The 140,135-nt window shown below is 45.4% G+C and overlaps 2 protein-coding genes and 2 long non-coding RNA genes across 5 annotated transcripts; 1 reads left to right on the top strand and 3 right to left on the bottom strand.

Annotated features, from left to right (window-relative positions):
• Nucleotides 1–5,864: 5,864 nt before the first annotated feature.
• On the bottom strand, nucleotides 5,865–7,118 carry LOC124174738. Its single transcript, XR_006868999.1, has 3 exons — nucleotides 7,086–7,118; nucleotides 6,679–6,817; nucleotides 5,865–6,411 (listed from the first exon to the last, which is right to left on the bottom strand). It is a non-coding gene; the product is annotated as an uncharacterized LOC124174738 (long non-coding RNA).
• Nucleotides 7,119–10,445: 3,327 nt separating this feature from the next.
• LOC124175023 lies at nucleotides 10,446–11,863 on the bottom strand. 2 transcript variants are annotated; one of them, XR_006869061.1, is made up of 4 exons: nucleotides 11,588–11,863; nucleotides 11,264–11,355; nucleotides 11,017–11,084; nucleotides 10,446–10,921 (listed from the first exon to the last, which is right to left on the bottom strand). It is a non-coding gene; the product is annotated as an uncharacterized LOC124175023 (long non-coding RNA). The 2 variants fall into 2 exon arrangements; XR_006869060.1 differs by having other exon boundaries at nucleotides 10,446–11,084.
• Nucleotides 11,864–48,365: 36,502 nt separating this feature from the next.
• Nucleotides 48,366–80,803, bottom strand: LOC124175628. The gene is made up of 4 exons (XM_046556027.1): nucleotides 80,630–80,803; nucleotides 75,560–75,748; nucleotides 66,593–66,792; nucleotides 48,366–48,552 (listed from the first exon to the last, which is right to left on the bottom strand). Exons 1-4 carry the CDS (start codon nucleotides 80,801–80,803, stop codon nucleotides 48,540–48,542), a joined length of 576 nt encoding a protein of 191 aa, XP_046411983.1. The 3' UTR covers nucleotides 48,366–48,539.
• Nucleotides 80,804–118,443: 37,640 nt separating this feature from the next.
• Nucleotides 118,444–121,471, top strand: LOC124175865 (transcriptional repressor scratch 2-like). The gene is made up of 2 exons (XM_046556458.1): nucleotides 118,444–119,206; nucleotides 119,485–121,471. Exons 1-2 carry the CDS (start codon nucleotides 119,077–119,079, stop codon nucleotides 120,966–120,968), a joined length of 1,614 nt encoding a protein of 537 aa, XP_046412414.1. The 5' UTR covers nucleotides 118,444–119,076; the 3' UTR covers nucleotides 120,969–121,471.
• Nucleotides 121,472–140,135: the final 18,664 nt, after the last annotated feature.

Here is a 140,135-nt window from a genome sequence, read left to right as displayed (position 1 = left end):
GAGGAAATGATATATTTTTATTTGACATTATTTAGTTTACTTCTCTAGAGTATAGAGTAATTAGTACTATAAAAACATAAGCTTGAATAATTGAAACAGCGAATTCTAAAATTAGTAAAGAAATTTGTCTAACTTATGTATTTATGGCGAAAATTTTCGCGATTTTGAAAAGTGCTGTAATCAATTCTTTCAGGCTCTATTCCGACGTAATTTTGCGAGAAAAATCGATTGGGCACAGTCCCAATACGCTGCGATCAACGCATCGAAAGTTACGGCCTAAAAACGAAAACCTGAATTTTCGACATTTTTCAGCAGGTGCTTTTTCCTTCGCCATTTCTCTGCTGTTGATCCCACGCTCTTTTCGCTGCGTTTTCTGAGTTCCTTGGGGTCCAATTGGTCGGGCAAGCGTCATAGGAATCAATTCTGAGACGAAAAATTTTTTGGTCAAAAAAAAGGAAGGTTAACCCCTTTGTATTTTTGGCGAAAATTTTCGCGATTTTGAAAAGTGCTGTAATCAATTCTTTCAGGCTCTATTCCGACGTAATTTTGCGAGAAAAATCGATTGGGCACAGTCCCAATACGCTGCGATCAACGCATCGAAAGTTACGGCCTAAAAACGAAAACCTGAATTTTCGACATTTTTCAGCAGGTGCTTTTTCCTTCGCCATTTCTCTGCTGTTGATCCCACGCTCTTTTCGCTGCGTTTTCTGAGTTCCTTGGGGTCCAATTGGTCGGGCAAGCGTCATGGGAATCAATTCTGAGACGAAAAATTTTTTGGTCAAAAAAAAAGGAAGGTTAACCCCTTTGTATTTTTGGCGAAAATTTTCGCGATTTTGAAAAGTGCTGTAATCAATTCTTTCAGGCTCTATTCCGACGTAATTTTGCGAGAAAAATCGATTAGGCACAGTCCCAATACGCTGCGATCAACGCATCGAAAGTTACGGCCTAAAAACGAAAACCTGAATTTTCGACATTTTTCAGCAGGTGCTTTTTCCTTCGCCATTTCTCTGCTGTTGATCCCACGCTCTTTTCGCTGCGTTTTCTGAGTTCCTTGGGGTCCAATTGGTCGGGCAAGCGTCATAGGTATCAATTCTGAGACGAAAAATTTTTTAGTCAAAAAAAAAGGAAGGTTAACCCCTTTGTATTTTTGGCGAAAATTTTCGCGATTTTGAAAAGTGCTGTAATCAATTCTTTCAGGCTCTATTCCGACGTAATTTTGCGAGAAAAATCGATTGGGCACAGTCCCAATACGCTGCGATCAACGCATCGAAAGTTACGGCCTAAAAACGAAAACCTGAATTTTCGACATTTTTCAGCAGGTGCTTTTTCCTTCGCCATTTCTCTGCTGTTGATCCCACGCTCTTTTCGCTGCGTTTTCTGAGTTCCTTGGGGTCCAATTGGTCAGGCAAGCGTCATAGGAATCAATTCTGAGACGAAAAATTTTTTAGTCAAAAAAAAAGGAAGGTTAACCCCTTTGTATTTTTGGCGAAAATTTTCGCGATTTTGAAAAGTGCTGTAATCAATTCTTTCAGGCTCTATTCCGACGTAATTTTGCGAGAAACATCGATTAGGCACAGTCCCAATACGCTGCGATCAACGCATCGAAAGTTACGGCCTAAAAACGAAAACCTGAATTTTCGACATTTTTCAGCAGGTGCTTTTTCCTTCGCCATTTCTCTGCTGTTGATCCCACGCTCTTTTCGCTGCGTTTTCTGAGTTCCTTGGGGTCCAATTGGTCGGGCAAGCGTCATAGGAATCAATTCTGAGACGAAAAATTTTTTGGTCAAAAAAAAGGAAGGTTAACCCCTTTGTATTTTTGGCGAAAATTTTCGCGATTTTGAAAAGTGCTGTAATCAATTCTTTCAGGCTCTATTCCGACGTAATTTTGCGAGAAAAATCGATTGGGCACAGTCCCAATACGCTGCGATCAACGCATCGAAAGTTACGGCCTAAAAACGAAAACCTGAATTTTCGACATTTTTCAGCAGGTGCTTTTTCCTTCGCCATTTCTCTGCTGTTGATCCCACGCTCTTTTCGCTGCGTTTTCTGAGTTCCTTGGGGTCCAATTGGTCGGGCAAGCGTCATAGGAATCAATTCTGAGACGAAAAATTTTTTGGTCAAAAAAAAAGGAAGGTTAACCCCTTTGTATTTTTGGCGAAAATTTTCGCGATTTTGAAAAGTGCTGTAATCAATTCTTTCAGGCTCTATTCCGACGTAATTATGCGAGAAAAATCGATTGGGCACAGTCCCAATACGCTGCGATCAACGCATCGAAAGTTACGGCCTAAAAACGAAAACCTGAATTTTCGACATTTTTCAGCAGGTGCTTTTTCCTTCGCCATTTCTCTGCTGTTGATCCCACGCTCTTTTCGCTGCGTTTTCTGAGTTCCTTGGGGTCCAATTGGTCGGGCAAGCGTCATAGGAATCAATTCTGAGACGAAAAATTTTTTGGTCAAAAAAAAAGGAATTATATTTATAAACAAAGAATTAACTTTAAATTTTAACCAAAATTGATTAGAATTTTATAAAAGAAGAATAATTATAATTTTTATAAAAAATTTTTATATATTCATAGATTTATTAATTTTTCATTTTAATAATGTTTTAAATTTATTTTTATTATTTGCTTTTTTATTTTTTTATTATTTTTTTATATTATAAATGTTTAAATAGCTTAAAATTTAAAGTATATTATTGAAGATAATATGATGATTTATTTAAATCTTTAAACATTTAATTTATAAAATTAAATAATTTATTTTTACAATGAAAATGTAATGTTTTTATAAACTATATAAATTAGAAATATAAATGAATTTTAATCATTTAATAAAAAGTTAGAAGCTTTTTTATTTTATATTTCTATTTAATTGGAATTTTTATTCATTTTTATTATTAACAATAATAAGCCTCTTTTTGGCTTCAATTAATTTTAATATAAATTATTTAAGATAAATTAATTTATATTAATAATTTTTGAATGCAGATCAAATGTTATATTTAACTATTATCCTATAAAGTAGAGTTATTAAAAAATAACTATAATTTCAGGCCGAAACTGAATATAAATTTTATTTCAACTTTGTAGGTTTAAATTCAGTTTAGTGCCCCAAATTTTCATTCATAATATAATCCTAGTAATAAAATTAAAATAAAGTATGATACTATAAATAGTCAAATTTTTATATTTGAAATTGTTAAGGTTATAATTATTGGTAATATTAATGTTACTTCTACATCGAAAATTAAAAAAATAACTGCAATTAGAAAAAAACGAATAGAAAATGATATACGTGGGTATCCTTTTGGATCAAATCCACATTCAAATGGTGAATTTTTTTCTAATTCATAAAATGTTTTTTTTGATAAGATTATTGAAATAGTTAATATAATAATAGTAATTATTATAATTATTATTAAGGTATTAAGTATTAATTTAATTATTTATACTAAATTTTGTTAGACTTATTGATTGGAAATCAATTATACTTAAGTTATATTATATAAATATATTAGTATGTTCTTCATCAGTAAATAGAAATATAAAGGAAAAGTCAAATTACATCTACGAAATGTCAGTATCATGCGGCTGCTTCAAACCCAAAGTGATAAAAATTAGAATAATGATTTAAGTATACTCGAAATAAGTTAATTGTAATAAATGTTGTACCAATTAGGACATGAATTCCATGGAATCCTGTAGCAATAAAAAAAGTTGATCCATATACTGAATCTGCTATTGTAAATGGTGCTTCTAAATATTCATATCATTGTAGTATTGAGAAAGTAATACCTAGAATGATTGTTAATAATATTCTTTTTAGTGTTTCTTTTTTTATATTATTTATTAATCTATGATGGGCTCATGTAATTGTAGCCCCTGAAGAAACTAAAATAATTGTATTTAATAAAGGAATATCATAAGGGTTAAATGGTGTAATATTTTTTGGAGGTCATATTCTTCCAATTTCAATTGAAGGTGAGAGGGATCTATGAAAAAAAGCTCAAAAAAAAGATAAAAAGAAAAAAATTTCCGAAACAATGAATAAAATTATTCCTAATTTTATCCCTGTTATTACATTTGATGTATGTAATCCTTGATAGGTTCTTTCTCGAATGATGTCTCGTCATCATTGAATTATAATTAAAATGGTGATTAGAATCCCTAATATTAATATATTTTTTAATTTGAAATTGAATCATTTAATAGAACCTAAAAGTAGAATTATTACAGCTAATGATCCTAATAAAGGTCATGGTCTGTAATTAACCAAATGAAATGGATGTTGAGGAAATGATATATTTTTATTTGACATTATTTAGTTTACTTCTCTAGAGTATAGAGTAATTAGTACTATAAAAACATAAGCTTGAATAATTGAAACAGCGAATTCTAAAATTAGTAAAGAAATTTGTCTAACTTATGTATTTATGGCGAAAATTTTCGCGATTTTGAAAAGTGCTGTAATCAATTCTTTCAGGCTCTATTCCGACGTAATTTTGCGAGAAAAATCGATTGGGCACAGTCCCAATACGCTGCGATCAACGCATCGAAAGTTACGGCCTAAAAACGAAAACCTGAATTTTCGACATTTTTCAGCAGGTGCTTTTTCCTTCGCCATTTCTCTGCTGTTGATCCCACGCTCTTTTCGCTGCGTTTTCTGAGTTCCTTGGGGTCCAATTGGTCGGGCAAGCGTCATAGGAATCAATTCTGAGACGAAAAATTTTTTGGTCAAAAAAAAGGAAGGTTAACCCCTTTGTATTTTTGGCGAAAATTTTCGCGATTTTGATAAGTGCTGTAATCAATTCTTTCAGGCTCTATTCCGACGTAATTTTGCGAGAAAAATCGATTGGGCACAGTCCCAATACGCTGCGATCAACGCATCGAAAGTTACGGCCTAAAAACGAAAACCTGAATTTTCGACATTTTTCAGCAGGTGCTTTTTCCTTCGCCATTTCTCTGCTGTTGATCCCACGCTCTTTCCGCTGCGTTTTCTGAGTTCCTTGGGGTCCAATTGGTCGGGCAAGCGTCATAGGAATCAATTCTGAGACGAAAAATTTTTTGGTCAAAAAAAAAGGAAGGTTAACCCCTTTGTATTTTTGGCGAAAATTTTCGCGATTTTGAAAAGTGCTGTAATCAATTCTTTCAGGCTCTATTCCGACGTAATTTTGCGAGAAAAATCGATTGGGCACAGTCCCAATACGCTGCGATCAACGCATCGAAAGTTACGGCCTAAAAACGAAAACCTGAATTTTCGACATTTTTCAGCAGGTGCTTTTTCCTTCGCCATTTCTCTGCTGTTGATCCCACGCTCTTTCCGCTGCGTTTTCTGAGTTCCTTGGGGTCCAATTGGTCGGGCAAGCGTCATAGGAATCAATTCTGAGACGAAAAATTTTTTGGTCAAAAAAAAAGGAAGGTTAACCCCTTTGTATTTTTGGCGAAAATTTTTGCGATTTTGAAAAGTGTCGGAATGAATCCTTTCATGCGCTATTCCGACGTAATTTTGCGAAAGAAAGTGATTGGGCGCAGTCCCAATACGCTGCGATCAACGCATCAAAAGTTACAGCGAAAAACGAGAACCTGTGTTACGTCGGGGTGAGAGTGTACTGAATGGTGGTAGTCAATGAATAATGGAGTAATCCTAGATGCTTCTACGTAACGACAATGAATAAAAATTAAAACTTAGAAAGACCTACCTTCCGATAAGCCGGTAATGTGGGTACGTTGTTGCCTAGTCCTATACAGGTCTGTGAGAGTTGTTTAAATGGTTGAGGCTGATTCATAATAATGAAAATGGGAAAAGGACCTTGTTCAAAATAAATAATTGGAAGTGATGTAACTGGTAAAAGTTAAAGTTTATTTTGTAACAATGAATGACGATGATGACTTAGATATCGAAAGTAACAATTTATAAAGTGTTTGAGTTTATACAACAGTGCACGCTGACGGACAAATTCAAATTCAAATGCAGAGAAGCTGCAGAATCACTAAATTTGACCGTTTGCGTGTTTGAGCAAATCGTGTGTTATTCTATTCTAAACGATACTTATAACTACCTGGTCGTGATTATTCGATATTGTATCCCTCTTTATAGATTATCCTCCCACTCCTATTTCTACTCCTACTTCTGATCTCACTCCTGATCCTAATTCTACTCCCACTTCTACTCCTACTGCTATTCCTACTCCTACTCCCGATCCTACTCCTTTTTCTACTCGTACTCCTACTCCCACTCCCACTCTGTTGAATATTATATAAGTGGTATATTTATAGTACACAAATCCTCGTCATCCTCGTCCTCCTTCTCCTCGGCCTCCATCTCGTCCACCTTGATCACCCGCAACCACCCCTAACCACCTCCGATCACATCCAACGACCACCACTAACCACGTCGGGTTGTAACTCAAATCCTAATAAATATTTTAAGTATTAGAACGCATGAAAAATATTCTGTAAGGATCAATATAATTTTGTTGTTGACAGATTTGACCAAGAAGCTTATGAGAAAATTATAAAAAATCATAGAAATCTGAGTAGCCCATTGAGAGCTACTGAACGTTGGCTTGCGCAAAAAATGAATTAAAACAATTGCTCGTAAACGTGACAAGTTTGAAAAATTGTAGATAAAATGTAAAATAAAAATTGCCATTAAATATTATAGAAAATGTTATTCTCACCGTACACAAATCCCTGTCATCCTCGTCCTTCTTCTCCTCGGCCTCCACCTCGTCCACCTCGATCACCCGCAACCACCCCTAACCACCTCCGATCACCTCCAACGACGACCGCTAACCACCTCGAGTTATAACTCGAATCCTGTTAAATATTTACAATAAAAATCAGAAAACATCAAAAATATTGTATAAGGATTAAGAATAATTTGTTTATTGTCACATTCTAGCAAGAAGTTTATGAGAAAATATGAAAAATTATTGAAATTTCATTAGCGCATTGATAGCTACTGATTTTGGTCTTGCGCGAAAAATGAATTTAAATAATTTATTGTGAACATGACGAGTGTAAAAAATTTTTGATAAAATATAATCACACGTGCCAATCAATAATATAAAATAATTTTACTCACCGTGCACAAATCCTTGTCCTCCTCGTCCACCTTGTCCTCGTCGTCCTCGGCCTCCACCTCGTCCATCTTCATCACCCGCAACCGCAGCCAACCACCTCCAACGACCACCGCTAACCACTTCGGGTTATACCTTGAAAATTAATAAATATATTAAGTATTAGAACACATGAAAAATATTGTGTCAGGATTATTACAATTTTTTATTGACGGATTTGACCAAGAAGATTATGAGAAAGTTATAAAAGATTATAGAAATTTTTTTAGTGCATTGATAGCTACCGAATCAGGGCTTGCGCGAAAATCCACCTCGTCCTCCTTGTTCTGCAGGTCTTTCTCCACCTCCTCGTCCTCCTCGTCCTCTTCTTGAAGTCGACTTTCGCCGAGTAGTGGACCTGGAGCGCAGAAACCACGGAGTGCTTGTCCTGGAAGTCAAGTTTTATCAGGTAGAGGACCTGGAGCGTAGAAACTATGAAGCAATTGTCCCTGGAGTCAAGTTTCACCAGGTAGCGGACCTAGAGCGTAGAAACTACGGAGCCCTTGTTCAAAAGTCACCAGGTCAAGAATCATGACAGTCAGAACTACAGAGCGCTTTTCCTGGATGTCAAGATATACCAGGTGGAGGACCTCGACAGCCAGAACTACGGAGCGCTCGTCCTGGAAATCGAATTTTACCAGGTAGCGGATCTGGAGCGCAGAAGCTATGGAACACTTGTCCTGGAAGTCGAGTTTCACCAGGTAGTGGTCCTGGAGCGTAGAAACTACGGAGCGCTTGTCCTGGAACTCGAGTTTCAATAGGAGATCCATGGAGTCAGAGAACCCGGTACTCGAAATCTGCGGAGCGCGTTTCTCACACGTCCGCTCTACTGCGCCGTTATTTCCAAACTGAGGAATTCGGCTAGCTGAGTTTCGTGTATATAGATCGATGACGTCAGGAGAAAAAAAATGTTGGGTGATGTTACTTTCTGAACATTTCAACATTCAAACTCTGGTTTCGAACTTCAATACTATGCATGATGTATGATATACGATGTATGATATGACAAGATGTATAATGATTCTAATTTTCACATCACAGACATGAAATACGCACGTTATCTTACCCGCCGATTCAAGCGGCTAGGCCCTTGCATGGTCAGTCAGCCTTTGACGAAAGATATGTTTTTCAGTTAACGGGTCTGCTAAAACGCTGCCGTTCTGCGACAGTTGGATGATAAAAATTTTTGCTCGTACCTTTCAAATGTGTGTTAAAATACATTCGAAGTTCTAAGAAACTTCGTTCTATCTCTCCCTATCAAAAAAAATCGCCGACAATCACCTTTTTAGGTCTTTAAATCAGGACACCGCGTTAAATACTGTCTTATATACGAAGCATCCATTTCATCTCGATCAAAATTAGCGAATCCTCGACGTATTACAGTTACTCTGAATTTTTCTCCATACGAACACTTTTCGAAAAACAATTCTGCTTCTCTACCCAACGTAGATACTTCACTTACAACTAGCTAAAACAGCGTTTCGATTCTATGCCTACGAAAATTCAAGATCGAGAGAGTAAATGAAAAGTTGTTGCCATAATTATGATTATTAATGTTACAGATGACATGGTCGAACAGCGGGATGATGAGAAAGAAGGTGGTCGGAGGTGGTCTGTGGTGGTTGGAGGTGTTCGGAAATGGTAGGAGGTGGTACGCAGTAGTAGGAGGTGTTTGGAGGTGTTTGGTGGTGGTTGGAAGTGATCGACGGTGGTTGAGGAAGACGACGACGACGAGGGGTTGGAGGAGGAGGAGGCGGCGGCGGAGGAGTCGGTGGCAGAGCGGGGCGAGGTGGTCGAGGAGGACGAAGGTGGTCAGAGGTGGTTGACGGCGGTTGGAGGTGCTCGGAGGTAGTTAGTGGTGGTTGGCGGTGGACGCGGTCACGCTTCTTCTCACGGGGATGATCGATCTGATCGACCCACCTGGGCCCACTTGCCCGTCGAAAACTGGTGACAAAAATTTACCCAGGGGTATCCGTCTCTGTATTCTTCAGTCAACGTCCGACTCATCCGACAGCACCTCAGTCGGACATGCAGAGAGTCTGCTTGAGCAAAGTTTGGCCCCGGTCGAACTTACCAACCGTATTATGCACAGCGTCCATCGATGCTGGATGCCTTACCGATCGTTGAGAGGAAACCATGCGTCCTAATCTCAAGTCCAGAAGACCGCCGGTCGATAAGACATCCAGAATGATACCATGGTGTGGCACAATTTTCTAAAGCTTGGACGAATCCGATGCAGAGGGCAACGGACTTCGGGAATATTTTTTTAAACCATCGTAACTAATCTGGATTCGTAGTTGCGAATACATTTTCTACGAATTTATACGGAGAAATCCAATTAGTCGTAGCATTTAAAATTTAATTAACAGCAACAAATTATACCTGTACGCATTTTGTATTCAGCCTGAGGTTTTACGACAGTCCGTATTTCTCTTACTATCGTAACGTGGAATGTATTTTCGTCGTAGAGCGGTAGGGGAAAAGGTGAAAAACCGAGAGGAATAATATGCAGGAAGATCGTAGGGAGGATTAACGATCGGCATCCCGTCGCGATTAATAAGTCGTAAAATGAAAACGCCCATTGGTGACCTTTATTTACCATGTACATCCACGTTGAGTCTATATAGGAGGAGGGGGTTGATCTCTCGACGGAAAAGTATTTAGTACTCGGCTTGATTACAAACCATGCGAGAAGCTTCACCGTATGTATAATCATTATACGCCCGTGTGATACACGTAATATGATGTAAAAGTCCGAGAGGAATGAGACGGTAGTGGTGGACACAACAGCGGTGGGAGATATAGATGAAGATAACATCTTTCGTGAGCAACATACATAGTGTGCTAGCTGCAGGGGGTCTCCCTGACCACTGATCACTGACCGGTGACCACCGACTCGCCACAGTTCCGGTAGTTATTTCTACCTGCTTCTGCCACTGCGACTCACGAATTAAAAATACAGGACAGAGAGCCAACTTTGCCCTGTGCCTCGATATTTATTGAAATACTGCGTTATTTTCACATCCGATTTCAATCATTTTCAAATATCTTCACTTCTTCTTCGTGACTAAGATTTTTGGAAAAAATTGGCTTTAATTTCACTTTTTCGCCACCCCTTTTTTTAAAAATTGTCCCGTATTCGCTAGTTTAACCGGTCAGCATAGCGAGCTGTTAGATGGATAATTAGTAACGTCTGAAATTCATTCATGAGAGAAAGGATTTTTATGGAACGCTGTTTGAAAACTTGGTTCCTTCCAGACTAATAATTTGTCAAAACACCACTTGACCCGACGCGCTGATCGCGAGAAAAGCAAACACTTTCTCCCAGTCAAGCCTTTATTTCTTATTAACAGTAGTATACAGTAAAGACATTTTTTTTTTCTTGTCATGTTTTTTCTATCGACAGTGAGAAAGCCGGAATTACTACTACTTTCTAACGAAAAAATAATGATAACAACAACAATCTTAATAATATTAAAAAGCACTTTCTATCAAGCTAAAAGCATAATATAACCACACGAGGACGGATTGGTATCATTAGGAAAATTTATGAATTCCGATGAATCGGTTTTGCTCGTAACCGTCAAAGCTGTTGAATACCGGCGTTGAATGAAATTTAAAGAATTTAATTGAAATGTGAAAGCCAGGGAGCTGAGGAGGAAATAATCAAGCGAAGGCGTCTCAACTTTCCTGCGGTTTGCCATCTCGCCGATTGTCTTTCCTGTTCAAACAGGGGGAGAAAAAAGCTGTGGCCCATAAAGCTGCGGTGCGCTTCTGCCCGGTGCTTCTATGGTGTTACGTCCTGTGCAGAACTAATTCTGTTTTATAACAGAGCTCGAGTAGCACATTGGTACCCTGCTGCTGCAGTGCCGCATATTACAATCTGCACGTGCTTACCCGAAGTGCAACTGCGGCATGTCTCGGCGTTCATGCTCTCTCTGTATCCGCTCGTTGCCTCCCCTTGGCTGCAATGCCGTTTAATAGCGTTACTTGTTGTTATTTCTATTAGGAGTTACTGTCCCGACTTTCCACCGGCTATCTCGACAGCGTCTAGACAGCCCGCGAACGACTAAATGGAAACACGGTACAGCCTCATGAAACACGCCAGTACCGAGATCCGACTTATCAAGAGAACAAGACTCACGTCGAGAGACTCGTCCGCCGATATCACCTTCTCGCGTCTGATTCAGAACTTGCGATTTCTCGTACCTTGGCCCTGAAACTTGTGTCCCGTGACTGAAATACAAATGGAATCAGACTTGAATATTTTCTCAAAATCAAAGTTGACGAAGAAAAAGTCTTTGGGGGGTGATTCCCACGTACGTTATTCTAGGAACAGGTATATGTTTCTGTACGTCATGGAAAAGGAGCGATTATCATCGAGAGTTAACGAACGATACATAAGGCCCAAGACAAAACTAATTAGCCGGGATTATCAAAGACAATATGGCAAATTGCGCTTACTCACCAGAGAACCGCCAGCGATCGTGCGGCCAGATATACACTTGGAGCGTCGTCAGCACGACTCGGTTCATTAATTATACCGACTTATCGTCGTCGATTACAAGATTGCCTTAATTACAATTACACAATCAGTTGCACTCGATCGATATTACAGGAGCGCGGTGATGAGTCCGATGCACTAATCGAGCATTGCGCACCCCTTCGTCGCACTCGTGTGCAGAAAACGTGCGGTGGTGTCGGAGGAGGGTCCTCGGACGGAGTGCGTCACGTTCGTAAAGCAGACCCGTATTGAATGAGCAAAATTAAAAGGCACGTACCGATCGATCAAATCGGTCAACAGTCAACCTCGATCTGCTCGAGGTAATAAAATGGCAGGTACCTAAACCGTGGAGTGAAGTGAGGCTGGAGAAAACACGCGGTGCACGGCACACGCATGGCGGGACCTGTCAGACAGCGAGATTGGCAACGGCGGTGATTTTATTACGTAATTATTATTTATTGGCTGCAGGACACCTGCTGACTGATTGTACTTTCGGTCCACGCCCAGGCAATCCCGGGCGAAATGCTGGGTTCCAACAGGAAATACATACAGACGGAAGCACGCATGCGTGTACCTGCTCATTGTTCGCCGTGAAAAATTACCATTTTCATTTGCCATTATGATACGTTTCGATTTTTTGCCAATGCGAGTCACGTTACGCAATAAGGAGTAAGAAACATCCCATCAGGAACAGGCTCACTTTTGGGCCGTACACCGAAGGCAACTTGCCTTACTTTTCTCATCGTGCTTTTTCCCCCCCGTTCCCTTATAGAGCACGGAGATAGGACTTTTTTAGGGCCGCACCATTTCGAGCGCGGACGGTGTATTTGCTCGTTTGTGATTCAGAACAAACGGACACACGCGATACTGAAATAACATCAGCAGCTGCATGGACGTGTAAGAAAAAAACTGAAATACAATCGTGGGGAATGAAGTTTGCTCGGTGTGACGTACTTAGCTCAGAGTTCGGCTCGTTTATTTGGTCCAATACAATTAGAGCGGGACATGTGTTTTGACATGGAACAAGTACATGGAGAAATGATGGAAAAAAAAGAAAAAAAAATACTCTACCTGCCTGCAATTTCCCATGGGGCTGGGAGGCAAAAAGCCCTTTCAACTATTGACCTCGAATTGTTGAACAAAGCTTTCCTGCGACTACTTGTCTTGATCCTTACTGCCATAGGTCGAAGTGCCAATGCCCACTCAGCTGCACTATCACATAACTCGGCATCTGTAATGAGATTATAGTTATACTGAATATAAATCAGCGGACTTCAGTTACGGTACCCACCATTTATATACACCTCCGTCAAAAATCAACCTGTCAGCTGCGTACAGTCTGCACAATCAGATAAAAGTCCGTGGCTAAGTAGGTGGCCGTAAAGGATACTGCACGAGCTGTTGTCCACTTTTTGTTCTCTCTTGTTCTTTCTCCTTCTTTTTTCCCCCATCTGCGCGGTAAGCCAAATTTGCAAATTTGTCCAGAAGAGAAATCGCGGTCAAGGTATAATTTACAACAGCCTACGTATTGATTTACAAAGATTTGCAGTCGTTGGCAATAAAAGGTTTTTTTCAATTCCTTTCAATTACCGCACGTGCACGAATCTCCGGCGAAATTATTTTCAGTCCCTTCTTCTCCGGTCCCTTCTCCCGTTTTTTCTCCTCTTTCACCTCTTTTTTTTTCTCTTGTACCGAGGACGAAAAAGGGTCAGTTTATTGCTAGCATAAGCTCGCAAGTGCGGTTCGTCCGAGAGTCTTTGTCTTAATACGCATTGTGTGCAAATGTCCATTAACCTCTTACGTATTATGTAATGACTTCATTCATACACATATAAGTCATTACACTTTGTAATTATAACAGTTACGCGCAGCGCGTGGTAGGTGTAACGGGGCGAAGCGGGAGACGACCTGGACGCTGCAAGACGACGCACTTAAATTATTATTCTATGACTAAGATTAATTTGGCGGTGTTCGCGACTGGTTCCCCGCAAGATGGACCAGAGGAAGAGAAAAATAAGAGACAAGAAGGATGGAGCGGCAAGAAAGCCGGGATCCAACCAAGGCTCCAGTCTTTGCGAGAAATGGCGCTGCAGCGGAGGCTGGAGAACCTGCATCGGGGGGACAGAATCATAGTTGTCGCGAGTGAATTCCAGTCCTCCGCAGCCATAAGTCGCTAGCTCAGCGTCTGGTGCCTACACTTCCGGTCTGTCGTGGGTCGAAGACTCGAAATTACGCCATGATCATTACACGTGCACGTATAATAAGGCTGCATGCATCAACGTTCCTGCGATGATTCATCTGTGTCTGGGAAGTCGTAAAACCGTCCGAACGTCTTCTTCGGTACGAAAAGTTTAACCGGAATCATATCGACGATGAGATTGAGTGAGGTTGTATTTTGATCGATTCCAAAAGCTCTGACGTTGAAGTCCAATGGGTTTTGGAAGGCTACGCGGGCTGCTTTCATGGATCGACGATTTCCTCATTTGCGCGACGAGGTTTCCCGAGGTTTCATATCCGAACAATCGGGAAAAATCGTAGCTGCATATTATGAGTTTCGAAACGGGTCGAACGGATACTATCACCGCATGACTGCAAGTTCAGCAATCGTGAATCAGCATCTGTGTTACTCATATACGCGTGCAAGTTTACATGTCTCGACCGAACGATCACGAGAACGAAGTCGGGGCTTAAAATGCGCTGTAGAAAAATTAAGACACGCCTTTGAAAGAGCATTAACAGGCCATTGTCTCATCCTGAGAACATTGTTAAGTGTCTGTTTAGCAACGGACCAGTGACATATCGTGTTTCTGCACCACGGCGCGCCCTGACCGCCGGCGCCAGGGTAGTAGGCCGCAGCCCGTTCTTTCGAATCGCGTTAGACGCGCCGACGGCACCCAGAGGAGACACGCACACACTCCTGCTTGGACCCGGTCTCCACGAGTTGCCTGCAACAATGAACTCCTCCCCACGCAGAGCGTGTTTACGCGTGATTACGCAACTCGGCGCTTGTTACCGGCACAGTCTCTCGGAGGAGGTGAGGAAAATCCTGGAAATCCGAAGGACCGGGTGCGAATGGCACGGTAATTGGTAGCAATCAGACCGCGACTGACTCTGACTAGGTACGAAGCGTTAATAGCTGGGATGATTTTGCCAGAGCTCTCTTCGGTGAAGGAAATTTTAACATCTTGACGTGCAAGATGGATATCGATTGCTACCACGATGCTGGAAGATACTGGTCCGTGTCAAAAACAGACACCGGCAGTTACGAGGCTGGATCAGAATTAGAAAGAACGGTAAAACGGTATTCGGGTCAGAACGAAGCGGTTCGTTGATATCCTGTGACTGGTTGAACCTCGAGTGGTACCGCGGCTGAATCCTGCGAGCATGAAGCCGAAGAGGTAGAGTAAGTGCGCTCCTTCCTGGTCACCCCCTCAATTTATAATGTCGTTAAACGCAGCGCTACATGGTAGCGTGGCTTATGCTGATCCGTGAGCCTTACCCACACTGTTTTCATGCTCGACAAGTAAGATTTCACGTGAAAAAAGAAAACAGTAAATAAATCTCAAGTGAATATAAATAACGGGCATTGCCTTCAGCGCCAGTTACTGTCCGTCTTGTTACCTCCTCGTATCTCCATTGTGCTTGATTGTGTACACGCGGAACATGTCGTTTCAATTTGTTCGGGGTTATAAAAACTCATGACAACGAGAGCTTCCATTACCCACTATTTCGATGTCAAAGGAGAGAATCGGAATTTGTTGCGGAAGAAATCGCATGCGAAAATAGTCCACTGACTTGTTCTTCTATTTTCTGCTCGGTTGATGGTTACTCAGAGGTGCAGGTAGCCGCACTGTTATGCGCAATTTATTCATGCAGGGGTTCCCGGGTCAACGTTGGCCGCATGGTTGAATCGCTTGAATGTGAGAAAGGTGTTATTACGACTGAGGATTGTTATACATATGATCCCATTACACCTGTTCACCCACAACGGCTAGTCGCGTTTGTCGCAGGCATCAACCGATTCCGTTACACCATTGCTCACCTTCGAGTGTTACCGCACATTCATTCCGCACGAGCCCAACAAACGTGCAATGAAATCGGGTAGGTATGTACGCGCAGACCGCGGAGAAAACGCGAAATCGATTCTACTGCCGTAGTGGAGATCTCCGCCTATCGTGCATATGTGATAATTGAGCCAACTCCGTCCATAATTGTCACGAGACGTTTTTATGCGGGATTCCCATTGAACACGGCAACGCGTAATCGCGGCTTCTGCAAAAAGAAACACGCGAGCGCTCATATTCTCCGCATATCGTCTCGCATGCAACGACTACAGAACTCCAGCAGCTCTCTCGAAGCGTTGCACTTATACATTTTAACAATGACAATGGCCATTTCGGCCCACGCACCTTCTCCGCAGATTAAACTCCTCGCGCACTGCGCTCGGTTCAACCTGCGCAAATCCTTCGACAAGAATCTCATTTACGATTTCCCTTGCAGTGCGCCTGTCTCTCTCTTTCCTTCTCCTTTATTCTCTTTTTATCCACGGCTCTTCGCAACGAGGGGAAATGATCACCGATGAATTATCGGTTCCGACTAATTTTTCACCGCTTTTCATCGTATATTTCTAGCCATCAGCAGGGCTGCGAGAGAAATCAGTCGCTGTTGAAGCGACGCCGAAAACGCCACTCGGATGGGATTATTGTTTTTCAACCGGGCCAGGTTTCTGTGGGCATTGCATTGTCGTCGAGGAGACAGGAGAATGGCGCGAGCGCGTGCTCGCCAGCTTGCGGGATTTCTTATCTGAGCTCGCGATGATTCACACCAGAGACACTCAGACGGATAGGGTTCCTTAGATACACGGAGAAGGTGTCACTTCTCGTATGCATAAGTGCAACTCATTATACACTGTACAGGCTGCATGCCCGGTGCCCACGTGTCCCGTGATCGGAATATGTTAATCGGTACTCTCTTCGTGCGGAGAAAAATTCACTCGAGAAAACTGACTATTTGAATATAAGTTATAATTGGACGATAATTCATCGCTGTTTCAGAACAAGAGCTTGAAATTCCGCCTCGTTTGAGTATAAGAAAGGATTGTCGACAAAATGGTCTTTGGGCACTTTTTTTTTTTGTAATGGAAATTCTTCTTTCACCGAGTTCGGAAAAATTTCTTTTTGCTGCAATTGTTTTTGATATTTTCAGAAGTTTCTGCGGCGTATTTTCTTGCGAGAAAAGAAAATTTAATGCATGAAATATTATATATATTATATGTATGTATATAATATAGCAGGATCCAGCCTCGGCAGACACGGGCAAACTTGACTGTATAATATATTGTTGTTAGGCAACCATTAGTCACGCATGGCAGCGGGCACCCGGCGCGGATCAGTCTTAACAACGGCGTGATGACTGTCAAAAGTGAAAACTAAACGCATCCCGTTTTAAGTACCAAAGACTCGCCGACTCTCTACACCCGGTCGATCATCGTTGGCTCTGACATGCGTCTGTAATATTTAAATCCTTTCGATTAGGAAGTGTATACATCACGCGATCCGTAGAGTTTTATTTATTTATCTGTTTATTTAAGGAAAAAATATCCAACAGACGAACCTAGGTAGGGCAACAGCAATTACTTTGAGTCCAATCTTGATATAGTAAAATATACATACGTGAGGTACAAACAGTCTGAATTTTTATCCACGCCGATACGGCGATTTACTCAATTAATCGAGTCGAAAACGTCGAAAGCCTGATTCATTTCGAAACATCAGGATTTTTGTTTGCATTCAATATCTGTGAAGACAAATCGCAGTCACAAATAAAGAAGTTACGGGAATGCTGAAACCCACTTGCCACGCAAATATGTCCGACAGAAGTGCAATGAAAAAAACTCGTTACAATATATCCAATAAATCTTCATATATTTGCATACGAGAAACGGTGTGCAAGAAACACACGTTAATGTTATGTTTCATCACGCCATCCATATTAGGAAACTTTTTTACTGGAGTCCATCCTCTATCAAATGTATGTATAAAATTCAAGACCATGCGAGATTTTTGAAAAAAAAAAAAAAAAAAAAAAACGTTCGGAATGCCATTGATAACATTGCTTGAAAAATATGTTAAGATGAAGGGAAAATGCGACAGCGTTCGACAGAGCGTATAATTCTTGAAATAAATAAAAATAGCTCGTCGCTGCGCCGTCTATACATATATTTTAAGTTTCGATTTATGCTTATCTTTATACCGTATCGAAACACAGCCTATTCCTCGTTCACAATTATTCGAGGCCTACGGATATCTTTGACTACTTTTCTACTGACGCCAGTTTACGTTCCAATCCATTTATACAAGGTGGTCAACAAACACCCGTGTATAAATCCAACTTGGATCCATGAGAGGTAGATGTTTTGCTACTGAAAATTATCCTTATGGCCACCGAAAAAATTTTTTCCATTTGCTTAGTCTTTAACGTTTGCACTAATTGCGCATCACCGTAAGACTTTCTTCAAAGTCAAACGGTCCCAGGCAACAGTCTTACGCCTGGCGTCAATAGCGTGGTTCGAGAGCACCCCGTAGGTATACAACGAGTGTAGAATTGGAATACGAGGCATACGTTAAGCGGGCATCTATCCACACATGAATGAACGAATGCGGCGCCAAGTGAATGGAGTGCGTCTGATCGCGGGCCTACGCATATCTATATGTGCGCGTTCTGCTATCCCAGCGCCATGCCATGCCGGTGAGTGATGACTAATTTGTGCGTGGTTAACTTGCATTGTTCTTGATTTGTCTCGCGGCCCGCAATTTTCTCGGTATTGATTTATGTTGCGACGCATATTCGCGACTCACGAACTTCGGAGACTTGTTGCAATCGCAGGTATATCGCGGGGGAAGTCAGAACGAGACGAGCAACACAGCAAACATCCGTTATACTTATAAATATCCGTGTCCACAGGATGTTCTTTCACCATTTCCGGTCTCCGTCTGATCGTATATTATTGACAATTGTGCGATCAGTGATTCGTGAGTAGGTACGGAACCATTGCTCAAACATATGCTGTTCCCGTCACTGAAGAGAGTCAAGGGCATCGCTGAATTCGCATGTTGCAGGAATTATTCGCAAGACGGGAAATCAGTTCCGATCATTCGATTGTCTTCTTTAGCACCGATGAAATTCGGCACGCTGAAAAGATACTCTTACTACCTACTCATAGTTATGCTCTGCAAATAGTGAATGTGCAGATGTTACATATTTGCGAAACCTCCTAGATGCGGTACAGGAACAATGCGTAACGGAAAAGTTGACGAGATTTTGAGCGATGCCTGGTCGGTGGATTGTCCGTCACCTTCACGTTGTACGTGCCCTGATCTCGCGAAATTGCAGCCCAAGGTAGCTGGCCGCAACTGGGACGATGATGGTGGAGCAAATCGTGCTGTTGAAGGAGTAAAGGGGGTGTGATGTGACGGGAGAATTGATTCATTGCTACAAGCTGTCGGGCAACACGAGCTTACGAATCGCGAGTCTAATTACTTGGGACGTTGTCTGATTGTGAGACGGCGGTTTGTCGATCCTGACTTCCACACACCGTCACTCGTGATAACCTCGCCATTCGCCTAGGCTCCAGAGTCCTCCTATCACCCGGGTTAGTTAGGAGGCAATGACGTGATGTACGACTCACGTGCGCATTCTGATTCGACACGGATTTACAGGACTGTGAATAGTCGGGCGCTAGCGCGTCTCCAGACTCCACCGACTACCTCCACTTACCCGCGCAATGGCTCGCCGTTTCCATTATTTGATCCCCCTAAGACACCGCGAAACGGCAATAGATTTCAAAACCGACGGTTTGTAACTAATTGTCCGCGATATCGGACTGCCGCGAAAGGGAGAGGGAGAGAGGGCGAGGAGGAGAGGTGGAGAAAAAGAGAGAGAGAGAGAGAGAGAGAGAGAGAGAGAGAGGAGAAGAGAAAGAGATCGAGGATCGAGAGCGACCGTCTGCGTCTGCAGCTATATCTCTGTGCGATCCCAATCGCGGTCTGGTAGCTTGACTAGGTACCGGCTTATACCTACCTTCGCCTGAATGACGAGCAGGAATTGGTTAATTACTTGTAGCTAAGCCCTTAATTGCTAATTACTTAAGGGTTTAGTCGTCCGTCGCTAATTAGCGTAACTATTTTGTCGGCGATCACAGTGCACCGCGATTGATCATCGATATATCGAGCCGATATTTTTACACCGCATCATCTCTGATCGCTGCGCACGTGTACCTACCGTATGTGGGTGTCGGTGCATTGTTAACTTTATGAAAGTTATACAAGGTGAAAAAACCGACGTTCTGCACCCTCGGGAAGCTGGATGGTAACCTTAAGCTGAATCCTCCACCCCCACGAGCGGCAAACCGCGAGCGTTTATCTCGCTCACCAACTGCTATATATAGAACGATGCACAGTGCAATTATAACAGGTACGAGAGGATGCCTGGTAATTAGGTGAGGTCGGAAATTGAACGCCCACGCAACGCTGACGCACTCTGAACCCTGTATTCCATTAGGACGTCTGCTGGTACCTGCATCTGTGTTCGCAGGTACATTATACATATGTATTTGTACCTATAGGGCAGCTCGAAAGATCCGCTGCGCGATCTTTGCTCGCAATAAAGGATCAAAAGATATTTAAAATCAATTCGAGCTCAGTTTGAATAAAGTTAAAACAATGAATGTATAGTCTGTTTTTAAATTTGCCATTCAGTTGTGATTTCAGCCGTCATATAAACATCTTTCAAGGATTCTAGAGCGCAGTTACAAGCAAACAGTCCCTAAAGTGTTATTTTTGCAAGTTTTCATTCTAAGTAAAATTCCAGGTCTTCCCGATGAATTAAAAGTTCGCATTAGTCGCCAGTCCCGTAATTTTTCCTCCTGGATGAAAATTTCTGAACGATCCCGGAATGTCAGATGATCAAACGCCTGTGTACAAGGGATGAAGCGACCGTCATACTGCACACGGTATACGGATTACAGGTACGAACCTATTCCGAGGAAGGGACTGTTGGCCCACGTTATTTATGTGACGTGCCATTACAAACTCTTAATTGTTTGACTAATGTGCCGCTAAGTGCGCCGTGACCCGCACGCGAGGTCCGGTTCAGAGGTCTGCTCGGCTGGATGGCCTCTGTGCCGTTGCGGGAACATTTAATCCTCATCCCGCACTGTACCGCTCGTGTTCCAAGTTGATGTCCCGGTTGTAATTAGAGAGGACGTAATTGTCGGACGGAGCTCGGCTGCCGCGTCTCGGGTTGTTCACTGCGGTTCACTTGACGCTTCGAGTTTCTCTCCTTTCCAAGAAACTAATGAATAAAATTCCAATTTCGTACAACCGGCGATTCGACCCCTCTCGGTTCAGGCTAACGACTCAAAAGGAATGCTAATATTTCTTACCGGTTACGTAGATCGATCAGCCCCGATATCGTTCACCCAATTACACACAGCACTACGCACCTATTATCCGCGATCATTATCTCAGGCCGTTTACTAAACGATTCACACCCCACCGACAGCTAAAACCAAAAACAAAACCGCACTAAATCATGTTGTAGATAAAACCTGCCCCTAAGACAACGCCGACATTTTCACACCTGCCAATTGACTTCTGGAAATACTTCAACGTCTCCAGGGATACCTCGACTCGCCATTCAAGGGGTTTCCTCGTTCTCGACGGGTAACTCTTCAGAGCTTACTACACGAGAATTGTCTGTATGAATTACAATTTCATTAGCTTGGATAATCTAAAAAATGCTTGTACGAATTTCAGAAACTCTTTCGTTCAATGATGAATTCCTTACTGTACAGTTACGTTCACTTAAGGCTCATCTGACTACGAAAGGAACTGCAACCCATTATTTTCCAAAACATGCGTAAAATGTTGTATTGTAGTGTGACTTGATAATATAATTCAATTCGAAACGTAATCATCATTTTTTAAATACCCTCCTTTTTGTCGTAATCAACGACACTGTTCAGGTTGTAATCAATATGTCACTCTCGTCCCACCATCACCATCTTCGTCGTCGTCGTCGTCGTTGTCACCTGCCAACGGGAAATGGATGACTAGCGAATGTTCGTGTACAGAGTAAAAAGTGATTCAATTGCAGTTTATGATGTTGAAACTCATTGGCCAACATAACGTGTTCAGCGGTGGTCGACCTGTTCGTGGACAGGTGAGATCGCGTAGGAAGTGTCTTGTTTATAGTCATATCCTTTGAGAAAAGGTGACGCCCCTTCACGTGTTCTCTTGATACCTGGGTATAACACGCGTTTCTGACGTCACTTGGAGGCAACAAATTTCCAAAGGGAATTGCATCACGTTTTCCGCCATGCAGACATTTCGCTCTGTGTAGGATGAACGTGTTGCGTATAGATGTGATCGACCGCTGTTGTCTGGAGCACAGGTGAGTGAAGGATCCAGAAGAATTTCGTTCCCGGCTCATTGTCTTGGCGAAAATTTGTGCGCTGTCACGGTTCAGCCTTTTCGTCCCTAAAACAAGAAACCCGCAGGGTCCTAGATCAATTCGAAGATCCTTAGATCCCTTTCAAGATCGGCAACCGTAAAATCTCTCGTTAAACACTGCCCGGTCGGAACGCGGCACCTCAAAACACGGCCTTCGACGTCCTGGATACCTACGCTCACTGATTTCAAGCTTCGTTATTCCACACACCAACATCCGATTACGAACCTGCACCCTTCGTCGAATATCTTATGACCGTCTCGAGTGTGCCTAATGGTCATTTTTCACCTGTATCATATCCTCGATAATCCAAACCAATAATGTAACCCAGGTCAAGACTATGTACAAGAAACAAATTTCTTTCGTGAAATTAAAAATTGGGACTGTATTCAAGAAAAGCAAACATCTCATTTCTGATCACTGCATGTAATAAAAATCACACTCCTACATAGTTAGATAACGGAACAAATGAAATTCCAAGGAAGACTGGGTTGGAGGTATCGAACAAACGGTGTCAGGTATCGCCTTATCACCTTAACCTTGACTCGTTCGATAAGCGCTCGAAAACAGGAAGGAATACGACACGAGGGTGACCACCGTCTCTCTCAAGCTCTCTTCTTCTCTCCCCGTTTCTTTGACCAGGCGTTCAATGCGGGGAGAGAGAGAGAGAGAAGGCAAGAACCTTGATTGGTGCAGTACCAGCATAACAGTTTGGAACACGCGTTCCACTGACTCGAGGAGTCACGCGATCCGATAAACGCGCAATGTGCGTCGTCCGCGAGGAAGACAACCGAAGCCGTGTTTACAGCATGAAGAACGCTGATCGTTCCCCGGGTATATATGCACCCACACGCATACCCGCCGCGTGCATGGGTATACCGATGCAGGTTTAATGCAGACGTATAACGGTGTGCCCTGACGCCGGGTTCGGATTACTTGTACGCGTGTGCTTCGAGCGGCGAAGAAAAGAACGGTGCCATGCAGCCTGTACTGCACATGCCGTATCCGACGACACGTGCAGATTCCTGATCTGGCCTGACTCGACTCCTCCGGATTAAATATCCTCGCTGAAGCATTCCCAGAGGATGATACTCCGCCGCTAACCTTGCACGTCGTCGACGATGGACTGCGATCGGGGATCGAAATTCTACGTCTTACCTAACTATTTACCACTCATAGCTCGTCAGTCGCAGTTCGTTAAGTGGATTCAATTTCACTCTCAGACAGTTCTGGTTACCTACCACTTATTATTATTTTTTTTTTCTTTTTAACAGATAGGCATCTATCTCAGCCGCATTGTTGAGATCCAAAAACAGGGACTTCATGGATTGTGATCATTCTTACAACTCTCTATAACTGACATTCCGAAAAATTTTGCTAATACCTTTTGTTCTCCTTTCCTCCCGCGTCCTTTACGTTTTTTCAGCTTATTTAAAAAACAATTGTTCACGTCTTTCTCTTTCCATCCTATGGTTTCTTGTTTCTCTTCCACGACGACTACGACCACGATGTTCGTTCCTCGTGTCCGATGCAGCGTACCGTTAATAGCGCACACGCGCCTCAACAATCGAATCTTGGATCCAGCAACTCACCGAACCTATTGTCCTCCCTCGGCCTCTGATGCAGCGGTTCGATTCAACCCGCAGGTTTGTTCAGGATCAACTGGAGGCAGGTGCGCCACCACGTAACTCTAACGAACACACAACCATGCTGACCTGTCACTGGTGCCGAAAGATATTCCTCGTCGCCTTCTTCGTTTTTTCATTTAAATTCTGACTCTTCTACTTCATGATATTCTTCTTATTCTTCTCGTTCTTCAACAATGTATCTGATCATAATTTTCCGACCGATTGTCATCAAGTGTCAGGAATTCTTTCCAAAATTCTTCAGAGGCTTTTGATTGGTACCGCATTTTGATCCACCCTTGCAACTGTGGTGGAAAAAGTTTCCCGATCGAATGACATCCGAGCAAGAACCTCTTACCCTTCATATCTCGATGGACTTCAACTTTGTGACGTATAGGTTACGCATCAAATGCGCATAGTTATGCGGTGGGCATGTATGATGATTTTTCAGTTGGCCTGAACGATTGGGAGGCAGTTCCTTTGGGGACGGTCTACTCCACGCGCAAATCCATTCACCGGTGTCTCTGAGCCTGCGTGACTCAAAGGTTCATTCAAACCCAGGCGTCGCCCACGCGACAATCCTATTTGCATAGATTTACACAGGCGCGCAGCAGCGCTGCAGCCTCTTATCCCTCCGCAGACGTAGAAACAGGCGCACAAACTGCGGCTCATGGGAATTTACATACTAGATTCTCTTATCGATGGCGCGACGTCGCATGACCCCTGCAGGCTCGGATGGACGCGCTCGACGATACAACCTATAACGCAACGTATTCTATGCCCTTAGCTACCTTATACCACTCCATACTCGTAAACTAACGTCATTGTAAGTCCCCATGTTTCGCGATACCCAGTTATACATGCGTAGACACGAGTGTTATTACGCTCTTCTATGATTGAGAAGAAGATGGAGCTTCTTACCTTATCCCCTTTTAACTCCGTCCATTTAACGATAGATTCGTTGTACATGCTGGATCGACTAATTTTGGGCTCATCAGTTCCCAGGAATAATTTCAAGCATCATGAAATTGAATAAAACCTAAGTTCTAACTTACGAACTTCAATCCTTCAAAATTTCAAGATAAGATACATGGTAACGACTCCGCATATTTTAGAGAGATTGATCCCAACTGTTCTGGCAAAGCTGATTTCCTGATAGTACATAAAAAAAAAAAAAAAAAAAACAGTGAAAAAGCTTGAGTCAAAGTTGAAAATCAAAATAAAATTCGTCCTTTTTTGAACCGCTATGCGTAGTTCTAGTGACGTAACAAATAGCCATTGAAAGTGTTAAAGTGTGAAAATCGGTAGACGTAAGTTGGTATATGAAAAAAGCTGTTGACGATAAATCTCTCGCTAGTCGATCAGCGCGAATCCGTGTCTTGCATTCCAGCAACGGTATTCTCTTCGCACGCGATCGGCTGCAATTATATAGGCGGGCGTCCCTGGACACTATAGGCATTTTCTATTTACCATACCAGACTTATCGCGTAGTGCCATGGTACAAATCACTGCATGGAGAGAGCGAGAGCCGTCCCTCCACTCCCCGTGTCTGCCAATCGTTCGAGAGCGTTACAGCGGAGCCGATCTTCCGGTTCGGTTCCCCGCGCGCGTCAACGTTGCTGCAAGAGGACGACTTTTCCCTTTTCCTGCAGACGACGACGACGACGGTCCCAGACTCCATAGAGAGACCTCGGAGTGTCCGAGATTTATGCGCGCCGGTGACGTAGCTGTCGCAAATCACCCGCTCGTGGGCGTGTCCAACGCTTCTCAGCCTCGCCGATTGGCCGATCGTCAACCTGGAGACACACTCCGTAATTATAGAGACGGTATAAATTCTATTTCTTTCCTCTCTCCTCCGCTGGCTGGAAATCCTGCCTCCGCGAACCGTCGGCCGCCTCTGCAGAATCACTGAAATCGAAACGATTTGCAGCTTGACGATGACGTCCGGGATTTAGGATCCGCAACCGGTGTCCAGAAAAAGTTTAGACACTCTGTTTAGTGCGCTTGAAAAGGATTTCGGCACCTAAGATTCCAGCAACCAGGAATCCAGGAATCAGACGATTTTACCGGAACGGTCTTGCAGCGTGTATCGCTGCCCTCGGTTTTGACTAACGACATAATTGCCGTTCTTCCATTTGTAATTTCAAGTAGTATTCATACACACCGTTCGTGCATTAATAACCGTTATACATATATCCGCAAGTGTTAAGTCTCCGGAGCAACATGGGTGGGATTCCTATTTACAGCAATCGCTTGTTTCATTGTGTAAGGCCAGCGGTAGTAGCGCGGAAACGCCGGGTACAATTGCAGCACACAACTCACAGTAACAAAGCGGTAATCAGAACGTTGATTTTATTACTCGCGTTGAACATTAAACGCTCCGTCCGTGCCGCCGCGTTTCCTCTTTCTCTCGCCGGGCTGATCGTGAGATCTGTTACACCGACGCCTTGCGGAAACATCCGGTGTTCTCCAGCTCGAGGAATGGCACAGCTTTGCTTCAAGTCGACGGAAAATGCATCGGTGCATCGGGAGTGAAGAGCCCATCTCAGAAGCGGTACACCTGTCCAACGGATAGCTGCGCCTCTTGCGCAGCCGGTCAAATACCGGAGGTCAGATGATGCAGGGCATAACGAACGATGGAAGAGATACCTTAACCGCGGTGCGTGCATGGCAGCGTGCCGCGATATTGTTTGAGACGAAGAGGCGCGAGTGCAGGGATTGGTGCGCTGGTCGGTTACAGAGAAGAGGTGATCACACGGCCATTCAGCCTACGCTGCGTTATTCAGAGTAGAGATCATTAACCGAGTATTATATGCCGCGGCCAAGAAACTACTTCTAATAGTCATTGAATGACACCGTGCACCACGCCGCGATCCGCGCCATCCTTTCAATGTCCCTTCCTTCCCCTCTCTCTTATACACTTGTTTTCTATGCTTTGTCAGACTTGCCATGAGTTTCTGATATATTTATACGTATATATTATACACACGTCGTACGGTATCCAACCGTATTCTGACCCATTATTCATTTTAACGGGTCGTGTGGATCTGCCTCGTCGGTAGAAGCCTCACTCTCCACGTATTTTCCAAATCGTTTTTTGACAGGCTACAATTCTTGTTCGCTACTTCGCTCGTCGCAAGCCAACACGGTCTATACCTTATTATTTCCTCGGATTCATTCGTTGAATCGCATTCCGATGCAGATTCCACCGACCTGAAACAGATTCTCGTACTTTCTATCGTGCGGTATCGTTTTAAACCAGGGTTACGTTCTCGAGTCAATCCGTAAGTTGAGTATCAATCTTCACCACTATTCCGAACGACCGCTGTTCTCTCTTCAAAATAATTACTTACCCATCGAGGCAAGATGGAATCTAACGATTATTGAAAACTTATGTGAACATCTTGCGAGATGTGCGTTAACCGGTCTCGAATTCGACCCTTCCAAGATATCGAATATAGGGCGAGGTTGGCGGGTTTCGGAACCTATTTGATCAGTTTCCTCGTGTCTGCTGAGCACAATGAACGACGAAAACGGTTTTCCTATATCCGAATGGTCCTCCTCCGCCTCCTAAACTCCTTGGCATCATCTCCACTCGAATATCGATCGATCAGATTTGAGATATAGGATCCGCGGCTCGAGAAGAATGAAAAAATGCATTCATAGAGAGATTAATAAATGCACGGGGTTAAATCGCGTTATAGTACGGGACTTTCGTTTGCGGGAAGGACTTCCGGCGCCCGGGACTAAAACCGCAGGTGATCACAGGATGTAGACAGTTAGACGATGCCGAGGGAGGGTTCCGTTATGAGTATATTATATCTTCCAGACAATCCTCTCTTCTTCACTGTATAAATAACGAAAAACGAGGGCTGTTGACAGGAAAAGCTGACGCGGGCCCGCGTCTCTACAACTTCATAGGATTTTACGGGCTCTGAAAGTACGGTAGAGACACCCTGGCGATGCTGATTTAGTTAGAAATTCAAACCGCATATTTCGATCCCCGCTGCTCCATGATATTGCCGTATGTCCAGACGTCGGGGTAATTTTTTGATATGCTAATGCCCTCAACCTTCGATTATCATAAATATTTCTTCGAACTCTTTTGTATGGGCTGCGCATGAACGTTTCGTTTCCTACGTATCGTAGGTATTTTATTTCACGCCTTTGACCCCGCATCGTAACCGACGGGACTTTTACTCCGATAAATGATTGAGCGCTGTTCGATCTCCCACAGATTTGAATCCAATATAAAAAAAAAAAAAACCATAAATCTCTGTAAATTCTCAATTCGAGTTACGGGATTGACTCGACCTTTGAACAATTTTCTTTCAAGATTCAATCATAACTGTTCAACATCGGTCTGACAAATGAAGAAAAAAAAAAAGGAAAAACCAAACACTCTTTATAGGCACGAATGCTTCAATTTCAGCAGAACAATTAGGTGAAAAATTTGGGACATCGAGGATGGACATCCAGGCCGTTAATGAGTTGTCTCAATCGGAGGAAATCGAGCGTGATACGGAGGCGCGTCAAGCGAGGCAAAAAGAGGTTAGCGTGTGCATCGGGCTATTCGCGTCGGGTTTGCGAGTGCCAACTAGAGTTGATTACTTACTTCAGGAATTACCGCGCATATATGCGCGAGGCTAGAGACTCTGGGACCCTCGAGTAGGTTCCAACGTTGAACGTAATACGAATGTGGAAAGGTGGTCCCAGGTAATGAGACACATTTCTTACCGTAGCCAGTGCGGTGCTTTGTTCGAAGCCGCTCTTCACGAGCGTCTCAGACGTGCTGGATACGTTTGTACACGAGCCGGGTTATTACGAGGCACGGATTACTCACCTTCACAAACGCCGTTACGAACATTCCTCGATAGGAAGGTTAAACGTCGCGGGCAATCAACAACCTGCAAGATTTCGAAGATTCGCACAGCAACTTGCCATTCTCTGAAAGGAACCGTAATTCGATCGAAAGTGCACGCACGCCTCGATCGACGAATGACCCGTGCGGGTCGCACGAACCCCTTTGAGAAGAGATGATGAAGAAGACTCCCGTCCTTTCCAGGCAATGCGGTCGGGTGGTATAATCGTTAGGCCGAAGCCTGTAAGACGAAAGCTTAACCACGCGACGCCCCGCCAGTGTTTTCAAATTGAGACATTAGTCAGGTGTCACGCGAGGTCGGCCAGGGTCACCCATTCGGGTCATAGTCCACGTTTAACTTGCTTATTAGTTATCACGTGCACTTAGTTAGTCACACGTCGGATAGCCGCGCAACCCGACTCCGCGTGCATGAAGGAAGGCCGAATGAATAACAAAAATGGTAATTACTCCTTGCCGGGGTAATCAGTAATCGGAATTGAAGACAAGAAAATTCAGAGATAGAGCGAGAGGGGGGAGGATGGGGGGAATCCATTTGTTTCACTGACCTTCGCTCTGCCCCTTGGCGAAACCTCGAATGGCTATAACGCGGAGTGTACATGTATTATAAGAGAGTGAAACGAAGAAGTAACAACAAAGAGATGGACAAAGAGCAAATACCTAGGAATAAAATGAGACGGAAGGACTTGATGAGTCGAACACAGTTTACGAATTCATTATTCATATTATTTTCGGGTCGAAAATTTTCATCGTTTACAAAAAATTTTACTCACCATTCTGTGTTTCCATTTTCCATGCAGATTTGTACTTTTTTCTCTTTCACCGAAACCCGTGATACCGGAGCGTGGTTTCGGCTGTAGGGATAAAACAACAGTCGATGATTTCCAGTGAACAACGACGAGGAAATCCGAGGGCCGAAATCACTTAAATTCAATTTCCGGTTATCTCATCGGGCATCGCGATCGGAGCGGCCGAATTCCTTGCGCGGTGTTGAATAACCCTATTTTTGAACGGTGCCGTTACCTCACTGTAGGACGCATCTGCCACCCACGCGCCTTAGGACAGGTATTACCCTAATAGCTAACTAAAGTGTTATAATGGTTGAAATTGATTTCGATGCCTTGTATTTTCCGGATTTTTCCAACCGAGTTGCGGCCAGACCTGGAGAGAGAAAAAACTGTAGATTGTGTGCCTGAACGGAAATATAAAGTTCCAGCTTAAAAGGAAAACCGTACAACTTCGAAGTGATAAAAAAATTGAAAAATTTCACGTGAACAAAAAGTGTAATAAAACCAGTATCACCGTCGATTAGATTCTCGATTAAAAATTTCGCGAACGGCCGTTTCGTTCCTCGACTCCCCAGCTCTTCCTGCACGTCTCTCCGCTGCGGCTGATCGCTTATAGCTGTTTCGCACAGCGCGGTAAAGATCTTGGAGATTGCGGTCGTGTCAGCTCGATTTGCGATTGTGTACAAAGTGAAATATAGGGAATATCATCCGATCTCTCGACAGCTGTGACTCGCGTTGGCGCGGAGAAACTACAGATACATGGACGAGTGTGGATACGGGATAGGTAAACTCTATGTCGCACACGAGGTGCAATTCGTTCGGTCCACGCATTCGACCCTTTCTTATTCGATGAAAAAACGATGAGAGAAGAAATTACCTGGACGCGTTGTTTCAGCGAGCTTTACACGCGCCTATAACGTACAATACGCCCTCTTACTCAATAATCTGCGTGAAAAATATGATTCGCAAATGAAAAAAGACCCGCAGTTGTGTTCGGAGACGACATTCCTGATTATTGAACATACGATTTATCCCATGGGGTTCGGGGTGAAAGAAGAAAAAAGAGATGGGTATTGTTTCGGGTGCGTGTGTGTCGCTGGTAATAAACGGGTTCGAAGATTTCAAGGTCGTATAAAGAACAAATCGGGGTGGTAATGATTTTGGGCGCGTGTTGCGAAGGCCATAAATCCAGGCCTATTACAAGACAGATGTTAACGCGGGTAGGCATATAAAGTCGGGCAAGAAACTGTTCGCTTCAAAACCAATAATTACACCCCAACCGATGGTTAAGCTTGCAGCTTTCGGGTTGTCTGCCAGAAAGAAAGCGCAGGTAGCAGTAGCGGGGTTTTGTGTATAACCGGCGAGAAAGAAGGCCAGGAAGGTAGGTAAGTAAAAGGTTCCGGAAATCATCTCAATTCCACAAATTCTTTATCGCCAGATATTCGTTCGTCTTTGTTGTTTATAATTATTTTCATTTTTATCAGGTCAAATACGCAAGGATAAAAATGTAATAAATCCAATTCAAGAATCGGATCTATCGATTATTTTGTCGCAAATAAGAAAAAAAGGAATATGATGATTTGATAATTATGACGCGCAATGCAGCAAAATATCTGTATATAATAATGATGTAAATATTTTTTTCCAAGTGCCGCCGCAGATATCGGTACAACGATTTATCTAGGTTGGAATTCAATCTCTGAAAGGATATAGCCGCACCGCAAAGTTCAACAAGATCAATTAACCTGTCAGAAAGAAAGCAAGAGAGACAGAGAACCGGGAAGTTCTGCACCTGCGGAACCTCCCACGAAGTGTATAATTGTAGAATAGAATAAGTGCAAAAAATGTTATATTTATAAGTATAATGCGCGTGGAGTCGCTGGGTAAAGAAAAAGAAAAGAGGTAAGCCGAGGAAAGAACGACAAAATAAAAAAAAAAGAAAGAAAAACCACGGTATTGATTGAATAAAATGAACGATTCGAGGAGGCATCATCGCGAGGTAAAAGAGAAGGAAAGGAAAGTCACATGTGGTGAGATCCCACAGTTCTAATTAAACTTTTCTTCTGTGCGCGGCACCCCGCAGCGGACGGGTCGGGCGCATATTGAGATATTCTAATTATTGTTTCTTAATTAAATATCATTGTTAATGATCCCCGTGTCATTGGGGAAACTAATGATACCCAACTCGACATCCCTGCAACTCGGGTCGTCGCTCTAATGAAGACGCGGGACTGGTTTATAATGCCCAAAGGTGTCGTACTTATTAATCATTTTTTATTACTTCAATGAATACATACCTTTGTGCCATAGGTGCGCTCTCTGTATCAAACGAATTAATTAATAAGACATTCGTCTTTATTCATTCGAACTCGGGTTTATCCGATAGGTTTTATTATTATGTTATACCATCAGCTACCCATATCCTAATTATCTCGAAACATACAAATAATCATTAATTACTTAGACTCCTGATACGTCATTTCTAGAAACAAGTATTTTTTGGTATAAAAGAACAAGAAACTTTCCCCGAGTTAAAAACTATCGAGAATTGATTTCCGCTTAACTGCATCGTGAGAATAAAATTCTCTTCCCTGTATTCTTTCGCTTTTTTTTTTTTTTTATTCCTCAAGCCATTAAGAGGCAAATATGTCAGGAATTGTGAGGTGAAAAATTTCGCGGAATACGAAGCTAAAGAAAAAGAGGCTCACGGTGGGTATAAAAGAAGACCGATTTCGTTCGTAACACGAGTAGCGGCGGTTCAAGAATCACTCGTGCCAGCATACATATACCAAACGTAATTACCTGTTTGCAGAGCGAACTCGAGGAGCGTTATTATAGTTCTTGGATTCGCTTTCAGTTCTGCACGCAATCCTCCTCTCCGCTGTACAAACCAGCTGGATATATTTCAACCCCACGGTTAGCTGTTCTACAAAGTACCCAAAGAGAAAAAAATTATGAAAAAATACAAGTATAACGCGAAAAAATGTTGAAATAAATAATCATGTGTATGTACGAAATGTTCAATGAATTAAAATAAAAAACATTCAGTACAGATATTAATAAGAGCTTTTTTATATGAATATCACTGTCCGAACTTACGCTTGTCTAAAATCTGTCACTTTCGTTGTATGAAAAATGATTATACATGTATAGATATTGATTCTCACGCGTTAGCGATCGGCATAATGGCAGCCGGTAATGTATTGCGCTGCATGAGTATACACCGATAAACACACGGCCACACATCACGGTTGAAGAATGCAGCGCAAGATGTAATACACGTGTAATTATACGAATGGAAACTCGTTCGCAAAAGCGGCCCCGTCTAGAGATATTCCTCCCCCTCGATTGTACCTACTTATAGCTCCATGCGCATATAGACACACCGTAGATACATTGCATAACTCACACGTGACGTCCACGTAGGTATTTACTATCGCAGTCGAGCTAACTGCAGATATACTTTGCACGAATACATGTTTATTAAAGTTTAGTGAGTTTCACAGGTTGGTCGCATTGCTCACTCCTCGTGTACCTACAGTAGAGGCCCATCCGACTCGCCACTGAAGCAATTTCCCCGCTCTGCGCTGCGAGGCGCGTTCAAACTTCCCGCGCTTCGAGTTTCGACCGCCTATCTCGAATCCGCCGCGTGGAGGCACTCGCTAACTTTCCGCCACCGCGAATCATCCGCTCCACCGACCGGCGGCGGAAACTTATCGAGCTTCTACTGTATAAACAGCGCTTTAGAGGACACCGCGTCCCTCCGCTACGTGTATTACGTACATTCGTGTGTCTATGAATACCGCGAACGCGTACGGCATACATTGTAAACCACGGTATATGCGCATACATATGAATATGGCTGCACGTCGGCGTCATTAGCATGCCTGATCCCGCTGGGACTTAGAAGATATACCTAGATTATAAGCGTGGGTTAACGTGTTACTTTTAAATGTCGAACAGCGTTGAGCTTAGGCTGTAACCGGAGGATCCCATCGTTGCAATATATTCGTACACACCACTTTGCCGTGATCTGCATTTCTCGCGATGAAATCCGATCGTTGAAAAATTTTTACGCCATGCTGCGAATCTGTGTTTTCCCGTGATATTTACCCTGCTCACATTTCACCTTGATTCGTAGCAAAAAATAGACGATTTTTATACTACGTATACGTATGAGTGCAGTGCCGAACTATTTGAACTATATGTAACATAATTAGCGACTCTCGTCATGATTGGAACTAATCGTTTTTTTATTTTGATCAACCTGAAGCTACCATATTCCAATAAAATCGAGTTCCTGTTACTCTCAGCTCTATGTAGGAGCTGGCTACAACTGACCTCCATGCGTTAAAGTCACGGATCTGATTGTGAGTTATGCTTGTACCTGTACGCACTTTCCGTTGCGGTATTTTGAAGGTCGGCAAAACGACACGCGCAAAAACCTTGGAACAGTATTGATCGACAAATTATTACGTAGCTACTATAAAATATTAAAATCAGGTGCCATCCAGACTGTTTAAAAAAATATATATAAAATAAAAAAGGTATACCTGTATCATTTTCCCCCTTATTTCTATACTCCGTACTCAACCGTATTCTCACAGTCAATTGCTGCATCAAAGCGTCCCGCGTCTTCGGTATAAGCAAGTCTTCTATTCTGACCCACGATATGCAAATACTGCAATGCGAAGGTACATTGCGCGGATATCCATGCAGATACACGCAAGACTCAGCCGCAAACGCGTAGGCGAACCGAGGATTAAATTACGCTGGACCCCGGACGCAAACGCGGTGGCGTAACGTCACATCCTTTCCAATAGATCGGCACTTTGCGACGACAATGTGGATAACCTGTGCAGCACCTACGTTTCATTATCAACAGGCACAGGCATGGCGGAGACCGTTCGATGACATTTAAAAACCGCACCTGCTTTCCTGGCTGCGGTTGCAGAATTATTTTCAATCTATCACCGCGCCAATGATGAGATAATACCGTGACTGTGAGTTTTTAATAAAATGAAAATGAACAGCTCAAATTCTTCGACCGAACGAATCGTTGCCTTTGATTTCTCAGTTAGTGAAGCAAAAATCGTTCTTTATGAATAAACATAAAAATTTGTACTCTGTATCCTCAATATTCTCTTCGTGCAAAAGTGAGATTGAATTCCACATCACTGAGCCTTATACACGCAGATGAGAAGAGCCGAGGAAGAAAGATGAACGGAAGACGTGGGGAGGGAGGTTTTCACGAAGAATTATTATTATTAAGGCAGCGTGTAAAGACAATAGCGACGTAGGCACGGTAATGGCGCGGCGCCCGAGATAATCAGCATAATCGGGCGTAGGCAGTTTCGGATCTGCCCAGTTGTTTGGAGATAAAATCGCGGCTCTCTTCTCACGTGCTTCGGCAGTCGTCAAGTTTTTGGGCACGAGCTGTAAGCTTACGGCCGACGACCATCAAAGGCCCATAAGCAATTGGGAAGAATTCTTTTCTAGCCTCGTTCAATGGGGGGTTTCTATTCTTAATGGTCGCCCATTTACCGCTGTGATGTTAACGAATTATAAGTGAAAAATAATACCCGGCTTACAAGTTGTGCACACAATACATGTACCGTGTATTTTTTTATTTTTTTCAACATTTTTTTGTTATTTATTATCAGACTCTTCGAGGCGCGGGCGTCTCTTTGGTGTTTCGGGCGAAAGTAGTTCCGCTTTGGTATCTTATATACTTTTATGTCTACTGGCAAATGTATATAGCAGATATACGAGTATTATACACCAATGTGGGATGCGGTAATGGTGAAATTACGTCCTCGCTTCGGGGGGGCAAGGTTCAAGCGAAATAGTTCTCGCGTTATTAATCGTCTACACACTACCTGGTTACAGAAATGTTCGTCGAATTTACAACGCTTTCGGCTCACGCCGTGTGTGTACACGTACATATTGAATTTAAGAATCGTCGTGATTGAATTACGCATAATTAGTCTGGGCAACGACCACCTGTGTTGCTGAATCACCGCCTACGTATTGTTACACAGACCGGTGCCGTTTGATTGGAAATCAAACTCAACTTTGATGTGTCGGACAATTTTCTAAACAAATTCGCCAAATCAAGGTAGCATTCAATTGAGAAACTTGAGTACGCAAAAATTGTTACCTGTTTAAACTATTCAACCTCGCTTTCGTCAGAAAATGATTTCGACGTTTCATTTTCACAGTCTCATTGTTGACTCTACTATATGAACGAAGAATCTAGCTGGTTTCATAAAATTACGATTTACTTGGTAATTTAGTTGTTCAAAAGCTCAATTTCAATCCACCGATACCAAACATATTTCCTTCGAAAGGGTCAAAGGGATCGTTCGATGTCAGCAAATGGTAGCAAAAATAAAACAAAAAATGTACAGACTAGATTCAGCTAAAGAAATATTGTGTCACTGTGTGAAATTTTAAGAAACATGAGAAGCTCGTTTGAAAAATCGGTGAAGAAGTTTTTGAAAACTGCACTTCATTTTTTCCTTCGCATTCGCTTTCAAACGAGTTTCCATTGTATTTCACATTATAAATTACATCACATCGCTGAAATTAAACCCAGGTCTCTTCAATCGACAAAATTTTAGCAATATTAAGAAATGTGAGCTTTCTTTTTTTTTGGGGACCTTTTTCGGGCGGTACGGCGATCAGCATAAAGAAAGAAGAGAGGAAGGAGCGTCTTGCGACACTGTCTATCTCGGTGTAGCACGGGGCACGAGATTGACTGGTGAATACATTAAATCCGGTGAACAATAATTAATACCTTGAGTCTCGATCGTATCTGTGATCGCTGCTGATCGACAGTCGAAACGCGATCGTACGATCTCTGCGATCTAGGAGTGATTTAGTGATTTATCGTGCCAAGATGCCATCTATCATCCGACGGTGTGACGTAACGGCAACTACTTCTGTTCCTTCGTTGCGGTTCCTGCTTCAGAGTTATGCTCTCATTACCGCCTCTTTGCCTCCTTGTCCGATAATCTCTCTCTCCTTCTTTCTCTCTCTCTCTCTCTCCCTCTCTCTGCTTTACTCGAAGGTTAGGAGTACTCTAGGGCATTGCGGGACCGTTCGAGATAGAACCGATAGATACGGGACTTATTGCTTCCTATTTTCTTCGAGGTTCACCGCGCTGCGTATAACGCCTCAAGACCGCGACACCCCGCCTCATCGAACCCCGCCATCTTCCTCGTCCAAAAAAATGTAACGGGCATCCGCAGTCTCGCATTTGACTCATAAACGCGACACCGCCTTGACCGGGTTCGAAAAAACATTTTTCCACGACGTTGTGAACAATTCTTCAGTGTTCAACATCTCCGACCAATCGCCGAACACCTGACGAGGAGACTATTCCGCCCATTTCTCACACCCGCAATGAGCTGGTAACGCGAACGCACGAGGCGTCGACGCAGCTCGAACCGCGTCAAAGAATCGTGGCACATTAGCTGCTGTTCGGAGGGTGCCAATTATTGCCCGGGGTAGATGATGGCCTGCGATTTATCGTACCAAAACGAAGGGGTCCTGGGCGGAGTTGGCACCTCAACAACCGAGACGCTTCGTAACGCAGCGCGGCGCCTCGACCGAAGTTCAAAATCGGAAACTGTGCAGCTATGCTACACATGTAGGTAACGAAATACTCGGGGCTCTAGTTTTATCGCTTACTGACTTGAGCTATAATTATACATATTATTTAGCCCTCCATAGTCCCCTTGGACCAGACGGACCTCTCCGACTTTACGATCTAATTTTCACCACCAAACCCGCAACGGTGTCCTAAGGCACACACGGTTATCCAGGTGGGGTGAAAAGGTGCGGGTAAAGATTTTACTCGTCGCTTTGCCTACTCCTTTATCTCTGTCGTTTGGACTCTCCTGGGCTCGAATCTCGTTATTTCACACACACAGACACACAAACACATACACACACACTCTCTCTCTCTCCCTCTCATCCTCGCACTCTCTTACAAGCTTATGAAGTCGTTACCGAGTGGCAAATTTCCTAATTACAAGTTAAACCCAAGCCTAACGACGTAATTCCCGTGTAATAACTGGCTCCACTTCACGCCGAGGAGAAAATACGGCGATGTGTAAACTTCAGGCCATCAAAGGGAAGCCGTTTAGTTCCTCGATTCAGTATACATCACTTCTAAGTGTTGCAAGTGTCCGAATATGAAGGAGAAAGAGACGAAAATTTTCAACGCCATATTCGATCGCTGTTGATTTTGCACGCAGATTTTCCCAGTTTTACCGCTCAACGATACTCTGACCAGGTTTGTAGTTTTTAATTACTGGGGGCCGTCTCACAGTTGAACAGAATCGAACCGACGAATTGATAATACCGCCGACTACTGAAGGCGTTTGTGCAGCCCACGCGATAATAACAAGGTCCAGCAGCAATTCTGGTTGAAAATAAGATCAAAGTTAGCCGGCAATCAGGTGTCCGGCGTGTAATGTGTAAATAATGAAACTGCTGACAAATTGATCGAGATTGATATTGTAAGTTGATTATTAGCGCGCGGTAGGTCCCGATCAAATCTAATTAGAGATAATGATTGTAACGAGTTTTGATTGCTGGCCTAATTTCGTAATCGGTGAAGGCTAATTATTGTCATTGGTAGTTGTGTCGAGGTGGACTCGGCGTGCCGTTTGTCGAGTCGCAGGGGAGTCAGACTCTGGACAATAACGAACCCGCGGACACGGATAGGCAGGTAGGATATCACGTAGGTACTACGTTGCAAGCCAACTTGAGAGAGTGCTTATCATGTTATTAGGCGTCGATTATGTCCTGCCTTGTGTTTATTCACAATCATACTGAATCACAACTTTCATTTGCACTGCGAGCAAAGCGGGCTGTGCACGTATCTGCTGCTGCCAGCTTTACTCTCGATCGCATTGCTGAGTAATAATTTTCAACCATTTTCAACGCAAACGAATCAGAACTGCCGACCTGAGGCTCACGTGAGAAACGACAAACGACAAAAATGCAGATTCAGTCACGTGGCAGCTGGAAAAATTCTCCAGCGTGATTGTTCCATAAAAATTGTCTTTCGATCATTGCTATGTTGCACCAATATTTCAGATTATCTTAAACTTCGGATCTTTCGAATCCAACGGCAGTCACGTAAAAAGAACTTTTCAAATCGTAGTGAAATCTTAGGTCTGCGAACAAATTGGACGGAACTGTAACAAATGACAAACGTTTAATCAAGTTCCGAATCAAAGAGGAGGAATGACCAACTGGACGAAGGGTGTGTAGGTATATGCTGATCAAGATCGAGAATACGTGGCTACCCATATATCCTGGTATAGGTATCAAATGTGTATAAGAGATGCTGCAGGGAGACTCGCACGTCCACGAACTGGAAGTACCACGCCATCTTTTATTGGTTAATTGCAGTTGTCAGTTGGTAGAGATTTACGCGTCTGCAGGCACCTCGTAAGACACAGTGATATCATTTTACCTGCGCCTCCAATAGCGCCGCTATCCATTGATTAAACCGTCGTTAAAGTTGAAGAAATAATTGCTCGGGGACGAGTCAATTTTGTCTTATACTATACCTATAGATTACACGAATCCTTTGTTTAAAGTTCTCTCATACCGAAAGAGAAATTCGACTCGGTGATTAATTTCCTCTCTCCTTTTTTTGCTCTCGAACTTTCAACCCGGTTCCATAAAGGATTTTTTTCAAGTCAATAAGAACATTCCCATTTGCCTGATTTTACAGTCATTCTAAGATCGTCGAATGGTTACGAATACCAATTAGTATAATTATGGTTCGCTCAAAAATTTTAGATAAATTGGGATTTTTTTCCCGAGCGCTTGTAGTTCGCGCAAGCGTCGCCAATTTTTTTCCGTAATCCGTACGAGAGACTCGTCAAATTTTTTAGACCACCCCTTCGACTATGGTGAAAAATGGAAAAACTCAGACAGACCGAAGTTAAGCAGGGTTAAATGGGGCCCGGTGAAGGAAGTTTGAAGAATCGTTGCTGCGATCGCGGCTCTTTTACCTGCGGGCTCTGGCTGATCGATGATGGCTGTCAGAACGTCCGGGCGCGCACTTGACAGCGTCAGAAGTTTTTCGTACGGTAATATTTATTAAAGGATGTTTAAAAGAGTATAGAAAACGGCTCGCATCTTCAGCGGCATCGTTCGCCGTGCGTTAGGTGCGGGTGCTTCTTCTCCGGTGTTGGATAATAGAAAAAGTAATTGCTGGCTGCTGCCTTCTAATATACCAGCGCTGTTACCACGTCTACTGGGTTCAGCGTTAAGAACGAGGAATCGTTTTGTTCGCGACGTGTAAGGGACTGCATTTAATTGTCAATAGAGCGGTGTGGCGTTTTTCACCCTGTGTTTTTTTCATTTTGTTACTTCTTTGCTTCCTTCATTTCCATAATTAATTGCGCGTACACTTTGGCTTGGCCATAATTCAAATACGTATTGATTTTGTACAAAGCTTTAATTACACCAGACGAAAGCTATACTCTCGCCTGGTACCGTGGAGTGGCGCGGGGAAAGCCGGACGTTCTAAATCAAATCGGTTACGATATTGGTTTAATTGCCGGTCTTGAACCCGCGGAAATATATGAAATTTATTTCCAATGGTTAAATTGAGTCACGTCGTCGTTGCGGGTCCGTCCGCAACTCCCCCATACAACTCGGGCAGAGTACCGGCTGAAATATATACCCGGCCGTAACACCGATCGAAAAATCCGTCGGCTCGAAATCGGTGTGGGTGCCGATATCACGGCATTGCACAACCGCATCCGAGGTAAAACAGTGCTCTCAACAAATTGACCGATAATGTGATTAGAATAATAATTAACTGGCATGTTTTCATTTAAATCGGGCCAGAGCCGCGGGCCGATTGCAGCGGGTGGAGTCACGCCGGTGCTCAAGCGCAAGGTGTTAGGTAATATCGAGGAATTATTGCGAGGGTTTAAGAATCAGAATAAACTATATAATAGATCGATTAAACGATCTACGCTCGGTATTTTATCCTCTGGCTTGTTCACGGTCGTAATTCGTTCACGGCGCTCGTTCCTTACGATAAGAGAATCGTTACACATCGCCATCAAGGCCCCCGGAGGTAATTTCATTCAACGGACCAACCGCCGGCTGATTACGAGAGAGATGGAAAAAAAAATAAAAATTACACCGTAGTTTGTTTTGCAAGAAAGTTCGTATGTCCGGATGATACTGCGGTCAAAATTATGACAGCAGACGTATCGATAAATCGATACGTTTCAGCCGAGTGTAAAGGCGCCGACGAGCGCAAAAGCAGATCTCGTGTTGCATGAAAGTGATCAAGAGTACGGAAGGCAGTGAGGGAGGGAGGGAGGCGTGTTGACCATTTGGCCTGACCTTAACTTGATCCAGTCGGTCTATGGAATTTCGCTTGAACCTGCACGATCGGGCTCAAGTATATCACAATTCCTTCGGACGATCAGTTGCTACCCTATTACTTGCTTCTGATTTAATTACACCGACAAGATAGTCGTGACGCGGAATGAATAGTTCAAGGAACCGTCCCTCGCTCGTCATCGAGGCTCCATATAGGTACATACCTAGAGCCGAGACGTGCAATTACCGAGCTCAGGAAGCGGGCCGAGAATTTGCATTGTGTTCCAACGATAGGCTGAATTACTCGCCAAAGCTCTTTCGTAAGACGTTAATTATGACTCGAGTCCGTTGCAGCTTCTAAAATAAGGCGTATCGATTCAATTTCTGTTTTCAAGTGCCAACCCGAGCCTCCGCAGGTTCTCTGTGCAACCGATGCACGCCGGCGCCACGGGGAGAAACTCTCCGTTCGGCATATAATGTCTAAAACGCCAGAAGGTGTTCCATTGTGCAGCGGCGAAACCCCCACGGGCAGTTAATCTACTGATCGAAACAACTTTTATCACTTTGCGTTACGATCACTTTTCTGTACCAGATATAGGTATATATAATGATCTTCGTTATGTATCTTGGCGGTCTGGACACGCGTAGAAATCTCTCGCATGTAATTTACCGCCCTCTACTACAGTCCGCGTATAATACGTACGTAGCGTTGAAACTTTCGATCCGAACGCCTACAAGGATGCACCTCGGACTTGATACGCCACGGATATAAATTTAAGGAAGTAGGGGCACGATCTTATCTCATTCCTACGGTATTTCTGACAATTCTCCGTGAACTTCTTGGAACCTAGCTTGTACGGTCTCCGATTCTGTCAACCTACAGGACGAAGAAGCGGATATGATTTTCACTTCGAACACGTCCGATAAGCTTCCGACCGTCAGACGCGAAGCGCTTCAATCACTGATTCGCAAAAGTCTATCACTTTTTTTCTTTGGAAAAAAACTGGTAATTCGGTGAACAATTCCGGTTCACTCCCCTACCTTTCACCGGGGTCATACTTGACAGGGAATTCTCGAAGCTATGATTTTCATACTTTCACGTCAGGTGATTGTTTGACTAGGGCCACGCCGAGGTCTGCGCCGTCGAGCATGAACTATCGCCGGTAATTAAATTTATATTGGATCACTAACTACAGCGTGCGCGTGTGTCCGTACCCTTCGATCCATGTAATCTAACGTAGATTCGTTTTCCACCGTTTCATATACACAACATCGATCAGGTTACGCCGATATCGAGATGCCACGCGAACGATCCGCTCGAGACTCGTGTCAAATTCTGCTTTATTCATCGAATCGTATAAGAGAATACCTGCCACGACTGAAAAACTTCTCGTCACATCGTGGCTATAAAATGCTTGAGGAACTGGTATCATTCTGGAATAATAAAGAGAAAATAAACCCTATTGTAGTACGTGACCCAATAGTCGGACATATTGGCCTCGATGAAAAAATAAAACTGTAAGCACGACACTGGGACATTCACAAGTGACAAGATTGATTACATTTCGTTTGAAAACTTGACGGATACTTGAACTATGCCCGAACCTACTCCACCTCCTTCTTCGCACCCAGTTACATGGTGCACGTGGTTAAGCGTCCAAAGTATCGACCCTCTATCAGGCTGCCTTAACGCGTTGTTTCGGTACACCAAACCGAACTGCCTCTGACCCACTGCGCCAGGAGTCACTCGCATGAAGCAGCATAAGAAGTAGCGTAAGCTTTGCCGATACGCAAGAAACTCTTCGTTCGCATTGGAACTTGAAAATTTATAGACGGAGCGTTGGAACGGAGAGAGGCTGCGGCATGGTTCAGGGATCGACTTGTATCGTTGGCCGCAGTCGAGGCGATAGCAGGCTTATCGTGGAAAATCGTTGCCAGCGGTAATTGGTACGAGGCGGCGGAGAACTTTGCCGTGGGTTTGAAGGCTCTCGTTGTCCCGATCTCGGCTGGTCTCCTCGCGGTCTCGTTGCTCGGTCGTTAGTCAGAAGTCGACGGTGCGGGACGGGCGGCTCTTGAGGACGATCCGATGTCGCCCATCCCGTCAGTCGGGCCTGCAGGCGGTGCCCCGAAGACACTTCCTCCGAGGCGACAGACGCGTACCCCACGAAACCTGTCGAGATTGACGTATAGAGATTGCGCTGTTTTGATCCAAGCTATCGATACCGTCTTCTCGGCTCTCGACTCACGACGTGCGGCGTGCACTAACGCCTTCGCCTGCAGTATAAATTCCTTGGAAATATTGTGGGCATTACTTTTGTACGGTGGGGATTTGGTCGGCAGTAGATGCGTGCGCGTCCCATACTCAAACTGATTCATTCACCTACCGATCGTTACGTCGTGGTGCGACTGGATACTTCGAGATTCTCGGTCTACGGGCCGTTTTTCTTATCGCGCTCGATTGATCGGTATAATTGAATGAATTATCGACCCAGGCGAATGGTGTTATAGGTGCTAGAAAACCTTTACGGCACCGTCTCGATCTCGGCCTCGTTGTCAATAACGATTGTTCAACAATTTATTGACAAATCGTTGACTCGGAAAATTTATATCACCTACTGGTTTACAGTTCGCTTATACGATTGCTCGTGCGGATAACTCGCGTACGGTTGGTCAATGATCTGAAAAAATCCTTTGACCGAAATGTTATGGTCAACCAGCCACCGGCGATTCGTGGTCGGTTTATTCGCTGGTTCAAACCACCGTACGGTTGACCGATGGATCCATTTCATGGGTCGACGAGTCTTCGCTGATCAAAACGATATGGTGATCTGTGTTCAGTTCTGCTTTTTACGCGTTACTTCTAGAACAAGACCTCTGGCACGATGTTTTTCTACCGATTCACTTGACCCGAAGCATGGAAAATAATCTGGAGCATCTGTCGAAAGAACTTATACACAAAGTTCAAAGTTGGAAGTTCATGACACGACATCAACGACGACGGTGGAGAAAGAAGCCCGGCTCTGTCGTTTTTGCAATGAGAAGTCGGTGAGTTATATGGTAGTCAGACGGTGTTTCTTCCTCGTCAAGTCGGTATAGATATATACAGGTCTCGTAGAGCGATCGAAACGATTGTGAAATCGAAGGTAGGCTGTATATACATCTATCTGGTCGAGAAGAATTGAGATCTAATCAATGATCGTGCCTGCCCGATCGTCAGTTCCGCGAAGATGATCGCGGGCATGCATGAGACTATTACAAGTCATAAGTTACGGCATACGTACCTGGTGTTATCTATATACCAAGCGTCAGCGCTGCAGGTGTACGTGTGTGTATCAACGACTCTTACATAGGTGTACGTACTCCGGTGTAGGGTACGCGTAGCAAAGACGGCTATTAATCTGCCATTCACGGGAGTCCGGTGACTTTTAATTTTCTCTCTATATACCATCTCCGTCCTCCTCTGCGACCGTCTCCGGCCGGTGTCTCGGTCTTTCTCGGTCTTTGATGGCTCGCCAAGGCGTGGCATAATTCAATCAGGTTGAACGCACTACCGTTAGGTACCTACGCGCGAGGTGCGCGGGTGGATTCACGGACTCCTGAATCTACTTATACAGATGAATTTACTCAGACAGATGCCAGCTCTGCGTGTGCACGAACTTACACTCGCCGCCTGACCCGACACCCAGGGCCAAATATTCAAATCGCTCTCCAAGCCTTTATACGGATCCATTACTCAAGATTTGGAACTACTCGTTGTTGTACCAAATGCGGAGACAATTTTTCTGAATAATTTCACGTTCAATTGAACTACTTAATCAGTCTAGAAATCAGTTAGTATATCCAAGTTTTTATCGGATTCACTTTAAGGTCATTACTTCAAGTCACCGATTAAAAGTACCTTACACTTGAAGTCGGGTGTAAATCGAATCATCCATCGATAGTGTCGAGATGACATCCGGTTCTAGTTACACCTGAATTGCCATCGGATTCCGAGGCGTGCGAAAATTTGTTGAAGTTCCAGACGACGATCGGCAGGATCACTCACCTCGTGCTATCAATAAAAATATCACAGAGTTACTAAGCATCACCCGACGAACGCGCTTGATGAAACATTCCCTGCTCCATTTCCTTCGAACAATTACCTGTTCGATACCTGCGCACGAGATCTCGGCGTACAATCACGAGTGTGTGCGATGAAGTCGAGGGACCAGCCGGCAGAGACAGAGGCGCGCGTAGTGACCAGCGCTGATATCCGGGACCGGGAGTCGAGGCCTGTCACTTTGTACCGGGCCTCGTGAGGCTCCGGTTCGTTACCGAAGGCTCTGGTTCGTAGCTCTGGGTTGTCCAAACGGGTAATTTATCGTAGAGAAGGAATTCAGCTCGCAGGTAGCGGGCAACGCTCCATCCTTATCAGGTGCCGGACCGACACCTCCCGCCGGAGACGTCGATCGTTCCTTAATTTTATTCACGTGCTGCCGATGTGCTTCGTTCCTCCCGTTTCCCTCCCGCTCTGCACCTTCTCCAGGCTGAATCAAACGTCCTATGCTCGATTACATGGCAAACAAACATACAGACGCACGAGTTATAATTAGTTAATGAATAAATTGATCCGTCGATCGACTTATTCCTTTGGATCTTCGCCAGTGCACGTCCAATTGTTGGTAGATGGAGGAAGTAGCTTTGGAAAGAGTTGTTAAGGTTCGCCGGGCGCCTCGCCGTATGAAATGTCGTTTGGGCTTGGCGTCCGGCCGAGCACTGAATCTCCCCGACGCCCACCTTGTGTCATCGACGAACTTGTATAAACACACGTATGTTAGGCTATCTATTTGTATACAGGGTGATCACGTAGTCCAGATTACGTATAAACACGACCAAATAGAAGGAAAAAAAAACATAATTCATAAAGCCCGAGCTCGGTTCGCTTTGAACGGTCAATCGGGTGTGGGAATGACTTGATTTCAGGTAACAGTAAGACGGACTTAACTTCCTCAGCTGATTCCGTCGGTTTTCAAAAACCTCGGGAAACTCGATTGGAATGTTATTCATAATACTGCGGTGTGATATGATAATAACGTAACACCGTTTTATGACAACACCTTCGAGCGGTCAAACAGTGCGTTCCCTCCCGTCTCTCGTTCCACTTACGTCACAATGATTACTGTTAAAACAGAGAGCGTTATGTACCGCGGCAAGACGTTTTGCGTAATTTCTCAACTACACGTGACTCAGACGCGACTCGCGAACACCCAAGACCACGAAGCCTCCAACTATAATCCGAATCCACCGTATGTGTACGCCTGTGCTCCGCAGACGTGGATGTAATCGGTTGGAAAATAAATTAGAAGAGAGATTAGAAGCGCAATTATATGTAGGAGGATCTGCAACGTTCGAATCACCTTCTTCGTATATACTCGACGGTATTTCCATCCTCATCGGATAATCAGCAATCAAAATTCACGCGGGTGCCTGTAATTGATACCTTTCACGGTATATCACCAGATCATTAATATTCCACGAAGTCTATTTGATGAATAATTGTCGTAGAAAAAAAAGAAAAAGAAACAATTTAAAGTGGGTCGAAAAAGAATTAACGATGAAAACCGCGCCTGTATAACCCGGATGCTGTAGGAGAGGAGCTTCGATCGTCTATAATTCTACTCTAAATATTGACGTCGCACGTTTTGTCAAGCCAACGTGTCACGGGGAACGACACTGAATAAATGAATAAATTATCCAAGTGATAAGAACGTGTGTCTGTGCGGTAAAAGGAGTAAAACGGAAGGAGCTACGTAAAGCAAAACAAGAAATCTCCTTTTTGGTCAGGTATTTTTTTTCCTTTTTCCCTCCCTGCCTTTCCCTCTATCTCTGTAGTCTATCTCTCTCTCTCTCTTCATTTCTCGAACGCTGCGGACCAGGAAGAGAGTAAGAACGACCGAGATGCTGTGTACAGAGGTAGATTTGATCAACCTGCGTCGGGCAGGATCGCGCGATATAGATCTGATCGCGAGACACACACGCGCCGCCCGCTCTTATCCGGCCGGCTCTGATCCAACACTTGGCCGTGCAAGATAATGCACTATGATATACTGTTCCTTTAAGGTAGCGGTAGACGGCCGGCTGACCGAGACTAGTCGACGGTTTTAATATACGTCTACTTACCTGCAGCGAGGCTAGAAGGCTATCGGACTACCATCATGAAAAGCCTTTCTTATATACCCCGAGCTACAACACGCCGTTGTAGCTGACCAATATCTTGTTCACGGCTGGCGGGTGTTTAGCTACGGAAAGCTAGACAAATCGTCGATCTACCGTCCCGCCGCCGTGAAGGCAACTCCCTGAGACACGGCGCAAATCGTTATTACACAGGCTCCTACAGGGTGTACCGTGTCTTTGAACTCCAAATATCGATCATGCCAATCAAAGCTCGACACCCGGTGCCGCACTCCAGGCATACACTGTAAATTTTATCACTCAAATTTTACAATCACGACTTTTCGACGCGAAAGCACTTCACGATTCAAATCATGCTTCAGCTGAAAGTTTAATATTAAAAGTAAATATTTAGTGCCACCGTACTCATTTTTCCAATTAATTAGTTTCACTGTGAAAGAACGGAGCGCGCATATCCATCTGGTGGTGGCGGAGAGAATTAGGTGGCAAACCGAATGCAGTACCTTCTTCTTTTCGAAAGGAAAACACGTTTCGATCACGCTGCGATTCTCCGATAGTAAAATTTTTATCGATTGTTATTCCAGTAGTCGAAAGTCGTTTCATAACAAGACCACCTTTCACAGAACTGGGATAAAAACAATACGAAGACACAGCGAGCGAGCAAATGCGTGCCCGCGTACGTGTGTTTGGTATACGCGATGGGACTGACGGGATAGAATTTGGGCCGAGTGAATTGTTGGCCCATGTATCAACCTGCCTTAATTGCGAATCGATTAAGTCGCGCACGGATTGATTCCTGTTAATTAAAAACCGTTAAACCTGTCGGATTCCTGGTTGCTAGCGGGTATCTTCGTGCCGGCTCGATACCTTCTGCCCCGAGGTCGTCGTAATAAACAACCCGATCACCCGCTATTATCTAATACGCCATCTAATACTCATCCTACATTCGGATTAGAGCCCATTATCTATGACACTGATCGCTCTCGGTCATGCTTTAAAGAAGGTTGTCCCACCTCCGCTGCTCGTAGGACGACGCTGCACGTCCCTCGCAGCTGATATACGCGGTCTTGATCAAGCCAGCGCGGCCGGCGACGCCATCTTAGATTTTGGATACGTCTCATCCTGTCAGAGAAGGCCTTTCCACACCCTTCGCAATTATCTTCAAGTGACGTAAGAAACGAAATAATACCGATCATTCCTTTCGTCGCAAACTTTTGGCACTCGTTGATTTGCTTTTCGAACTACAATCGACCGGTCGATTATTATTCTTGAAAAAAATAGCAACGAAATTGACGATGCATATGCGGTAGCGATATTGGTAGCAGGTCCAGCACGATACACCTTAAGCCTATTACAGAGGTTTAGTCACGAAGCGAGTAGACCGAGAATCGATAGCCTATTAATGAAATCGGTTTATTGGCTTTAGACATGCATGTCATTTCTTATCATCTACCTGCTACTCGAGTGAGGCAGGTCTGCTCGTGACTTTAATCCTCAACAACTTCTGTTTGAACGTTGGTTAACAGTAGCCACTCCGCCACTCCACACTCTTGAGATTAATCAAGGTAAGCTCATCTCCGATGCCTCCAACAAAAAGAGAAAAGAAAAGTAGAAATAATTAATAAGCATCCATCCGGAAAGTGAATTACATTCAGTGGGGAGCAAAATCAATGGACACTCGCAACGTAAATGATGTACTTCAGACTTCATCAAGCATACTAAGGCTCTTTGGTGGAAATCTGAGAAATCTTTGAAGCGTCGTTAAAAAATTTGAAATATCAGGTTCAGGCGAGACCTTGTTCTTATATAGGTACTTAGCCACTCTAATAAGTCATACGCAAGTACAGGGGGATGCATAAGCCGGCATCGATTATTCGAAGCAGTGTTCCGGAATGAATATCCGATACATCGACAGCAAACTAACTTTGCGTGGAATCAAACAACGCTCGTTATTTTTGAACGACGCGTATCGATCGTATAGTATATACGAATTATTCGCACTAAAGAACAAATGTACAGAATGGCGGATGCATCCTGCCTTGGTAATTGTGCAAATTAATCATACACAGGTTACACACAATTCGTCGAGAAGGTGATTCAAGGTTAATCTACTAGGCGAGGAATCGATTTTTCATATTTCGCGTTCACCATACACCGATCAATCTTTGCGAAAGTGATACGACGAAGAAAAAAGATGGAAACAAAAAAAGAACGACATGCGATCTCGCAGTCTCCATAACCGGTAAGCCATGCAGGTGATCTAGAAAGATTGTTCTACAAAAAATCAGCGGCGGAAACAGCAGGTTGGATGTTTATTACGAATCCGTGGATAAAACGATATCCTGCGCAATCTACATGTATCTGATCATCTTTTAAGTGCCGGCCGTATCCAGCGCCAGGTTAACAATTTTCTTGCAATTACATGACCGTAGCGATCAATTCCATCACGTGCAAAGTGAGACTTGTGAACTGGTAATAACAACGGTGGTATATGGGATAGAATACAGAGGCACGTTACTGCAACCGGAGATATCTGAAACGCAAAGAGATAGGTATGCGCGTAGGTACGTATCGGCGTTAAAAGTGTAACGAAACGACTACGACGCGGAGTGGCCATACACCCGGTTATCACCGTCTTGAACACACGGAGCTATCCCACCCACCCAGGGACACCAACACTGTCAGAAGAGCGAACCTGTCAAGGTGTGCGACTCCGGCATGTGCAAATAAACAACGAGGTCCACGTCATGCTTCCTAATTATGCGTTTCAGTAGTTGATCTGTGGTAATGGTGGCGGAGGTTGTGGGTGATATATGACCGATCTAGAGAGGGAACAGCACGGCGCGAGGCGGTGGTATTGGTGCAAGTGCGTGGCGCAAAAGTTTATCCTGTCAAAAAGCCGTAAGTACCGATAGGTGAAATACTCGTAGTCCGGAGCCTCGGGCGGGCGGCGAGGTTCGGAGGCTTTCGCCGTGTTGTTGCTTCCAAGCGGTTGTAAATAGTCGTAGGAGTCTGTAAGTAAATTTCGTAACGCGTGCGGAGTGAAGGTATTAACCGTTGTTTAAATGATAGCCGGCCCCCTTTATCCGAGCTCTTTGATGATGGATTACAATTAATTACATTTCACGATGGTATCTGGTTCGGTGTTGCATTTTCAAACCACCAAAATCTCGGCCAGGCCATCAGCCGGACCGTGTACATTCGTAATCCGACCGATAGAACCGGGAACGGAACCTGGCCCTGCGGACTCCTGCAGGTCGTACGTACACATCTATCAATCTATCACCATTTCTCGGCTCGGCGAGGTAGCGGCATCGGCAACGACAGTTCCTCGACTCGTGTACGAGGCTACCGGGCGCAGGTAGAAGCACCGACCTCGTAGAATTCCACCGTCACTTCTGGTCCACCCTGTGTATCTACGTACGAGCAAGTAGGGTGCTCGTGAAACGATGTGAACTCTGGCCTGCCGCTGACACTGACGAATTAAACACATGCCGTCCGGTTCTCTCTCGAGGCACGGGGAACGCATCCTCCTTTGCGTTATAGGTGCCCATCGTGGACTGAGGATACGCGCATTGCCGGGTACCGGAGGCTCGTGTGAAACCCACCGCCATGTGGCCGTGTCGATCTTTCATTAAGCGGAGTCTGCGGGAGACGCGTTGCCACCTTCTGGTCATTAGTGGACCATCAGGTGGAAAGTTTCACGTTATCCGAACCACGCGTGGGTGGCGTGTATTCCTCCGTATCAATACGCACATGTCCTCGTTCCCCGACGGGGACCAAGCCTCGTATGCCGAGGAGAATTCAATGTCACGGTTACTGCGGGAGCCTCCGTCACGTGAATAACCTCCGCGCAATTCGTGATCGTGATGACGATGAAAAAGGTTTCGTACTCGTGGGGCCAATTTCGACTCATCGTGCGGGAACGAAAAAATAAAATCGTCGCCTTCGCCTCCCTGTCAGGACTCGCTTACACTCGCGACAAAATTACTTTCACCCACATATCGACGTCTCGCCAAATGATCGTGCCAATCAAGTTTGAATTTCATTGTCTTACAGGACTGCACAATTCCAACCTGGGTTTCACTTTTTCCCCTCTAATGAAGCGTTACGAAGTTGTACGTATAATCTTCAGCAGTAGGGAACTCTAATTAGGTTTTATTATAATGGTTGTGCAATTCAAGAATAAATAGATTCGATCAAGGTTTTCTCAGTGATAATCATTAGTTATCTTGGGCAACTCAATATTTTTCAACGAATATAACAAAGTAGTAATAATAATAATAATAATAATTGTAATAAAAATAAATAAAAAAATGGTCAACGACCATTATTATGCGTCTGCAGCCCTCTCAAGATATTTAATAAAAATACGCACATTCGTACAAAGGATAAGGAAAACTGCAGAAAATCTTGCCTAGGTGTAGATAAACATTCTTGACTTTTGATTCAGCTTGAATTATTTCTCGTCATATTCACTTCAATAACAGCATGCCTGACACTTTTGGGTCACAAATCTAGGGTCAGAAATAATCGTGCGACGCTGTGACCTGAGAATGGAAGTGTACAAGGATCAGATTTTATTTATACTAATCGAGAAGCGTTGACCTCCTTTGCTTGTCGAATTAATCTTTCCTCCTCTCGACGCTCCCGGTCTCGTTCTCCATCCCCCCCCGCCCCCCCCCCCCCCCCCCTCTTTCTCCCTCTCTGCCACTCTTTCATTTTCTTTCTCTCTCCCGACTACCGATTAACTGAAATCTTTCGCGTGACGTACGTACCGGCGATGAAATTTTCACCGAGTAAATTAATACCCGGATAGCGTGCTCTTCCACTCCGCACGCTATGGAAATATGCACGTACGTATAGTGCGTTTGAAATCTTTGTCATGATCGCCGATGTCCTAGCCCATAGTAATTAGCTGCAACCTTTTGACTCTTGTCGTTAGACGTACCGCGTCTTGCGTATTGTGCCATGCCGGTCCGAACGCCGCGTAGGACTCTCTATCCACCTCGAACTAGCAGCCGAAGCAACTTTCTTACAAATGATTGATTTTCTACTCCCGCGTACAACGAATATGTCAGATCTTTACATGGTTGTTGGGCGGTTGGAACAGTCCTTGTGATCAATGATACGATATTTCTTATTTTCGTCCGAACAGGACAGTAATGTTTTCCATACGTGATTCGAGTCCATTCCTGTCGTCGTCGTCGTCGTATGTCGCGTTGTTCGTACGCCAAGGCACAAGTGTCAAATATATTACTCGCAGCGGATGACAGCGATCGAGAAAAGGAAGCGCAGTGATCGCTTCTCATCAATCCCTGAGGCACAAAGGCCATCCTCGCACATTGAGCGCACACTCCGAAGCACTTTGTTCAATTGTCTAGAAATCCTTGGGTGACGCAGTGCATCCGGGCGGTGAATCAGTACATCCTCTGGAGCGAATCTGCGTCGCTGACTGGGAGACCCGGTGATCCGTTCTTGCGATCGGAAGCTGAGTCTTCCGCCCCGGGCGAATCAACCCCTCGGTACGTTGAAGGCCCGCCATTTTTGCGTTGCGCGATCCTTCGTACGCGGAGAGTCGGTGCGTCTGCTTCAACCGCTGGACACCGAGCGTCGCCAGTGACTGTTGCAGGTCCTCGTGCAAGCTGCACGTGACCGCCGTGGGACCAGGACTATCGGGGTAGAGATAATGTGGCACGCGACATATTGCCAATTCAACCCCTCGAGCTGCTCCGACCTTTGATTCATCGCTCCCTGCGCCGAACACCACGACGAATTATGATGGCTCTTGTGCCTTTCGACGCATGAGAAAATATTTGCCGGGCTTCGATATCGGGAAACATTTCATTCGGGCATCGTGCCCTCTGCAAACCCGCGGGAACCGGTATAAGCGCAGAGATTTTCAATGGAAGTTACATCAAATGTCCACTTCCTATGATACAGTTTTTTCTTTTCATAACCCTTCGAGTTCTTGATTCGTGTATCATTTTCCTTACGACTAGCCGTCGGATGAAAACCGAACAATATTTTGATCCCATCGTTTAACCGGGACCGTTTACCAGGAATTCATACGACTGCGGCGCGTCTTTCCCAGTTCCCAAACTCCGACGTTCAGTCCACTTTGATCTATAGAGTAGACCATTATGCTATACCTGCATGACCTCGGCACCCTCGGGCATTTGGGTATACGTAGAGAATGAATACAGTGGAATCGTATCGCGCCTCCCTTAAACGATGGGCCGGGACCCGCATCGGACCAGGTGTAGTGGGAGTTTAAATTTTATTCCATGTCCAGACGTTGAAGTTGCGGTGGTCGAGAGCCGGAGTGCAGATAGAGATCAAGGTGGCCCGTATTGCTTCATTGAGCCAAATTGGTTGAAATTATTTAATAAAGATGCAGATAATGCAGTCAAGTATTTGGTTAACGAAGTAAAGGTGATTCATGCGGGAGGTAGAATCATGTTTCTCAGAAATTATTCGTAGTCAGGCGTTCTTCACTATTTCGGGAAATCAGGGTAAGATACTCGTGTGCCTTCACAGTTTGTAGGTCAAAGCTGGTATTATAGAAACGGTGTACCAATCGCGTTACACTAGAAAGATTTTAATCGTTCACACAGAAGATTTCCGAGTCTCATGGTTGTAGTTTAAACATAAGGATTGTTTTCGATTCGGAATGAATTTTCAAACGGAACGAAAACCGTTTAAAGCACAGTACGAGCAGTGAAACGCGATAAGTGGAACTTGAGGCGAAGTAAATTAACACGTATGGAGTGCTAAGTGCGCTAACGCGGGTCGCCACGTCGGGCTCCCCAAGGACCGAGTTAGGGTTGGGTTTCGCACGGGGTGAACGGAGAGTTGGCTTACACAGGGGGAGTGTAAAGCCTACAGGCGAGTAACCGTACACACGACGCGTACTCGACTATCTCCCATAGCTGGTAGCATATGTGCGCGGTCCATTGTACTATAGAGTTTCACAATAACGAGTAGGTGAAACGCTGCGAGAACCGCGGATGAACGCGTGTGGGAAAGACACACAGGCGGGGCGATCCGAGTACACACAATAAGTGGTTTGACCGTGTGCCAAACATTATTAGTTATAACCGGTCCAAATATTCGCGAGGGAGTCGTTTCGTTGTTCGCACTCGAAAAGCCGCTGCTGCAGATTTCGTATCTGAACGCGTTCGTCTTCTCACCCGCAGCGCTCTATATCTGCTGCCTTGCAGTTGGCACTGTCAATCTTTACGGGTTACAGTAGTAGGCTCTGCTATCGCCGAACATGCCTTACACCTCGGCTCGAGGTGCAGCACGCAATTCTTAAACGAAAGAAAGAAAGAAAGAAAGTGGGTTGGTGCCTACCTACCGTTAACTTTATACTCCCGCATATATCGCGGAATTACTCGGCTGTAAGTCGCACCGTCGATGGTGTGGCGTTGGCATCACATCCTCTACTGGTGTAGCAGTTATATTTATGTGCAGTTATGGAACTAACTATTTTTTTTTTCGCAGAACGAACTCTTGTCTCTATTTCCTATCTATCGGGATTGCCAATATTGCGATTCGCCGTGCTCCGAGCGAACTAACGTTACCAGTTGCAGTAATACTCCTGAAGTGCCGTGTACCGAGCTCGGACGGTATTGCTTCGAATTATCACTACGCGGCACGGTTTTAATTGATGCGATTACGCAAAGACTTTCAAGGAGAGTATCTGCTGGAATTTCTAGGGATGATTTGTTGGTTCAAAACATGGAACTTTTAGTGGGTAGTTTTATCTCATTGGCCTCTCTTCGCTCTGCTAAAATTAATAACATCAGCTATTTGACGAGCAAAATGTTATGACGAATTAAACCTGTTGTCCATTTTTACTTTCAATATCAATTTTTGTCATTATACGTTCAAGTCTCGATGACAGGATTGATTCAATGGTAAACGGGTATATTATTATTTCAAAGCTATACAGGAATACATATAAACTGCGAATCTTAGACAATCTGATCTATTGTGAATTGCGCGAAGAAAGGTCCGGAAAACAGAACTAGGCATCAAAAGTCCCATACTTTTGACCAAAGAAACACGGTGAGAAGTTTCAGCAGAATCCATGATTCAGAGGTCTGATACGGAGGCTCTCGGAAGGTTCTCTTCGCACGATAATATTGTTAAAAATTTTATGGAAAAAGTTTCGAATATAAAAAACGAGGGAACCGAATCTGAACGCCTTACGGATTTCGAGCGGAGAAAAATGGTTGACAAATTTCTCCGGAAAATCAGGGATCTGTGAAGGAACAAAAGGAGGACAGTATAAGAAAAAAAAACTCGCCGGTCAAACGGAAGGCGGCGAGCCCGGCAGCCCGCGGGTATATCAGAGGATATATTTTTCACGTCGCCGGCGTGCCGTGAGGCCGAAGGTAGGTGCCGACCTAACCTGCCTACCCAGAGACCCTGAAGAGGTGGTCTTTCGGTCTCTCGGATCGGCGGCCGTTGCGGTAAATTGTTCACGGTGACACGTTCGGAGATAAATTTGGACAAACGGATCGGCGACTCGTTTGCGTCCGGGTCGCGCGCTATCTCGGTTTGGCAATTGAATTATCTTCTGCAGGGTACGCGGACGGGTCCAGGCTCGTGTCACCACGTGGCAGCTTATTGCCAGAGATATCTGCAAACAATGGCACTAGCCGGGCTGCAGCCGCCCTCGATAAGCCGCGGGCACCGGCGTTCGTCGAGTTTGCCAAAGTGGGCAGTGATGCCTACGTGTTACCGGGAGTCAGGGGACCCGGAATCGGCGGCGTTATTGCCGAAAGCGTTCTCCGGCTCTGCCATACTTCCCACGATCGACGCTTCTCCGTAGCAAATTTCAGGGCCATCGAGGTTTCGCCCGGCGTGCGCTTCGCTCCGCATTCATCGCTCCTGGAGCTGCCCCGAGGGGTTGGGAGAGGGGCCGGATGAGGGGAGCCCGCAGGAACCTGACACGGCGGGTCGCTAGGTCAAGAGACGCGAGCGTCGAGAGCAAGAACTTTCCTCGCTGATTTCGGAACGAATTTTGAATCAGGAACTCCGAGAAACCGAAGGCCAGATTCTTCGCGATGTCTCCTGGTGGGACCTGCCGAGCTTCCGGGGTCATCCCGGGTCAACGGATTGCCAACTGGGTTTATCTCGTAGCTCGGATAATAAATTTATACACTATTCACCTTTCGTAAGTGATGGTCCTTCTTTTTTTACAATAATAAATGTGGAGTGAATTGACGATGGAAAAAAAAATTTAAATTAATAAAGGTGATGTCCGACCCAAACTAAGGATGTTTTACTTGTGAATTTTCAACCCTGGTCTCGATTCTTATCGAAGTGATAAATTTTTACTGACTCGGAATTAGAAATTAGCGGCACCGTAATTGGCTATGTGTAAAGTCAACCTTCAGCCATCTCAATCCACCGGTCAATTAAAGCTCTGGTTTATAACGAGTTTCGTTGGGTTTAAACCAGAAGACTTTTTTGTTTCGTAATTTTTCATTTTTCACCTGTCTCCCAGAGGCTCAGGTATCTATATGACGAATTTCCTCACAGTTGGGCTTGGGAATGATCGTAACAAACGCCGGTGTAATAACGTCGCATATGTATAGTGTAAGGTAGGTATAATATTCACCCCTCGAAAAAAATATCGCGAATGAATAAGTTTATTAGGATCGATTCCCAGCCTGGGTTACAAGTTGTTCTCATGGGTCCTTAGCCAGCTCCGCAGAGAGCGGTAGCATATTGCCGGTGTTGACAAAACCCATGGGGGTCCTGCGGGGTCCCATGCATGCACCCTAGAATATATCCCATCGGGCCCGTATCATTCCACACCCCCGTACCAGGGTGGGAAACCATGACCACCATCTCATTACTGGTTCCCATGGGCCCATCCCGTAGACCCCACATGCATAGCCTCGTTCCAGGATGGTCGTGTGCCTCGGATCTCGACTGGGGTGGAAGCGAATCGTCAGGGGGGCGAATTGCATTATGTAATTGTAATGGGGCACCATTCTCGCTACGCAGTACCACTAGCTACGGGAGGCGGACCTGATTTTGCGTGTGAACGTGATGGGAGCGAGGCTCTTCTGTCAATTACACAATCCTGGGGTGCAGTGCATTCTTTGACGTACGATCCTTTTTTTCCTTCTCTCTTTCATCCTCTCTAACTGCCGTTGATGACCATGGCAAACCGAGTACGCCCAATATGAATTATTACCGACGTTGTCACGCAATCCGTATCGCTGAGATTCGCCCCTAATGATCAACGCGTATTTTGCACACAGTGTAATGAGAAAGACACTGCAGAGATAATGATGTTCGGCAAAATCGAGTTCTCAAAACTAGTTAGACGACGCGAAAGATCCTTTGCTCTTCCCGATGATCCAGACCTAACACCCACTCGACAGTAACGTAACCGATAAGAAGAATTCCGCCTGCAGATACTTTTTCGGACGGACGGACTTATGCCGAACGAGTGGCGTAAACGGGGTTTGAATAATAGTGTGTGCATACCAACGCGTGCCCGAGGCAAGTATACAAGTGAGTCACGGGGAGTATGCACTGTCAACGGTTGGACGTGGGTAACTCGATCCTTCATTTTTAATTAGTACAACTTCATTAGGGAGCGATATCGATGACAGTAGCGCCAGTGGGTACAGCATACACAGCCTAGGCTACACGGTTGAACCACGCCTGGGTCCGCCTGATGTCTGGGAGTGTGTGTGTGAGTGTGACAAAGAATCGATACGGGGCACTATTAGCCTAACGCGATTGTACAACGATCTGTTAAACGGACGTTGGAGAGCTAATTAATCTGGTATTATGACCCAGTTGGGCAGCAGTTGTCGGTCGGTCCAGTCTCGAGACTGGCGCACAGCAAGACTCGAAAAGTTACTTAGGAGTCTTCTGGTCGGTGTAGAAATGCAGATATTGAATGGAAGTGAATCGGCTTAAACCGATCGCGGTTATCTCACAGTTAGCGAGTGATCATGTAATGGTGGTATGGGTACGCGAATACACGAGATAAACACGACGCGGAATGAGGTGCACGCTCCACTCTCACTATTGCATCTCGGGATCGAAACTATGGAGTTGCAGCAGCGGGTATCGGGCGTAAGGACTGCCGCAATGGTAACAGTCCCCCTAACGAGCTGGATTAATTTATACTCGTTCGTACGTACCGCGTCGGTGTTGTGGCAGAACTGCTTTTCAACGAGTCATAATGGCGCTGCGGTACACCGATCATTTAATACTTGTATACCGTTTCCGGAATATCTCCGGCTTAATTATACGCAATTTAATTTATTTAAACACTCCGCAATTATACCCTGCAAGTAGCTTCTTGGTATTAGATTATCGCATTTGCACGCCGATCTCGCGATTTATCGAAATACGAGGCAAGGAAAAAAAATCAATTCCAGCTGAAACGATCTTTGATAAAGTTCGTGCGGATCTACGATTGTCGTTCAATTTCTTTTCTGCGATATCTTTTTACGACAAGTCAATTCTGGTGGCAGTTACGGTTCGCGGCACGGCCGGTGCAGAGACCCTCGAATAATCTCTGCGCACAGCTCCGTGAAACTGAAAGATAACAAGACGAAATAATCACCCGGACCTGAGAAATATTGCGCGCTCGTTTGGCCGCCGAGTCCCTGGTACGTGGGACAATAATTGTTAGTCCGTGATCTACGAGCAGCAACAATGGCCACGCGACAACCACGTGCTGCAAATGACAGTTGACTATCGACACGTGACGCCGAGGAACGACACACTGCATGCTGCACGGTACGCCAATTGGGAATTGTTCGATAAGTGAATCGGTGAATATATTAATTACGGCTGACCTCGTGCGGTAATTTTTTTCTCTCTGTTCTCTCTTTCTTTTTTTCTTTTATACTCCTTTGAAAATGGCCAACGAGTTTCAAAGCTTATCAGACGGCTTAGCGAGGGTTATTAGAATTTGATTTTTCGTCAAAGTTGATACATCGAATATCGGTTGTTTTATCGAACCCCGTGCTATTATGTAAATTTATTTACAGTTCGCTATTTAATTAAACAGTGAGAAATACCATCGCGCGCGGCTGTTGCGTAATACGGTTGTAATTAATGTTTAGAAACGCGTATCGATGTCGTGAAAACATGAAAGATTTCCGTGTAAAACGTTGCCATGCACCAACACAGACTAGGCCGATTCAATTAAAAATTTTTAACTCAAACTTGGCAATTTGTGATAGACGTTTTTTTCCGGACGCGTATATTGGTCTTATCTTAACCGAATCGGTGGCGGCACGTTCGAGCATTGCGGCTACCTGTCTACTTATTACGAAGATAATTGTACGGAGGTAACCGAACGAACCACCGGGGCACAAACTTAATACATTACACCCGGGTAAAAACAAATCGCAAACACGAAGTGGGCAGCGGTTGTAAAATGTAAGGTAGAACGAGAAAAGTGGGAGTGGTTGGTTTAACACGGTCCATTCGTTCAGCGGGGCGCTCCTGCTCCTGCTATTGCAGCCACGCGATACATACGTCGGAGTTACGCGCACGCAATGCATCACGGGTTGCCCGACCCAGACTGGTACTCAGCCATCTCCATCATTTCCGGTATGACGGAAGAACGAGGGACGGAAATCACCCCGATCCTCGTAAGCGCGGGGAGACAGAATTATGGACACGCGGCAGAGACTGAGACTCGTTTTCACGTGTTGTGGAAATTCACGACCAAGTTCCAAAGTCGAGTACAAAAATAGTAAGAAATATTGTACGTATAGTCACGTTGCTATTACTCCATGATTGAAACCTATTTGCTTTCAGGCGGTGAAAAGGAAAAAATCGAACAAATCAGTAAGATGAGTTAGTTAGCTTTATTGAAACTTGGTTTATTATTATATGGATGGTTGAAAATTGATTAGATCAATAGTTGATCGTAGGGTTTCGTGTCAATGGTTAATCTTGCTTCAATTGCAAAGCTCATTTATATCACTACTTGTTTGTCCGAACGAAGGCTTCTTTCCAAAAACATACTAAATCAACATTTGTTGAAGTGATTTACTGATTATACCGGCTTCTGAGAAATGAAAGTTCTTCAAAATGATGCAATAAGAATATGAACACCGACGAAGAATTATCGAGTAAAATTTGAAATATTGCGAAACGGGTCAGATGTAAGGTGTTTACCAATTTCATGGCATAAGAGAAAACGGCGAGTCGCGAGTTGTCCTGATGTTAAATTCTAGACACGTGAATCCGGAGTAAAGTCTGGAGAGAATTATTGGCCGCTGTTCTTATAGCGTCACAAATCTTTCCGTAGCAGGATCCGAGTTGAGCGTATCCCTCGGCAACTAATCTTTGCCGCGTGGTGTAATTACCTCGGAATGAATCATTCCTTGACTTGACCTACCAACGTGTCTCTACTTCAGCACAGTTCACTGCCAGAGCTGTACAGGCTAGGCTAATGCAGGAGGCGCCTACGAACGACAATCCCACTAAATCATGCCCCTGTATTTTCCTCCTCGCCGTTCTAACAACGTTATACGTAAGTTACCTCATTGTCTCTCGTCTGGCACAGCTTGACCGTGCAACGAGTTACGCGTCCATTTCGGCGCCAGCTTCCTACATCCCAGACAAACGGTGACTACGTTGCGTTAGAGAAGCGGTTCAACCAGTGCAGATTAATGGTAACATCACCAGGGTCTTTCGCCGGGGAAGCTAAACTCGCGGTCTGTCATTTAAATTTGCATACAATCGGCTTTATTAATCATTGCCAAAATAGTCCGAGTTGTACAAATTTCGACTTCAAACACTCTCACTTGCACTTTACAGCTCGTTATGATTTCGGCTGGTTGTACGTACTTAATACCTATACTAGCTTTAAAACCCTCGCTCGCTACAGCTTGCTCGGGGTCGGTTGCCCCTAACAGATTTGAAACGCGACCCACAGCAACTTTAGCTCTAATTGAACGACGTTATTGTCATGTATTCCTATGTATACTATGCCAACTACTCACCAATTGTAATTTGTTGATCCTAGTCGGTCGGTTTTTTTTCGGATTCAAAATGTTATCTGAAGCATGCATATTGTTTTGATAGTACAAGACATGGCGTTTTCAATAATCAAACTTGTACACTTGAAAATTAGCCCTGAAAGTCAAAAGTCACCAGGTCAAGGACCCGAATAGCCAGAACTACGGAGCGCTTGTCCTGGAAGTCGAGTTCCACCAGGTAGCGGACCTGGGGAGTGCAGAGACTATGGAGTGCTTGTCCTGGAAAGTCGAGTTGCACCAGGAAGCGGACCCGGAGTGCAGGATCCACGGAGATAGAGAACCCGGTACTCGAAATCTGCGGAGCGCGATTCTCATACGTCCGCTCTACTGCGCGGTTGTTTCCAGACTGAGGAATTCGGTTAGCTGATTTTCGGTTAGCAAGAGAAAAAAAATTTTGGGTGACGTCACTCATTGAACATCCGAACATCCGAACATCCAAACTTTGGTTTCGAACTTTAATACTATGTATGATTGTCCTAGTTAGTACGATTTCAGTTTTACGTATCTCCACACGTTATTTCATATGATGCTTAGAAAATAGCGTTTCAATGCATTACTGCCAAATACAGGCAAAATAGAATAAGTAAAGACACCTAACAGTTATGATAACATACGTCAAAAGTATTGCAACGTGTCGTATGCCTGCATGTATATAGGATAAGCAAGGACGTAATCGAACGTTCGAAAAATAAGAAAGTAGAAGAAGTGATAAAACTGTCGTTACGTTCTAAGTAATGAACAAATAATGGTAAAAGTACGTCTAATTTTCCCGCAATACAATTTCTGTTCCACTCACGAATATATCAAAGTGAATAGCAGCATGCAAACATTTATTTTATCACAACCTTGTACGTGAATGTTACCTGCACTACATATTACAGTATTTTTATCTCTATTTCAGCGTTAGTTCAGCCTCATGTTATGACCGGATAATTTTTGAACAGCGAAATTAGACGAAAAGCATTGCAGGCTGAGAGTTTTTAAAAGTCGAGTATCACTATTCTGCTTTGATCAAAATTCAAAAGTCGCGGGTGCCGAGGTGGCCAGGGTTATTCGTTCCACACTGACTGAACAAAGACGCTTCGATACACTTTGCGGTATTCAACACTGATGACATACGATGCCTGCCTCATCCCTTTTCATCGTTCTATTACACGTATATGACAATATTTCGACGAATCTCAGTAACCGGAGTTCATTATTGTTGTCCCTTTATTTGCCAGCTCAAGCTGTTTTTACCTGCTCACGTCAGTCCGTCGGCTAATCAGTAATCTCGTCTACGGTTAACGAGCTGCGTCATAGCGCGTCGTATAACGCGTAGGTAATTCTGTCAGGCACAAATGCATGTAAGCATTCACACCGACGTACTGACCTGTCAAGTAAGGATCCACCAGAATATTACAGGCAAGTTGGAATATGGTTGGTTGATGACTTCGTTTCTAATTGCTTTATAAACCTTTTTACTATGTTTCTACGTCACGTATTACAAAAAGGGACATTCAAATCTACGCAAAACTGAATGCCCACGTACAGTATTACGTAGTATTACAGAGTATTTGATCGGACGTCTCCAATGAATTGAAATGGTATAAAAAAAACTTGACGATACAAGTTCAGTCACTGTAGAAGTAGAGACAACGTTGATTCCTGCAGATCAGTGCTTTATCTTTACTTCCATTCTATCGCTTTGTCGATAGACCTGTAATTAAACAAGTTTGCAAAACGGTAGACGAATCGGTTGGACCTTTGTTTTTATCTGGGAATTTTTATAATATTCGCAATCATACACATTTTTTAAACTGCAAATATTCCACTCTATTCGTATCACAATTGTACGAGATAACAACAATTCCCGAAAAAGCACCTCTGGTGCACCACATTTAACGTACTTGGCGAAAGGTTTTTGCACCAGAGGTGCTTTTTCGGGGGATAGAATTGTACGGATAAACGTGACTGAGTCAGTACACAAAGTCTCCGAACGTATCCACGTACACACGCCAGTGGTGAGCAAGAGAGAAGGAGAAAAAGAGCAAGAAGGCGAGAAGATCTCGCGTGGTAGTCAATGTAGGAGTCGACGGTAGGGATGCTATTTGTCGAGATCCTGTCTAGATGGGCATACTGAGTTATTGTACCGAGTTCAAACCAGCTGAAAATCGCTCTTCGCGATTTAGCCGTGATACGTGAAACAGAGTTTGCTCTGCACGGGCACGAATTCCTATCGATTTCTTATTCGAAATTCGATTTAAAACCAACGTCAGACGCCGACGAACTCTTCATATTCCCGTGCACGATGTCACGTTCCGCTGTGATGCTGATATCAAAGTTTTCGATAGACTTGAAATACTAATAATTGTTCTCCTTTGTTTTGCGATATCGCCAGTTGCTCCCGACGCGTGCCTCCGCGAGACGTTAGATTAGACTAATTGTGAGGCACACTTTGGCGCAGTGAAAGAGGGCGAGAGTTCCCGACTGCTGGAACGGGTGCCCCGGTTGTCTGGTGTAACTGGCGCCAGTGTCCGATCGGGCGGGAAACTGATAATTTACTGTGCGCAGACCTGAATGGCGATATATACGCATGTACATACAATAACATAACCGGTCCAAGTCTGCTGGAGTGCAGCCATTGTGCTCAAGACAGCCCTAAGAATCCGTTGACAGCTGTTTCTCAATCTCAACCTATATGCAATACCATTATCAGGAGCTTGCGGCAAAAGGCCGCCTCGTCTTGCCGCGAGAAATCAACAATTTTTCTCCACCGCGTAGCGTTTGCATTCTCGCGATTAATTAAAGGAGTTATCTTGAACGAAGAGGAAGAGCAAAATTTGCAACGCGATCATTTGCTTCCAAGTATGCAACGCGATCGTTTCGTAGATAGGCATGAGACGCGTGCTGATACCGCAAGCTCGTAAAATGTGACCCAATTTCTAAGCCTTATTATCGTCATGCCTTACGCACTTCTGCCACCTGCGTGAACGTGGTTTTAATTGACGAGCTGCCTGCAACGGTGCAATTAATCTGACGAGAGAAAATTTATGTCCCAGGTCGGACAGATTCTTGCGCTTTGCACACCGCGTCTCCTTGAATTGTACCTGCTTCCGTTTTCCTTACACAAAGATATAAAATGCTAGCAAGTTTAATCCATTCTCAAATGAATTCTAAAATCAAAATATTGGCATTTCTAATACATTATTTGAATTACAACCGAAGATCAACTATCGAGAATATGAATTAGCCTCGTGGATGCAAGACTAATTTTTCCAGCTATAATTTCGTGGTAAAATAAGACACATTTCTGCAGAGCTTATACAATCAGAGTATTTTTCATCCCCTAGACTCTGAATTCCATAAAGTTCCCTACGAGATTTTCAAACAGCCTCTTTTCCTACCGTTTCGATTTCGCTACTCTAGTCTTTTTTCGTTCTACAACCATATACCTGTGTAATACCGAGCCTTCGTGACTATGGAGCGTGATATAGTAGGCGGGTCATACTCACACAGCCGAACGTTGCTATATCACGTCGCGGTTAAGAATCGAGCAACGGTACCCGATTACTGATATCACGTAATTTATTACTCTATATTCGCAAAACGCGCAACGGGCAAGGCCCTCGTAAATACTTCTACCTCTGACTCAGCCGATTATTTTCTCTATTTGATTTAATTGTTTTTTTTTTTTCTTTTTTACCATTTTTTCTTTGTTGCTTATTTTCTAACATGTATACTACTTTTATCTGCTTTTTTTTATCCCCTTTTTTTCTCGTCCGCGGCGATGAACGTTCATAGATGCTTGTTCGCGATCGTTCGACCGATCCGCTCGATGGCCAATCTCAAAAGATCCGGTATATCGATGTCCGGAAACAAGTTTGCGCGTTCATTTATCAAAATCCCAGCATACAATGAGAGTAAAAAAAAAAAAAAAACACAACAACAAAAAATAAAGACTAATGAAAAACAGACGTGAATGAAGTCGTTCTCAACCAGACACGAAAAAAAAAAAAACAGAAAAGGTAAAAAAGATCCGTTAATTTTTTCCCCATTCTCATTGTTCCTCTGCGGCAAAACAACAAGTTCATTGCACGTACGATCCCGCAGGGTTTGAAATCGTTATCGCCAACGGGCAGAGATTGGGTCAGCTGGGTAGTTCGGAACTTCGTCGATAGCCGATGAATTAAAATGGAAGTAAAATAAGGCGTCCAACGTGTGTGTGTGTGTGTGTGTGTACGTTCGTGTGTAGCTACAACCGGGTGGTTTCAGGGCTCGGCGGTAGCTGCAGGAGCCGAGTAACTTATGGCAGCCGATCGTATGTACGTCAGTGTGCAGGACCGCCGGGCGGTTAACGAAGTGGGTTTAGTATCTAATTGTTTTGTTCTGTTCGACCGGTAACGTGCCATTACTGGTTCGACATTGTAAAACACTTCCCATTGATAGGCCTTTAGCCCGATGACTGCAAGCCGTCGCAGTAGGCCTATTGTTCGCCTCGGCTGACCCAGCCGCTGAATTTATATCGCAATTAATATCGTCCGTTGCGCGCCGTTCGATTCGCCCGCTTCCGCCCCGCGAGCTTGGGTTTCATTTTCGGTCCAAGAAAAAAGGGACGGAGAACCGGGCGCGAGGAGGTTTCCCCCCAAGATCTCTGCTGAATTTTAAACAATAAAAAGAACGGCGATATTTTGTTTTTTGCCTTTTTCTTCCGCCAAACAGATTTACCGATAACCCCGCGCAACCTCTGCGCTCTTGTCGCGTTATTGGGCAAGAGTTTAAAATGTCACGAGCCTGCAAAGCGCGCACGCGCCGTCTCCGCGTGCCGGCAAAAGAGTTGACAGTTACCGGACCTGCGCGACATTAACAAACGATCATCGCCGAGGGCGACAGGTACGAGTCGCGCCATCTTGCGCGCACCGGCGACCGCCAAGAGTCGCGTAATTGCTGGTAAGTAGTCCGTAATAATCGACAACAATTGATCCAAGCATAAAAAATTCTCGACGTACATTTTTTTTTATCCATTTTCAAAACCCGTTCCCGCTCACCCTGCATTCTCACCATACCATGCACCGATCCATTGGAGAAATGTCTGATGTTGCACGTTCGAGTCGCGGTTAAAAAATACGGAGGCGAAAGCGCGGAAGTGCCGCGGTGATCTAAAACGCAATCGCAGCCTCGGCATCCAGGCTTTATTGTTTAACGATCGTCCCTCGCACGTAGAGGAGTTTGTCCATACGCGCGCAATAATTAGCGAGGTGTTACGAAGCACCTCTACGTGCAACCGCACTCTCGTGAACAGCGCTGCCCGAGTCTAGGAGCCGTTTGCAAGCACGCGGGTGGGTGCAGACAGGATGGCCTGAATCCACCGCGCGCAGCGGCGACGCCTCCGTTATTAATTATAATAATTAGATAGGTGGGCACCGACTGGCCCGCGGCCATTTCTGTGCTTTGCGGATCGTTCCGAGCACCGCTTCGACCCCCCGGGTCCAGTTCGCGCCTTGGGAGTACGGAGAATGTTGCTGTAGGTACAAGGCACGCTGGTTGTCGTTACGATTTTTTAAAGAAATATGTATAGAGGAATTTTCAGCTCTCACCTCTCGGCGCTGTCGTTCATGCCTTCGGGACCTGCGTTCACCTGTTGAAGGAAGCCAATCCGTGGAAGCGGCTCCTCGCGTTGGAGATCGGCGAGTGTGGTCCACGGAAGCGGCGCCTGGACGAGCTCTCTAATTGAAGAGTCTATTGTGGTCAGGCTGGGAAATCGGCTTCTACGAAGCGAGACGGGAACGCACTGAAGCTGTGGACAAAGTTCAAAAGCGATTTTGAAACGGGCGGAAAGTTCGGAAGATGGCGATCAGCAAGCGAAAGAAAGCGAGCGTTGGATCGTTTCGGCTTGAAGCCTTCTCCAGTCACTTGAGAGCCGTTATTGACGGTATGTTATAGCCGAATCGACGAAGCCACTCTTCGAAGAGTCGGTCACGACAGCTGTCGATTCATCGAAGGGGATCACCGATACATATGGTACTCCGGGAAGTCGATTTATTAGGCCATCATAGTCATCGACAATTACGTCAATTATGATTTATGATTGATTAAATCGATTTCAAGCTGAAGATTGGACCTACGTATCGCGAAGTTACGGAGGAGCAGCTATTACAATTAACTGTAGGTCGATCGAAGAAACCAGTAAACTGTTATTGCACAGTACAACGAGTCGATAAGCTCGAGCTTACACACATAATGCCTTAGTCGGTACATTACACCACGATGTAGAGACGAATGCTTCTTCAGCTGGAGATCGGAGAGAAAGATGATGGGATATTCGTACCGAAAATCGAAAATCTAGCGAGTCTCTTCGTTCCTTGTGACAAAGGATGAGCAAGAAACAAGGCGGTACGAAGCGGTTGGCGAACTGTACGAGTATAAATGTCTCGGTACCAACCTGCCGATGAGGTTCATCGACACGTCTGGCGATAAGTCGAGAAACAACCTTGCCCGGTTCTTTCGGAGGAAAGTTGCTGCAGTGGCGACTAACGAATCCAATAAATTAAGCCAAGGGACGGACATTAACGTATTTCATACGCGTACCTTATACAGAGATAAAATTTCATCGCAATGGCTTGTAGATACTGGCAATAAGGTGTAATCTCAGGTGGAGAATAGCTGCGCGGTGCGTATTATAACAGCCGGTTTGTGCAGCATGGGTACCTACGTGCGTACGTAAGTGTGTCCGCATCGCGCCGCCGCGTTACATCTGTACGTATAAACGCGCCCAGGTTCTACAAGTGCGAGTTCAGTCGGCGGCGCATGGATATGCAACTGGTAAGTTACGAGTTACGATGCGACGCAGATCCCCGCAGCCAAGTACTAATGGGACTAGTCCTAGCCGCCTAGCTCTGCAGTGACCGCATACTCCAGACTCAGGAGTCATGCAGAGCCGACCGTAAGCCACGGCCATAGCTTTATTATACCGCGACTTCTTCGCCGCTTCTTGCATTCAAAAATTCGGGCGTCGGCCGGCTAGGCGCACCCTTGAGCCCAAGGCGAAATACTGCGCCTTATTGCTATACGCGGACGCGAATTCATGATTATTCCTCGCCTTTGTAATTGCAATTTATTTGGCAAGCAAGAAATCTCTCTAATCCAATGATGAACGCGGATTGAAATTGCAACAGTTTTCGGATTAGCGAGAATATCAACAAAATTCATTTACGGAATACCATTTCCGCTATTCGGGATCGTTTTTTTTTCCCCTCAAACGGTGAATTTTTCTTTGTGCATAAAAATAATTACTGTTTACCAAAAATGACGCTTGTAAAATATATTGTATAAAGACCGATCTCGTTCCGGATAATAACGTGCTGTGATTGTTCTTCGATCGTGTAACGATTCAAGTAATGGGCAAATCTTACGGTCGTGTGCAACAACTCGAAGTACCCGTAAAAAAAAATTCGTACAACCGAAACGTTTGCCGCCTTGAACACCGTGATTCTCGGTCTGCGGTTACGGTTTTCACTTAAAAAAAAAAAAAAAAAACAGAAAAAAAAGCTGCACGATCCGCCTGGCAATTGGCCACATACTTACAATTAATATTCACATTTTGTGGGGCGTTAATGGAGCCATGATTACAGCCTTAGCCCAGACTAGTGGCGTGCGCGGTGATTATTCTAAACGACTTTAAACCAAGCGCGCTGGTTGAGATATCGAAGAAGGTCAGAGGCGTCGCGAGGGTCCAACGACGTCGGGCTTCGTGCGGGCGGAACGACGCTCTTCGCCGCCGCCGCCGCGGCAATCGCTTCAGAATTATCGCTTCCAGGGTCATCCGTCGTTCCACAACCGGCGCTTGCGGGGGTCGTAACTTATTCTCACCGAGGTAAACCTGCGCCGCGTGTACGTCAACGATACCCGATGCACCTTGTGTCCGTCGGCCATTAATGCTGTAATTCGGTTAATCGAGCCTGAAACGTGTTAGATTCCCTCTTCTTGTCTCGGTGTATCCTCTTTCTATCTCCACCAATTTACAGGTAATAGATCGTATTCGGTATAATTTTATGGATCGAAAGTTACGATCAAAAAATAAGAGATATACGTCCCACGAGTGGACCATTTTATTACCGAAGATATGATCGATGTTGAAATCCTGTAACGCGTTACTTTTCGCGATAAAACATGGTAACGAGTCCGATGAGACATATTATTTTGTTTCATCCCTATACGGCAAATCCACAGCAATTACGACACGGAAGTTTAGTCCTTGCGGAATTTTGTTCAAGTAGAATCATTATTCGAAGTAACCTATGGATTCTCTAATTTATGGGTTCTAAGGAAAAGGTGGATACAAATCCCGGTTTTATTACAGTCTTCTATCTTCGCCAAAGACGAAATTGTCTACGGGTCGGGACATTCTTCATTCTTAAGTATCGATTACGAAGATTTCCATAAAAATAACCTCCGTTAAAAGAACTCGCCAGCGATCAGTAATTGACACGGAAGGTGCCGTGTGCACGCGTGTCGCGGCGACACCGAGACACGGTCGTACATAAATATGAAGAATGTATTTCAGGCTTATATAGTATAATATAACTCGGGGATTAATCCCTTCCGCAAACTGCAAACCGCGTGTGAGCCGGTAATCCGTATTAAATTGACAATTTACCCAACTGAATCGTCGACGTTGGTTCACCCTCCCGCCTGCAATTACTCAACCGCTACGACGCCCGTGTAATAATTCCCCATACCAGCCCTGTTCACCATGCAGCGTTACGTGCATACATATTACAGCCACGAATACAGCGCGGCAAGTTGCAACCTTATACCTACTGTGCACGTCTGCAAGTTTCGCGCACGACCGAACTGACCGAGCGATAAGTCCCCGGTAGTGACGTCACTCCGTCGCCGCGCCGCGCCAACTTCACCTATGCGCCGGCTAGTGGACCCAGTTTGGGCCCACCCCGTGAGTGACGGACGGGGCCCGCTTCCCGGACGGATCGGATGACGACGCGAGGGGTCATAAAGCGAGACGAGACGTGTCTGGTGAATTTTTAAGGCCTGTTGCGGAGCGCGGTAATGTCCTGGGAAACTATTGGCCGAGGTACGAACGGTTTGCCTTATCGAACAATGCGGTGCTGCCGGGAGAGACGCCGCTGGGCGAATCGATGCACGACACTCGAGGTGCCGATGCCGAGAAATGCATCGAGGAGAGCGGCCGCCGAGAGAGCGAGTTGGCGGGTTAACCTGACCCGTAGGTACGTGTAAACCTGCTGGACGTTATCTAACTCCTTTCGAGTAATAGAGACAAATAGTGAATTCAGGTACGCGATTGCGCCAGGCCTCTATTCTTGGACCGGTAGAAGGAAAAGCCTCTCCCGCTGCTGCGTGAGCGATAAGCCGTGAAAATATCGCCGCGAGCTTTCTGCTGCGGACGATTGCCGTTTTACAAACGTCACACCTGAGCTTTTTATTCCCGCAGTTATCCCGACTCGTATCGCGGATCCTCCGCGTTTCCATTGTCTCTCCGTGTAACTCTCTCGACTTCGACTTATGTCTTCTCCTCTTATCGGCAGCCCGCTTCTGCACGCCAGCCTCTCATTGTCGCTGGACCAGCTATCGCCTGGTCTCTCCGTTTCTATGGAGTAGCAAATTATTAGATCCAAGGGTACCCACACAGCTCCGACAGTCACTGCGTGTTTCTTACGCCCTGCATTATTGCAATCCAACGACAGACTACCGGTAACGATCGTCGGCTCCGAGACTCGTCGGTGACGCCGCTGTGCCATCTGATGGCGGACAAAAGTTTACGGTTACTTGAAAAAGAGTAAAATCAAGAGAAGCCGGCCCATGAAAATTTAAAACGACTGTGTACGACTTAAACTTTTCAAGCACACACGCCAATTAACCATCTCTGCAATCAGCGGCTTATTGTCCGTGGATGAAAAAATATCTGTACGCGAATTAAAATTTGAGTACCTACGCGCGATGCGTAAATCGAAAAGTTATGACTCAGTGTCCACCGCGTGCTTAGATGAGCAACTAGGTGGGTGGGTTTGAGTGAAATTGCTGTCGACAGCCGCGTGGCGTGGCAGAAAGTCCGAGGTGCGCGTATCGTGTGTAAGCAGCGAGTGCACATCGCCCCGTGCGATGGTTTCTCAACGTGAAGTAGATTTTCGCGTGGAACCGACGCAATTTGAAGGAAAGGCTTCTCGAGTATCAGCCGTGTACCTATCGCGAAAGACGGGCAGTCGCGTCTAATATAAATAAATACACGCATTCCAATGAGGTAGCTTGAATGAACGAGGAGCAGGATCGGTGCTGCCGAAGCATTGCCGTGTGTCGTCGTCCGATGTAAAACAACAGAGCACAAGAGAGTCCCTCTGTGGCAGTGGCCCATTTTTGACCATGTTACAAGACCATTATTACCAGGGACATTACCATAACACGTAGATGTTATTCAAATAAGTAGCTCCGAGAGAGACGTACTTTCGACTCTAGTCTCCGCTGACGGGTATAATGCGAACTTCGCCAAGGAGATGAGCGACCACCGCGTGTTCCGGGATCCTGCAATTGATACCGCGTTCGCATTCGCGAGCAGAATATCCATCTCCCGAGTCGCGTAATGGCGAAAATTCGACTCCTGATAGCTGCCCGCCAGGTCGGTCGACCATTAGGCCTTTTCCAGACCTTTCCGGGACCTGGTTGAGGCGAGGAGAGCGGGGAACGCGCGTGTTCACAATCTAGCATCTCCGACGGCGCGGTCGGTGCCGGCCGTGTATTATATGCCCGGCTATTCTAACTCGGGTATAAACGTGCGACGGTGGCGGGGGCGGGGGCCTACGATGTCCACCAGGAGGCAGCGATATATCTTCGGGCCCCGAGGAAACTTGGAGGACACAGAACGGCGACGCGCGTACCTCACCTCACCGTCGAACTAACAACTACTTTATTTTTAGGAGCGTAAGCCGGCTATTCGAAGCTGCAGGTACAGTTAAACACACGATCCGAGCTGCCTCGCGGTTCCGGCGGGTGTCGGATACTTGAGGAATTTCATTCTCAAGTTTAGGAATTTCAAAGACATACAAGCCACCTCACGCCACGCGGACGGTTGAGGAGTATAAAATTCACAGGGTCCGTGTACGTGTGGTCGATTTGTCACTTTCAAACTAGTTTCACATGTCAGCGTACAAATGATCAAATGTTATTCGACAATGGTTAGACACGTGCGAAACATTTTAGCGACATGATCCGCAAGCTGCAACGTAGATGTAAGGCATGTACATAAGTTCGGGGATTAGAATTAGTCAAGCGTATATGTACGACAGATTTAAATGTCATTCGAAAGAAAGCGGCGGTGATTGTTAATCCTTGGTGAAGAATTTCTTGAATATATGGAAGTCGTGGGAGGATACGAATCTTCACTTTTTTACGTTATCGCGTGGGTGGGACTCTGTCATTCTCGTGTGTTGCACGAGGATACACGTCTACTTCAGAAGCGCCGCGATGGCACGAGAAATGGTCAAATTCCTGAATCCCAACACCGTTTCAAAAATTCGTTCGAAAGCTTGAAATGAGAACTCTGTTTCACGAAACTTTAGGTGCAACACCTCTGATCGCAGGTCGCACGAAGACTGAAGGAAACCAGCAATTTTTGCACACCGAATCGAAAGACCTGAAGCCGAGCTTGCGCCTGGATTAATTTGATGCTGGGTACTCGTCTCATTGTCTTCGAAGCAAAGCTCGGCAATTAACGCAGTATACCCTTTATCTGCGATACGGCAGCAGAGTAGAAAGTCAACGGGCACGCGCTGGTTCTGCTATATACGAGTATAAACGTACATATGCATACAAGTATAGTCTAATGCACGCTACTAAAATATGAAAAATTCCGACAATACGTGTTATATACCAGCAGCGGAGTGTGCGTGCGTCCGTCTGACGCGGTGACCGGGTTCGCGCAAATCAAAAGATTGCATCTCTCCGAGGCTGAGCCAACTGTTGCTCCAGCCGAACCTACTTCGGCGCAAGTATAATCCGTGTATAGTGTAAGCAGGTATTTGCACATACGCAGCACGTGCATTAAAGGCATGAACGTAGGTACGTAAACGAGTGCGACACACGAAGCCCCGTTATTATTGTTGCCCGTTATCACCGTGCTTTTTTCCTCTTTTTGTTATCACCGTCATTATTGTTATCATTGTTATTACTGTTATTGTTTTGTCAACCGTAACGTTGCTTGGGAGCTTGTAAGCCTCCCCGCATTGGTGTATAGATCGTGGCCAACGTATATCGCGGTGCTCGGCTATAATACGTCCCGGGGGTCAAGACGGAGAAATTGCTGCACTCTTGGTATACCTACGGTATGTTATTTCGTGCCGGAGTGCAATATGCGCGCGAATGGATTCGTCGCGTGCGCAGGTAGTGTACGTTTTAAACTGCGTTGACAGCAACGCGGACTGATTAGAGACTGCCGGCCGCGTTAGCCGCGTATTATACACAGCGCAGGTATGCGACTTTTAACGGTATTATATCTTATATTATTCATATCATTTCGGCGTTGAATTTCACTCGCGCATATTGCGTTACAGCGCTGCTCCCCGTATCCTAAGCCCGGGCACACGGATGGTTATTTTTATCGAAGACACTGCAAAATCCAAAGATTCAACGATAAGCTGCTTACAGCGGCTTATTTATATTATTATACCTACGTAGGTATTATACATACCATACACGTGTTATAAACTATTCGTCTCTATACGCATACCTCTGTCTCGGATTTTCGGAGCAACATTTCACACAAGATTGTGAGGCAATAAAACTTCGGCCCGATCAGCCTACGAAACTAGTTTTTACAGTCAGCTTTTTATTCAAGGAAATAGCCGGTCACAGTCCGAAAAATTCCATTAGCAAAAATTACTCAAACGATAATTCGACGATCGTATTTCTGACTCTACAAGTTCTCGGGTATTTAAAAAATGAACGACAACTTTTATTCAAATCGTCTTTAAGCCCTCGAGATTCACTTTTGCCTGCATAGACTGCCTTGTGGTAACGAGAGAAAATAATAAAATTTCCTCTAGACACTTGTAAATTCGATAGATTAGAACGGAACACCCTATGCAGGTGATTAATTTATTATTTAATTACATCGAGACTCGTTATAGTCATACACGCTGTATAAGGATGATCCGCGGTGTTTGGTCCGTTGTTTCACAAAGGCGCCGCGCCGATAGATCGATATAAATCGATTTACGAACGCCGAGGATCATTATGACAATGATGGTCCGTGCTCAGAATTTAATTGAACCCTATCCGTGATTGTCTCGGTATACCGGATTAGGCAACGTCGAACAATCCACCATTATTAGGTGTATTTAACATCACACCAAGTACTTTTTCACTTTGCTTGTATAATTTGGGAAAACACGTTCGTCTACTTTATTCCTTTATTCAGCTACCGCGCAATATTTACAATGAGATGCTCGTATCGAAACAAGCATTTTGTTTTCGCCTAAAGACCGAAACAACACCCTCGGTACTTTCAAGTGAGGCGGGTCGCCTGCGAACAGGAGTTGACTTGCAAATAGAGGGTCAAATATTTTCGACGAATATCAGAAATTGCCATTGCTTCCGTTTACGTAAAAATTTATTCTTGAAATATTTATGGTGCAGTGCAATGTAGGAAAAAAATATTTCTTTTGTTGTTGGCATTGTATATTTTGAGTTCATTTGTTTGAGAGATCGAACTTCGATACTTGTTATTTCAATTTCAAGTCTGTACATCCTAGATGAACCCCGGTCAAGTTTATCTGCAGATTATTTCGAGAAAATCCTATCAACCAAATGAGCGGAAGCCTGAATATAGGTGATCTGACCCAAGAATATATTCCCGAAAACAGAAATTGACGAGATAAAATCAAACACTAGGGGAAGCTTGGTAAATCATTCGATACTGTAAATAAATAGATGTGGAGAAAACGCATCATTCTCGTATGGGATTCAATCTTGTACGAGGAACGTGTACGACATAACGACATCGGTATTTCAGTATAATATAAACGACGACAGCAATGAGGTACCCGGAAAGAAATGAAATAATTAATCTGGTCGATTAATTAGACCGTCTACAATTTACATTCCTATCCGCAGTAGGTAAACGTGCGTCGTAAGGCAATGCGGGCTGTTGGCTGCATCTCCGATTATTTATAGATTGTACAACATATTAATAGAGACTTGGCTCTACGTGACGACGATTATTAATTTCCAATATCAACGCGATCATTCGTACGCCGTGCACCGTGCACGGCTCGTATAAAATTCTCCCCCCACGCGATAGGTCGGACAGGTAAATGTGCACCGGGCATACGTATAACAGCTGTAACAAATATCATCTCCACGCATCGCAAAGAGGCTGCACGCTCGCCGAGCTCGACGGATACATACCCGTACTTTATACCTGTGCCCGTATTCACTCGTGTGGGGGAGTCGATGGCGGTCAATGCCACGCAATGCGGAGACAAGCCCGATAACGGCCAGGAGCAGCGACTCCACGGAGGCACCTTCCTTATACATACCTGATTGCGAGCTGCGTGTGGAACGCTGGGTGCTCCGTTCGCCGTCCGTATGGGTGGAGGAGCGTGCTTCGGCAAACGGCATCTGAACTCGTCTCGAGCTCGGCCTGGTCTTCGAACGACTTCATACGTGCGGAGCGAGAGCTTCGTGCGCCAGCCGTCCGAATCCCCTTTCTCGCGCGATTCTCGGATCTGAAATCAGTCGGTGATGACGATAACAAAAAATCGACAACCTGACGTGTTCCGCGATGATTGCGATTATCGGTAATTCGAGAGTCTGATACGACGAAGAAAATCTTTCACAGCTGAATTAGAACGCTGGTACGGAATCAAAATGGCTGCCGATCGCACGCTTCGAATATTATTCCGGCCGTACGACCGTACTCGGGGATAATCATTCGTCGAGAGCTGTTGAATGGTGAATAAAATAATAGCTGGAATACTTCGTTATTCGTTCAACCGGAGACTGAACACTGGAAATTTTACCTCATCCTTCCGGACAAGTTCGTCGAGTACCGTAACTTCCGATCAGAACAGTTAAGCGTTGCCGGTGAAAGAAGCTCGAGAAATCGTCTTATGAAACGGATATTTATCTCGAAAGATTTTCAAGGATCGAGCCGGCGGCTTTACGGCAGAATCCCCGCCGTTCGATGCTTCCGAGAACATTACCGGCCTTGATAATCGCTGTCTTGTAATCTAGTGATCCGAAGAGAGCCGCGTGTATAACCTACGTCATGCGTCTGCGAGCAGCTGAAAACCGTTGCCCGATACTTAAATGATATTAGAAAAAGGAGAAACAAAAGTTGTCGAACAAAACGTGACACAAGTAATAAACGAGACGTCATAGGTGTGTGTATAATACTCCCGATCTCCGATCACTCGATCAAGATCGATTCAAAAGAGTGGGCAAAATTCGCGACAGCGTCGGCGGAGCTCGTTGAACTGCACGAGATCAAGCAAAACATAATGCTTGCTAGCCGAACGAAGGCAAGGAAAAAAATAAACAGTCAGAGTCTATAGAAAGCAAAAAAAAAAAAAAAAAAAAAACAAATGCGGTCAGCGATAAGCGGGTACAACGTCAAATTTGGCGGGAGATTTGAATCGAGCCGAAGGAGCATCGGGCGATAATGAGAGAATCGATTGTAAGTGAATACGAGTGACCGGCTCGCGGGCTTTCATCCCGCATTACAAACGCGTAGACGGGTAATAATGATCGCGGGGGATTTAAAAAAAAAAAACTCGTTTCGAGTCAGTGGAGGCGGCGGCAATGGCTGCGGAGCGCGCACGCGTCTCGCCTTCCCGCTCCTCGACGACGCGGTAGCCTCCGTTAATACCGTCGGTTTGCCGGCTATCGGGAACCAATTGACCGGCATTATGTCCGCCGCGTCAGGCCGCCCCGGGCAAAACTAACCCTTAGGGCCCCGGTCATAAGTTTTGCCGCGTAGGGCGTAGCTCGGGCCCCGGATAAGATCTGTAATCTACAAGGAAACCGAGGCGCCTTTCGGTGCGCCCGTATCCGTGCGTTGTGCCTACCTAGAACTCGGTGCTCCCGGTGCCTCGAGGAGATCGACGCGAGTGCCAGGAGCCAGGACCGCTTTCCCCTCCCACTGGCACAACAAACTCGTAGCTTGTCCAAGTTTCAACATAACTTAACATAACATAACTTCAAGACGAATTGATTATACGCGGAGCACCGAGTCCGCCGTACAACGTTCTACATTCTGACACGAGATTCTATTATCTTTGTGGTGAAAAATTACCCTCGAAGCGATGCGACCCCGACTATACTCGGCTTATTCGACAAATATTAGCAGCTTACTTTATAACAGGGACGCCGAAGCCGTGTAACGTATGCAAAACTTTATTCACCGCTACCTTTTTCGGTCTTGTGACCTCCCTTCGTCGCGAAACGATCTATCGGAATTTGACATTTGTTTCTTTGTTGTTTTTATTTCCTTCGCAGCTTAGATGGGTAAAAAAAATTAATCTCACGATTTCATGTTAACACCGTTGGTAACAAAATTAGGCAATTTTTGTCACCTTGTCGAGGAATCAATACAAATAATCTTTTCTCAGTAACAAATTACAGCGACGAAAAATTATTTCCCTCAACGGTAGACAAAAGTTATATGTATTGAATATACGTAGCGTGAAGGATGTATATTACAGAACTGTCAGTAATCGTGTTAAGCAGTTTTGAAAAACGCTCAACTCGCAAAGTGACAAAGAACTGTTCATATAATTTGTAAAAATTAGAAATTGATTCGATCGATAAAGTATATAAATGTAGAAATATTAGCCTTGGCTTGTAAATATAATATTTTTTCCTCCGCTGATGTAGCTAATTGATTTGTGTATAAGACGTCAGAATTTATAATGCATCCGCGTCTATGAGAATGCATTAATATTGGTCACGGTGATAGAAGATTTGGTTGAAAAATAGAAAAAGAAAAATACGCCTATCCTGCACCGATACGCGCGATTCAAAGACAACTTATTAGAAGTGAGGAAAGGATCATTGAAATGAGAGGAGAGATGGGGGGGGGGGGGGGGAGATGTAATTCCCCGTAGTCCGCAACGGATCTTTCGAAAATTATTAACGATAATTTAGAATCACTGCACAAACACCGGGCGAAGCGACGGGTTGCGGGCCATCAAGTCGGTATGAAATCGTAAAAATAATCTCCCATAACGTATATCTTCTCTTCCACCGTCTCCACCGCGGTCATGAATCAAGGCGCACGGACGAATAGGGATATGAGTAAAAAGTAGTCGCAGACAAGTTCAAGCTAAATTATAATGTTTTTAAAATGCCGCCTCGGCCAAAGCTGCAGCGCCCGGTGCTTTTCTCTCACCCTCTCCTGCAGGGTATCTCGCTTGTCTATACGTATAAGCCGCGGTATATTATCCTCGCTCACGTACAGCAGCAGCCCTCCTCTCGACCAGACACGCCGATCGTAAAACTAACACCATAAATCGCGCACTGGTTATAAAATTCACCGAAATTTTATCGCGCGAGAATAGGACCCGCAGGAGCAGTTGTAAGTGCTTTCATCCTTCGAAATGATATTGCAACCGGCAGCGGCGTAATATCGTTTACACGAAAAGCATGCAGTCCAATCGAGAAATGAAAATTAAAATCCAAACACTAGTTAACCGTTCTATAACAAACTTGAAACAGTTTGAGGTGGTAAATTGCTGGTGAAAGGAATCACGAAAAACCTGCAACTCGAGTTTCGCCAACGATTATACATATTTTCCACACAACGCGATTGAAACGAAAATCAGGAAAATTCGAGGAATTGGAAGAGGCTTTGAGAAATAAGGCTATAAACCACGCGGTCAAATCCAAGACGGAAGCTGTCAAGGATCGGTTCTCCGGTCCGGCCCTAGAAGTATAAGGAGATTTAAAAGAAGCCGTGTCTGCGACGATGATGCAGCATCCGTGAAGACGCGGACTCCGACGTTCGTTGGTACAGCAGCTGACGGTTTTAGCGGCACGCTCCCGAGGTGGCGGGGCGGGGGACAAGATCCGGGGGCTTTCAGTGCCAAAACTATTATTGTCCCCCAGCGATCCGAGGACGAAAGAAAAATCCACGACATGTGATTCCTGCACCTGAACGCCGCCCGGCTGAGGCTAGATTCGGGACCTTGCGACTTGCGAGGGGAATAGAGAGGGAGGGAGGGAAGGAGCACAGGCCCAAACGCCGGCCGAAGGGCCTCGAGGAACTGCGGAGAGGGAAAAGGGGGCCCTTGGACCGCGACAATGTCTTCGAATCTCGGTTGGCGCGGGCAAGTATGCGTTTCCGTGTAGGTATACGTTATACCCCTGGGCACATATCTTGTTCGTTCAAACATTAAAGGTTGTATGGCAATAGCCGGATTCTTTATGAAAGATGCAACCGTGCAGAATCCATTGAAAATCTTTGCCGAGGTAGCGGGGATCCAGGAACATTTTTACGAGTCGTACAATAACTATATATACCTTCGGAGTTTAAGCCAACCCGGCTGAGGTACCTGCAGCCAAAGTGGTGGTACAGCCAGCCTCGGGGAACACTGCTCAAAAAACACCTGCGCAACAAGACTTTTGATTTCTGTCCCACTATACTACTCGCTATATACACGAACGCGTATTCCCCTCGTCGCGAGTGCGTTTGCCGCACTACCTCGCGTCGGGTAATTTTTTTTGCACCCTTATCGATTCGAGAACGTCACGAAATCGTTACGAAAATTTCGTCGCGTCTTCCTCCTGGCGAAACAGGAACTTTCTTAGAATTCAGAACCGTTGAACATGTTCTGAATATCAGAATGCGATTATAATATGAATCGAGGTGATGAGATACGAATCGACAGTTTCATCATCGAATGGTTATTGGTAAAAAAAATCACGAAGGATTTTATAATCGGTAGGTATCGGGTGGTCTTTTCACTCCTGAGAATCGTCGAGGTCAAGTTTGATGCCGCTCGTATTTACCTGGCTGGTAATCCTTTCGGGCCGATAAAAAGAGGTCGACGCGGGTGACCCCGTGGCCGCGAGTAGCAAAAAATAAGAGACATGAAAAAGGTCTCGAAACCCTTTTGGTGCTCCGGACCACGGTCGCTGAGAGTAGGTATAAAAATGTGCGTCAGCTCTCGTCCTTTGGATGGCTGAAACACGGTGGTGGTAGCCAAGCATTAAACGGATCTGAATAAACACGCGACAGACAGATCGGGTGCATGCATGTATACCTACACGACGAGAGGCACATTTCCTGCACCAGCTGGGCGGACCCGTACGGGGTTTCTTCTCCCTTTGACCCCTAAAGGTTAGCTGCACCCGAACCTCGGAAAAGGTGCAGCGGCTCAGCGCTTCTGGTTTGGGAATAAAAATCTAAAAGGTTCGAAACGGTACTTCTACCGATGAATGGGGCTCGTGCTCTTTCACCCTACTCCCTCGAAGGAGCGCCGATCAAAAACGAACCTGATATACCCACCACGCTTAAGGCCGAACGGAAAATCTACTTCCATAATACCTACACCTTGAATCCCTCGACGCAGGCTTATTTTCCTCGATTCACCGTTACGAATAATCACCCAGGACCAATTAGCGCTGAGCCAAGCGTCCGTCACTGAGCTTTCTCGAACGTCACTGCTACCCTTGGATTTAGTGAGAAGAGCAGGGACTCGATCGCTGTTTCTGATCTGCGAAAATTCTGGAAACTGAGTGGTTTCAGTCTCTCGTGAAGAAGCACGCGGTTCGCTGATCATCGTGCACTTTATCATCATCCATTTCCGAGTCTTCGCGAGTCCGCCAATAATTTTCCAAGAAGTGCGAGAGGCGTTTGGTATCGGGTTACGACGTACCTGCGCCTACTTATCGGGACGGAATACAACCGGAGGATCAGCGCACCGCAGCGTCTTAGGCGACGTGAGAGTTTAACGCGAAAAGCAAATGTCTTACGCTAATACTAGTTATTTATCGGGCTTATCCAACGCTCAAGCTGCCAGCTTGTCACCGAGTCAGGTAGCATAATCGAGTGTAATAAAAGGACGTATAACCGATCCTTGGGATCGCCACAGTTTGCTTCAAGGTGAAACACGACCCGGCGCCCATACGCCTTGATCTTTATGGTTCAAGGTCATTCCGCATTCTTCGAGCAATCTAACCGCCACTGCCTAGCCGTCAGTCTCCGCTTACCGTAACAGTAATTATGAATATAATTAGAAACCGAGCGACGGCCGTACAGTAGGACGGTACTCGACGAAAGCGTTTGTGTTACAGGTACAAAATCAACGCGACGCCCGATACCAGCCACTCTTTTTTTCCATCCTCTTTTAGTTCACTCCGAGCATGATAACATAGGTAAGTACAAAATGTCCTCAACGGAGCCGGGATGAGAGCTGTCGTCGCGTTATCTCCTCCGCTTCTCAGTGGGTCCCTCATCTCCGTTATCTCGTCATTCGATTCGTCCACCGCTCTGTCTGATCCTTCAACAGAATCCGGTAGTGGTCAAGGGATTGGCCGGAGGCTGATTCAAGCGGCTGCGGGTCCAGACGATGAACACTGACGATGAGCCGAGTGCCGAGCAGACAGCTGACGGCACGTGCTTCCGTATGAATCCAGGGGAGCCGCTGTCCGGAGGAATAGCAGCAGCAGCAGCAGCAGTAGTCCGTGGCGATGTGGTGCAATGCTATTTTATTTCCTCGCACATCGCGAAGCAACACAACGACGGTTCTCATCTCAGCTCGTAATGGTCTCTTCCGCGTACTGTGACCTAGATATTGTTTCCTTGGTCCGTTCTACCGATCTTAACTCTTTCCTTGTAAAGGCCTGTTGTCACAAATTTTCATAATTCTGAGGTACTTGCAAATTATTGTCTCACAACTGTGGCTCAGTGCCAATTCGTTGGTCATCGATTTTCATACGAACGTCATCACATTAAACGACTGTGCATAGTTATATCCAACTAAATTTGGAGCGTCAGCAAACGAGCTCGGAGAACAGATAAAGATGGAGCAGCGGATGTAGTCCGATGTGTCGATACGTCACGTAAGGATGTGGATTGAGAACCGTCTCTTAGAGTCGCGTGGTTCAACCGTCTCTATCACCTGCCTTCAGTACACACAATAGAATATGTTCCATGCTAGGTAAGGCCCTTGGCACCACCCATGCTTTGGCGTATCGCGCACCGCTACGCGCGCGGGGAAGGGGACTGAGCGGGAAAAAAGGGCCTTATGGTGTGCGGGGACCCCTTCCCCGTAAAACTCTCTCTCTCTCTCTCTCTCTCCCTCTCGCATGCATCAGGTATGTGTGCGGCCCACGTACGCACTTTATATGCGCATACGTGGAGAGCGGAGAGGAGAGGAGAGGAGAGGAAAGGTACGGAAAGGCAGAGATTGACAATGCAGGGGGCCCACCTGCCCGGCCCCCGGACCCGGGGTCGGAGCCGGCAATAGCGCGGGACACGCGCCCCACGTTACTAGAGAGCCAACTGCAACACCTGGTTCTTGCGGCTCGGTCGCCACTTTGCAAAGCTCAATAATGCTGCCCTGATCCCGTCGCGAGCTTACGGGCTCCCTCTCTTCGCCGGGTCACTGGCTCTCGCTTACCCGTAACCATTGTCGGTGATAGACGCACCGCCGATTCTAAACGCATGGCTCGCCGTGTGCGACAATCCCGACACGGGCGATCACTTCGTGTACGGACCGAATGACGCTCGTAATGATGTGGACCGGTTAATTACTCGCACGTTGAGGGTGGTGGAAAGCTGTGTGTCGATTTGTACGCAACACCATTGACCGAGCAGCGTGAGGTCGAAATAAATTGTCCCATTTCCAATGTTTCAGAGTGTTTTAAATGATGGATTCTTAAACCCGGAAAAGCTCGATTGATTTTCATGGAAAGTGTATTTGTTTGGCGAAAACGTGATTGAAAAAATTTGATCAACTCGTATTTAAAGTAGATACTTCCGGTTGTAACCAATTCGGGTTTGCCTAAAAGCTACAGAAATTGACAAACTTTGTGATTTTGAATTCTATATGCTTCTGGACATTTTCGCAATTTCCGTATCAAAATTTATAGTAAAATATTAACGGTCGAAGTTCTTCGAATGGAACGTGAGATTATACTTAGAGAAACATTCTAATCGTCTCCTGATACATGTTAAATCCTGATGAGAATTTCGGTAAAACTTTGACAATTTAAGACCAGGAAAATTGAAATAACTCAGAATTCATTTTCCCAATTGAGAACGGTGAAAAATCAGGTGAATTGAAACGTGCAAATTTCAACGATCGATCTAAATTAAACAAGTTGAAAAATAAAATCGGCTATATTCCTTGAAAGATTAACCAAGTTAACATTCAAAATAAACAATGAAATAAATTTATGCATAGGCTACACTCAGCACGAATTGATAGATTAAATCAGCGATACACCATGTGCAAGCCACAAGCACCTGACAGCGTGACTATAATTATTTCTCGAGTCGGATAACTTGACTGATATTCTTGAAGAATCGAGACATCGAGAGAAACAAATTGAAAAAAAAAAAAATTGACGTCATTCTTTCGGAAACGTTAGATTGCGAACGACTCCAACAACTGAGCCAAACGCCAAAATCGGACGCAAATTTTTTTCCGGCGTATCTGCGTGACAGCGGGGCGAAAATCGTAAATCCAAAAACAGCGGTAACTCAGAAGAACGGACAATGCGCCGAGTCGCGGAGGAACGCGGTTCCCCATACGGGATCAGTGAGAGAAGACCGCCTTGGTTGCGTGGCCAATGAGATTACCTCTCCAACGGTTCCGTCAAGTCGTTCACGGGGACTGCACGTAGCCTCACATACGTATGTGGCTCCAGAATTACGTAGGCATGCCTGTATGCACGTGCCTTAGGTGTAAAAAATGGTTTAAAGACGGTTATTGATTATTTGCGCAAGCCTTCTACGGTAATCCGTCGTGAATTTCCTATAATTTTTTTTTTTTTCTCTCTTATTATCTCTTCTTGATTCAAACCCTGCGGTGCACCTACTTTTCAGTTTTATTGATCCAAACCAGTTTTACGTGAGTCAAAAAATGCACGGTGGTATATTACTGCAAGCATAAATGAATTACGTATGATAAGTTTTCACCCATTTTACATCGCGTCCTCCGATAACTTCGGGTGTAGCAAGGTCTGCGAAAGCCTGTCTCAACGCGATCTTGATTCCTGGAGATCAAACTATCGCCGGCTCTTCAACGCCCCACTCGATTGATCGTCAGACAATGGGCTTCTCAACGGTGTCTTAATAGCGAAACGAACCGGCGGAGAAGCTAACGATAAGACAATTGCTCGGGCTTGGCCCATCGCGTGACTCGCCAACTCCTGGCTACCTACTATTCGCCGCTTCGCGTCGTCTCGACGCGATGCCGGCTTATGATCGTCTCACAGCCCATCGACATTCTCCTAAACGGTTCCTTCAGGATCCGTGTCCAGCCGTACCTTCGATTTTGAAAAAGAAATATATATATATATACTACGGGTGAGAATTTTCTGGAAAATGTCAAGTCGAGAGAGATTCGTGGGAGGAAAACACGTCGAATTTAAAAGAGACCGAGGCGCGGTAAAGGAGTGAAGTGTGATTTTTAATCACCCAGTAAGTAACCGGCGCGAAGTTGCTGTGGGTGGTATGAACGAGGCTTGAGAGTATAAGCGTAAAGGAGTAAAGTGACTGGACCATATATTGCAGCACTGCTTTCTCCGTTCCGTTGTCTCGGCTCGGCAGACGGTGGTTGGTAGTCGCGGTAGGAACGGGTGCTACCATGGTAGCTGCCTGTGACCTAATACATTCTGAGGCTATCAATCATAAATCGACCCCCGTGATATGGACTTTCTTGCATAACAATAGTAGAGGAGGAGATAAAACACGACAGAAGTATAGGTGTCGGTCGGAGCAACACGTGCAAGCGTATCGCGCTCTCTGCAGCGCAATCCCGTAATTCGCTTAATCTTCTTGCGCGCGTCGTTTCCAATCCTGATACGCTAACTTTGGCGAGGACTATTTCTCGATCGGGACAAACGTCTGGAGCCACAATAACGGCGAAGAATAAGAACGAATTGCACCGTAGAAGCAGCTTTTGCCGATCGATGGAGATAACTGTATACGAATATCATGACCCTGTAGGGGACTCCGATTAAGTGACGGATGTGACGAGCGGAGGGCCATAGTCGTAAGGCATCGAGCGAACGGTTAGTCAAGTACATTGTTCAGAGTTGAACACACAGAATTTCATTTCCGGAGACGGCGGAGCGAGTGTGTGCTCACTCTAAAGGTAGCGGGAGCTCAGGCATCTGTCCGCAGATGCAAAGCAGATGCATGCTGAGCACACTGATTGAAACCCTTTACAGAAATTTGCATCGCCATTCATACGCAGGGCGCATAATCGCGTAGCGTCGTTTGTGTGTATGTATCTTGCGGTGGCAGTCGATGGTCGAAAATCGTGATATTGCAATGAGGACCAATTGGCGTGACCTGGATAGATAAAAATTGATAACGAGTGGTGCAAAAGTTCCGGTTGTCAAATAATTCACACAGATTCGCTATGCGTCGGTTTAACGGCAATAGTCACGAGTTCGGCACTCGTTGGAAACACGATGGGAATTGGTTTTCAACCAACGTTCCTTAAGACAATTTCTGTTCATCCGTGGTAGCTAAGGCTGAAACACCGTACATGTATTAATTTCAATTGAAGCTTCGGATTAGGAATACTTTTTCGATACTCAATTTTGGTTATCCATTGATTACCCGCAATGTACAATACCGATCGAAAGAGAACGGAGAGAGCGGGATTTCCGAATAGATTAAAGCGTGTGGAGAAAATTTTATGTTCCGCTTTCGTTCACCTCTCCGTGACTATTTTGGGTGGCCCAAAGAATAGGCGTAGTTTGGCATGGAGCGTGTTTGCGTGACTTGGGACGGCGCGCGTACAAGGTACTTCTGGGAATCGAGGTTTCTTCAGGTCTTTGAGCCGCGCACCCTATACGGCGCGGGGACAGATGCGGAAAAATCACTGCAGCATCCAGACTCCTCACCTGTCGACGCGAAGCTCCGCTCTCCTCCTCTCTTCTCGCTCCTTGAAGGGGCAGCGTCGTCAGGGCCGCGAATGAATTTGGTCTGGCTGGAGGCAGATCGGTCGGGTCCACGGACTGGAGCCATAAGATTCCGGGGACTGACAATGAGCATAAGACGGGATAAGTTGTACCTGTAGCTGTGTGTCACCTCGACCGGCAGTGCCTACCTCACCCCGACAAAAGAAGCTCCGAAATTCTTTGTCGGTTTCTTTGCATCGCGCTTTGTACTCGGCCCTATTCATCCATTCATTCATTTCACAATCGCCGCTGCCCAGGAGACGGCAAGTGCGCGGAATGCTTCTTGCGCAAACCCCGCGCCTTCTGCACAAGTGCAGCAAGGATCATCCGCCGAGGATATTGTGTCTTGATACCGCGGTGATCGCCGATGGGCTATTCGCTTCGGGGTTATACTCGCTTCTCGCTACCTCGTTTAACTTACTTTGCCTATCTATCCAAAGACTCGTCGGTGCTCGTCGATAAAGTTAAAACATCGCAAAATAAGTTAAACAACGTAGTTGAGAAGCGAGTATACTCGGGAGTGAATAGCCACTCGAAGATCGCAATGTGGCGAGGAAAGATCGATAAAAAAAAATTATAACAACGGAAAAAATCTGGCCGCATGAATATATTTCTTGAATATACAGGAGCTACGGAGGGTGAAAGTGAAATCCAGGCTTCGAATCTGAACACCGTACGAATTTATTCGTGCGGTGCAAGTAAGCAGAACCTCAAATTACAGCATTAGCAATGAAAACTTGAAAGATACCTACCGCTTTTGAAATACGGGGAATAAGTAGTCGGCTTTTGCCGAAACTATGAAAGAACGCTTCAAAGTCTGAATGAAGCATTTGAGAGGGCAAATATAGAATTATAGGGTCGCGAAACAGGGGCCGCAAAATTTAAGACTAAAAGGTTAAAAACAGTATAACGGTCTCTAATTCGAGGTAAGAGCCTCGTGGTAAATGGGTCCGTTGGTGAGGGCGGAGACATTGGTCCGGGGGTCCCGAGGGATGAGGGGGTAAAGGGCACAGGGCACGCTCTAGACACGTGTCTACGCGTGCCGGAAGTGACCAACCGGATGCAGACATCCGAGACGCCCTCGGCCAACGAAAGCTTCGTTTCGCTCCGCTTTGTTCTTCGGGAGCAGATTGTAATGCAGATCCTTACTGCGGCTGCTGCTGCTGCTGTAGGCTCTTGTTTCCAGATCAAATCGGAGAGAGCAGATCCCGGCTGATCTCGTAAGTATAGGTACCTCTGCCTTCCCGGCGGACAGACGAGCGCAGATTCAAAAGATTCGGCAAATTTCAAAGTCAGCCGGCTCCTGCGCACGAGCGCTAAAAGTATATTTACAAAAAGTGCAATAAAAATTGCGTACTTGAAAATTCTCGAGCAGTTGGATCTTTTCTTAGACTTCATCTTCTTCTTCTTCTTCTTCTGCTTCGTCTGTCTTTTGGGACGAAGAAAATGAGAGGCCCTCGTTTCGCTCTCTCTTTCCTTCTCTTTCTCGAATAGAGGTAGGTGGGTAACCTGATCTGGGAGCTGCTGCACCGGCTGTTTCGTTTTAGCGGAACCAGTGCCTTATTAGCAAAGTACTTGAGTGGAGATTGGTTGGGGGCATGCGGCGTGCGGCGCACTTGACCACAGGAAGCGAGGATCTCGTATATATTTTACCTTCTTCCTTTTTTTTTTTTTTACCTTTTGCCTTTCCTTTTTTCTCTCCAACGCTGGACAAACAGGCCGTCTTATTAATAGCTCGCCCGCGACGCAGCGTGCTTTCGGCCAAAAAAGCTTTGTTTGAGTTCTCTCTATTTTTGAAACCTGACGTAGGTACACCGCAAACGTCGAACGATATTTCCGCGACATCTGGCTGAAATTAGCAGTGGATGAGTAATTGGCCGACCTTTTTTTTTTTGAGGGGGGGGGGGGGGGGGGAATTGTAGAAACGAAGATCGGGAGAATCGATCATTCGAGGCTTGACCAGCTGCACGCGGCGATACCCAGAAATTAAAAATATCTGCAACACAATGTCCGAGCGATAATATTTTTCGAGCAAACAACCCTTTTTTAAAACCGTCCGAGGTTGCGCTGAAGCCCTTAAAAGTAAAACCTTCTACTGACCGGGCCCGGCCCTATAGCTATAGCAAACACATTTTACCTCCGGCACGCGACCCTGCAGTGCAAAATGCGATATATACCCACATTAGAAAATCCTGCACACGAGACTCGCCGAGTCCCGAGATATATCTGTACTTTTGTCTCGGCAACAGGCACTGTATGCCTCGTTTCTATACGTACGATCGTTCCAGTTCGTTGTCGGTTAACGGTTGCAGAGCTTTCATGGCGACGACGCGCACCGTCCCGTTTTTCGTTTTCACCCCCTCAGGAGCCCCTTCTGTCACGTCTCTTTCACCCCCGCGCAAATTATGTACGTTGTAGGATCAGAGTTCGTAGATTCAAGTAAATAAGAAATTAGCATTATCGATCTTATGGATCAGGATAATTTTATTTGACTGGAGAATTAGAAAGGAAAAAAACCGAGTTATCGGTGCCTGCTTCTTGCATGATCCGCGATGTATATTTCGAGCCGCGTACCGTTCAAAACACAAAGCATAACGGAACCCGTAGTTGTGAAAAATGATACCACGGGTCGCGTGTCTCTCGCAGTCCGCGTATCGAGAAAACCACGACCTAGAATATATTCAAGAAAGTTATGTGGCGGAAGCCCACCGGGCAGGAAATGGGCGGAGTACACGAGGAAAGTACGTACCATAGGTGAAAAATACTTCAAGCCTGATAAAATCGGCGACGTATTGTTCCGTGCAAGACGCAAGCGAGTAACTTCTCAGCTTACTATCATCTGCCGCGTGCAGTCCCAGAGAAGGACAGACGAGGTACACGAGGCGTGTTTTGGCACCTCCTCGATGTCACCGAAGACAAGCGGAAACTCTGCTCGCATTTGGCGATAGCTAACATAATTCCGCACATGTCACCCCGTGGCGTGCGGCGGCAGATGCCTCCGCATCCCCTGCATGCGGCCGAAGAGAGAAAGAGAGAAGGAGAGGAGAGAGCGGCTCCCCGGCACACCCTACAATGCCAATAATAACCGAGGCGGCCCCCCCGGGCCCCCGGCGCAGCACCGGCACCACTGTTGGCAGCACCCGGTTGACCCTCTGGCTGCAACGGCAACTGCATCATCCCTTGCGGATTCCGGCAGATGCCAAACTCCTAGCTGGTCCGGTTTTGTCTAGGAGGGTGCGCTGCTACACGAGGGCAGGTGTGGATCCACGGGGCCTTCTTTGGGCGGGCGCGTGCCCCACACGAGCGAAGGCGGGCTTCGCCGAACCTATCCCTATCCCTCTTACGAGCTCTCCCAGCATCTCTTCGGGCATTTATTTTCCGACCATCTAACGGCAGCGCGGTCTCTCTCCTATCCTCGCCCTCCCTGCCCCCATTCCCTGATCCAACCATTATGGTGTTCTCTCTTCGGCCGCGCACCTCCCCACGAACGGTCAGTGCTACTACCCCCTACAGATCGGGGTGGAAACGAACCACGCACGATAAGTACTCGGCATTCCGACACTCCGAGAGTTTTTCACTGATTTATCTGACGGGCCCGACGCAGTCAACCCCAGGCTCTTTTTTAAATATTTAACAGTATTGTAAATTCACTAGGTAATTATTCATTCTTGTCTTTGAACGTTGCAGAATTTCCAAAAAATTTTCTCGATTCTTCATGGAATTCAACACGTCAAAGTTTCCTCCTATAATTATTCGATTTTGAACAGCGCAACGCTTTGTGCGAAAAATCTTTCAACATCTCTATCTCGACTATACTTAAACTGTGAATCGAATCAAATATTTCGGACACAAAATTTCCTACTCACAGAATTTCATATTCACCAGGGCTATTGGTAAAATTTTATAATGTATTTTCTATAGATTTACGGTGTCGGGAATTTGTTTTTTTCACCGTTTAGTCATCTCTCATTTATCGAGATAACTCTACTCTCAAAATTTCCCACCTCTGGTTTCGAATCGTAGTGTAAACAAAATTTCTAACAAGCATATTTACGGTTAGAACGTACGTCCAAGCATCCCGCATTGCATCATCGCGCATGTCAACGTACGTATATTAATCATGAGAAATAAAGTTTCCCAGCTTCCCATCGACGAAGCAGGTACGCATCGACAATAGGAATAATAACGATAACAATAAGTCCCCGAACAATATATCGATAAAGAATTGTAGCTGAAAGCTATTAGCGTAGAGCCGAGTGGTCCGGTAGCTCTCGGCTGTTTGCTCGAACATTAGCGTTTACAAGCTCGTTGTCGACGGACTTGAGCGGCTCTCGGCGAGAGGCGAACCAAGCCCGTATCGCCCGACACGCGAAGTATCAAGATTCGTAATATGCTTACATCGTTTGTGGTATAAGTATTTCGAGCGGCACCGCCACCTGGCACCACTCGACATCCAAGATTTGCAATTACCCCATACCTCGCATACCGCCCTGCCGCTGCACCGGCATACTAGGTACCCACTTTTGTCCAGAGTCGTACAATCGTCTCAACAGTCGGAGAAGGAAGTTGAAGATTTCCGTTGAGCTTTTTAGAAGCTCCGAGCGTATACGCGTACCGCGGACCCCACATTGTTGTAATCGCGTATTCAAGCCAAGCAGCCCCCTGCCGCTCTCAATATTTCGGACGCTGACGCTGATTGAACAGGTTACAAGTTGCGGATCGCACGTTACGCGTGGAAAAGAAAATGAACGGGAATCGATCCGTTCTCCGCGCCTGGGTCGAATTTGAAGCCCCCTTCGGGCTCTTCGGCGCTGTGGTGGGGCCGAAACAGGCTCGTTTCTGGGTTAGACCGCTGCGAGCAGGTAATTAAAGCAAAGGATACCGTCCAATGAAGGTATCCTTACCCATAAGTCAAGGTGCTAAGTGGGCTTGTCTGGAAAAGATTTCTCTAAACACAGCCTTCCTGATTGATGCGTTCTTTTTCATCCCTTTTTCTCCTTCGTGTATTCTCAGAAGCACGACTAGGCACCCACCCGTACGGTGAATCGTATCGATTACTCGAAAACCGATATGTAAATATCTGCGCGTGGAACACAGCCAAGTATATTTAACGGTTTAAATGTGACAGAGCTCATTTTTCCAAGATAACCACTTCGACTTTGGTTTCGCTACATATTTTTTGTTTTCCATCCATTTTGTTTGTTGATTCGTCAACGCCCCTCGTACTCGAATGCCCTTTTACCGAATTTTCCAACATCACACACTCGAGGGTTTCACGAGTGAGAGAACACGGTAATTAAGATTTGAAATAAGTCATTAAAACTAGGAAAGCAGCGTTAAAAAGGTTGTCGCAGTCTCGCGTCCGCGCAGTCAAAGCCCGGGTTAATTTCATCCCTTAACGACTGCGAGTGGAGCGAGTCTGGCCCCTCGTCTTGTCTCCCCGGAAAAGTAGGAAGCGTCTTCAGGAATAAATTGTTCCCCTCGAAATCGTTCTATTTACGAACGGCGGGTACGTGCCGGGGTAAGAGTGTCGGCTTCTCAAAGAGGACGTGAAAGAAGAATACGCGGGGAAGCATTCTTCGCCGTTAGAACGATGCCAGGATAGGTGATGTCGGAAAAACAGGAGATTGTTGATGTTTTGCTCAAATTTTAGAGCGCCTCACCCTTGCTTTCTATCCCACGAATAACACCGAGAAACGTCAAGAATTCCTCCTTCTCGCCCTCGAGATAACATTTCCAAAAATATCGTGAAACAATAAATGGATTTTAAATACATACGGTAAAAAGAGAGTGCATCGTTTAATCCTTTTTTTATTTTTTTTTCTTTGCTTCGAAGGAAGAAAGAGAATAATACGAAAGTCTTCCGATTAACGTCGAAGGAAATACATTGTAATTACGGTGTCAAATTCGAGTTCCTTTTAGTCAAATGTCGAGGAGACCCGATTCCGTGGCTGTGACCACACGCGTGCGTGTCCCGCATCATCTTGACGTTCAAGCACGAAACCACCTGCCGTCGCTGGTGTATCACGAATATCAAAAATAATCAAGGATGAGTCCATTGCTCGATTAGGCCGCATGATGCATCACATTATTAGCCTGCTGTACGCCGGTAAACACGATGCCATTAGCAGCATTGAATCGAACCGGAGGGTGGTTAAGAGATGGAATGAGAGAGGAATGAATATGTACGTACGAGTAGAAGAAGAAAAGTCTAACCGTGAACCACGTCCGTCGCGCTACGTATGTAAGTATGGGACGTGCGTGTGTGTGTGTGTTTGAGGATGCTTTAAGTTATCGCTGACTATGGGGCGACGCAGTGTATCCACCCAGCACGCATAATACACGGTACGTCTAGTTCTCATATTCCAAACATCTGCTCGCGCGCAAACTAATCACTAAAATCAAAGGCGTGGCCAAAATCATTGAATTTCATCATCCGAACCACTTTAGTTCGCTTCCTGTATCCACGGATGTATGGCGTATTCTACTCGTTCGTAACGTAGACATTTTTCACCAAGATTTTCATAATTGTAGACGTGAAATTAATCGTACAATCGTTTTACCAACGCAGCGTACAGGAGAAGAAACCGTTTAGTACCTACTTCGAGAGTTCGAAAATAACTGAAACGATTCGAAGAACCGATTATTCAACGACGAGTAGAAAAGTGAAAGTGGGAAACCGTCTTCTTACTTTTCAGCCCTAATCTTGTTAAACGTGATTGAGATGAGAATACTTGAATTATCGAATAATTGTTATGAAAAATGATTCACGATTCGCTGGCAATTTGGTAATCGCCGCGTTCGAAAATAAATTTACATACCTCTAGGTGATATTATTACGATATACGAATACGATGTTGCACGCGTCGCCTTTTTACTAAACCAACTTTCTCGTACGTAAATACCTAGCAACGAATACGGTTCCTTGGGTGAGGCCTCTATATAATCTGTAAGCTTCTACACACCTACATATAAACCCATATTTCTACGTGGCCTTGTGCGGGTACGGAGTATAGTCCCTCAAAAAAATAGTAGGTATCGATAAATCAAGGCGTGACAGCTGTTTAGGAGGGCAGGTGATATGTGGAGGTAACACCACCCGCCACGAGACTTATCATAACTCGATTTCGACATGTGCGCAGGGCAAGACACTAGTCATGAACCTAAACGAATCGATCTATCTGTTGGACCTGGTACGCAGGTACGCCCGGATCCTCGACTCGAGATTTCACGTCGCTGTCCCTCAAGAAATCTGAATGAATTTAAAAAGTCTCTATTTTTTTATCCGCATCATTCGGAGTCCACCGGGTGGGAAATTGAAATGAGCATCGACAAGAGTCTTACGTAGTAACTGGTAATTGTTACGAATGAATTGGAGGAAAAAATAAATTGACCTTACTTAGCAGGTTTCTTTTCCCTTTCTCATCCGGGCAATTAAAAGTTCGGTAGTTGTTCCGTATCGGAAAAAATCACCTCGAGCATTTAAGGAGAGGCGAACGCTTTCGTTGCAGGCTGCGGGTCTAATGATTACCTTCACTGGGGCACCGCAACCAACGCTTTAACAATCTTAAAGGGTTTCCCTAACCATCACTTGGCGAGCTGAGCCGCGTCTCAAAAGTTTTCACTACGTATACCGAGCGCACACATCGATCCTCGCCGTTTTATACAGACGCACCGGTTCAGCTGCTGTAATCATTTTAGGTAACCGATCGCACGTGCCTCGTTTATAACCTAACCTCCCGCTGTAAGGATAATATTATCTCAACCATTGTACGCGAGAAAAGTGTTTTTATTTTTATCCTTCATCTTCCCTAGGAACAGTGAAAAAAATCTCGCTAATTGCGATCCGACATCGCTAAGCAATATGGCGGCATAGAGAGCGAACAGCTGATCGTTTGGCGCGAATTATACGAAGGTTAAGCTAGGGAAACTTTGGGGCTTTCTATTCTATCGCGGCAATTCGTTGTGAATCGAAAAGTTCCTCGACGATTGATTTCTACCACGATATTTTCTACCGCCGGATCGCGTCTCCCCGACGAGGTGCAGCTTGGCCGGTTATTTGACCAAGATTATCGCGCCGCGTGTACGTTGTAACGGCGCGGGTCGTCGGTCGCGGTATGGAAGGAAATTTACATCGACAATATCTCCCAGGGTGCGAGGAGAAAGGTCAAACCTGACCTGCAAATTCATAATATACGACGACCTCAATAGATTTCAGTGGGTCGTATCGTCTTCAAATATACATAATTCTTAGACTCGACAACGCATGTGTACCCGAGCACGCACCGCTGTTAGGAGATAACTATCCTCAACGTTTCCAGGAACTAAGGCTGGGGAGAGCCGATCTTCAAGGGTGACGTGATAACGCGCGCGGCAATATGGAAGAGAAAACGTTACACGCAAGAAGAGCGACAAAATTTTCTGATAAAGTAGACCGCGCGACAGGTCGGTATGTTGGCATATCTATACTGTACATAATGGAAAAACCTTCGGCAAATAAACATTTACGCTTGCACCTCGACTAACCCGGCTTTACCTGTCTCAAAAAATAACCTCATCGTTCAGCCCGAGGATCTTGTACATATATGCCCAATGGCTTAGCGGGCGACAAGATTTTCAACAATCATTTCAAAAATTTCTTACTCTCTGATAATTTACGATTTCATTTTTCTGTAACTTGTTTGTAGACTCGCTTGAAGAATCTCGCGAATCAATTCTCAAGATTTATTGAAACTTTCGGTTACTCTTTGGTTTTCTTTTGGTTCCGGAACAGAAAAAAAAAAGAAAAAACCAAGAAATGATTTCTATCCCGGTGAGATTCGGATAATATATTATGTAGACGAGTGGAATTTTTTTCCATTCTTATCGACACGTAGTTTAATAGACTGAAAAAAAAAAATTGTCGGTAAATTGGCAGGTGAGAAAGACGACACGGTTCTTCCGAAGTTATCAAGGTGACAGCGCACCTTGTGACGCATCGAGATAAGGGAACCTTGCTCGCCACGGGTTCTTCTCGGGGGAGGAGGATAAATAGGTTCGCTTATAACGCATTCAATGCTTGCGGCTGGACGAGGCGAGTGTAGGAAACCATCGGCTTACCCATGTGCGAGGGACCAGCTATGACGACGAGATCGAGGCGACGAGCAAACTGCGGATCGACGAAGAAGACGGCCGCGAAGCGATCACTGTAAACCTGAGGTGTTTGTAATCTATGACAAACAGAAACACGTCCCACTCACTCACTCTCTCTCTCTCTCGCCCACTTTTTTTTTCTACTCAGGGTGCTATCTCGCCGGAGATAGTCGCTACAGGTATTTTCTATTTTACCTTGAGATTGTAGGAGGAAGACAGCATGCACGGTCATTCGGGGCGCCTCCCTCGGGACTCCTCACCCAATCGATATCGACCCTGGTCCTCCACACTTTGCACTGTACACTAACTTTGAGAAATTGAGAAATTTCTCATTAACACCGACGACGTTTTAGACGCGGTAAAGTGTTCCATCATTCGTAGCTTAATTTTCGTGTTCGGTAACAGTATTGGTATTCCGAGAAAGTTCGGAGAATCTTCAGATGCTTGTGAACCGTCTAGTCCGTCTAGACGACGACGAATCGTGTGATAGGTATTCACCAAAATACGGTATAAGGGCCCAATGAGGGATCACGTCGCGATTACCTGGACGGGTAATACGGTTACGTACAATATTTACCCGCAAACCACCAGGTAAATATTTGCCGTCCAATCGCTCATCCGCATCTCTCACGAGGCTCGAACAAGCCGCTAGGGACAAAGGAATTACTTTAATCGGCTTCCACCGGCCGATGGTTGACGCGTATTTGGCGCCTAAGTGAGATTACGAGCCTGGCCGTCGAGGCAAGACGAGTAGGTACCTTAAATACACCACCAATCGGTGGATAATCGAGCGTTTGCCAACCGCGGACATCCCGACGTCTCACGGCTGTACAACGAACTGAGAAAAACCCGGAAATCGTACGAACGACACCCGCTGGTTTAACAGGTAGAATTTCGGAGAGCGGATATTGTACGTGCGAGCAATTCTGGAGTCCATTTTAAGACGATGTTGAATTCCGTCGCGATTAACCTATGCTCGTGCACGGTCTTCAAGTATATTCAGCTTGAGTTTATTCTACGGCGTACAATCAACACTAATTCGTTGTTTACCCGATTTGACGAAGATATCCGAGCTACTCAAGGTCTGTTATCAAACTGCTGGGTGTGGTCGTACCCAAGTTCACAACAGTCCCCCTCTACCGCTGTTCATCGAGCATTCATTCAATAATCTCGCGTTTGTCAACAGAACTTACGTGCCGCATCTTCCACGGCACAGATTTAACGTTTCGTGAGTTTTTAGGAAATCACGCTGTTTCAACCAATGACGATACGTTTGTCGGAGCGACCGTGAATTAAATCTTTAAGCATACTTGATAGTATGTAAACAAAGCGTTATTCGAATATCTCAATTCCTAATCAGTGAAAGACGGTAACGCATATTTTTCTAACTCTCATCGAAAGACGGCTTCTACTCGTTGTCAGTCCTCAAGGAATGAAATCGCGGATTACGAGACCCGCGAGTTTGTAGGTGCGGAAATGAACCATCTGGCGATGTCATCTACCCCAATTGACACGTGTTGCGGCAAGAGTTTCTTGAACCTCCGCTACATTTGACGATGCAGATATAAATATTCGTATATAAAATTCTGTTCACACACGGAGATAAGTCGCTGTGTCAACTGCAGAATCGCTGTTGGAATTTGACCGGGAACCCGTGTGTCAATCTCTCCCTGCTCCCCGACATCCCCGGGGATTGGAAATCGTATAATAGGACTTTTATGCTGGAAAGTAACGCGTGTACACGATAATAACAATAAACTCACGAACAGGACGTACACGCATTCCTCGGTACAAAAATACTACTGTTCCGAGGCGAGGATCAGCTCCGTCCTGTAATCGACGGATACCCACGCCCGCGTCAACGTGCACTCCTCTCATAAAGAGAGCCCTGTAACGATCGATTACGCACGTTTATCTGCATCCGTGGCCGTCCTTACGTCCACGTGTTTACACGAAACCGCGTCACGTGGAGAAAACCCCTTGTCGATTGTTCCGTCGAACAAACGTCGACAATTGGGTCATCGGAAAGGTATCGAGCAATATGGCGCAATCGCCAGGAAGACGCGAGCGTAAGCTCGTTGTCAGCGATCGGGATAATTATGACTCGTTGCTCGACATCTCCGCATACAAAGATGATCCGTCCGATCGCTCTCTCTCTCTCTCTCTCTCTCTCTCGACGAAGACGCAAAGTGAGAAATCCGGGCTGCGGAGAGATGGCTCGAGGTCGGCGCAGAGACGCTGGTTCGTCAGAGGGAAAATGATGCATGGACGGTATTAGATTTGATTGTGAAGCTCTTCTTGCAAACACGAGGGTTGCCCAGGATTTACGAGCATTACGAGGCGAGAAGCAATTTGTAATCGGGAACACCTACCGATGCAAAACGGCATAATTATCTCGTCTCTCTCTCTCTCTCTCTCTATCTCTCTCTCTCTCTCGGCCTATCCGCTCGTCGACAACAACCGCATGCACACGATCCTCACGACTCCATCGAGCACTGAACCCACCAGCGACTCCGTGAAAGCTCGGAGAATATTATTCAAAAGCACTTTATACGCGACTCGAGATTCAGCTGTTAAAAGGTTGACCGATGGACTCGCCGTTTCCTTAATTCATGCGTTCAACGGCCGGTCCGGCGGTGCTTCTCGAGGACCGGGCATGCAGGAACATTGATCAACCGAGTCGGCTTCGGGTTTGCCGTAGCTCCGGACAACCTGTTGGCGAACCAACGGTTGTTCCCACAGTCACCTGTGTCCCTGCGAAAAGTATTCGAGCCCATTGTAATGAGCCCTAATATCTTTAAAAATCAAGTTTCACCAGTTCGACCCTTTGCCCTCGCGACACCTTCCTTCCTTCCTTCCTTCTCATCGTGAGCAGCGTGTTTAAGTAGGCAGGTACGGGAATGGCGCAGGGTGGCTTCGCCCGTCTCCGTTCTCCCAACTTTCAACCCTCCAACGACAGATATCGTTCTTGCGGGGCACAAGAGGAGCTGCCCGGGTTTTCAAGTGAGAATGCCACCTCGTGCCACCGTCGAAATGCAAATATCCGTGAGTCCGTGAACGGGGAGAGGGGAGACGGAATCTTGTTACATTTTTTCTTTTTTTAATTTTTTCCCTTTATTTTTCTTTTCGTTTCATAGCTGCACGCCTCGCTGATCTTAACTTTATTACCAACCTCCTGACTTTCGGTACCAAAGGATCAGGCTGACGCGCTCTGTGTCTTGAAATGTATGTACATACTCGAAGTAAGTAGTCAAAGTAGCCACAGTGACATCTGCCAGTCTCTTCAACCAGTTTTCTATATTCTTATTATACTCTCCACCCGGCGTCGCTCGACATCGGACAGGAATTAAGTTATTGGAATCGGGACACCGCGGGGTTGGTGTTGACGTGATAAAATGAAGAAGAAAAAAAAAAGACCGTGAGAAGAAGATCCCCTTTCACGACTCTCGGAGGAATCAGGTCTCCGCTGCTTATGGTTCCGGATTCTAATTCACATTCGATACCAGATTGTCCAAGTGTCAACCTAATTCTACGATCTTTCCACCATCCGCAAATCGGCCCAAATTTCCTCAGCTCCGTATCTCCGATTAGGTCTCGGTTCTACCCTGTAATCGTACCTTCAACGAGGCGCGCATAATCGCCGAAATCTTTGGTTCCTGCAAAGGGATCCACAACGCGATCGTAAAAGCGACTCACGCATCCGTTCCCGCGATTTCCGGAGCTCGTAGACCGGGCGCCATGCCACGTTTCCACTCTTTTTTATTCCGGTATTTTGATCTGGCGGCTGTTTATTTTTTTATTTTAAAAATTTTTTCGTTCTCTTTTTTGTTTCTTTCATATCCTTCTCTTTCTCCTCCTTCGCGGCGCGTCCGATCAATTAGTAAGCTATTGATCTTCGCCGGAGGGCGGAGGATGCCTGGGTGGCGGTAAGGGCAACTCTCCGGCACCTGGCCGACCCCCGCAGCAGGGCAGATGCGCCGTCGCCGACCAGTCATCACTCGCCGATGATACCTACCTGGTTAAGTTAATTTCACGACTGCCTTGGCGATGACGCGCGAGCTCCGCGCCCTCCGCCCGCAACGGACCCATCCTGCCACCTATACGTGCACGAGCTTTTGATATTGTAATTATTATTATTAGGTGCACGTGGGGCCGCGTCTACGTAGCAACAACCATCCTCAAAATCCGAAAGGCTTCTATTTCGAATTACCGTCTGCCGCAGCATCGAGTTAATTGGAATTGTATAAACTTGATAAAACGTGCTAGAATTTTTTGTTTCTCACTGTTTGTAACGAGTGTAATGAATTGTTGTATACGTGCTAAATAAATGAGATTGTACCGATCTGATGCAGAAACTTCTGATTCGTAAGAGTTGAATTTGCACGTTCAAACGTACGGCAAAAATGAGAAAAACGAAAAAGATAGCGTCGGTCAAAGTATTCGCAAAATTCAATCTATCAGTGCTACTTGTTCCGTATCGCAATCACAGCTGTATAAAATGCGATAAGATTTTCGACGCTGTAAGTTTCGAAACGCAGAAGCTGGGAGACAGAGCTGTGACTGTTGAGAGTTGTACAGAAAGTAAAAGACACACCCACAGCGGAGTTATCAGGCGGTTCATTTGGTGTGACAACGATCTCTGATCGCGATTCAGATGGTCGATCGGAGCTTTGGTCAGCCTCACAATCAGCCACGAAACGAAGCAGCTTTGGTGGGAGCTCGTGCGCCCATTGCACCCGTAATACCCAGGAGTTCGTATATTATTGTAATGTTTCAACGGAGTGGAAGAACCGGCGCGTTGATCGGCGGCGGTGACCCATTGTTGCCGATGAAATATTATAATATTTTATTGCAAAACACAACAGCTCTCCAGTCGGCTGACCGCCCGACTCGGCGCCACCGTTTTCAGGGCTGTATAAAATCCACCTAAAGCCCCGATATATTCTCGAGGCTAGAATATCCAGGGAGCGAGTGAGTCTCGGCTCGTTTGGACGGTGTGTAAAGACTCTACATGTTGAAATATCGAACATACACATGTTATCGCGTGTTACCTACATGCCTCATATTTTACATGCCCACCGGTTTCTCTGCGCTCAGGGAACCCAGACATGCGGACGCTTTGGTCAGCCCTGTCCTAGACAATAGCGATAGCATAAATCTGGCTTTGCTCGCTAGTGAAAAAGACGCGTGATCCTTTATACGGGGTGTCCTGTCGTCGTCTTCCCGCAAGCTGGGGGTAATAAAACGTTCAAGATATATAGTCGCGAATATAGGAATATGATAGAAAAGATTTCCGATCGTGTCGTGATCGAATTGATTTCCAACGGAATCTGCAAATTTTTCTTGGCCCGATAAACGTTCGTTCTCGCCAAAATCGTTTACGTTATTTTTATTTTTTCATTAACTTCCTTAGTCCATTTGGCATCAATACGGTCGTTTATGCACGTTTTGGATTATGGCCATGACTAAAGGTAAGTGCCACGAAGCGCGTATAATGCATATATATATGCTTATCACACAGTGTCGACCTACGCCTTAATGGTTAAGGTACGTCCAATACGGGCAAACTACTATAAAACTAAATGCGATGTTAAAAGTACCGCTGACTCCGCAATAAATTGAAATTGTCAAGTTACGCACGATACGAATTTTCACATTTTCTTTCAGGTGGTACGGGCTATACCGAATAGAAATAGAAATGTCAACTACACTAACCATTACAAACCATAATTTTCTCTTTTTTCATCTTTCAATTTGATATAAATCATGTAAATCTTTTTTCAAGTAAGCTGTGTATCATGAATTCGGTACACAAGTTTAATAGAAATTTAAGAAATGAATATTTAAAATAAATTTTCACTACCCAATTGACCACATTAACGTTGAGTCGGTAACTCAAATTTGAGGAGCAGGGACAAGAGTATACACACGTATAAGGTGGCTTTGTATCTAGGCGAATGACAGACGAGGAACGAAGTCGTCTGGCCACCGATCAAAGATTTATAGCTTGGGTATTACGGATTAGCGGTTCGCGCGAGGCCAATTCGTCAGGGAGCTTACGATTAGGAGTAAAGATTGACTGATGCTTATTCTACAATCTGTATAATACATCTTCAGCGGTAGAAAATCGTTGCTCAATAATAATTATCGCGTGCATTAAAACAAAGCGGGATGCTGGCTTTAGTCGGCAAGGTGAATAATAAAACTAATACGCTTTTACGTGATTTCTAAACTAGAATTAGAAGAAAAAAAACGTTCTCCCGCCGTCAAACGCCGCCAAGGCAGACAATTAAAAGCATGCGAACTAATCGCGAATCGCAGCTAATAAAAAGTTTTTGGCTTGACAAAAATTGAGATTTTCAAACCTTCTAAAATGGCTTGGCAATATTTTAACGCGTCGTACGTAGTATTACGCAGGAAGAACGAAGTTCGACGAAGGAAAGAGAGGGTCCCAAACCTCTCTCCCCGAGGGTGATACTTTTCCAGGGGTTGATACGCCTGACGTTCTACCTACGTCACCCACGCACGCAACATGGCCGCGTGATTAATACAATTCCCAAAGATTTATGGGTTAGTTACAAAGCCAGGGAAAGTCGTTGTTCGCGAATCAAGAAAGCGATCTGCAGTGACACAATCGCGCACCTACCTCGCCGCGGTATATGCAAAACGTACAAGATAGGAGCGTTATACGTACGTACATATATCGAGATCAGTGCCCTGGCGATTAGCCGCGATAATTATATACCAACAGCATTTGTAGCCATTCGATCTAGATTTCCATGGGATCAAACGCTAAACTATATCCGTATACAATATCTATCGGAGTAGGTGCTCCGATCGATTCACGGTTTATATGGAGCAGCAACCGCGACTCAAACGTGGTCCTTATTACACGTTGTATTGCGCCTGTGCTTGTATCACACCGTCCATAAGTCGATTACTCTCGCTAATTGCGAGATCGATCTGCGGGCGCGCCTGACTCAACTGGACCACGACGAGAATATTGCCGCGGATCGTGTTTTACCTGTATTATAATAATTTGATCGATACGACGCCGCGTCGATCCCGTAAACAACGGATATCGTGTAGGTTAACACGCATTGGCAGGTATGATATCAGGAAGTGCTCGACTTGGCTCAACAAACATCAAGTTTTTCCCTATCGTTGTTTATACGCTTGGCAATTCACACAGAAAACGACGGCGCTTCAATTTCATGTTTTATAACAATATATCGTTTACACAATAGAGGAGTAAAAAGTCTTTTCGAAACTCGTAGGCTAGGTAATTAGTATTAACAATTTAACAGTCATTGATTCTCGAGTCATCCCGTTTCGTTACGCGTGTATAATTCAGGCGAGTTGAGACTCGATAAAAACTGAAATAGGGCGAAATCAGAAAAAAAAAGAAAAAAAAAAAACTCGGCTCTCATCCAGAGGGACCGATCTCCGGTCGCTCGCTCGTCATTTCCGGTTTCGAAGACAACCGCGGCGTCAAGATACGATGCAGTTAGGACCGGTATGTAACGAGGAAGAGCGAGGCGGCCGAGAGGGGCAGAAAGAGAGGAGAAATCAGCTCGAGAGCAGCGGAGGGTGTTCCACGGCATCCGGCCAACCGGCCGCGGTCCGCTGCTGCGGGCAAACACTCGAAATAAATCATCGACGAACGAAAATGAAATTTGTTACGGGTGGTTCCTTAGCGCCCCGCTGATCGCCGCTGGTGGCCCGCTGCTCCTTGTATCTCGGACTTTTCGCTTCGAGTACCGAGCGAAGAGCCACTTGTTGCACCGTATAAATAATTACGAACCTGTAAACGCAGCGGTGCAACGCACTCGGGAAACTTCGGACAGCTCGGAACGCTTGCCAAAATGCAACGCGGGCAAGTTGTGTTTTCAATTACGGAGAACACGTGTGTACATATTTTTTCATAATTTTTTTTATTTTTTATTCAAAAACGATCTGTATTTTGTCTGCTGAAGAAGAGCGCGAAAATAATTCTACATCAATTTTTTGGCAAAAAAAATTATGTACCGATGTTTTTTCTTATTTTGAACCCCTGATAGCAGCAATTTTCTAAGTCGTAATAAATTCGTCAATATGTTGGGAAAAGCAATTTTTTCAGCCGCAGCAGATTACTCATATTTATTTTACCATCATGTGAAATGCCGTCATTTTTTGCAGACGCAATTCAATTGAATTAAAATGAGATTTCAGTGATTAAATTTCAAACAGTTCCACGATTCGTTATGACTTACGTGCAATGTGACCAAACTTCTAGGTGGTTGTACGTACTGATTTGACTTATTTTTCCGTTACGTCAAATGATTTCCGTCAATTTTTCAAGCGTTATGAAAAATCCTTTCCACTCGTTCCAAGTAATTTCGAACGTATACGAATCAATCAGAAGATTGAATATTCGTCGATCCGCGATTTTAAAAGTGAGAGTAACTCATTGCGACTGTTCAATGGGATTGAAAAATCTTTGATTAGCTTGAATCCTTAAAAAAAACCTCGTTTATTAAATTCGTTAAACTTTTCAAAATGGCGAGAGAAATTTCGCGGGGCAATTAAAAGCGAGGAACCTGGAAGCTTTTGGGCTAAGCTCGGATGATTAATGGGCGATCTACCAGATCACCGAGCGAGTCTCGAGCTCGTGCTCGCGGAAGACAAAGCATGTTGCGCGGGTGCCGGGTTGCGAGGCAGGTTTTGATTGGTCGGCGATTCTCTAATCATTCCGTGCGGCTATTAGGGTCACTTTCTCCCAGGTGAGACAATAGCCCGTCATGCCGGCAGCCTGTAGGTTATAAAACGCGGCGGTGTAACGCGAGTGCGTGACGGTTCGCACATACACACGCCTGCACACGCCGCGGCGATCAAATTGTCTCGAAATTGCGAAAACTCGGGAGCGTTGTAAAACCAGGCATAGACGCGTTAGACGACGTGTTCAACGCGCGTATGATATAAATTATGGCTCGGCATAGCTTTTGTTATTTTAATAATCCTTTAACACAGGGTCTTCTGTTGGAAATTTCTCACTAATGACCACGGAGAAAGTTACTCGGGGGACCAGATTTAATACGTCACGAAATTAAAAAATTGAAAAAATCTGTTGATTCTTTAAACTTTCGCTTGCACGGGTCTGCGACCAAAAAACTGCACATGTTCTTTATACCGCTTCTTATAGATTTTCACTCTCTAAAAGCGGAAAAATATTCGAAAAATTCCATTAGGCCAGGTTTTTTTCTTATCCTCGAGTTTGTAGTTTCGTTTAGAGTGAAATTCCCGTTTACATCGAAATCCGGTATACTGTTCTCGATTCTGAAAATCCTATGCAAAAGTGATTCTAGATTTCAATACAAGAATATGAATTTATCTGATTGAAACAATGTTGAAAAAAAAAAAAATGTTCAAATTTAAAAAACAAAATTCCAACAATTAATAACTCGTCCAATCCGCTGGTAATAAAAATTGTCGGAAACGGAGGTAGCCGCATCAGCATCGAGCCGGATGCTCGTGCACGTGGATGATCCCTCGCCCCCGAAAGCGTACGCAACAGTATAATCCATAATTCAGTGGGTCGTCCGCTACCTGTTGCTCCGGAGTGCGGTGATACCGGGATCAGGCGGCGTCGCCGTCGTATCCCGAGGGATGTCGAAGCAGGCGCAGAGCGCGTACCGCACACGGTCGTCGTGTATGACGGAGGAGGAGTAGGAGTAGGAGGAGGAGGAGGAGCTGGTTGGCCGCGTAATACGATCTCCGTTTTAAGCGATGGTCTTGTCCAGGGTGGCCCGCAAGAGCCACGAGAGGTGGACGTAACGCGGAGACGCGGAGACGCGGAGCCACGGCAGTGCAGCGGTGCGTTGACGAGGGCATTTTTTAAGCCCGATGATATCGAATGCCGCCGCCTAAAGACTAATGTACGGAGATAGACGCAGTAAATCAGAAGGGAACGCCACGTCGCGGCTCCCGGCTCTCCCGGCCGCTTCCATATCTCTCGCTTATACCCGCTTCCTCGCCCACGGACTCACGATCGGTCAGAAAAGGTACCTGCGGGATGGCGCAGGGCATAATCGAGAATTCGGTAGCTCCTCGCGTCTCGTGCCCAAAGATCCGAGAGCTTGCGCGCAGCCGTGCCTGCGCCTGTTCCTTAACATTCTGACGGTGATTAAGGACAAATTACTCCGATCGTTCAGCCCGACTCGCACGCGCTTACCGCAGACGAGATTTTACGGTGATGATAATTGTCGTGAGGATAACCCTGATCGTGCAGGGTTCGTGGTCCGCTCGCCTATGAGGAGTGCGGAGTCTCGAGTCTCCATCTGCGCACCTTTGCCAACGGCTTCCTGATCGCTAAGCTGATTGTGAGCTTGCCGAGTTTCTCCCAATCGACGCATTCGCACTTCTGAAACGTGAAAATTTTACGCGAATCGCAAAAAGAACAAAGCGTCATTTGCGCTTTCGAAATTTCGTGAAAAAGGAAAACGCGTTACGAAGTTTGTTCGTAATTCGCACGTGCTGATAAAACACGAGTAAATTTCTCGGCTGCTCTTCATCTCGAATTGCTCTTTTTACCGAATGAATTTACTCTAACACGCATTAATCGTAATATGAATATGTTACACGCATCTTCGTGTACCTGTATTAAAGCATTTTACAGGTATGCGATCGTGTTCTCAAGACGAATTTTCGTTCCCTTTTCAATTCTTTCTCTTTCTAAATTTCAAATCTTTTCCGCTCGGGGATCGCAACGGCACAACGCGGCGTATTAAAGAGAGAGCGACAGAGTTTCGGCTATTATTAATAAGAAGGAGATAGCAGGGGAGTCGAAGACCGGTTGACCACACGCACCCACGATGCCCGGAGGCGTATCAACATTGTTATCACGCGGCGCGACTCGACGCGTATCAGATTCAGATAGAGCTCGATCCGGAGAATGTCGCAACGGTGAAAGGTTCCCGGAGCAGTCCGGAGCCGTGGCCCCAGCCCAATTGAAATTAATTAAATTAGGCAAGCCTCCACGCACCGCTATCACGGCCCCTGATAAAGCCGCGTGATTTGTTACAATTTTCTATCTCTTTCTTCTTTACGTTTTTTTTTTTTTTTGTTTTTTTTTTTTTTATCTCTGTACCAAGTTTATTCATTCGTCCGTTTATTTATTTATTTATTCGTCACGCGCGTGCGAGCTGCAGGCGGCAGTCGTGATATTTGATACACAACGTCGATCACGCGTATACAAAGAAGCGAATAAATTCTACGCACGCGCGTTATGCAAATTGGAAAAACCTTCAAATCGACGGTGCAAGTATTTCGAAAATGAAACTCCGCGATTACGCGTTCAACCTGCGCAAATGAAACGGACGCGCGTATATTATTATACCTAGTTATATACATATAGATTGATCGATCGTTATAACTCTTGAAGCGACGAATGAGGCCTTCGAGGAAAGAATTGAATAATCGCACGGGTATACCGATGACAGAAATCGATTTCGCTTCAGGATGTTTATACAAAACTGGCTCAACGACGGCTCTACGCTGGCTTGTGATATATTATAAACTAGTCGGACTCGAGCCTTGGCACTACGAGTACTTACCGCCTCACTCGAGATGTGAGAAAAATGATCTAGATTAACGCACGCGTAACGTTACATACACGCATACACATGTATATGTGTCGCTACCACGCGTTGGAATTCTTTCTCTCGTCAAGTAGGTGTCGTAAGGTCAAAAATGAATTCCGTCGGCTCCCAGGGGCGAAGAACAGTTATCGAATAAAAAATACGAATCTCCGAAAATCACGTCTGAAACGAAGCCTTGATTATCCGAAGACACAAGGCTTGTAACAATTAGCCATCCCAAGGTCTCACGATCGTAATCTCGTCGAGTACTAATTCCCATTGAAAATCACCTGAAATTCGTCTTATAAAATTCCAGCATCTCTTTCATCATTTGTTCGAAAGCCTTCCATCGACGCTGCAGTCGTGTCGGCCTGCTAGGTCCTCGGATTTAGCCCGTTCACGATGAGTGATCCTATCGCGTCACCTCGAAGCTCAAAGTCTCTCACGCGCGTCTCTTAAGCGGTTCTCTCGAGCACCGGTGTACACAAAAATTCCTCGTAATGCAACCAACGCAACGTGTTTAAATGCAAGTGCATCCGCACGTCCGGCGCGGCTCGTTCCGCGAGAGCGTGGATCAATTGAAAGATGCTCGAGGAGGAGCTGCCGAAGGGTTCCGAAGTGTGATTAAAAGGATAATTCCTCCGGATAATGCCGCATCGGAGTAGACGCCGGTATTATTTTCCAGTCATTTCCTTTTTCTCACACATGTCCGTGCCCGAGTATAAGATCCGGCCGTCCATCGCCGTCACGTCCCAGACCGATTCAAAAACGTCGAGCCGCAGGAATACACTGTCCCCTTTTGGTGTATGCCAGGGTACAAAGGTCCTCGACTAATTCGTGGGTGCCCCGGACTGCCGGTGCCTATCACAACATCGGCGCATGCGCAAGACGCGTATAAGAATTAGGGGCCGCGGGTGAAAAGAGCCGGAATCATCGCGGCGTAGCGGGGAAGCGAGCATTGTGATCCTTGTTTGTAGGGAAAACAGATCTTTGATGCTTTCTCCACGAATTGAAGCGGCGGCGGCGAAACAGCTATGCGCTCCTTTAAGAAAAAGCCTCGCGGCGTCCTTTGTCGGTATCGCCCGAGGATTTTTAAACGGCAACAGCCGAGCCGCACGTCTCCGGCACGGCACCGAAATTCCTCGGGAAAATTAATTCGGACGAGATACGCAGAGGCTGCGGAGTATAAAACGCGGAATGCGGGGGATCGAGGGACGTCTTCATCGCAGCTTTCACTTTCTCGCGTATAATGACATCAGAGATTTTCGGGGTTGCCGATAGCATCGTGGACCACCGCACACGACGCCCGCTGGCCTTATCTGATCGCCCATTACAGGGAAACTCGGGCCCAGAGGTCGTGCTTCAATTTTTGACTTTTATTAGAAGAACCGAAGTTCATTTCCCATTGTATTCGAAATTATTATCTGCTTCGCGTTTATTCTCAGTGAATAAACAGACGCGTGAACTATGACCGGCGACCCGGTTGTTTTGTCGGAAAATTTTATTACTCCGTTGCTATTCTTCTACCTTTTTTGTGCGAACTTTAGACCTCACGCATTTCGATGCAATCTTCTTACCGTGTAATTTGTGCAGGTTTACTTTGCAACGAATTCCACGCATCTGCGGAGGGTAGTAATATTATACAGTTTCTCACGAGGACAATTACTTTTCGCTTCACCGGAAAGGGCGATAATATAAAGAGAGCGAACGGTAAAGGAGCGAAAAAAAAATAGGAAAACCCCTGCTGGGGTGTTTAAATTTAAAAACTCCAAAACCACAGCGTCATTTGCGAAACAAACTTTTAACGAACGAGAGTTTTTTGTTTTTTGTTTTCTTCCATCTACTTCTACAAAGTTGACGTATGAGAAAAATCGTCGCAATTTCCACACGAAATCACGAGAAGAACAGTATTAACAAATATTTCGCAGCATATATTTTCTCATACTTACCAAACTCACCGATTCGTTTTCTAAAATTATTCTTGCCGGTTTGACTAGAATTTCGCGAGGGAAGTTTGTTAAACGGTGTGAAAAGAACAAAAAGTGAAAGAAACTTTGCAAAAATGCAGGAAATACAAGAATATCTCTGATTTATACCTCAACCAAATGTCGTTAAAGTACAAAAGGTTCTAAAAAAGGGTTAACAAAAAACATTTCCATAACATTTCACCGACGAAGTAGCGACGCCGCGATCCTGACCGTTTGTACAATACAAAATTGTCTAATCCCCGGAGCGAAGGATTAACACTTTAAGAGGTATAAGAGTGACTCGGCATATTTGGCGGGTTATGCAAAATCATGGATGTCTCTATTATAACGCGCGGTGCACGCAGCACGCAGCTATACCCACATAGGTATAATATGCACTATCTCGCTGACAGTGGAATATCTTACTCTTCCGTGATTTATTGTCCTCGGCTATACATATAACAACAAGACACGCGCGCGCACGCACGCACGCGGATAAAGCGCAGGAGACGTGGTCCGGAGAGAGGCGGGCTTCGAGGAGTTGCACCTTTCGGGGGTGAGGCCCGGGAAATGCGGAATAATGCGACACGCCGGCTCGGCGGCGGCACAAACACGCATAACGCGTCACCCTCGCGAAATCTCCCTCATCTGCGAGAGCTGCCGGGGACCGGAGGCTCACCTGCCGTCTCTGAGTTCTCGGACCCTGGCCGTGTCCAGCTGATCGACGGTCATCTCGCCTCGAGGAACCACGTAGGGCACGCGTCCCCGACTTCGCCGATCGCTCGACCGTAAAATGCCAACCTTTGCCGATTTACCTGCACGTGCCATTTCTCGGAAAACTCCGCTGCAGATCTAGGGATTTATCTCGTGCCGGAGGTAAGAGGATCCGGCGTTCAGATACAGAAAACCGATAGGGGCGGATGAAACAGTTGACGGATTCTAATTTTAACTACATTTTACACCGTGTGTGTAAATGGAAAATGGAACGAATTTTTATTGTTAAAAATCCAGCTTTGATTCCATTCGTTTAACAAGAGGCACCCTGTACGTGATCGGTTCGCCCGAATGGAGTCGCGCACGGAGAAACGAATCATCTCGCATCTAACGGATGATCGTGGCAAGTTGTTACCTGCACGATGCAGGTATACGTCCATCGAACACTCACCTGCTTGAAGGGGGGCCACACGTAGTGCGAGGTTGAAAAAAACCGTAAAACTCGATATAAAGGTGGGGCATGGAATTGGCAACGTACTTGGGTCGTATGATTGAGGAGAACATCTGCCTTCGATCACAAAAACAGCTGATTGGCGGCGTGTGGCATATTTCGTTTGCTGCGGAACAAGTCCTCTTTACTCCACTCAAAGGAAAACCCACTCACCCGCTAACCACGCTATTTTTTTTTTTTTTGTTTTTATTTGATCGATTATACGGCGATTCGGAACTGCAAAAGAAATTTTTCCTAGTTACAGAAAGAATGTGCCGCCGGGCCGCGTTATCGTCGCAACGGCCGGGCGGCCGAGGGACGGAGACTTATCAAAATGCCCGCACTTTTAGGCCGCGGTGATAACAGAGCCGCGTCAAAGACAAAGATCGGCATTCGGTACAACCTAGCCTCTCTGACCACGATGCGGATAACCCGCGGGAGGCTGGTAATAATTCTTGGATTTTTTTTTCCGGGTACAAAGATGAAAAGACCTCTCAGGACGTGGAAGTCTACACCGGGTCTATTCACCGAAATCACTGCTGCAGTTCGCGCGCCGTTCATTCAAGTTACGTCGACAAAGTAGACGAATATCCCGACGCATTGTGACGGAGCTCCGCAGATCATCGGTGCTGATCGCTGACCTGCGTGGGCGATTTATCGGGGAATGAGAGCCCCTGGGTCCCGGTGTTTAAGGAATTAAATCTGTGGACCCAGTGGACCGCGCCGTAAGTGCATCTTGAGTTTTCACCGCGACTTGATACAAGAGAAATAAGAAGAAGAAGAAGAACAAGAAAAATAAGAGGTAGGGGAAAAAGAAGAAGGGCTGAGTGAGTTAGGAGGATGCGCACGCCTGCGGCTAACCACGATTCTCCGATCGTTCACGGGGCAGGCAAAGTGAATGATCGTTGCATGCGACGCATCGTTAATCGATTACGGTGAGGACGCGGGCGTATCGAGTCTAAAGTTGAATTCCTACCGATAGCTCGCACTACGCTGTCCGATGTGCGCATAATCCGCGTACTGTCTCCGTAAGCCTTGCGATTTTTCAGGGACCACCTGCGGCCGCAGCACTCGATGCTGGCCGTCATCGTTTTATACCTGGTGAATATTTTCTTCTTCCTCCATTCGCTGAATGGAGTGTCGCTTTCAGGGTGAGACCCCCGGCTCGGTTATGATTGTGTAAGTAAGTTTAAAGCAGGATTGAATTGCCTCGAGTGAAACGGGACAGCGCGGCCGTTCGGCTGTGACTCCAGAGGCCATTTGCCACGGACACTTGAGAGACACCTTCGGGATTTTTGGAAACCGCAATCACCTGCCGCACAATGACCGTCTCGGAGCTGCGGAGTAACTATTCCGGCTTCGGTGAACGGTCCCCGAGTCTCAGGGCGGAAAAAACCCGCCCGTAACAACACTCGATATTGGGCAGGGGGAGTTCACTCTTTACCCCCACTCCAAGCAATTTTGGCAGGCTGCAGGAGTAAGGCGCGACAAGTTACGAAAACAAAATTCTACTAGAAGTGAATATTTTAGTGTGGTAGAACTGCTAATAATAGTAATGTGCACACGTGCAGCCGGAAAATAATATTCCGCCATTCTTGTATCCTATGTTACTGCGATTACATGTGTAAACATTGGTTATCTTGAATTTTTTTGTGATTTCGAGCATTATTTGTCATTTACTATTTATTATTGATTTGTTATTTTTATTTAAAATTATTTATTTTTGGAGCTGACTTTTATTGCTATTTAACTATTTACAACTGCAATTTTTAAAATCATATTCTCTTTCATTTAAACTTCTGCGCTTAAATTTTCTCCAATCACATTACTCGGTAGAGGGCGCTCTTAACATCCTAAGTAATGCTGACATGTTACTATACTCTAGCAAGAAATAACTATAGAAATATAGTAACTGCGAATTTTTCAATGTTGTATTGGTACAGTGTACTCCTGCAGCCTGCCAAAATTCGGTCCCATCTAAAAGCATTGAGTGAACTCCCCCTGATATTGGGTATATGTATGCGGGACGACCGATATTTTACCAAGCCGTTGGCACACACGGTCAGAGCAATAACATCGTTGGTTAATCTTGACAATATTTCTTGTGTGCCGAAGTCTTTGGAACAAAAGAACGATGGACAGGCTCGTCGTGGATAACGAACCTATTTCCTGCCACGGGTCTATATTATCTTGCTGCTGTTTATAAACCAATCGTAATCAGCTGCGGTGGAAAGAAAAGTTGAAAAAAGAGTGTACGGAAAGAGAACGCCGAAAGCAAATATTTACGAGCAGACCACGTATTGGGAATGGAAATTGATTAAGCAGTGGCCCGGACAAACTAATTGGGTACATGTGTCATAGGAAACAACCTTATCTTTATTTATAATTCTCTGCATCGTAAACATAAACCGTTATTTTCGCGTCATCATTGGTAAAGAAACATTACGATAACGTCACAAGTGAATTGAAGATTTCTCTTGAATTATTCGATATGTAAGCATACAGTATCGGTCATTAGGTGTGACTTTGATGAATCGATGACTAGAATTTTGAATTTACAACCATTATCGTACACCCCGCAATCCTCGACGTGGAATCACGTTTGCTTCGATGACTCCGCCGGGGCAACATTCCAGCTAGCTGTTAGTTTGTACACCCATATGCGGATGACGCGGGAGAAATTAGCAAGTTATTACGACGGTTAACAATGAGATTGGATGCACCGCGTGGGCTTGATAAGCGTTTTGACTAATGATAATTAAAGTGAAGGAGGTGAAAAATTCAATTGTCCGTCAATGAGTCATGCCGGTGAACCGAGCTGCCACCTTTGGAAAATTGGCCGTAGCGAGCCAAGGGTCTTGTTTTAACTCCATTAAGCCTGAATACGAGCCGTCCGTTATACCCCGGATTGTTCCGTTATACGACGGGTATTCCTCATCCTTGACAAAGCGTTCTTATTAATCCTGTAAATTACCTCCGAACTCCACAGCATAACACTTTGGCTCAATATTTCTCGGTAAGAATCCAGAGCAATTTAGGGCGGACGTGTCGTATATCTTAATCCAAATTTAATTTCTAAATCAATTTCCCATTCTTCGGAAAAATCGTACAGTTATATCGTAGAGTAATTATCGACCCGAGAAGTACACATTGCTTATCGTCAGTGTGCACAGCTGGTGTATTTGAGCTGGAAAACACAGCGAGGCAAAAACGAGGCGTGCAAATTTCTTATCGGGGATGACGCTTCCTGGCGAGTGGAAAAATTTCGGTGGGCGGTGAAAGTTGTGGCCAACAAGGTCCTGCAACAATGGATGTGCAGCGTTGAGCTGAGCCGTTAAGCCGATCGGCACATCCTGAGTCACCAAAAGAGTGGCTGTCGTCAAGCATTTGAGTGCATCGTTGACGAGCGTAAATATTGATAGGCGGTTGTAAAACTACCAATATAGTTAAGGTTAGATTAGGACAAAACGTCTTGATTCACGTCGATGTCGGGGAACTTTGTACGGCGAGCCTTTCACGTTTCCATAGATGGCACGCCTTCGCAAGACGGTTATGCATGCATCTGCGATTTCGTTTAACCGAACCATCGTTACAAATTTGCGCCAAAGGAAATTGCAGCAACGTCACGATTAACTCGGACGGATAATAATCAGGGATTTGATTTAAATAGCGTGTGAAATTGTTTCCGCGATTTGAAACATGCTACAGCAGTAATCCAATTGCCTCTTTTAACCATTGCGCGAAGAAATTGATTAAAAAACTATAACATTGATCAGACAACACGATAAAGAGCAGGAATCTCGCCTTCCCGATTTTCTTGTATCTTTGATTTTTTCTCCATACCGTATTGTGCAAGTATTTTAAAAATTCCTCACGTCATGATTATCAAGGCCTCTTGCGGTACATTCAGAGTGTGAAATGTAGCGAATTCTCACACCATTGCCCCACCGCTCGTCCGCAGGTACAAAAATTTTATCCCCTGCACTTCATACGTAGAGTTATGTTCGAAACCTTGAGGTTCCGCACTCTGCAGGAGCAGGTTTCAGGTACAGAATTAAGCCTATATCGATCCAAGGAGTCGGACTCACCTACCTACGATGCAAAGCATGGGTACGTGCGCCGAGATAGTCGTCGTACGCATCGCGACCCTCTATTAGACGCCTCTGGGGATCGCATCTGTCCTTTACCTGTCCCGATCATCCACACCATCCAGAGAACGAGTCTCTCTTCACGCTTGTTTGACACATCTGCAATGGAAGAAGAAAAATCATCATTGACGATTGATGTTTATTTCCTTCTTCTTGTTCTTGTAACACTGGCATACCTGGCTGGTCGATTTACCAAAATTCGTTCCGTAATTCTCGCCAAAGTTTGGTCAATAAACGATAAGAGAAAAAAAAAAAAAATCAAATCAAACCATCCGCGTGTAGGAATCATGTATTACCCGTGATCTTTACGGTGTTTGGTATCGCAATTCACTGTTCGGGTATAATTTGTAGAAAAAAAATTTAAAAAAAGAGAGAAAAGCGTTAGTGAGAAAACGACCAAGAACAAGTAAGCGTGTATACACAGTTCCAGAGTATTAAAATAAATCTGCATGTAATTGTTCAACTCTACGGATCCTCACGGGTAGGTACGACGTATTATTTCCCCCTTCGGGAGGAAGCGTTTCTTTTTTCTTTATTTTACTTTCTTTTTTTTTTTTTTTTTTATTATTCTCTCCTTTAATATTTCGACGAGGGGCCCATCTCGTCTCTCACCTTTGAAACACCTGGCGGCTACCGGCGTCCCGCTCGGCCCTGCTGCAGAGCACGGGTCTCGAGTCCAACCATATGCGGCGGGCCCCACCGAGACTAGTTCATGGCTAGGCCAATTTTCGGGAGTTATTGGACATGTGCGAGAGGACCCAAAGACCCTCCTGCGCACCGCCCTTTGCTTGTATTGTGCCGCACACGTGCTCACATATGTGTCTTTTGCGACGGACCGATTGTGTGCAGAGCGCAACCTTCGATCCTCGTGCGGATCACGGACGAATTTGTGCGCGTCTGTGTGCCGGCATGCGTAAATACGTGTCCGTGTGTGTACGGAGCATGTGATATCTAACTGTGCGTACACGCTCGTTTAGTACTGCAGGCGGTCGGTTTGTCAACGGTTTAACAATGCAGCGAGAAATACAATCAGCACTGTGCACTTTGGACAAGTAGCTATGGCAGATTCCTATAGGCATTGGGTACACCCGTTATTCATATGTAGTATTTATGCATGGGTCATTCCATGTTATTTCGATCAAGGTTCTAACGATAAGTCGACGTCTCGGATAAGCTTTATAATATTTTGTACGAAGGTACGTGACGGAAAACGCGATCCCAACTTTTTTCAGTATTTTTCCAACTCGGCGTATCTCAATTATAATATAAAAACTTGAAACAACAACCCCTAATTTATAAAATCTGAAGAACTTCGGAAAAATCTCATAAAATATAATCAAATTTTTGACACCTATTGAAATATGGCGATTTCATAACTTCGGTAGACAAATAAGAAAAATGAAAGAAACAAATATTTATTATTATTCGATTGCACTTTTTACTTATAAATATTATTTTAATGTCAAATATGCATTCGGATAAGAATTTTTTTTTTTTTTTGTTGCTATTTTAATTTTTTTGGTGCTCGCAATTGGAACAAATTTTTCTTACACTTGCGAAAGAAGTATAGTTTTCTTTTCATAATAGCATTAGAAACTAGAGCAATAAAATCTTTTGTTATTTCATGTGAAAATTCACTAATAGCATGTTTCTTACTTGTGACGAATAAGAATTTACTTTCAGTAATAAAATTTTACACCGGTGTAAAGTCTTTTCTTTTCTTTCAAGGTTGAAAGACAAATAATTTTGTTTTCGTACCATGAACGTGTATATTCACTGAGTTTGAGTACCTAATCTCCAAATCCCGTTATGACACATAAGCTGCAAAAATTATCAAAAATTTGCCTTGAGTCATGGCTTATTTCTATAGAAACGACACTTTGTTCCAAGCTCGCAAATGGCACGAACCTCGACCTTACAGTTACGGGGTATTCCTAGTTTCACCGAGAGATTTGGATATAGGCGTTAAACAGACCGTGCCAAAGACGGTGGAGAAAATTCTTGTACCTAAGGTTACGGGAATATTGTTATTTCAATTTATCTCCAACTGTCCCAGCCCGTGTTCGTCATATTAGATATATCTTGACGGTATTTCGGCCCGTTTGATGGCTTCCAAAAACTAATTATTCCTTCGCTCTGATCACCAGCTGTAGGAGCACCACACGTGACACTGCCAAACTGTGTTCATAGAGTATCGTACACGCATGCACAGTTTTCTACAACAGGTCGTCGTAAGTGCAGCTATGCGAAAATCTGTAGGTACATAGCTTCAGTGTCAGGCTGCAGGTACAACGCAAAGAAAACACGACGGTCCGAGCGTGATTGAATCTACTTTCTTTGCGCACGAATGTTGGTAGGTACGCTTTTTACTTGTTGCGGTTTTTGCTCCCCCTCACTCTTTCTCTCTCTCTCTCTTTCTCCTCGAACCAGACGAGGGGGGATTTTCCGGCACGGGTGCGAGGAACCTACCTACTCGAAACTTGCGATATTTGAAACCGGGTTAATTTATTCCGTGGCTAGTTTTAGTTTAGCATAATTCTCGGACCGCACGGTGCACGACGCGTATACGAGTATTAGACGTAGGTACGAGTCGAGCGTTTTACGCAGGGAATACCGCAGCCATAAAGGTGCAACGCGCCCAGCACTTACGGCATATGTTGGGGAATAAAACTGGTCACCTCGAGTATAATAGATCGTCAACAGGGAATAATGCGCATGTGTAATACGCGCGTATTATACGCGCAGCATTGTGCCGCCCGGTGCAGCCCCGAACTATACCGGAAAAACCGGAAACGGCTAGATTCGAGTCCGCGTCCCGTATTCCTGGGGCCGGTTCTCTCGCCGCTGCACCTCGCCTGCCCGTTTTTTACCGTAGCATGATATTCCAGCGTCGCTGGACTCGCGACGGCACGCTGCGCTTTGTGTTGCTGTGTCGTGTGCGAAAACGCAGGTTGGAGAATCAAACCTGCATACCTTACACGTGTGTAACGCGGAGTCGTCCAACGCTTTACAGGAATTTCGGTTTCTTATTTTCGTACGTATTTTTAGACATGGATTCATCTTCCGTCGGACGAACTCGACCTAAATGGAAAACTGGGACCGAAAGATAAACGGAGAATAAGACAATTGGTAGAAACCTTCTTGCGGGAATATGAAAGGAAATTTCATATCTACACTGTAGAGAAAATTCGGTAAAATCGATATGTATGTTAGATTACGAATATGGTAAACAAGAATAATCGCACGCAAAGGTCGTAGAAAAGAATTGAGCCTATCGAGTCTAGACGCGATTAAACGAACGGTATCACAGCGGTGCAGTGCCGATAGACTTACCCCCGAAGCATCAACAAGTTTAGTCCTTGGCGTAGTAGGATCATCTCGCGGATGCACGCGGCTGAATAATCGGCAAGAAGTATCGGCAAAAAATGATGACGCAGCGGTTACGCGCGTGTGGTAAAACCACGGGATTGGGGGAGGTGGAAGAATCGAAGGATAGAGAGGAAAAGAGCGACGGCCGAGTCGGCGCGGGGTTGCAGGGGGTCCGGAGCGGGAGAGAGCGGGCCGGCGAGTTGGCGTGGGCCCGAAAGCTCGGATGACGCGTGGGCGCGGATGCTGCGGCACGCGACAAGACCGTTACGTTGAAAACTTGCGTCTCGTCCGAGGTCTCGGCGAGCGCGGGGGGTGGAACGCATATTCGGAGGGGCCAAGCCTGCAACGAAAATTCTGCGTCCCCCCTCGCTCCTTAAATAGCTGCACGCACGTACGGACGTCTCGTTCGTCTCTTAATACGCGCGTGTGCGTAAACGCACGGTGCAGCGAGGCCCCGGCATCTGCCGGGGTAGGGGGACCGAGAGGGACGCGTCGCGACGCCTCGGCGTCGCTCGGTTTGCGAGGCGCGCGCTTCGCCGTGTGTAGCGCATGCTGTATACCTTTGCGCAGGGACCGGCGTCCCCCCTCCCCCCGTCCTTCGCTCTCGCCGTCTATCTCCTTCGCTCTTCGCCCCGGAACAGATGCGCCCTTTCCGATTGGCGCGCGGCCCGCGACCGGCCTTCCCTCATTGGCCGGCCGCGCGGGGCCCGATCGCCCGCATTGGTCGGGCAGCACGTGCGGGCCACCTGCACTCGGGTGGAGGGGGTCTCCGTTATATAAGCCCCGACTGCACCCCCTGCCACCAGAAACGGCCTGCAGCCGAATACGGTAAGTCGTCAGTTGAGTATTGCCGCTCCAGCTGCGATCCGGGCTTAGTTCCGTCTTCGGTAACAGTAACGTTAGCAACCAGGCAACCCGCAACGAAAACTACGCGTGCGTGTGTGAATCATTTTTTTTTTTTCTTGTATTATTGTTGATTTATCGAGTGAGAAGGAGACAATTGTCGATAATTCGAACATTCCGTGTTTTATGACATTTTATCGTGAATCGTTGTTTTCTTTTTTTTTTTTTATTTTGTTTGTCGTTCACCTCATCGGTTGTCTCGCCGAAAACGAACTATTCGGTGAACTTTGATTACTTAAAATTGACGAGTTTGATAATACGGACCATCGATGCACGGATGTGCGGTGGTGTTATTCGTAATAAATAATAAATCAAGTGGTGATTGTGAGACGTCGAACACGTGCTGCGAACGCGGCATCCTTGCACCAATTTCTTCACCGATATTGTTGTTGCGACAAAAGGATACCGAGTTATCACCCAAGTGCCAAGTGTGAACCCACGACATCAATTGGATTACGCACCGTCGCATCGATCTACACCCACGTGTGATCAATGTTGTGCTAATTGTGATTAACTCTGTACACAACGACCTCTGAGCATCGTCAGAGACATAGAAATCGTGAATCTGTCTAAATGCTCGTCGACGCAATGCCTCGCAGTTTTGTCAAACGAAACAACAGCTACAGTCACTGTCCTCTGAAAAAACGGCCCGTCCACGTTATGCTGGCCGAAGATGCCTCCTTCTCTTCGGAATCCATCAAAGGTAAGAACGTTATTCGGTGCGTACAAAGTGGACGATTGTCCCGTCATCACCCCGCCCGATTCGATCGTACTTTTTTCAAACCCCGTCCCTTCGATATATGGGAATAGACTTTCTTATCTCTCGCGCCGCGCTGCCGGCTATCCGTGTGAATCGGAATAATCCAGATTCCCACAGTTTTATACACCCCGATAATAAATTCGATTCCGAAAAATGTCCCAACCAAAAAGTCCGACACCTGCCAGAAGTCTAACGAAATTCCAACAATCTTCTGATTGCAGAAGAGATCGTCGAGGAGGTGATAGTGGACGACATCCCGGAGCCAGAAAACCTCAGCACGAAACCGGAGGACTTGAGTAGAACGGCAGAGAAGCTAAACCAGATAAAAAACACCTCGAATTCCGTGAGTGCTTGGCATGAAATCCCGAGATCCCCGGAAATCGCGAGCACGGCTTTATCCCGACGCTCGGCGTCGCCGAAGCCGATAACGAGGTCCCCATCCCCCGCGGCGCAGCCCCCGACGCAGCCGGCCTCGATCCAGAGTCACCATCTCCACGAGCACCATCATAACGGTAACAACGCCAGCACCCACCACCACCACCACCAACACCATCATCATCATCATCAGCAACAGCAACAGCACCAGCACCAGCATCAACAACATCAACTGCAGCAGCAGGAGCAGCAGCACATCTATCCGGTGAAGACGCTCACCCCGCCGGCCGGAATCGCGCCGCTCCATCCCGTGGCGAAAAAGGCGCGAGTCGAGGTGATACAGCACGATAATTCGCCCTCGGTGCCGACGTCCTCAGCCCCCGTCCACTTCATGGCGAGCGGCGTCGCGGCGCCCTTGGACCCCCTGAACCTCAACACCCCCGTCGAGCCGCTGGCGCGATACGCGGCGACGCCTGCTTGGGCGAGAGGGGCGCCCCTTTTCCCGCCTCACTACCTACCGTATCCGGCGTATCGTTACCCGGGCGCGGATCTCTACCCGGCGTATCCGGTGGCCGGTGGTTACTCTCACTCGTCGCCCGATCATCCCTCGGCGTCGCCGCCACCCCACACGGTTCTCACCTGCCCTACGATCCCGAGGCCGGTGGCGAGTCGAAGCTACGCACCCTGGGCGAGTCCGGACCACTGCGGCCTCTCGCCGACGAGCTCGCTGGGCTCCGGATCCCTCAGATCGCCGCCCCCCGTGACGCCGGAGGACCTCTCCTCACCTGGAAGCGACAGCGGACGATCGTCCGCCGGAAGTACGTCGGCGGGGCCGATCGGGGGCGGTCAGAAGCACGAGAAGGGATCGTCGAGCTCGCCTCGCCACAACTGCTTAAACTGCGGCAAGTCCTACTCGACGTATTCGGGACTGTCGAAGCACCAGCAGTTCCACTGCGCGGCGGCCGAGGGTCAGACCAAGAAGTCCTTCAACTGCAAGTTCTGCGAGAAGATCTACGTCAGCCTCGGCGCCCTCAAGATGCACATACGGACCCACACTCTGCCCTGCAAGTGTCATCTGTGCGGCAAGGCCTTCTCCAGGCCGTGGCTACTCCAGGGTCACATCAGGACTCACACGGGCGAGAAACCCTTCCGGTGCCAGCACTGCGGACGCGCTTTCGCCGACCGAAGCAACCTCAGGGCCCACCTGCAGACTCACAGCGACATCAAGAAGTACTCGTGCTCCTCCTGCGGCAGGACGTTCAGCAGGATGTCCCTCCTCACCAAGCATCAGGAGGGAGGATGCTCCGGCGTCACCGTGAACAGCGCCTAGGCCTGCCGACAACGACGTGACGCCGGGGCATCGTCGGGGAGAGAAGAGACGGCTGACGATCGGTATCGTTGACTGAGTATCGCGGTGTCCCGGTTCGGGGGATACGCAACAGTGCCTTAATTTTAAAATAATCGCGGGGACCGATCGACGCAGGGAGATTCGAAAAACAAGGAAGAATACATATATGTTAGGCTGACAAAACAAACCTCGCACGGAAGACTGCAAGCTCTTGGAGTACAAACGAATATGAAAAGATGAAAAATTATTATATCGTATATACATATTGACGAGAAGGAGAAAAATGTATAAAGAAATATGAAAATTCAAAGGTTTATACCGAATATACATATATATATATATATATATATAGATACACACACGTGTTTTCGGTTGTACTCCAAGAGCTTGCAGTCTTCCGTGCGAGGTTTGTTTTCTCAACCTAATATATTTATTCTTCTTCCTTGTTTTTTTCAATCATTTTCGATTCTCTTCAAATCTCCCTGCGTCGATCGATATATATGCGTATATATATATATATATATACGTATATATACGTATTCGGTATAAACCTTTGAATTTCCATATTTTTTCATACACTTTTCTCCTTCTCGTCAATATGTATATACGATATAATAATTTTTTTTCACATCATTTTACTTTAAATATCTCTATCCTAGCACCAAGACTTTCCCCGCACCCTTTTTCGATTCCTTTCCTTTCCTTTATTTTTTTTTTTTTTACTTGTTTACTATAAATCCGTTAGATATCGTTTTCGGTATATAGACTGTGATGAGAAAGAGAAAACGTTGTTGGTCTCCCCCACCCCACCATGTCCCCCCTAAAGAAAGAAAAGTAATGCACACACTAAAAGTCTACAAATATTTTACATACTTAATTCTATTAAAATATATATATATTTCTCATCACAGTCTATATACCGCAAACGATATCTAACGGATTTATAGTAAACAAGGAAAAAAAAAAGGAAAGGAAAGAATAGGAAACGAAAAAGGGTACGGGGAAAGTCTTGGTGCTAGGATAGAGATATTTAAAGTAAAATGATGTGAAAAAAAAACGACGAAAGAAATAACTACAATACTATATACGTCATGTACAGCAGATCGCTTGAAGCGTTCGGTTTGTGTTCCGTGAAAACTTTGTGCCATTTTATACATTATTACTCTCTTTTATTTTTGATTGAGTTTTGACTACTTTCTTTTTAAACTTTTTGTGTGATTTCTATTCTATTTTTGCGCAAAGCATGAAGTGTATAACGCATCGATTATAATATCACGACGCGTCGCGTTTACGCTAACGGTTATTTATAATTTTCTTTCTTTCCGTCGATTTCTCGTATGCGCTTGTTTATTCATAGTTTTCTCCACTTGCTTTGGATTTTTTTGTATACACTCTGTTATAAATTATTTTTAGTCGATATTTACGTATCAACGGATGATTCTCACTTCGCTGTGCTCGAGTGATGAACCCGCGCGTATAATCGGCACTGTGTATCATTTTTCAAGTCTTTGCAAATTTTACAAACGCCCTATTAACATTATTATCTTAATCATTATTATTATTTCATTATTATTATGCATTTTATACTGTCCTAATAATTTATGAATCACTGAAGTTCGGTTTTTAATTTTTAAGTTCCACAGGTACATTTTAATTGGTAGGGCGCGTACAGCATATACGCACGAAAGGACGAGACTTTGGTCGTTGTGCGGTCACGTTCCACTGTAAATAGCCGTAATGGTATTCCAAGTTTGCATATACATATAGTATTATTAAGTTAACGATTCAAAAGCGTACGCTTTTTTTTTCATCTCGTGGTTTTTACCACGTTTTCTTCTTCTCAACGATCATATCATACGTATAAATATTTTTCCATGTACAATTATTACGAATTAAGTTACTCGAAGAAACTAGTCATGAATTCATCATGTAGTCATCAATTAAAAAAATGAATAAAAGAAAAGAAATGAACGAAAAGCAAGAAAAAAAAGGAAATACCGACTAACGATGCGCAATGATGACGAATGATAGAAAGTAAAAATGAATAATAGAAAAAGACCAGCTCGAAAAGCCCGCTAATATTATTATATAAAAAATATACGTATAATATATACATGTAGATTTGTATCCGTATATAAGATTGCCTTAAAAATGTATCTTTTTAAAGAAACACACATATATTTTATATATGTATATAATATATTGTGTATATTATCATTATTGTTCAGTGTTTGTTTAAAAAAAAATTTTTTTTTTTTTTTTTTTTGATTTTCTATATTCCAGGGTCGAGCGCGACAAAACACTACACGATTATAGATTTAAAGAATACTATTACAAAATATAGAAAATACATATTTCCCTATACATATATAGAAATATTTTATACGAAAAATAATTAACCAAATCAAATTTTAAATATACCTCTCGTCTTTTTACTCACCGAATTTCGTACCTTGCCACACATCCCGCAATCCTCCATTTCGTATTATAGCTATAATACCGAACGTCAATTACTCAAGAAAATTTACGTTTATTAATGCAGTTTCTTTTAAAAGAATGATAAAAATATTCTTGCACGAGAACTGTAGCTATAAATTTACACCGCGGTAGTTTGATTAATTAATCGACCGATCACCGAATCAATGTTAAGCTGACCAATTTTTACTCAGCAAATTAAGGCTTAAATATCCGTCAAGATGTTTAAAATCGTTAGTCGTAGACAGGGACAAGGTTGCCGGCAGGCATTTACCGCCTTACCTAGAGTTCGAGGAGGATATAAAGTCTGCGAAGGGAGTTTACCATATGGCGAGCAAATGCGTGTAGCGAACGTGTCAAATTGAACGTGCCTCGTGAACCGAAAATTCGGCAAGGGGAATAGAGGCTCTACGTGTATACCTGCGGATCTCCGATGAGCGTCCCATCTTGAACACGTTGCGTGTAACAACTTCGGTCAATAGAGTCTTGGAATAATTTAACACCGTGTTTGGACCACGTGGTACGGCGGAGAAACCCGCCTCACATGGACGCCGGTTTCGAAATTCCGCGGAGCCGACTTTCTGGGGTTCTTGCGATTAACGCCAACTTTGCATAATCGCCGAGGCGCCTCGAGTCCTTCTCGAGTCCGTTGGAAGGCCGCAGGTGTGATCCTCGACGCAGGGCTGGATCCGAATCGAGGGTCCCGAGGGAGCCTGCGGATTGACGGTTGGACCCGGCGATGCGAATGGAGGGCTGCCCCTGTTTGTGCGACTCCGTATGCTCGCGTGGTTCCTGCAGGTACGGGGGATAGACTCCCGTGATCGTCGAAAACGCTTTTAATATACCCGATATAGTCATTCGGGGTGGGATTCGACGTGCGGAAGGCTTGGAAAATATAAGGGTCTCGATGGAGGATTTTCAAAGATACGACGATCTCTTGAACAGAATCTGGAAGTCGATACGGAATTCCGGCAATTTTGTATTTCGCATTTCTGTAACTTTATCTCTTGTACTCTGTACTCTGATTCTTGGGTATTTCCACTTCCTGTGTCTTGAAAATCTATAAAATAGGGTTACCGCGTTTTTGATAAATCGATATTTTCACCTTTATATTTTCTCGTCCATCTACATTCTCACCCCTGCCCAATGTTCGAAAAATAATCGATCTTCACTCGTTGATGCGATTGAAAACTTGACAACTATTAATCAAAATTCATAATAAGCAAAATAAAAAATATCAGCAACACTTAGTGATTAAGGCTTGATCACTAATTTAGGCGTAAGCTGCATTCATCTTACGTTTGGTTTTTCATTCTTCATTTTTATTAAAAAACGCTTAATAATGCCGTATTACTTCAATATCTCATCACAATCGACGTGGAATGCCGTTGTCATTTTCATCCGTTTTAACATTTTCTTAGTTATTAAAACCAATCAAATCCGAGGTGAAAAAATCGCAAGATTCGAAGGCGACGGTCTCTTCACGCCACGCCGTCGTTTTGTTCGTACAATGTTTGGAAGGAATTTTTTATTTCTCGCTGCAGGTATTTTTATTATTCATGATGCAAGGATGCGGTTTTGCTCAGCGGCCGATGCCGCAGCATCGGCAACACTGTTGCGCGAATTTGAATATGTATATTGAATGCAATTCGTTCTCTTAAAGATCAAAGGTTTTAAATCGCTTAACCGATCCTTTGAAGCCGACGGTCCTTGACGCTCAACGTATGCGATATTTTTTCACCGAGTTTTTGTTTTTTAACACTCCCACAATCAACTGCAAGGATACGCGCAACTAAATTGCTAAAAATATGTCACCTGTTGTTTCATCTTGTACGTTTACAAACAGCGAATAATCAATCCCCGAATAACAGCAATTAATTACAGCTGCCATACAAACACGACATTCAATTATATCGTCGAGCTTCGAGTCCCAAAGCGATTTTATTTGTTCCCTCTTCATTCTTCTACCTTCACGTTCAGTCTTGTTCAGATTTTGCTAAGGATTCAAAAAGCAGGATCTGACAAATCAATCGCTGTCGCTTTTCCGCAATCTGAATCAACAGGTACGAGGACAAAAATAGACGAACAGACGAACCGATTCACGAGGGTGAATAATTTCAAATCTCGCTGTTCGAAACGGTAATTATTGCAATTTCTCGATAAAAATTGATCGTTTCCGCCGGCAGGACGTCGAGGCGATGGACAGGATAACCGTGGAAAGATTCGTAGGCCTAAAACTTTGTCGTTCGACCGATCGAGAGGCATGGCTTACAGAGTCGCGTAGAATGTTCGCGCCAGTCGCGAGGATAGGATAAAGAGGCGTTCTAGCGCGAGACTCGTGGATCTATGAAACTGCCTCGTCAATTCCCCATCCCGCCTCCCTCCTGCGTTGCGATCTATTCGCTGTTCGTCCGCGTGTCTTCTCCATTGCAGTTATTTATCGTCGGTAATTCCCGATGCCGGGTTAAAAAATGACGGACAAATTCGTGATCACTTTGAATTCGACCCACGAATACTGCAAAAATTGTTCGATACTTTTGCGATTTAAAAAATCGAGAACAACGAAAATGTATGAACAAACCTGTTGTAAATTCCGGGAAAATTTAAACAAGTTCATTCCTCGGTTAAATCGATCAAGGTAGGGGTCGTCCTTGTAAAAAATTTGCCGTGCAATAATTATACCGATTCGACAATATTTGGCGAAAGGCGCGACGCTGCGCTAGGCGAAAAGAGGCGACGGTATAAAATAACGGTGTAAATGTGCTTCGGATCGGACGGTAAGATTTGTACGCGGCAGAGAATAACGAAGGGACGTATTTGAGCGTGACTATCGTGGCTATCGCCTCGCCTATAGCAGCGGCAGCAGCTCGTCGGTTGCACGCATATATACATGATACATAACAAACAAATCCGCAGTAGATCCTCTCAACGGTATAATATGTTTAAAGTCTCTGATTTCGCGCGCCGCCTTTCGAAAAGCAGAGTTTGTAGCTCCGACGCGGCGACGTTACGCGGATCTTTTCGGTTCGATCATTGCAATTCAAATTCCACGATATAACTTATAGCGTTTCATTACGCAAACCCAACCACGTCTGTACAAAAAACAGTTAAATTACATAAAACAGTCACGACGCCACGCATCCTGGCGTCGATAAATTTTCGTTTGGCAATAATTCCGTCACGAAGATTTGTGAGGAATTTCGGTTTTTGCAAAATAAAATGGTTGATTTTTTTCTTATTTTCCTGTTAATTTATAGCACGCATTACAGGCGCGTACGTACACGCCTGCGGACGCAAGATCGAGGGTCCTCTAAACAGCGGGTGAGCGAGTATCGGAAACGGGGAATAAAGTGCAGAGTGAGCGATCTACTATGCGATGGAGAATTCCTGGAGCAGCAGCGGCACGGCAGAGCGGTAGAGTCGACGGTCCAGATCAGCTGTCCGCATCGCATTCGTTCTCGATCTGTTACCTCTCGATCACTGGCAAACAACGGGTCTATCAACTTCAGGTAGATGCGACGACGAGGACGACGGGGGCAGTGCTCTTTCGGACAATGAGACACGTAGTAACCGTCGCTATATGTTGTGTGTATGTGAGTCCGCATAGCGATACGGAACTCCCGAAGGATCGTCCTGACTTCGGGAAACCCACGGAATGACGAATTCGAAACTTCAAAATGATAAAATGATAATTTACCAAAGTATAATCGCCCGCTGAATAGTTCTTCGATAATATTCATTCTTTTATGAATAAAATTTTTTTGTAGGTACGCGAAATGTGCTTTTATTTATTTATTTTTTTTCCTCCTTATCGCATAACAATTTTATTCGCAACATTCGCGTGTGTGTTATTTCGAATCATCGACCGTTAGGGGCGGAGAGAAACACACACACACACACACACTTGGTATTGTACTCTTTTTTTCGTCGAGATCGTCGTTAGGGAAATAAGGTCGGAGGGTAATTTGCCGGCGCGATAAACGAGCGGTTCTATTGCCATACTATACCAGCGGAGGCATTAAAGTTGCGATTCTTGAGAGCAGCGAAGCGTCTCCAGGATATAAGCGAGTCGAGAGAGGAGAGGAGAGGAGAGGAGAGGAGAGGAGAGGAGAGGAGAGGAGAGGAGAGACTGGCCGAGGACACACTCGAGCGAGTTAAAAGCCGAGAGCTGCGAAAGCCGCAAGAGTTAAGAGCCGAGAGCCGAGAGAGCTCATTAGCCGTTTCGAAGTGTTTAGACAAAACAATCTCAGGAAGATAAAGGAACAACCTGTTACCCGGATGCAGCGCGCGGCGCGTTAGCCTTCATCTCGAAGTGGCAAAGGTAGCACCCGAAGGTAGCTGCAACAGATGGTTCTCAGCGAGCCGAAACACCTGCTGGCCCCATCTTTCGCCAGGGGGATCGTTAGCCGTATTTATAACCACGGAAACGTAGATTTTCTCTCAAATTATCTCAGATAACATTGACGCTCGCGCGTAAGCTTTCAAAGGGGGAGGTTTGAAGTGCGGCCGATAGTATCTTTTCAAGTCTCAAGATATTTATGGCGAAGAATTGTCGAGTGCTAATTATTGCAGTGGAAATTGATCACCGACAGGTTGAAACAAACTTCAGAGATTTGAATAAAGATTATTTTAACCATAGGGTGTATATCGAGCAATATACATGTAACACGTATTCCTACAACTCTCCTCGACCGAGCGTGGAATAGATAATTTCGATTGAATCACGCCTTTCCGCACGCATGGTGGGTACGAGGTATTGCATCAAATGAAAGATTCGCACGTGCTCGAACGAAAAGATCGAGGATCGTACGTGATTTAAGGAAGTCTTGAGCACGTCCTCGAGCACCGCGAGGCATTGTGCTCTTCGAGCAATACGAAACGACTATTACTGTACTCGCTACATTGTCTCTGATTCCACGAATTAATTAAGCCGTATACCGTTGAGATGTAATAGAACTCGAAGGACGTGCATCCGCGCAGCTTAACGGTGATCCAGTTTGTCGAAAAGTTGGAAAGAAGAAAAAAATGCAACACGCACTAATTGTAAGTAGTTACGAACTTGTAGGACGAAGTTTGAATCACTTGGTTGATTTTCCGGTTTCTTACACCGCGGGTACTTGGCCGCCTTTAGTACCATAAATGCAGGTATACCGAATTAATTGGTGGCATTAAATCGCGGCCAAAGTGTCTAATGATAATGTTTTGAATGAGAAATCGAGGGTTTGGATTGAGTCATTTGCGGGTGACCAAAACCAGTTATCCGCACGTCGCAGCTGATAACTATAATCAAATTCTCGAGCAGACAGAGGAGCTCCGAGGAGTCGAGACTCGAGAGCATGAAGGCACCGACTGGATCTGGCTGCCGAGCCACGCGTGCGCTTATATAAACGCTTGTTAATCCAACACACCGAAGCGCAGTCCGTGTAAAACCCGCGGGGGAAAATCGGTGCGGTTCGAATTAACACCGCATAAAGTTTACCTCGAAAATCCAGACGGAATCGATGCTAAATACACCCTGCAAGATCCAGCACACATTGCGTTTAAAAAAAATTCTTATACACGTGTATCTATAGACCAAGTACGATCATTTGTCTCTCTGAAAGCTCGTGCCCACTGGGTATATAAGCTACTAATCTCTCCTGTATACCAAAACTTTTTCAACCGCAGACGAACTGTGGTTAATTAATTCTGACGCTGATTAATTCCTTCAAATTATATACCTCAGTCTCGCAAATGAATTAGTCTGAACCCCTTCCTCCCAGGGCTGAAAACTCTTCTTTACGGTCTCGTTTTTTATTTTCACACCGGTGGGATAGGCAAGCGCTAAATACACCTCAGGCTGTAAGTGTTCCTGTCTCTACAGGGTCGAGCAGCCGTCATTACCACCTGTAATAACTCCTCCGTCTGGTTTGTATTCCGAGCACATTTTCACGCCGTGCAGATTCGATTGATTCAAGAGAGCAGAACGGCCGTCGAATATTTTTTCCAAATTTTTCCACTCTCTGAAAACTGTTCTAACGCGGTTGGTAATTGAAATTTCATTCGAATGCAAGATTTCGTGACAATTTGTTGTACGCACAGTTTGATTTCACGTTTCGAATCAACTCTGGTTTGACAAAGATCTGGTGTGGTAAAAAATAAACATAATATCCCACCAGGTCCACTTTATATTTGTGTTATTTGTTACATTTCTGTTAGTGAATATGACAGACATACTTGTAATTTTAAGATTCAAATTGTCATATCAACATTTCGTTTGTAATTTTTAATCTTCTCTTCACTTAGTATTAAATTAAAAATGGTTAAGTGAAGCCAAAAATTCTAGTCAACCTGTTGGTAGCCCGAGTCGCCGAGACGTGAAAGTGGCATTATGCAATTACGTATGGCAATTACGAGGCATTACTTAGTATCTGTATAACGGAACAACAGATGGCCGAAAAGATAGCAGGCAGCAACCCTTGGCGCGAGAGTTTGGGATTTTCTTTCATCTGCAACATAATTCGGAAAGGTCTCGATCGTATAACCGTGATGCGGAAAGCAATTTCCTCGCAACTCTTTCACCGCTGAGTGTTTTTGGGGGAGTGTACGGGAAGGACCATATGGCCGGGTAGCCGGTCTCAGCACGAGCCGACGGGTGCGTGCGGTTTTCTCGAAGGACCCGCGCCCACACCCTTGCCGTCCAAGAATTAGCCGCACGGCGTGGAATTTGAAATTTCTTCATTTTCCACGGCACACACGAGCCTGCACCGCCTATGCTGCGATCCCTCGACACCTTTATCACGTAATCACCGACATTAAAGCGCACCTTCAATCTTCACACGTGCGCACCGGTCCGTACCCTCCACTCCGCTCGCGGACCACCTACCAAGAGGTGGCTGGGTGGCTCGCTCCACTCCGCACCTTCGACACGTAGCGATCATCCCGGGTGCGAAATTGTCCACGACGAATCACAACCTTCGAGTCCCTGATGGTGAGAACTCGCGGTGAACGAAGGGTGATACGTTTAAACATTGAACGCACGTTTTCACGCAGGCGTTTGCCACTTTCGCAGCTCTGGATTACGGAGTTCTGCGAGCATGGACTTGACTTTGGAACGAGTGAATAATTTCCACGGAAATCTCATCCGCTCACGCGAAATAAGGTACGTTTCTAAGTCCGTCACCAGTAATTTGTTCTCTTCTTGCGAAATATAAAAAATATACCGTCACTCGTCGACGGTCCAATTGCAGAAAGTCTGAACCTACTTCATTCCGCACGTCGCTGATTTTGACAATTTGTTCCAAGAGATAACTTCCGGCACGCCCGAGTCTGTATTGGCCCAATTTGTCAAAGTCGGGATACGCCGGTTCCCATCAACGTTGCCTGGTGCGCCGCGTAATCAAGGGAGTAGACTGCGCTCCCCTTGAGATGACTGTACGTAAGAGGGAGTTTACCGCAAGCGAGACGGCAGCGTCTGCGTCAAGCGTGCGATAGGAGGAGGAAGAGGAAGAACTTTGTAAAAGGGTAAATGGCGGCCAGGGTGACCTGGACAGTGTCTTTCCATCCCTTCCGTCAGGGGACACGAGTCCTGCACGCGCCACATGGCCGACGGCACGCCGTGCCTTCGGTTTGTATATCATATTCACCCCGGGCCATTTCTTCGCCGTCATCCTACCGACCGTGACGATTCCGGCACCAGGGTGATCCTGTTAATTAGTTTTCATCCATGGTCTAGCCGAAATTGTAGAAAAAATTCGAAACGACAGATCGCTTTCGGTCAGAGAGGTAGAAAGGGGTCAATACTTCGTTACCGCTAACGGGCGATGGGGTTGGAAACAGAACTCATGCCGGTAGCTCGTACTTCGGTACTGGATGTATGGTGAAGTTCGACGTATATAATACAGTTTTGTACAAAATTTTCTGTAACGTTTAGTGACACTTTGCCAAAAGTACGACAAATTGTCTTTGAAGCAAATTTGTAAACCAAGCAGGCAGTGTTGGTGATAATTTCCTGAGCCTTTTTCTGCACTTGCTGATATCACGAATGGTTACTTCCCGATTTTCTTCATTAACAACTGGCCGTACGATTATCGTGTTGGACCGCGTTACTTCTGCATTACTTTCGATGAAATGAATGCCGAATAACTGAGACGGTTCCAAGACCTTCGTAAACTCTTACAGAATCGTCAACGTTTCGTCAACGTGAAAAGTTTTTTTCTACGTACAATGTCACTTTCCAGTACTAGACTACGTGTCGGACCCGAAGCTATCAAGATGGTCGGAACTCTCGGAGTATTAGTCCGACTGAAATTGAGTGGCTATCTGATCAGGTCTGACGATTTCTTTCGAGCATCATTACAGGAATTAGAGTGAGAAGCCGAGCAGGAAAGATAATCACGGTATACCGTCTAGTTTCTCTCCCCGGGATAACAGATGGTACTCGGCGGTGACTAATTGGGATTTTTTAATTAGGAAAGCTCCGCATTCGGAGAAACTAGAAGAGTAACGAGAAAACAGAGAATCGTGTGTGTATACCTACGCAGAGCCGTGCGGGGCCGCGTCGGATCCCGAAGAATTGAAAAAATGTCACCACCGAGTTCCGAGGTGGGCTAATAAATTCCACCAGTTAAAACCGAACGGTTATCTGGTGCAGGCAAGAAGATTCAAACACAGGCTTGCGTTGTGCCTGCCGAATCGTACCTACCTGCATGACGCGCGTGCATACCGAAAGCCGGGATTTTTACCTTATTTTTTATTTTTACTTTTATTCTTCAACGCCCGCACAGCCTCGTTACGTAAGAGGATTCCACCGGCGTTAAATCGTCTCCTCTAGCTTCGACAGGAGACAGATATCCACCGGCCTCTGTAAACCAACGCCTCGTTCGACGGCCGGGCCCCGCTTATCTGGCCCATCTTGTTACCCATTACCGAAGATTTTGTCCGGTAACGAGCCGGCATCAATATTGCACGGGTCCCGGAGGACCGGCCAGCGTTGCATTGCTGGAATATCCTTGCCTCGGTGGTCCCTCGGAAAATCCTCGTCGAAACGCTGTCTGCGGAGGGCAGGATGGCTTGTAATTAAAGCCGATAGTCCTCGTCATTGTTTGGCTCAATCGCTAACGAATCGCTTCTCTCGACAGCGTTTAAGATAATGGCTCCGTAATCGGCACTCCCGATCTATTCGAACTACCGAAGCGATTTAGTACCGAGAATCGGGTATCAGGAAACCTCGCTTCGTACGTCTGCTGCGAAAAATACCTTCGAAAAGTTCAATCTTACGCCGTTTCAGGTATTTTTCAACCGTACGTTATGTAGATTTGAACAGTCTTCACGTTTAACTTTCTTGCGTCCTTACTTCACGACTATTTCGCATCAGCTGTATCCTCGGTACTATTCTAAACGCGAAATGTAAAGGAAATTTTTCTATCTCTCAACATTGTACATTTCATCTATCGATAATTATTCAACGACGATTATGTAACGTGTATTTTTGATGGACGGAATTCAGTTGATTCAGTTTTCTGATTGAAACGAACCGACGCTCGATCGACGAATACGTACAGTTCAATGTTTGTCAAAAAGGTAGGTACAAACATACCCTTCATGTTACGTCTAATTTTCTCAGTTCACGCTAAGCGCATTCTTTAAACATCGCGCGAGGCCTAAGCTGCAGTGGGTAAGTATATAAAGTAAAAGAAACGGAAAAAAGATAAGACCGAAAAAAACTGAATTTCCGGTAGGGAGAAATAGTAGCCTCTCCAAATATTGACGCACTTGAGAGGCCGCCAAGTTAAGTAGGCCTGCGCATCGCTCGCTCCCTCGTTTCGCTGTATGGTGCTTGCGTTACTCACGTCTACGTATGGTATACGCTATACGGACGTTGACGGATATATCGTACATTCACCCACACATGCCACTCTGTGGAACACCACGCAAAACCCGGCAGCGCCGCCGAAACACCTGTTCCTCGTCCCGGATCCGTTGTAAATAAATGAATCCAATAACAATACTCGTGAAAGGTTCACGCATACGCGGATACTCCGGACGGTATTCAAACTCCCAATTTACGGTCTGTGATTTTATTATCGAGGGCGGAATGAACGCGTGGCGATATGTCCTGATAATCGTGCGAATATCGTAAGTTGCGAGTAAGGATTGAAAAGCGATTAATTGCAGGACAAGAGCGAAAACGGATTACGAATCTGGCTCCGGTTTAAATTCTAGCCTAATCTATCCAGCGGGATAATTTCTCTTACGGAATGAATATCCGGTCCGAGTAAGAAGGTCGGAGGCGAAGGTGGCTCGGGCTGGAGCGACTCGAAGAGGTCTCGGATCGGACAGGTATAAAGTCACGATCAGATTCTCGCGAGGGGCCAGAGGTCACGAGAGTACAGGTTAACAAAGTGCGGCGTAGATTAGACCCCGTTCAGACACCTACGAGGAGGAGTTGCGCAAGCGGATCGCAACTGCTGCACGGTTAAGCCGAGATTGACCAAGATTAAACGTCAGAATTTGCAGGCGTCGCTTTGCGCCCGAAGACGTCTTCGGTAACCGTTCAATAACTCGCCTAGCCGTTTTCAACGTGTCTCGACAAAAACGTTGTATTGCCTACCACGTAGCCAGTTCCCAATATCCCGATCTCGGGTACTTCGGACGAGGACTGCACGGCGCAGTGCGAAGGAGAACTCGGAGCAACACGATTTTGCGCCTAAACAGCGGGAGATGTAACCACCATCGCTCCCTGGTGTCTGACCTCCGGTGATTGGCCTTCTTCTTCTTCGTCGTGAGCGACCCGACTCCTCGGCGCCTGCGTTTGGTACGCAATGCCCGATGTACGCATGTGCGAGATACGCCCAACTACGCGGTTTTAACCGCGGGATAATTACGCGCGAGACTCCCGGCTGGCTCAACTCTATCGCCGTCTATTCATCGAGCTCGACGTCGAAAGAACCTGATGAGCTTCGGAAAGGCGGACGAGCCTGGTGAAAAATTGTTTATTTCCGACGACGGTGAGCCAGTATTTTTCCCAATTCGTCAGCAACCTGATCCTGGTCCCTTGACCAACGTCGTCTCGAGCTACGAAACGTGGTGAAGAAAATGAAAAATCTACACGAGTCGCGTCACGATGCTTTAACGACACGGTTCCGATTCATTCCTTTCGCTCTTTCGATGCGATCCTCTCTTTTTACAGGGTAAATAGATACGTCTCCGGCATTTAAACGAAGTCTTTCAGCGCGCCCCCGATCCCTGATCGTTCCCTCGACTCCACGGCGATCGAGAAACATTCTATTAAAGGACAAGCAGATCAAATCGGGGAAGAACGTCCAAATGAAGATAAGTAATGGTTCCAAGGATGATAATGTTCCCGGGTAGATTCTGGCAACTAAACTATCGCTCGGAACTTGAAGAAAAGACCTTTTACGGCATATCCGTGGTTCGGACACGCTGCCGAGACGTCGAGCCTCGACTCCGAGACCGGTCAGAGGTCGTCCGGCTCTCTCGATACTCTGGATTCCGATTTGTCACGGCCCCCCTTTCCGTCCGTATTCCTCCTCGTCAGACTCGCCATCCTCCTCCTCCGGCATCCTCGACCTCTCTCTCTCTCCACACGGAGATCTCGTCGCGGCGAAGACCTGCTGCCTCGAAATAATGCCGGTGCACGTATTCCTTTGATTGTGAGCCTGCACTGGTCAAAGACCTCGCCTTCTTCTGACTTTCCTTCCTTCGTTCCTTAGGCAAGCAGCCCTGCTGCTGAAGGAGCCTTACGCGCACGGTGGCAGCCGTACGTCGTCGTCTCGGTTCACGTGGTTCACGTCCACGCCGTATCGTAGGGCTTATCATATTATGCCTGCTGCGGCGACGAGTTATGCACCTGTGCAAACTCGGCCTGAACTCATCTTCGCAGTCCTTGATCGAACGAGGACACACCGTTACAACAGCATGTATATCGTAGGGAAAAACTTAGTGGGTGGCTGATTCGAGATTGAAGTCTGACGGTACGTTGCGAACTGATCGGTGAGAGAATAATTTGACAAATAGAAGCTGGAGTTGACTAGCGATTCGATTTTTCCCAGTCTTCTTTCTTAAAAAACAAAGATTGCTCGAGCAGCTGCAGTGCCTGATAAAAATTTCTTCATCAGTGAAACCGTGGAAATCGATTCAAAGATTTTCATGACTATCATTAATCGTATCGATACCCTGTATCACGGATTCACCTATAAACTGCAGTAGAAACGAGAGAGTCGGAAAAATAACAGTTTGCCAAAGGCAGGGGAATACGAAAGTGCGCGATGAAAGTTGTACCGTAACATCTAGAGTCATTGGCCGATCAAACACATATTTTTCCTGACCCCAACATTATTACACTGCACGTGTACATTAAACTGTCATATTCAATTGAGTACGGTGGAGATTTGGAACCGTCTTCATAGTCCGTCGCGTATAATTTCCGGGTTTGAGAGTCGAAGAAGGGTTCGAGATGAGCGCTGATTGTAGCCGAATGGCTGTAACGGTAAAGATGCAACAAACTGCGGACACCACGCCTGCGAGTTGAGGAACGTCCGCGTTCAGGGGCGGATATAGGTATACCTTTACACGCGGAGGTAGGCATGCCCACACCGTTTATTTCCCCAAATGAAATGTTCGCGGTTTCGCATGGTGCGGATGCATGCGGGCCTCTTTTATTCCCTCCGCGTACCCTCACCCCCCACCCCCCTATGCTGTCCCCTTTCATCTCCCTCGTTATTTATCTCCCTCTACCTCTTTCTCGCCCCCCTCCTTACCTCGGGACGTCCCTCCCCCTTCCTTCGCGAGCATTACAATTGCTAATTCCTCGTTGCGGTTGCTGGGCGCCGTAAAGTTTGGTCGTCGTAAAAGCGACGTCGGCTGTACGTAGTGGGTGGGGTGGATGGGGGGGTGGGGGGCACGCGCGAGACGACGCGACGGGATTTAAACGGCGTTTACTTCCTGATGGGTACGCGATTCTGGGTCAAGTTAATATACCTCGTTGTACTTTTTGATATTCCGTTTGTCCCATTTTTTACGCGCAGCTCTTGTTCATGCGAACGTGGGTCTTGCCGTCTAGCTATCGAGCTCGCGTTGTACCCGGATTTAACGATAATGTCACGTCGAGGGGTTGATGACCGGTACGTACAGTGTACTGCATATAATATCCTTTGATTTAAAACAGTGGGATATAAAATTTTATGTAGAATATAAAAGAAATTTCACGAAAATCGGATATAAGTACATATAATACCGTTAATTCTTACCTCGTTCAAGAGACCTCTTCGATCTTCGACCTTCGACGTTAGGACCCACCGTGAAGAGGAATAATAAAGTGTTTTACACTGTACCGCTTGTTCGGGCACGCAATCCGTGAGCGAAGCCGAGGTTGAACACATTTTTTATTCGGCAGTAAGACAGCGACGAGAATTGTGGTAGTTGTCAATTATTTGAAACACTGGAGAGAGTGGAAATTTTCAAATCTGAAACATAAAACAAGTTTTACCAGTTAATTCTACAGTTTTTATGGACAGTTTCAATATTCTGAACCTCGACGTTGTAAAGTTTTGGAAAAATTAGAGTTGACATCAATTGATGGGAATCGGTCATGTGATAAATTTTGTAAAGATCATCGGCTGAAAACCCTCAAAAGTATCCATAAATTGGATGGAAACGAAGTGCCGTGTGTTAAAAAAATATCAATAAGTTGCGAACAAGTTTCACACGTTGCAGGATACCTGGCGGGTGAGCTCTTTAACCGGCAACCAATTTTTGACGGAAAATAATTTTGCCGTAACAGAGCTCAACGTGCCGTGCGTGCGATGCAGAAATATATACACACGTACGTAGCGTGTGCGTACGACTGTGTGTATCGTATGGGGTAAATAATTATCGGAACAGTATCTTGGTCGTCGGTCATATATCATCGACATCTCCTTGCCGCAGTCTACAAGATCTTTCACACGAACTGGCCGTGGCGCACCACCGCATACGTACGGAATCCTACCACCAATAAAACATCCTCAGCACCGTGTTACAACCGCTCACGTTCAACACCTCAGCGCCGCATAGCTCACATCCTATACCTATAGCCATACTTGAATTATTATTCCGAGATTTTATTGCCGGAAAATAGTCGGGTGAAAATTAATGATTTAACCAATATATCCAACCGGCTTCCTAACACTAAATCCGAAACCGATCACAGGCTATTTATTTGTTAGGTTTTTAGAGCCCTCCTCCACCCACGCGCTCTCCTCTTCTCTCCTCTCCTCCCTCACCGTCGAATATCTATAAATCAGTTGAAAATTGTGGAAACTAATTAAGAGCTCTTATCTCTACGCTATGAAATGTCTTTTATTTTCCTTCTCTCGCGTGATTTATAGAAGAGTTCGAATACTTTCCGAGTATTTTGATCGTCTCGAAAATCGCAGTAAAAGTCACCACCCTGCACGTATCGTATCCTAGATTTTACCCTGCGATACAAAATTTTGTCTGCAGCAGGAAATTTTCGGATCGTGTGGACCAACTCGATCGGAGGAAAAAATACAGAGTCCGGAGAGGCGACGCAACGAAGATATTTTCTGAAAGTTGCAAGTTCCCTTAAATTATCTTATATCGCTCGATTGGATCCCTTTTCCGTTCTATCGACACAAACGATCCGGCAGGCTGCACTGCCGAGAAGATCGCCAATCTGAGATCAAGACTCAGTCGATCCTGGGGCACGAATGATATACATTGGTAGCGATCATCCGATCACATCTAGCATTACAGGTACTAGTATGGGATGAGTACTAGCTTATAGTGCTTGCACGACCCTCGGTGTAGAGAAATGTAGCAAGCACGGCTAATCCTTACGCGAGTAACAATCCGTCACTCGAAGGATTCCATCTCGATCGCATTCCGTCGAAAATAAAATGGAGGAATAGTTTACCGATATCGTGTAGCAAAAATTTGAACTGCCATTACAGTCGACGAAATCATAGCCATCGATTAGTACCTTATTAATTCAGCCGTGAAATTCAGTTGGCAAACGTCAAATCGTTCCATGTTTTCACCGCTATATCGCTGCGCAGGTATATGCGAAATATGTTTGAAAGTAAAGATTTCTCTCGTTTCTCTCTTTTCTCCTTCTCCCTCTTCTTCTCTCCTCCCCCGGAGCAGCAATTATCTTCGTACGGTAACTGATTTTTTTCTACTCTCTCTCTCTCTCTCTCTCTCTCTTTCTCTTTCCGCGTCGACAGTAGGCACATAAGGTAGGCGGGTAGGTAGTTGCGAAAAAACGAACGTATGACTGAACGGTCGATGTTAACGAATGACACTCATCAATAAGGAATTAGCATTCGAACACGAAGGGGAATGGGTCGAGGTGTAGGTTGCAGCGCTCCGACTGGGACCTTTTAACGAGCCTGAGATGTAGAATGCGGACTAGCGAAATCAACGCCTCAAACATCGGACGGGTTTCTTGCGTGCTCGTATTTATTTCATTTTTTCCTCTCCTTACCTTCTCTCAATCAGGTACAGCTATGATTGCCAAACTTGGTGTTTCGGTGGAACGAAATTACTTACGTAGTCAATAACGTCTAGGACAGAAATTCGTGGTGAAATATTGAGGTAAATTGTCAAATGGAACAAATACGAAAAAGGGATGACGAGGGAAAGTAAATGTAGTAAAATCGGAATGCTGCAGTGCCTCCGGTAAAAATGAGGTATGAATAATTTTAGGATAGTCAGCGTATGTGATACGTGAAAAATGCATGTGTACTTGTACGTATATAATATACGTATAAAAGGTATACGGCGGGTGGCGTTAATTAGCTTTGATCTCGGCGATTATCTCGTACTCGGATATAGTAGACGAGGCTCTTGTAAATTCAACGTTATTGCAGGGGTCTATTAGTTTATACTCGAGGCTCGTAAGTCGTTGCGGTCTTACATGCCTACCTACCGACCCGAGCAGCGGCTGGCTTCTGGCGGATATCCGTGCCGCGATTCAGACCTTTATTAAAATTATTAATTTCACAGTTTTACGATAAACCATACGGATAGAATTTGCTGCGCAAGGAAGTCGGCTCAGAACTTTCATCCGAGTATACAAATCAACGATAAATAGTATTCCGACGGGGTGATGAAAAGTCAAAACGGTCACCGTTGGCTCGCTTGTAATTTAATTTCAGCTGTAGGATAATGACCAGTAGCGATGAATTATCGGGCGCTACTTTGAGGAGGAGAAAACGATGGCAAGAATAGTTGGGGCGTAATCTCATCGTCGTCGAAAGCCCGTAAGATCCGGAGTTTAGCCCGACATTCGATTCGATTCGTTAATCTGCATCGTTACTCGACTGTACAAGCCGACTCGAGATACACGAAGAGAGAAACCTCCGTACCCGCGCACTTATTTATATCAGAAAGTCACGGGGAGGACTGTTTTGACTTTTGAAGTATATAACGGCACCTCGTAAGGAGATAATGGGGGCCCATACGGCTGCGGCGGGACCCCCGCACAACGACAAATTTTCTAGCAACATTTAAATATCTCCGAAGCATTGTCGGGGTCCACGGGATGTCCGACAGCCTCGTTCGAAATATCCGGTAAATATATCGTTATTTTATTCAGTAGCCCCACGCACGCGTATACGTACGTACACGTGCTTTATGTTCGCCATTGTGTTGCTAGATTCATGTGACTGT

This window comes from Neodiprion fabricii, chromosome 2 (genome assembly GCF_021155785.1).
Source record: "Neodiprion fabricii isolate iyNeoFabr1 chromosome 2, iyNeoFabr1.1, whole genome shotgun sequence".
Lineage (NCBI taxonomy): Eukaryota > Metazoa > Arthropoda > Insecta > Hymenoptera > Diprionidae > Neodiprion > Neodiprion fabricii.
Note: the sequence above shows the minus strand (reverse complement) of the source record. Positions and strands in the feature narration are given on the sequence as shown.

Bases quoted from the DNA above. Each gene is read 5' to 3' on its own strand.
- LOC124175628 (XM_046556027.1), bottom strand. From the start codon at position 80,803: ATGATCAGCGAACCGCGTGCTTCTTCACGAGAGACTGAAACCACTCAG. The intron at 75,749-80,629 runs GTGATTATTCGT...GACTGATTTCAG, and splicing joins TCAGCGCTAATTGGTCCTGG to ATCCGAGAATCGCGCGAGAA. The intron at 66,793-75,559 runs GTATGTATAAGG...CTTTGTCCACAG, and splicing joins CACACGCAGCTCGCAATCAG to CTTCAGTGCGTTCCCGTCTC.
- LOC124175865 (XM_046556458.1), top strand. From the start codon at position 119,077: ATGCTCGTCGACGCAATGCCTCGCAGTTTTGTCAAACGAAACAACAGC. The intron at 119,207-119,484 runs GTAAGAACGTTA...TTCTGATTGCAG, and splicing joins CTCTTCGGAATCCATCAAAG to AAGAGATCGTCGAGGAGGTG.